The sequence below is a fragment of the Mus musculus genome, chromosome Y, assembly GCF_000001635.26.
Source record: "Mus musculus strain C57BL/6J chromosome Y, GRCm38.p6 C57BL/6J".
Lineage (NCBI taxonomy): Eukaryota > Metazoa > Chordata > Mammalia > Rodentia > Muridae > Mus > Mus musculus.
In genome coordinates, this window is record NC_000087.7 from 78,766,283 (window position 1) to 78,910,461 (window position 144,179).

General features: G+C 37.6%; 1 protein-coding gene across 1 annotated transcript; it reads right to left on the reverse strand.

Moving 5' to 3' along the window:
- Positions 1 to 69,438: 69,438 nt before the first annotated feature.
- Gm20806 (predicted gene, 20806) lies at positions 69,439 to 70,437 on the reverse strand. Its single transcript, NM_001160135.2, has one exon. It carries the CDS (start codon positions 70,259 to 70,261, stop codon positions 69,578 to 69,580), a length of 684 nt encoding a protein of 227 aa, NP_001153607.2. The 5' UTR covers positions 70,262 to 70,437; the 3' UTR covers positions 69,439 to 69,577.
- Positions 70,438 to 144,179: the final 73,742 nt, after the last annotated feature.

Below are 144,179 nucleotides of genomic sequence, written 5' to 3' on the forward strand. Positions count from 1 at the left end.
CAAACACTGACACCATTGCATACACTGGCAAGATTTTGCTGGAAGGACCCAGATTTAGCTGTCTCTTGTGAGGCTTTGCCATGGCCTAGCAAACACAGAAGTGGATGCTCACAGTCAGCTATTGGATGAATCACAGGGACCGAAATGGAGGAGGTAGAGAAGGTACCCAAGGAGCTAAAGGGGTCTGCAATCCCATAAGTGGAACAACAATATGAACTAAAGAAACCCCCCAGAGCTCATTTTTCTAGCAGCATATCAGAGCTCATGTTTCTAGCTGCAGTTGTATCAGAAGATGGACTAGCTGGTTATCATTGGAAAGAGAGCCCCATCAGTCTTGCAAACTTTATATGCCTTAATTCAGGGGAATGCCAGGGACAAGATGTGGTGGTGGTGGTGAGGGTGTGGTTGAGGTGGGTATGTGGGGACTTTTGAGATAGTATTGGAAATGTAAATGAAAAAATACCTAATTTTTAAAAAAATGAGGAAACCATTGTCAGAATCACCAGCAATAATTTTAAATAACTGCCCTAAAATCTGGATTTAGGATTCCTTGAGAATCTTCCAAAACAAAAGGAAATGCAGAATCTTGGTGCTGTAATTGGAGAAGCAAGAGAAAAGCAAACAAGAATTCATCACAGAAAAAAAGACAGAAGAAGTAAGAATTAAAGACATATTTGGGCAAGATGAATAGTGAAGTAGAGATTAGAGCAAGCAGAAAGGACTGAGGAGATAGCTCACTGCTTAGGCCCACTGATTGCTTTTGCACAGGACCAGGGTTCAATTTCTAACACCCACATGGTTGTTCACAACCACCTGCAATTCTAGTTCTAGACGATCTGATGACCTCTTTGGACAACACACACACACACAGACACACACACACGCACACACACACACACACACACACACACACACACACACATATACTCACCCACAGAGAAAAAAAATCTTTTAGAAAACAATTATACAAACAAAAAGGAGTCAAGTATAGTTTTATTCCCCTTTAATACCAGCACTCAGAAGCAGGCTAAAATATGTAAGTTGAATGACTGCCTAGCTGATAGGTGTGTTTTCAGAATTTTCTTTTTCTTTTTCTTTTCTTTTTCTTTTCTTTTCTTTTCTTTTTTTTTTTGATTTTAGGACTATTTCAGTATTTGTTTAAAGATTCTAGATTTTTTTTCTATTTACTTCTTCTAATGTTTTAGGCTTTTTTTTCGGGCTTTTTAGTATTTTAGTTTTCGGGTTTTTTTTTTTGGGGGGGTGCAGGAGGGTAAAGCCCTTTGGGTTATTTAGAGTTTTAGGGTTTTAATGGTTTTAAATTTGGGCGATTGTTTTTTCCTTACAAGTTTTTTGTTTGTTTGTTTGTTTGTTTGTTTGTTTGTTTGTTTGTTTGTTTTTGGTAGGGTTGAGGTTTGTTTGTTTATTTATGTATTTATTTATGTGTTTATTTATGTATTTATTTATTTATTTTAGATCTTGATTTCTCCTAGAAATTTAAGGTATTTCAGGGTTTTAGGGCTTTTTAGGGTTTATGAATAATTTTAGGATAATTGTAGTTTTTTGTGTGTTTTTGATCTTCTTGTTGTTTTGTTTTGTTTTTGTTTCTTTTTATACTTTTAGTGTTTTATAGGGTTTTAGAATTTTGTAAAGGTTTTTTGTTTTCTTGTGTGTGTGTTTGCTTTTTTTTTTTATGGGTTTAGGATTATTTTTGTATCTTAGGATTTTAGTTAATGTTTCAGGGTTTTGTAAGCCTTTTGGGGGGGGGTAGGGTTGTTTTTATAGTCTCAGGATTTTAGTTAGTGTTTCAGGGTATTGTAGGTGTTTTGTTGTTGTTGTTTTTTGTTTGTTTATTTGTTTGTTTTTGTTGTTTTGCTTTTTTAAGCGGGTTTTCAAGTTTTTTTTTTTTTTGAGTTTCAGAGATTTGATGTGTTTTTAGAACTTTTTAAAAAAACTTTTTTTAGGGTTTTACAGTTCTTTTGGGTCTTTTTACTGTTGTTGAGATTGTTTTAGAATTTTAGGGTTTTTCTTTATTTTTTAGTTTTGTTTTGTTTTTTAATTTAATTAAGGAATTTTTAAAAATTGTTTTAAGCATTTTTTTAATAAGGTTTGTAAAATGATTTTCTTTTCCAGTGTTTTTGGCGATTTTTTAAGGCAGAAGAATTTGTAGTTGTTGGGGTGGTGGTTTTGTATCTTTTCATTATCTTTTTTTTTTAATTTTTTTTTTTTTTTTTATTTTCTCATTAGGGATCTAGACTTGTAGAGTTTTGGATTTTTTTTAGGGTTTTATAATTTTTTTAGGGTCTTTTTAGAGTTCTTGTGTTTTCTTATTTATAGAATTGTAGGGTTTTAAAAATGTTTATTAAGATTAAAAAATAGCTTTTTTCGGTCATTTAGTGTTTGTTTAATAATTTTAGCGTTTTTAGGGTTTTAGGTTTTGCTTTATTGTTTTAGGGTTTTTTTTTACGTTTTTTTAAATGATTTTAGGGTTGTTCGCAGTGTATTTGGAGAGATTTTTTTTTAAGGCTTAGTGTGGTTATTGTTCTTTCCTTGTTTGTTTGTTTGTTTGTGGTAATGATTTTTTGTTTTTTTGGGTCTTTGTAGAGATCTAGATTTTTTTTGTTTGTTTGTTTGTTTGTTTAGGGTTTTAGGTTCTTTTAGTTTTATTTTTTCAAAAAAAAATATGTTTTTTTTATTGTTTGTTTGTTTGTTTGTTTGTTTGTTTTTAGGGTTTTTGTTGTTTATTTAAAGCTTCAAGTTTATTTTCTTTTCTCTTCTTTTTTCTTTTTTCTTTTTTAGAGTTTTTAGGGTCTTTAAGGTTCTATCTCTAAGAACATAGAAACTGAACCTATTGCTTTTAGATTATTTATAAAATGTATTCCATTCTGAAAACAAGAAACACTATAAAGTCATGTTTGTTCATTTGCGTGTATGTCCCCAGGAGCTATAGATTATGTGTGCCTAATGCAGAGCTCTACAATATGTCCTGATCATACAGATTTAATTGTCACATCATGAAAGTTCAAGAACTATAATATAAAGTTATATCTATGTATCCTAGTTCATTCATCTTTCAAACAAATATAGTAGAAATGTCACAGAGGGCAGAATTTATTGATCATGATTTCGAAAAAGGACCTCAAAAGTCATTAAATCAAGTATCTTATACTAGCCAAACTCTACCCATCTATCCAGTTCACTCCTGTAAGAATAATTGCACCTGGGTTTTGGTTAATTCTTATTAAATTCTCCAGTTAAAAAAGGTCTTTATTAGCCCCCTTCCAGCTTAGTGAAAAACTCCATTCACACTCCTTCTGAAAGCAAAAGCATTTTTCTTTCACAGACTATGTTAATTTTACAACATTTGCCCCTGGATGGTTTCCATTTCCACAGTTTTGTTTGCCATGACTCAATATTTCATCTCTATTCAGACAACTCCTCTCATATATCACAGGTTAATACACAATGCTCATTTGTGAGTCATGCCAAAAAAGCAGAATGAACTTGTGGGATACAGAAGAGGGAAAGACACAAGAGCAACAGAAGTATCATTAAGCTGGATACTACTCTAGAATACTGCATGCTATTCATGTATCCTGGGGATCCAGAAATTCATCTAGACTGGACCCTAGTTATCCATTGGAAGGATGTAGTCTGAAGCTTAGCCTATTAACTGGCAGCTCCCAAAGCTTTGAACTTATCCAATGATTGTTATCTTCCACACAATACCCAGTAGTATCCAAGCTACATTCCCTGTCACAGGCAAAAGCCCGGAAAAAGAATAGAAAGCACTGTACTGTGTGCTAGGGTAGTGCTCATAGAAGGTATTGGCAATCTGCACTGAATCTATTAGCACAACTGCAAAGGTATGTGGCACAGGCAATCCAAGGATCACCATGCTTCCCATTTTATCTCTCCAGTCTATATATCCACTCCCAACTCTACACACTATGCTCCTATTCCTAGGGATCATTTAGAGGTCTCATAAATACCACAATGTATAACCCCGGAAGATGAGAGAAGTTTGAAGCACATCGATAGATTTTAAGTCTGACAATTGTTGATGTCATCAAAACAATTTTCTGAGCTGTGTTGTGCTTTTGTCAAACGATGGGGCTAGAATGGCCCTGCCAAGATCTAAAGCAGAAATAATAGTTTTTTATTTGTTTGTTTGTTTGTTTTTCTATTATTATATTGGAACATGTCATCATCAATTGAACTTCCTCAGTCTAAAAAAACAGGTGATACTTACAGTTATTTGCTGCCATCTCTAAAGTCTGGGCAAGGCAACTCCTGTGATTCTCCAAGCCTTGCTTCTTACCAGTTCTGGGCTATATGCTGTCAGGATAATGTTCTAAACAGGGAACTCTATGGATATCCAGATTTCAATAGTTTTCCCTTCAAAAATATAGTAAAAAAATTGCAATTGTACATTTATTTTAGTATTTCTGGTCAACATTTTCCTACTGAAGTGACAGAAATATTTACTTTTTTATATCTTTATACTAACATTAGATTTCTGTTTGATTTGTAGGGGACAGGTTTATTTGAGACAGTCCTACATTACTCATGCTGACCTCAAACTCGCTATGTAGCTATGGACAGTCAAAGGCCTTGATCCTCCTTCATTCAACTGCCAAGTGCTGGGATTACAGATTACAGTACCATAGCTATTAAAATATTTTCTATGACTGATAAAAGAGGTGAGGATTTGACTTTAGGATTTGGGTATTTTTCTAATTGTAGTCATAGTTTACATTGAATAGAATCATTATGTGAAAGGTAACAGAGATTCTGGTCTTTCAGATTTCTACTCATTAGTAGATCAGTTAATACATTTAAATATCTGCTAAAAATGTCATGGCATAAGTGGGAACATTAGTTTAAGATCTTGCCTAGGGAGGTTTCTGATTTTTAAAAGATTCAATAAATAGGAGTAGATTTATGAGTTTAACATGAATGAGCATGTCTTATCTAATTTGCCAATGTTATACATAATAATACAAAACATAAATTTTAAGTTTTTAGAATTATTTTCCTAAAAACATATATATTTATGACCAAATGAGCTAGAATTACTCATAACAAATATTTATTATTGTAAAAAGCCTAAATTTTTGTTGAAAGAAAATGAAACTTATTCTGTTGAATTTATTATAGTCTTTTATTTTGATAAGTATTTCTGAGGTTTTTAAAGATCTAAAGACAAACTATTCAGTGTATTTTTTTATGATAATTTCCAAGTATGTAAGTATACTGAGACTAGGCTGCTAAGCCCAATGCCCACACTACAAAGAGGTTCTAGCTTTTGGTCTGTAAATGACTAAAGTGTTTTTACCATGCTATGAAAGGTTTAAAAATTGCCTTCATTTGGAGTATTTATTTATTTATTATCTGTAGTAGCTATCTGTTTCCTGAACTGACTCCCTCCACGTTGTTCGCAGGCAGGAAATGATCTCCTGTTCATTTCAAATTGAATACCCCCCAAACAATTAACCAACTATATTAAAAAAAATGGTTAATATGGTAATTGCCTCAAATCTTACATGGAAACCATTTGATGACTACAGTGATTGTTACATTAATGGGGAGATGATCTAAAATAGTTTATTATTTTACATTTATGAATTGTTGATCTTAGAGCATGAACCATGGGATATGTGTTTAGGACATTTCCCTCTCTGTGTCAATGAGTTTATCTTCTATTAGATTCAGTGTATCATATTTTATGTTGATAATCGTGTTCAATTTGAAACTGAGCTTTGTGCAAGGTGATAAGTATGGATTTATTTTTATTTTTCAACATACAGACTGCAAATTAGAACATCACCATTTATTGAAAATCCTTTCTTTTTTCCATCGTTTTTTTTTTTGTTTTTTTGTTTTTTTTTTTTTTGGTTCTTTGTCAAAAATCTAGGGTCCATAAATATTTGGTTTTCTTTCTGGATCTTCAGTTCTAGTCCACTGATTCATCTGTCAGTCTCTGTATCAATACCATGTAGTTTTTTTTTTAAATCACTTCTTCTCTATAGTAGAGTTTGAGGTCCAGGATTGCTCTGAGCCAGGATAGCAGTGGAGTCACAGAGTAGGACCCTGGCAATGCCTTTAAAATCTAAGTGTCCCAGGGCTTTCTAGCTCTCTCATTGTCCTGAAATGCTGATGATAACTTCTAAAAAGTACTGGGTCTTTCTGAAGGTAGGCTGGCTTAGGTGATTAACACCTGTAGCCTAAGAGGAGGATTAAGCAATGCAGCCTTTTTTCTAGCTCAGCAGGAATTGCTGGGCTGTAATTTTGAGCCTACTAACCAGATGTCACTGGAAGAGAAGGAATTTAGAGAAGTGATTATAGAAGTTATTACTAAGTTATAAAAAATTTCTTATGAAAGTTATATAAGGGGAAAAGCAGAAAGATCCTAAGTGGGGAAAGGGAAAAATTCTTCTAAGTGGGCAAAAGGAAAAAAAAATAGTCTAAGTGGAGAAAGGCAAAAAAAAAAAATCTTTTCTCTAGATGTTCCTCGTCTCTTTGTCCTCAGCACTTATACAAATTTCAGAATACATGACCACATGCTACAAAGTTCAACAACTGTCTCAGATCAACAGGTTCACTGACGGTATCAAACCATAACTAAGATGTTAGTGATGTTTTGTGTAGGTAAACCCAATCAATATTTTATCTTTTACCCTGGAACCTATAATAAATCATTAGTTCCCTTCTGATGACCTTTGGTTAATTGTTATACAACCTCTTGTAATGTGCTCTGAGTAGGAGAAAGCCTAGTTACTATCAAAGAGCAATTAGTCAGAGACATTTGGAAAACTGGAAGTTCTCATTGCAGTTTTGACTCTCAGTAAAGAACCTAATAGCCCTTTTAGTTTGGGGAGAATTTTATTGAGTATTTTTGCATTGATATACATAAGAGAAGTTGGTCTGAAGTTGCCTTAATGTGGAATCAATTCACCAATAAAAACAAATAGACAAACAGACTGGCTATATAAACAATACACAACATTTTGCTGCATAAAAGAAACCCACCTCAGGTAAAAAAACAGATTCTACCTCATAGTAAAAGGCTGGAAAACAATTTTCCAAGCAAATGGTCTGAAGAAATAAGATGGAGTAGCCATTCTAATATAGAATAAAATCAATTTCCAACCCAAAGATATCAAAAAAGACAAGAGGGACAATTAATGCTCATGAAAGGTAAAATCTTCCAAGATGAACCCTCTATTCTGAATATCTATGCTCCAAATGCAAAGGCATCCACATTCATTAAAGAAACTTTAGTAAAGCTCAAATCACTCATTGCACTGCCCACCATAATAGTGGGAAACTTCAATAACCCACTCTTATCAATAGAAAGATCCTGGAAATAGACTCTAAACAGAGATATTTTGAAGATAATAGAAGTTATGAAACAAATGGATTTAATAGATATCTACAGAACATTTACCCTAAAACAAAAGGATATAACTTCTTCTCAAAACACCATGTTATCTTCTCCACAATAGAACATATAATCAGTCACAAAACAGGACTCAAAAAAATATTGAAAGTATCCCATACACCCTATCACATCACCATGGAAGAAGGCTGATCTTCAATAACAACATAAATAATAGAAAGCCAACATTCACGTGAAAACTGAACAACACTCTACTCAATGATAACTTGGTCAAGGACGAAATAAAGAAGAACTTAAACACTTTTTAGAGTTTAATGAAAATGAAGGGACAATATACACAAACTTATGGGACACAATGAATGTAGTCCCACAAAGAAAACCAACAGCTCTGAATGCCACCACAAAAAAACCAGACAGAGCACACACTAAGAGCTTGACAGCACACCTAAAAGCTCTAGAACAAAAGGAGGCAAATTTACAAGGGGGAGTAGATAGCAGAAAATAATCAAACTCGGGGCTGGAATCAACCAGTGGGAACAAAAAGAACTATTCAAAGTATCAACCAAACCAGGAGCCTGTTCTTTGAAAATAGTATCAAGATAGATAAACTCTTAGCAAGACGAACTACAGGGCACAGGGATAGTATGCTAAATAACAAGATTAGAAATGAAAAGGGAGACATAAGACCAGAACTTGTGGAAAACCTCGGCATCATCAGATACTACTACAAAAGGCTATACTAAACAAAACTGGAAAACTTGAACAAAATGGACAATTTTCTAGACAGAAATCAGATACCAAAGTTAAATCCAGATCAGAATAAAGATCTAAACAGCCCCATACCCCCTAAAGAAATAGAAGCAGTCACTAATAATCTCCCAACCAAATAATGCCCAGGACAGCCCACATGGGTTTAGTGCAGAGTTCTATCAGACCTTCAAAAAGAACTAATTCCAACTGTCCCGAAACTATTCCATAAAATAGAAACTGAAGGTACTCTATTCAATTAATTCTATAGAAGCCAAAATTACTTTGATAACTAAACCACATAAATTCCCAACAAAATAGAAGACTTCAGACCAATTTCCCTTATGAATAGCGATGCAAAAATATTTAATAAAGTCCATGCAATCTGAATCCAAGAACATATCACAAAAATCATCAATAATGATCAAGTAGGCTTCATCCTAGGGATTTAGGGATGGTTTAATATAAGGAAACACATCAACGTAATCCACTACATAAGAAACTCAAAAACAAAAACCACATAATCATCTCGTTATATGCTGAGAAATCATTTAAACAAATCCAACACCCATTCATGATAAAAATCAAGGAAAGATCAGGAATTCAAGGCCCATACTTAAACATAATAAAAGCAATATATAGCAAACCAGTAGTCAACATCAAACTAAATGGAGAGAAACTAAAACCAATCCGACTAAAATCAGGGACTAGACAAGACTGTCCACTTTCTTCCTATCTGTTCAATATAGCACTTGAAATCCTAGCCAGAGCAATTGGACAACAGAAGTACATCAAGGGAACACCGTGGTCCCTTGCCAGGGGTGTCTCTGGACACCCCCAAGGACACACACAGGATCCACCACGGGATCCTAAGACCTCTGGTGAGTGGAACACAGCACCTGGTCCAATCCAATCGCACAGGACCCGAGACTGCACATTATTATTATGCATATCAGATAGGCATGTGTGTGTGTGTGTGTGTGTGTGTTTATGTGTGTGTGTGTGTGTGTTTATGTGTGTGTGTGTGTGTGTGTGGGGGGTGTGTGTGTGTGTGTGTATGTGCATATTAACGTGTAGGTATGTAGCACTTGTGACTAGAGGAATGCAATCATGCAGTATCTTTCTTTATGTCTCTCTACCATTTTCCTATGATGCAGTGTGTTGATTAGAATATCTTTTGCCCATGGGATGTGGCACTATTACAAGGTGTTGGCTTGTTTGAGGAAGTGTATCATTGTGTAGGCTTGCTTTTATGTAGTGCACAATCTCTGCTCAGTGACGAAAATCGATCCTCTTCCTTGCTACCTATGGCCACAAACTTTCTCCTGGTTGCCTTCAGACTAAGATATAGACCAATTAGTTCCTTCCCCAGCACCGACTCTTCCTGGATGCTGCCATTCTTCCTATCAAGATAATAATATACTGACCCTCTGAAACTGTAAGACAACATCAATTAAATTTTCCCTATAAGTGTTTCTTGAGTCATGATGTAGCTTCACATCAATGAAACCCTATTGAACATAGGCAGTATGTTAGCCTGATTTTTAATGCTTACAAGATAATTGCAACCAGCATGCAAGCACAAAGTAAAGATGATGAATGAGTTTCTTTATTTTTTGAAATTCTGTATTTTGAATGAATGTGGGGATTGGGAAAATTAGAAAGTTATGGGAAGGAGAAAGAGAGGATGCAAAGACATTTTGGGCTCCTGCAACTTGCTTTTGCATTCAATATTTCTATTTTAAAACAACACTAACAACTAAAACAACCAACGACAGGGCATCCATACAACAGATTCACAGAGAAGACACCAAAGGTCATTACATTCTTGTAAATCATTTTCCAGCTAATGTCTGGTGTATTGAGCCTAAAGATTTTACTGTCAAACCCTGATGATTAATCACTAGATTGGATCCCCTAACACAATGATGAATGACACTGTGGTCAATAGGACAGTTAACATGTATAAATACATCGTTTTTCACAGTGTCATTTTGAATTGTTACTGTATATCCCAGTTTTTTGCATTTTATCTCCATTAGTGTGTTGTTTTCAGCCCTCACTTGCTACATAGAAAACAGAATCTTTTACACTATATTTAATTTAGGGTGCACAATGGAACCTAAAGACTAATTCAGTCCATATCATTGTAGAGCTCTCTGTTCTCTTTCCAAAATTGAAATTAAACTGTTTTCAAAAATATTTTGCATTTGCGTGGCTTAGTTTAATTAAGATGGGGGGGTTATATCTCCCACAGTCCCAGTTGTCTAAAACTGGGAAAACTGTCTAGAAATGTTGTGGAACCTTTGTGACTGTGCCCCAGCAAAAGTAGATCAATGGGACAAGGAGGGAGCTGGCTGGTTCTGAACTAAATCTTGGATTCTAAATCCAACCAAATGTAGAAGGGCCCATTCAGGCTCTCAATGCCACAGATCAACTTGTTGTTTCCTCCTATGCTGTCCTTATCATGACAGTCTGTCCCCAGTGTTTGCCATATACATCTCTTCCTGTACATTGATTGTGTCAGTTTTGACAACTTGACTAAAAAAAAAAAAGTATTGTAAGTATACATATGTCTCTCCACCTCTCCCCCTGCCCCTTCCCCTCTCGTGTATGTGGGTATTGTGTCATATAGATTGCTGTCAATTTTGTCTACATGTATTATTTTAATGTGTGTGTGTGGAATGTTTTTTCATATTTAAAATTATTCTCACTTTTCATAATTTTCAGCGCAATCTTCACTTTTAGAGAGATAAGCTTCCAAATGGCTTTTTCTCTGGAACTCAATACATTGGAATGCTCCATAGCTTTATGACCTGAGTGAGAATTGTCAATAGGTTCTCAGTGATGCTGGGGGACCAAACTTAAGATCTGTGTAAAAGCTAGAGGAGCCTCTGAGTTCTTTGAGCCCTGCATTTGGAGAATAACTACAAATTGTTTGTACAGTTGGCTCCAGCATAGAGACTCTTTTTTTTTTTTAAATTGTTTTCTCTTTCTCACTAGATGCCATGCATTGGAAAGTCATTCGACATGGAAACTACTGACCATATTGAATGGTGGAGAAAGGAGATTCACAGTAAATTATAAATGAAAAAAACAAAAGTTACAGCCCTATAACTGATACTCCCACAGCTAAAGCTGTGTGGAAGCATGCAGAATGTTGCAGGACTTGCAAAATTTGTTTGGATCTCATTCCTCCTCAATGCTCACATAATTTAGTTCTTAATATCCTTGTAATTTCATAAATATATTTTTGTAAATACTTCTTAATTAAGTTGTGTAAATGTGTGTATCTCTGTGAATGTCTCTGTGCATGTCTCTCTTTATATGTATATTTTTCTCTGTCTCTGTGCCTACTTGTGTGTCTCTGTGTGAATGTTTATGTGCACGACTCTCTCTGTGTGTCTGTGTTTCTCTGTCTGTGTCTGCCTAACTATACCTCTCATCTCTTCTCATTTCTTCTCCATGTTCTCCTTCTCCTCCTTCTACTCCTTCTCCTTCTTTGCCTTCTCCTTCTCTTTTCTCCTCCTCTTCCTCCTCCTCCTCCTCCTCTTTCTTCTTTTTTTCTTCTACTTTTCTTTCTTCTTTCTTCTTTCTTCTCCTTCTTTCTTCTTCCTTCTCAATCTTTTTCTCCTCTCCCTCTTTCTTCTTTTAGTTCTTCTTCCACATCTTCTTCTACTTCTTCTCCTTCCCCATCTCTTCCTCCTCTCTCCTTCTTCTTCTCTCCTTTTCTCCTCCTTATTTCACCTTCTCCTTTTCTCCTTCTCCTCCCCTCCTGCTCCTTCTTTTTCATTTTCCTCTTCTTTTTTTTGTTCTTCTTCCATCTCTTTCTCCTTGTCATCCTGCTCCACCCCTTCCTCTTCCCTTCCTTCTTCTTTTCTCCCTCTCCATATTCTTCTCCTTCTACTTTCCCTTCTCGTTCTCTTTCTTTTTCTCCTTCTACTTTTTTCTCTATCTCACCCTCCCTCCTAACACTTACTCTCCCCTCCCTGATGCATTCACAGACTCTCCTCCAGTACTATTGGTCATTTGAATTTTGTCTTGAGAAGCTATGAATACAAGGATGGTCTCCTGAGGCATTCCCTGTGGCTGATCTTTTCCATATGAGTATTTTCAATTGTCCTTTCACTGTTTTACAGATTTCTTCTAGATCATTTTACCAAACCCAACCTCCATGCCTTGATTTCATATGGTGGAAGTCTCCAGAGTTTCAAACTCACATCGTCTGTGCTGTTGTTTTGCTGAGAAACCACAAACTCTGGATGCTAGAGTTAAATTTGATCATTGAGCTTGGGGCATTGGGCTTTGTACCAAATGCCTGGTCTCCAGTCATGCTGAAGTCCTTAAACCTGATGAAACCTAATGGGTCATAATTTTCACCTACATGGGAAGGAAGGCATTTCCTCAGTACTTCTGGAACACTGGCCCCTGGTGAATTTACCCAACCCACAGGCACCCCTGCTCAGGATAGGGTAATGGCTAGAAGTTATATACAAAATGACCAAAGCTTCTGATCTTCAGGTTAGATTCCTTCCAGTTACCTAGCAACAGCAAGATAGCAAGCCCAATATATGAGAGGCTACTTTTCCCTACCTCAGTGTCTCCCTCTTTCTCTCTTTCTCTCTTTCTCTCTATCTCTCTTTTCTCTCTCTCTCTCTCTCCCTCCCTCCCTCCCTCTCTCCCTCCCTCCCTCCCTCCCTCCCTCCCTCCCTCTGTCTCTGTCTCTGTCTCTGTCTCTGTCTCTGTCTCTCTCTCTCTCTCTCTCTCTCAACTTTTACAATCCTTACTCTCTCTAAGCTTTCACCTCTTTCTCTAAGCTTTAACCTTTCTTACTCTCTAACTTGCTTCCTGTCCTTCCTTCTATGTCTTTCCACATTTCTCATCAGCTACTCATGTCACTCATGTTCCATTTTCTCATGCTCCTTTTTCTTCATTGGTCTTTCTAACAGAAAAAAATGTAGCCTTACAACAAATCACTTTTGGAATTGTATTCATGGTGTCTGTTTCCACATTGCTTGCCAAAACAATCATTGTAGTTTGGCTTTCATAATCACAGAACCTGGAAGAGGTTTAAGGAACCTCCTTTAATCAGGTTCAATGAAATACATCCTTCTGATATGTTCCATATCAATGTATTCTGTGGGTAATCTGGCTCTCAGTTTCTCCTCCTTTTGTTGATATTGATATTTGTTGATATTGATGATAATGATAATCATTTTGTGCAACAAGGGTTCAGTTACTGCATTCTACTGAATTTTGGGATACTTGACCTGCCTTGCCCTTGGAAGCTTCACTGTGGATTTCGTGGCAAAGAATTTTCCTGAAACATTTAATGAAGCCAAGTTCCTGACCTTTGTCGTGCTAGGATTCTGCAGTGTTTATGTCACCTTCCTCCATGACTCACATAGGACTAAGGGCATGGTCATGGCTGCTGTAGAGGTCTTCTCAATCTTGGCATCCAGTACAGTGATGCTTGGATGCATCTTTACACCCAAGATCTACATCATTGAAATAAGACCAGACTTGAATTCTATCCAAGGTGTCAGATAGAAGTCAGATATCTGAACACATAGCTCAGGAATACTGTCAAATATTAATTTGGTACATCTCTTTAAATTATTGACTTACACTGCATTTATCTTGTTTTGGAATAATTCACATTTATTCATCCAGTGATGTCTAGAAATATTTATCCACCAATCTAATGTACATTCTCCATAAAATCTTTACTCATTTACTTTCGTTTTTCCTTTGGAAGAAATAAAGCTCTCAAATTTTTATTTCAATGTTATTCATCATTTTTTTTTCATGAAGATTTCTGTCCTGCTATTTTCCAATTAAATTGGATTTGGCAATTGAATCTATGACCTTGCATAGAAATTAAGTCCCAGGTCAAATAGGGCTATAAATAAAAGTATCAGAGAAAAAAATCAACCTAAAGAATCAACAAATATGAAATAAGAACACTTTTTCTTATTTCCAGTAGGAACATATTCATGAGAGAATACTCTCTGTTTTTTTCAGTGTTCTCCAAAATATGGCTCTGTATTCTAAGGTGAAATCATTCTTTTTTTTTTCTGCTTTCAAATATACACATATCTTATCCAACAATTGACAGAATTTGGGGAACCCTGTTTTTGAAATAAGGAGCTAGTTGGAAGAAGCTGAGGAGTGTGACAAATAGAATGACTAACATCACTGTCAGCTACTCTGGACAACTAAGATCTCTTAGATAATATGCCACTAACTAGGCAGCATACACCAGCGGATATGAGACCCTGACACATATACAGAAAGGATTGCCTGACCTGGCCTCAATGGAAGAAGATACACCTAAACACCAGAGAAAGTTGAGGTCCTAGGCATTGGGAATATGTGGGGGTTGGGATGTGTGGATATCCTATTGCTGATGAGGGCAGAGGTATGTGATGAGGAAGTCAGGGTGCAGGCTGAGACTGGGATAACTACTCCACTGTAAAAATATGATAAAGGAATGTAAACAAAAACAGAATAAAATAAAGAAAGTTTGTAAATATGTCAACAAGCAATTATCATTTTGTTAGGAAAGAAAATGTTAAAACTGATATTATCGTGTATTCAATTTTTATGATAATCTGGCCTCATTTTCCGGATCAGATTGAGGTCCTGGACTCCGAAAATTCTAAATAGATGAAAATGGAGGCATCATTTTGATTTTACTACATCCTAGAAAATAACATTTCCAAAAAGATAAGTGTATGTTTGCAGCTACACTAAATCCTTCACATTCATCCATCAACAGCATGAGAATTTGGTCTAAAATGCATCATCATTTAAAAAAAAAATGTCTCTTCATGTTAGTCTCCACAGAAACGTCCCTTTAAGGAATACATCCTGCATTAAAATCCACATTTTACTCATTGAAACTGGATTGAAGATGTCATGTTTGCAAAGAACGTCTTGATACTCAAACTGCAGTTTAAGGGACACAAAAACAGTTATGAAATAGCAGACGACGATAGAGGAACAGAACTCAGATATTCAGCATTGGCAGAACATTCTCTGAACAGTTTCCAAAATAGTCCTGGATCCTTAAAAATCTTAATACTTGCTTTCCATGAATGCATTTTTATAGAGAAAAGGAAATAAAACCCTTGAACACACCACTCTCCACTAATATTCCACAATTCAGTGCAATTGCAATAACTTTTGTCTTTTTTTTCTTTCTTTATAATTATTTCTATTTACAGTCCAGATTTTATTCCCCACCCTATCTACCCTCCAATTGTTCCACATCCCATACCTCCTTCACACCTCATACTCTCCACAAAAATGTCTCCACACCTCACCTCTAACCTACCAGAAATCTAAACCCCCTGGAACTTCCATTCTCTTGAAAATTAGGTGCATCTATTCAGATGGAACACACACCCAGCAATCCTCTTCTGTATGTGTGCTTGAGGCCTCATATCAGCAGGCATATTTTGTCTCCTTGGTTGTCCAGAGTTTTAGACATCTTGGGGGAGCAAGTTAATTGAGACTGTTGGTCCTTCTACAGGGCTGCCCTCCTCTTCACCATCTTTTAAACTTAGTTAATTCAACAATAGTGTTCAACTGCGTCAAGACATTGGTTGGGTGCAAGTGTTTGCATCTGACTCTTTCAGCTGCTAGTTGGGTCAGGAACATTTCTTAAACTTGTTGCAATGGGCATAATACCTAGTGAATGGGGTAAACTTGCTGAACATATACAATCTGTTGGACCAATCCTGCTTGATTGTAGTTAGTTTTTCTTGACATGATCATTTACCAATATCAAATTTACTATACAACAGTAAAGTTTACATCTCACAGAGATAGCATTTGTGAATGAGAAAGTAGATAACTGATCCTAAGTCCAGTAAAATCAGGCGGTAGGATTTTCTAGTATAGAAATGGAGTGGGTGAATTGATGGGACAGCACAGGTTCGGAGGCAGGTGAGGTGGTCAGATGAGGGATTTCCAGGGGGAAATCTAAAACAGGAGATAACATGGGATATGAAATTAAACAATATAACCAAGACAAAAATGAAGAGAAAATGGAACAAACCTTTCTATATTCAGCAATAGGATTACTGATATTTATTAAAATGTATCAAGAGTTTCTAATATATGAAGAGTGATATAAATTAGATAGAAGTAGACAAAAAAGTCAGATTCATTTGATTATATGTAAAGGTGATCATCATTATGAAACTGAAATCTTGCTGTGCACAAATATCATATATCATATTTGTTTAACAGATGGATATGTGTATATATGTATTATAAGAATATGCTTATAAGTGTTATATTATATATAATATATATGTATGTGTGTGTGTATCATTGTGTATTTATTATAACTATCTATCTATCTATCTATCTATCTATCTATCTATCTATCTATCTATCTAATCTATAGATAAATAGATAGATATATCTATATCCTTTATGCAATTAGGCTGCAAATTTTCGTTCTCTTTGTTGTTATTGATGTACACTTAGAACAGGCCCATATCCTAGAGTGCACCAATGTTACTGCCATTTACTGTCTCTTGCAATACCAGGTCTACCTTGTGTTAGAGATATACACAGTGACATTTTGGTTAGAAATCTCCCTGGCATATTCAATTAAGCCATTTTCTTGACTTTCAGCATATTTTTTTTCCAAGATGGCACATAGGGTAAGAACATGGAGGCTAATAAGGTCTTCAACATATTGTCATTCCATGCACACCTGAGAGTGTGCACCTTTATCCCCCATGTACTTTGCAGTTTTGTTAAGATCAGAGAAAAATTCTGTTCAAGGTTTAATGAAAAAAAAATCTCTAATAATATATATTATATATTGTAACTGAGAAATATAATTTTGGTTCTGAGGTACCTATTTTCCTTCAGAAAATTTGCATTAGGCAGTATTTCACAGAGTTTCTTCTAATGATTGCGTGTAACAGAAATAAACAAAGCTAAACCAAACCAAAGCAAAAGTAGCAACCTCTTCTATACATTGTCTCATCTTCTACTGATTCACCAGGTTTTAAAAGCCATGCTCTTGGGTGTAACAACAGATTTAAAGTGTCCTTTCCCTACTCCGATTCAGAATAACAATTTGCAGATGACATTAAAATATCATCCCCTTTGTAGAAGAGAAGATAAGAGAATCATTAGTCACACTGAGTGTTAGAGGAATAGATATTGAGAGAGACAGACAGAGAGAGAGAGAGAAAGAGAGAGAGAGAGAGAGAGAGAGAGAGAGAGAGAGAGAGAGAGAGAGAGAGAAAGAGAGAGAGAGAGAGAGACAGAGACAGAGACAGAGACAGAGACAGATACAGAGAGACAGAGAGAGAGAGACAAAGAGACAGAGAGAGACAGAGACAGAGAGGGACAGAGACAGAGACAGAGATAGAGAAAGAGAGTGGAATATTGCATCACGTAGAACACAATATTGAAGAGCACTGCCAGAAAATTCAGGTAATTATATCATGCATTGCTTTTTCAGAAGACCTGCTTGCAGTCCACGAACTCTGCTGGCTTCTGAATTCACATAATTGTAATGTGAATACTAGCATGAATGCACTTCTGAAGACCTAATGAGCAGTTGAAACAATCAGATGCATATGTCTGCAACCAACCAATGGACAGAATCTGCTGAACCATTGGGGAATTGGAGAAAGACTGAAGGAGGCTGAAGAGGAGAGTATCCCTTTAGGAGGACCTGCTGTCTCAATTATTCTGGACCAGAATTCTCCCAAATGATAGACCACCAAACAGGAAGCATATACCAACTATTAGATTATCCCCAAAATATACACTGAAAAAAAATTTGATCTCTGTTCAATCAGAGATGATGCACTGAGGTCTCAAGAGGCTAGAGGCCCCTGGGTGTTTAGAGATCAGGTGGCTTGGGGACATGCTCTTGGATACAGTGGATGGTCAGTAGATATGGGATGTGTAATAATAAGAAGGTGGACAGGGTTGAGTGAATGAATGAATGAATTAAAATAGAATAATGCCAAGTAATCACATCCCCTATACTCCAAATCTGGAATCCGAATGAAGGAAACTCACATTCTCTTTAATAGTTGTGTAGTACTCCATTGTGTAAATGTAACACATTTTCTGTATCCATTCCTCTGTTGAGGGGCATCTGGGTTCTTTCCAGCTTCTGGCTATTATAAATAGGGCTGCTATGAACATAGTGGAGCATATGTCCTTTTTACCGGTTGGGACATCTTCTGGATATATGCCCAGAAGAGGTATTGCTGGATCTTCTGGTGGTAATATGTCTAATTTTCTGAGGAATCGCCAGACTGATTTCCAGAGTGGTTGTACAAGCTTGCAATCCCACCAACAATGTAGGAGTGTTCCTCTTTCTCCACATCCTCACCAGCATCTGCTGTCACCTGAATTATTCATCTTAGCCATTCTGACTGGTGTGAAGGTGGAATCTCAGCGTTGTTTTGATTTGCATTTCCCTAATGATTAAGGATGTTGAACATTTTTTCAGGTGCTTCTCTGCCATTCGGTATTCCTCTGGTGAGAACTTTTTTTTTTTTTTAAGTTTTAACTATTTTTATTCAACATGAAACAGAACAACAGTTGTTCAGACAACAAAACAAAAACAGACACGAATTGACACATGGAAAGACTGGTGCATTAAACACAGACAATACAGAGAGGGTAGAGAACTTGATGTAACCAGAATTATGGATGTCTCCTGTATGGGGCAAAGAGAAACAGTACATCTCCAAATTTTCTTCTGTTCCTGGGAGAGCTCCAAAATCCTTTTTTCGTCTCTCTTGGTCTCTCTTTCTCATGTCATTTGTATATCTAGCATCTCCCACTCACCACCCACTTTTGTATTTTACACTTTTTATTTGATTTTATTATTTTAAGCTTTTAAAAGAATGTATTTTTTGTTTGAGTTGCCTTATTCTGTGCTCTAGTTCACATTCATGTCTGCCTTTGATTTTATTACTTCTTACTATAACATTTGTTTTTATTTTTTTTTCAAGGACTTAAAGAGCAACCTTAGGTTATATATTTCAGAATTTTATGATATATATATTTTCTTTTTTTTTCTTTTCCATTTTTTATTAGGTATTTAGCTCATTTACATTTCCAATGCTATACCAAAAGTCCCCCATAGCCACCAACCCCAACTCCCCTACCCACCCACTCCCCCTTTTTGGCCCTGGCGTTCCCCTGTACTGGGGCATATTCTTTGTTTAGTTCTGAGCCCCATTTTTAGTGGGGTTATTTGAATATATGGAGTCTACCTTCTTGAGTTCTTTATATGTATTGGATATTAGTCCCCTTACCGATTTGGGATAGGTAAAGATCCTTTCCCAATCTGTTTGTGGTCTTTTTGTCATATTGAAGGCATCTTTTGCCTTGCAGAAGCTTTGCAATTTTATGAGGTCCCATTTATCGATTCTCCATCTTACAGCACAAGCCATTGCTGTTCTATTCAGGAACTTTTCCCCTGTACCCATATCTTCGAGGCTTTTCCCTTCTTTCCCCTCTATTAGTATCAATGTCTCTGGTTTTATGTGGAGTTCTTTAATCCAATTAGATTTGACCTTAGTACAAGGAGATAGAAATGGATCAATTCGCAATCGTCAACATGATAACAGCCAGTTGTGCCAGTACCATTTGTTGAAAATGCTGTCTTTTTTCCACTGGATGGTTTTAGATTGCTTGTCAAAGATCAAGTGACCATAGGTGTGTGGGTTTTTCTTTGGGTCTTCAATTCTGTTCCATTGGTCTACTTGTCTGTCACTATACCAGTTCCATGCAGTTTTTATCACAATTGCTCTGTAGTACAGCTTTAGGTTGGGCATGGTGATTCCACTAGATGTTCTTTTATCCTTGAGAAGAGTTTTTGCTATCCTAGGTTTTTTGTTATTCCAGATGAATCTGCTGATTGCTCTTTCTAATTTGTTGACGAATTGAGTTGGAATTTTGATGGGGATTTCATTGAATCTGTAGATTGTTTTGGCAAGATAGGCATTTTTACTATATTGATCCTGCCAATCCATGAGCATGGGAGATCTTTCCATCTTCTGAGATCTTCTTTAATTTCTTTCTTCAGAGGCATGAAGTTCTTGTCATACAGATCTTTTACTTCCTAAGAGTCATGCCTAGGTATTTTATATTATTTGTGGCTATTGAGAAGGGTGTTGTTTCCCTAATTTCTTCCTCAGCATGTTTGTCCTTTTTGAAGAGAAAGGCCATTGACTAGATTGAGTTAATTTTATATCCAGTTACATCACTGAAGCTGTTTATCAGGCTTAGGAGTTCTCTGGTGGAATTTTTGGGTCACGTATACATATTATCATATCATCTGCAAAAAGTGATATTTTGACTTCATCCTTTCCAATTTGTATCACCTTGATCTCCTTTTGTTGTCTAAATGCTCTGGATAGGATTTCAAGTACAATGTTGAATAGGTAGGAAGAGAGTGGACAGCCTTGTCTAGTCCCTGATTTTAGTGGGATTGCTTCAAGCTTTTCACCATTTACATTGATGCTGGCTACTGGTTTGCTGTAGATTGTTTTTATCATGTTTAGGTATGGGCCTTGAATTCCTGATCTTTCCAAGACTTTTATCATGAATGGGTGTTGGATTTTGTCAAATGTGTTCACAGCTTCTAATGAGATGATCATGTGGTTTTTGTTTTTGAGTTTGTTATATACTGGATTACATTGATGGATTTCCGTACATTGAACCATCCCTGCGTCCCTGGGATGAAACCTACTTGGTCAGGATGGATGATTGTTTTGATGTGTTCTTGGATTTGGTTAGCAAGAAATTTATTGAGGATTTTTGCATCAATATTTATAAGTGATATTGGTCTGAAGTTCTTTATCTTTGTGGGGTCTTTTTGTGGTTTAGGTATCAGAGTAATTGTGGCTTCATAGAATGAGTTGGGTTGAGTACCTTCTGTTTCTATTTTGTGGAACAGTTTGTGCAGAACTAGGAGTAGATCTTCTTTGAAGGTCTAATAGAACTCTGCACGAAACCCATCTCGTCCTGGGCTTTTTTTTTTTGGTTGGGAGATTATTAAGGTTTGCTTTTATTTCTTTGGGGGATATCGGGCTGTTTAGATCATTAACCTGATCTTGATTCAACTTTGGTACCTGGTATCTGTCTAGACACTTCTTCATTTCATCCAGGTTCTCCAGTTTTGTTGAGTATAGCCTTTTGTAGAAGGAACTGAGGGTTTTTTGGATTTCTTCAGGATCTGTTGTTATGTCTCCCTTTTCATTTCAGATTTTATTAATTAGAATGCTTTCCCTGTGCCCTTTAGTGAGTCTGGCTAAGGGTTTGTCTATCTTGTTGATTTTCTCAAAGAACCAGCTCTTCGATTGGTTGATTCTCTAAATAGTTCTTCTTGTTTCCACTTGGTTGATTTTGCCCCTGAGTTTCATTATTTCCTGCCATCTACTCCTCTTGGGTGAATTTGCTTCCTTTTGTTCTAGAGCTTTTAGGTGTGTTGTCAAGCTGCTAATGTGTGCTTTCACTAGTTTCCTTTTGGAGGCACTCAGATCTATGAGTTTTCCTCTTAGAAATGCTTTCATTGTGTCCCATAAGTTTGGGTATGAGGTGGCTTCATTTTCATTCAACTCTAAGAAGTCCTTCATTTCTTTCTTTATTCCTTCCTTGACCAAGATATCATTGAGAAGAGTGTTGTTCAGTTTCCACGTGAATGTTGGCTTTCTATTATTTATTTTGTTATTGAAGATCAGCCTTAGTGCATGGTGATCTGATAGGATACATGGGACAATTTCAATATGTTTGTATCTGTTGAGGCCTGTTTTGTGATCTATTATGTGGTCAATTTTGGAGAAGGTACCATGAGGTGCTGAGAAGAAGGTATATCCTTTAGTTTTAGGATAAAATGTTCTGTAGATATCTGTCAGATCCATTTGTTTCATAACTTCTGTTAGTTTCACTGTGTCCCTGTTTACTTTATGTTTCCTTGATCTGTCCATTGGTGAAAGTAGTGTGTTGAAGTCTCCCACAATTATTGTGTGAGGTGCAATGTGTGCTTTGAGCTTTACTAAAGTTTCTTTAATGAATGTGGCTGCCCGTGTATTTGGAGCATAGATATTCAGAATTGATAGTTCCTCTTGGAGGATTTTACCTTTGATGAGAATGAAGTGCCCCTCCTTGTCTTTTTTGATGACTTTGGGTTGTAAGTCAATCTTATCAGATATTATGATGGCTACTCCTGCTTGTTTCTTCATACCATTTGCTTGGGAAATTGTTTTTCAGCCTTTCATTCTGAGGTAGTGTCTATCTTTTTCTCTGAGATGAGTTTCTTTAAGCAGCAAAATGCTGGGTCTTGTTTGTGTAGCCAGTTTGTTAGTCTATATCTTTTTATTGGGGAGTTGAGACCATTGAAATTAAGAGATATTAAGGAAAAGTAATTGTTGGTTCCTCTTATTTTTGTTGTTAAAGTAGGCATTCTGTTTTTGTGGCTGTTTTATTTTAGGTTTGTTGAGGGATAGCCTTCTTGTTTTTTCTAGGGCAAGGTTCCCTTCCTAGTTTTTTTCTTTTTTCTGTTATTATCTTTTGAAGGCCTGGATTTGTGGAAAGGTAATATGTGAATTTGTTTTTGTTGTGGAATACTTTTGTTTCTCCATCTATGGTAATGGAGAGTTTAGCTGGGTATGGTAGCCATGGCTGGAATTTGTGTTCTCTTAGTGTCTGTATAACATCTGTCCAGGCTCTTCTGGCTTTCATAGTCTCTGGTGAAAAAGTTGGTGTAATTCTGATTGACTTGCCTTTATAAGTTACTTGACCTTTTTCCCTTACTACTTTTAGTATTCTCTCTTTATTTAGTGCATTTGTTGTTCTGATTATTATGTGTCGGGAGGAATTTCTTTTCTGGTCCATTCTATTGGGAGTTTTGTAGGCTTCTTGTATGTTCATGGGCATCTCTTTCTTTAGATTTGGGAGGTTTTTTTCAATAATTTTGTTGAAGATATTTGCTGGTCCTTTGAGTTGAAAATCTTCATTCTGATCCACCCCTATTATCCGTAGGTTTGGTCTTCTCATTGTGTTCTCGATTTCCTGGATATTTTGAGTTAGGATCTTTTTGCATTTTCCATTTTCTTTGATTGTTGATCCGATGTTCTCTATGGGATCTTCTGCACCTGAGATTCTCTCTTCCATGTCTTGTATTCTGTTGCTGATGTTCAAATCTATGGTTCCTGATTTCTTTCCTAGGATTTCTATATCCAGTGTTGCCTCACTTTGAGTTTTCTATATTGTGTCAACTTCTCTTTTTAGGTCTAGTATGGTTTTGTTCATTTCCTTCACCTGTTTGGATGTGTTTTCCTCTTTTTCTGTAAGGACTTCTACCTGTTTGATTGTGTTTTCCTGTTTTTCTTTAAGGACTTGTAACTCTTTAGCAGTGTTCTCCTGTATTTCTTTAAGTGAGTTATTAAAGTCCTTCTTGATGTCCTCTACCATCATTATGAGATATGCTTTTAAATCTGGGTCTAGGTTTTCGGGTGTGTTGAGGTGCCCTGGACTAGGCGAAGTGGGAGTGCTGGGTTCTGATGATGGTGAGTGGTCTTGGTTCCTGTTAGTAAGATTCCTACATTTACCTTTCACCATTTGGTAATCTCTGGAGTTAGTTGTTATAGTTGACTCTGTTTAGAGATTGTTCTTCTGGTGATTCTGTTACCGTCTATCAGCAGACCTGGGAGACAGACTCTCTCCTCTGAGTTTCAGTGCTCAGAGCTCTCTCTGCTGGCAAGCTCTCCTCTTACAGGGAAGGTGCACAGATTATCTTGTGTTTGGACCTCCTCCTGGCTGAAGAAGTGGGCCAAAAACAGGACCTTTTCCAGAAGCTGTGTTGCTTGGCAGGTCCCAGAAGTGCACACTCTCACCTGTGCAGACTAAGTTCCTAAGTTCGGTGGCGTCCCAGAACCAAAGTGGCATCTGCTGCTCCTGAGGCTGAGGCCTTCCTAACCAGGCAGATACCTGTCCTTTGGTTGGGAGGGTGGCTGGCTTTCTATTGCCTGAAAAGCGTGCTGCCTCAGTGGTTCTGTGGCTCCGCCTGTCCCAGAAGCTGTCCAGTTCTGTGGTGCACTCTCTTACCTGTTCAGATTAATTTCCTAAGTTCGGCATAGTCCCTGAACCCCCGCTATTATAATTAAGGCTGCTGTAAACACTGAAGGTTTACTCATGATATGGTAGAGCATTTTGGGGTATATGCCCAGAAGTTGTATATATGAATATTCAGATAGACTTATTTCCAATTTTGTGAAGAAATGCCAGAATATTTTCCAGATTATGGAATCTGGAAAACACTTTGCAATCCCACTAGCAAAGATAAAGTGTTCTTTTTTATCTACATTTGCTCTAGCAGCTATTTTCACCTGACATTTTGGTCTCAACCATTCTGATTGGTTTAGGATGGAATCTCAGCGTGGTTTTGATTTTTATTTCACAATAAATGAGGATGTTGAACATTTCTTTAGGTGCTTCTCAGGCTTTTGAGATTCCTAAATTGAGAATTTTGTTTAGCTCTAGAGCTCATTTTTTCATTAGGTTGTTTTTTGTTTTTTGTTTTTTGTTTTTGTTTGTTTGTTTGTTTTTTTTTTTTGGAGTCTAGCTTCTTGAATTCTTTGTATATTTTGAATATTAGCCTTCGATCAGATGTAGGGTTAGTAAAGAACTTTTCTCCATTACTAGGTTGCCATTTTGTCCTATTGACAGTGTCCTTTGCCTTACAGAACCTTTTCAGTTTCAGAAGGTCCCATTTGTTAATTGACCAAGATATGCTTTCAGACATGAACATGGCATGACTGTCCTAAAAGAGGCTATGCCATCAACTGACTGAGACAGATGCAGATATTTACAGCCAATCATTGGTCTAAACCCAGGAACCCCTATGGAAGAGTTTGATCAAAGACTGAAGGAACTGAAGGGAATTACAACCCTATTGGAAGAACAACACCATGAAAAAACTAGATTTCTCAGAATTCTCAGGTACTAAGCCACCAACCAAAAAGCATACATGTACTAGTACATAACCCCTACTATACATATGTAGCAGAGGATTGCATTGTCTGGCCTCAGTGCGATGAGGGTGTGTGCTTGTCCTGTGGAAGCTTTATGTCCCCAGAAAAGTTGAATTCTAGAGAGGTGGGTGGGAGAGTAACATTTTAGAGAATGGAGGGAAGTGTGGTAGGGGCCTCATGGAGGGAGTATGCTGAAGGGGATCACATTTGAAATATAAATAAATAAAATAATTAGTAAAATTGATAGTATGATATAGTTTAGAATATCTTCAAAACAGGAGCATGAAAGTAATTGGATATAGGAAGATAAATTTAATTTTAGAGATTTTAGGTATGGTAGTCAAAATTCTTTAAAGAAAAAACTGGAATAATTATGTGTGTGTGTGTGTGTGTGTGTGTGTGTTTGTTTGTAGAGGGATTTATACACTGTGGTCCAGCCCAGGTATTTAAAAATAGATGTCTATGGTCAGATAGTAAAGGAATCCAATAGATCTTCTGTCCACAAGACTGAGTTTCCCAGATGTTCTTCAGTATATGTTGGGCTCTCAAAGAAATATACTCTAAAACCTTCAAAAGAACAAGCATACCTGTGAGAATGAAGACAAAAAGGCAAAAACCAAAGGGGTCTTCTATGTGCTTTACATAGGCTAGCACAAGAATATGTGTCCCAGAGTTAGGATAGGTTTTTAGACCTCAAATGAGGTAATGAACCGAAAATCACTTATATCCAGTGCTTTTCACTTTCAGTTAATTCAATATTCAGTAAAGTTAACAACTAAGACTAGCAATCAAAAAGGTAGAAGTCATAGAAGTAATATGCCTGGCAACCTATCTACTATATAACAACCAAATAGACAAGTAATAAAGTTCAGACAAGTAAGCTTTATTCAATAATAAAATATTGGGAAGACAAACAAGGGAATAGGTGTTGCAAATTCTGTCTTACAGTTTAAACACAGTGTACACGTTTAAACAGGAGGTGGTATATTTATGCCCACCACTGACATGTTAACTCAGTGCCTGTTCTATGGTCACAGTTGTCCATTTAGTGTGAAAATTTTACTCAGAAGCAATTTACGCCTCTAGCTGTCACCATAGCTTCAGTCTTATTATGATTTGAATATATAATATTTTGAGTAGGCTAATATATTTAAACAGTTGGTCTCCAGGTAGAGACAGTGTTTGGGAAGGTTATGGAACATTTAGGAATGTTTTTTATGAACATTTCACATATTGTTCTATAATGAATATTAGCAAAAAATCCAATATATCTAGAAAAGAAAGAAAAAGTAGTTCAAGTCTAAGTGGATCCCTGATGCAGGAACACAAAGTCTAACCCTTGTATGTTCTGTTCAACTATCTCAGCCAGGGAATCTACATTTCACTCTAGGTGTGTAATGGATTTTTCTAAGCATTGGCTGTCTTGATCTGTATCTAATATAAGGCTGTATAGTTATTCTCTTACAATGTTAGAGCTGCTATCCCAGTGCCTGCACTAGGTAGCCCTGCTCCCAAAATTATAGCCAACTTTAGGGAAATAGTTTCTCTCTTCTGTCTTTTGAGGTCTCCCCCAACATGCCCTATTAGGTTCTTCAGCACTATTTCCTCTGAATAATAGGTTATGGATGGCACCAATTGGACTAGAATAGAGAACTCCTTTGCAGTAGGGGAATTAAGAACCTCTCCATGCACACACAGAGTCAACCCTGTTGAACAGGCCCACCATGCCTGTTCAGGGGGAAATAACCCATTTGGAATGCACCATGAGGGTATTTTGGTTACAAATATGTTGATGTGACAAGGGAACTTTTCCCAGGCAGGTCCCCTGTCCTGATATGGTCTGTATGGTTAAGGTTCTTCTCTTGGGACCATATGCATGCAGTGTCTCTCTCGGACTCATTATATTTAGACATAAAACCAACATCTTCATAAAAAGGGTTTCTGGCATAATAACAAAGCCAGCAGAAGATGGTTAGCTCTGGTTGGGAACTGGTCAAAATCTGAAAGGTTTTTAGCATCCTTGACCAGATCAGATCTACGGGGGCGCAGAGCCTGCTGGGGAAGGACTGGGAGGTCAACAAACACTGGTTTGAGAATAGACTTTGGCATAGGTTTTTCAGGGCAAGACCTCTTGGTATAGGTTTAGTGTTTGCCAAAATTCGGTTTGGTCCTACAGTCACATTCAGGGGGTTTACTATTGGTTTTATCAGGAGCCTAATTGTGAAAATGAGTTTGAGGTTTTTCCCCCCAATAATATAAAATCGGAGGCCCCAAGGTTTCCCAGTTTCCCAGCCCTTTTCCTGCTTTCCTAGGCTGGTGAACTTTAGTTGAACTTCAGATTCCCTCCCCTGTCAGGTGACTGTAATAAAATTTTCCATTGATGCCTTCTATCCCGATGTTTCACAATCCCAAAAAGCATAATAGAATTGTTCTGGTTCCCCATATGCCACAGTTCTCTTTTCCCCAGACATATACAAAATTCTCCCTAAGTCTACTTAGTGTATGAATGTTGTAAAGTCTGTTGGGAGTCAGGCCATGAGTTATCAGCCAGCCGGCACAGATCAAACGTTAAATATGGAAATCATGACATCCCAAGTGGTTTTTCTTTATTAGCCAGTTGGGCCCAATAACCCATTTCAGGATTCTCAATTGTCCTAGTCAAGTCATAAGGCTGCTGCTGGTTTTTGATCTCTGAATGGAGACATGGACTGGGAACAGCAGCACATGCAGTCAGTAAAAACAGCAATCTTAGGACCTAGTTAATTTTAACATGAAGGGATGAATAGGACTCCAGCTCTTTTAATAGTATGAAAAGTGATCATTGCAGAAAACAAGGATGAACCAGTTTTGTGATACCTTAGTTCTAGGATTGTCATAGACTTCATAAAAAATGAAAATTTAGCACCAAATATGTGGAAACTAATGAGGGCAGGGGAAGGAAAGGTAGGAAGGATAGCCCACATCTGGCCAGAGTTCCTCCTATGCTCTGGGCAGGCAGACTTGGGAGAGCTGCTAACCCTCACGGCCTCTCTCCTGCCTTCCCATACCTGAATGTGTTCATTTTTTTCCCCCCCCTCCCATCTTCCACCTAGTTCTCCCTCTCTCTCTCTCTCTCTCTCTCTCTCTCTCTCTCTCTCTCTCTCTCTCTCTCGCTCTCTCTCTGCCTCGTGTGATTTCTTTCTTCTCCCTTACAAGTGTGATTGAAGCATTCTCACTTGGACCCTTCTTGTTGTTAAGTTTGTTGAGTTCTGTGGATTGTATCTTAGGAAATCTGTACGTCTTTGGCTAATATCCTCTTATTACAGTTCATTTTTCTTTGAGATTTTATTTGTATTCGAAACAAGAACAGTGTTACATTTATGATAAAAATGATAAAATGTTGAATAGATTCACAAAAAGAAATCTTAGTAATTTACTGTTTATTTACTATTACCTGGACGTTTTAATCATTATCATAGAGTATAAAATAAAATGTGAATATGAGAAAGAAATTTAGAGAATGAATTGGAGGGTAAGGATGGAAGGTGTCGAAATTTCAGTTTTGTTGTTATGAAGAGACACTATGACCACAGTAATTCCTATAAAGCAAAGAATGTTGCTGGGGCTGACTTACAGTTTCAGAGGTTAATTTCATTATTGTCTTGCCAAGAATCATGGTAGTTTTCAGGAAGATTTTTGTTAGAACCGGAGATGAAGCCAAGAGCTATAAATTTTCATCCACAGGCAGCAAAAAGAGGCTGTCTACACACTGGCCAGACATGAGCATATATGATCTCAAAACCTGCCTCTAGTGACAGCCTTCCTTGATTGAGCAGCAGAGTAGAGCTGGCCCTAGATTTGGGGCTTTCTGATGAGCTGCCTGGTGGGCATGGGCATGGGTACCTGGTCCTGCCTCTTGTTTGATGTGCAGTGGTTTGGACAAAGGAGAGACCCTTTCCATCCCTTCTGCCCTCACCACCCTTGGCAAGAGAGCTGTCCCTGATGGGGCCATGAGCACAATCACCTCTTGCAGCACTTGGGAGATTAGGCCATGCACCTCATCTGAGCAGCAGGGAGGGAGTTGGCCCTGGTTTGGGGGGTTACTGGTGAGCATGCTCAGAGGGAGTGAGAATTAGAGACCTGGCTCCATCCCTTACCTGCTGTAGCACTGTAGAGTATGACCCCTCTACCTTGTCTGGGAAGCACAGTAAAGCTGGCTTTGATGGCAGGGGCACAAATGAGAGAGCACTGAGGGTATGGTAGCATGAAAGTTGTTTCTGCCCCTTTTTGGCTGCAACTTTGGAAAGGGAAGCTTGGGAAGGGCAGGAAATCTCTCCCAGATGGTGGTAGTGTGGCAGAGCTGGTGGTCTGATTAGTCAGATCTCTCTCGGGCCCAGATCCTGGGGTTTGAATTGCCCCACCACAACATTGACCCCCATTGGTGAACTGCTGAAGTAGATTAAAATGGCCACCCTACAGATCCCATACTACAGGATCTCCATAAAAAAGGGCAACAACAGGATATCTGAGAGGAGTTACAGTTATGCATTAGTACTGATAGTATAGTAGAAGGCAGAGAGCTCTTAAGACTCATTAAAATGAACAACAATTTGAAACAAAGAAGTGTAGATAAAAGTGCACACTGTGGGATATACACTGTGACATTATAAATTCCAGGATGAGATTCTTATTCTGGTGGGGTGGTTGCAATGATGGAAGCGGAATACAAGGTGATGAGGAGATAAGTGGGACTGGGTGCATGATTTAAAACTCAGGAAGATCAAACAAAAAGTTTGAAAAAGAGTACCAAATTTTCAAACCATTATTCATTTCTATGTTAAAGGGAAAAAGTAAAACATACACAGGGGTATACAACTATCTTCATAATATAAAAATAAAAAATACTAACTTTTCTGACATCTAGGTTTCTACCCTAAAAATAGAACTAATATCATGTAAACATGACATTTTGTGAGTTAACATATTTTATTTTGAAGAGTTATAGTAAGCTATAGGTTTAGAAATAAGTTAGATACGTGCACAAGTGTGTGCATGTGCATGTGTGTGCGGACACACACACACAAATACACATAAGCTTATGCACATAATCCTGGATATATGGTATATAAATCATGATATTTTTTTTCTGTTCAGGAAATGTGCAACAAAACTGAATTTTTTTAACATATTCTATTTTATTAATATTTTATTCTTCTTTTTCTTACAAAATCTACGGTGCAGATACCTATATCCCAGCTAATAGTTTTCTTGTAAATATCTAAAACAATTCTTGCTGGTATGGTAGTTAATACTCATAGCTACAGCCATAATTGGAAGACCTTTGAGTTAAAAAAAAAAGCCTAAGGTAATTGTTGAGATTCTCTTTCAAGACAGTAAAATATGCACAAATACTTCATTACTCAATATTTTAAATGTTAGCAAGATAAATATCTATGTTACTATTTTAATTTTTTTACATATGTGTGGTTCATAATAAGAATGTCAGTGTTCAAATACAATTTTCTTTACTGATTTTTATTTTGGGCGTTTTAGTTTGCATAAACATTTTCAGAGTAGCAGAAGCCTTATGAAACAGAGGCTTGAAACATCTGTTATTTCTCCTAAATTATACGTCCCTACTGAATATTCATAAAAGGAAAGTATATCTCAAGCTTAATTATTTAATCTTCAATTTTTGTTTTAGATTATTTTTATATATGCAGAAACATTGTCAGGATAAAGTTTTCATATACCATTTATCTCTTTTTTCTTTAATAGTAATACTTTAAATAACCATAGTACATTTCTGAAAGTAACATCACTACTACTTGCTAAAGTATAAAGTATAAAGAAATATGAAGAATGTCTTTATGCCAGGATACACCAAGAAAGTAAATCCATAGTCAGCTAAACTATACATAGACTAAACAAAACTAGATATAGACCTTTATGTTATGGGCAATAGAGATGGTTCAACTGGTAAAGTGTTTCCTGCCAACCCTGACAGCCTGAGTTTGACTCTTATGTCCTATATTGTAGAGAAATAAAAGTGACATCTGATGTCATCTGAGCTATACATGCACACCATGGCATTTCTTCACAGGCATGTGTGTGTTCACATGCAAACACACACACACACACACACACACACACACACACACACACACACACACACACACAATCTCCACCACCACAACCACCACCATACCAAACCACACAACCGAGGGGGAGGGATGGAGGGAGAGATGAAGGAAAGGAGAGGGAGAGACAGAGACAGAGACAGAGACAGACAGACAGAAACAGAGAAAGAGGGAGAGAATACTTCATTATCTCTCTTTAAATAATATATTTAGTCTCGACAGGTTTTCCCGTCCCCTTTGTGGGAGTATTTTAGCTAATGCCATCCTTATGGAGTCCTGGGAAGCTCTTGCTTTCTTAGCATCTGGGACTTTCTGTTTTTTACCACCAGTTCCTCATCCCCCAGTTGCTATACACCCCTGTTCAATGTCCTTACCCTCTGAACAACTCTCCTGTCTTCTCCCATTCCTGATTCTTCCCCTCTTTTTTGCCCCCCCTCTTCTCTTCTTCACAATTCCCTCCCATCATCTACGTCCCTTGATTATTTTGTTCCCCGTTTAATTAGGATGGAAGCATCCACTCTTTGGTCTTACTTCCTCCTGAAGTTCATGTAGTTCATGAGTTGTATCGTGGTTATTCCACACTCTATGCCTAATGCTAGAGCGGTGAGGTAGGAGTGGGTTGGAGGTTGGAGGATCACCCTCATAAAATCAGGGAAAGGGGAGATGGGATATAGGGGTTGTAGATGGAAAACATGGAATGGAGATAACATTTGAAATGCAAATAAGTAAAGTGTCCAACTAAAAAGAAAGTATTTAGAAACAGTGTGAATAAGGATGGCCCCCATAAGGTTCATATATTTGAATAAGTACTGAGTAACATAATTGAAAGAGTAAGCAGGTATGGCCTTGTTGGAATAAGTATGACCTTGTTGAAATGGGTATAACATTTTTGGAAGTATTGACACTGGGTATTATTTTGATATTTCAAAATGTACATTACAAGACCAGAGTTTCTCTCTTCTTTCTACCTGAAGATTCTCTCGCTACTGTTCAATTAACATGTCTGTCTACATGCTACTGCACTCCCACCACAGTAAGAATGAACTAAATCTCTGAAACTGTAAGCAAGTCATGATTAAATGGTTTCAGTTTACAATATTTTCCTGGTGATGGTATCTTGTATTAATAGAACACTTATTAAGCCATAGGATCTCACTACATAGCTCAAATTTCCTTGGAAAGTATGATTTTGCTGCATTAGCCTACTGAATACTGGAAATAAAAATTATGTCTTACCAATACCAGTTACTTTCCCCTATTGGAACAGACTAGCCTAAAGATCTAGTGTAGAAAATTATTTTCTCCACAAAAATTTTGTTTTTTAACAACTTCACTAACAATTACTATCTCTCATTTTAAATTCCATTTTAAAAATAATTTTGTAAATTAATTAGTAATGTCAAAACTATCTTCCATTCACTTTCCTATTCTGTTTATTTTCTTATTCTGTGTAATGCTTAAGACAAATATTCATGTATATTCTGATATGGTATAATTCAACATGTGAAGCATTAACCAAAGTGGAAAATGGTCCATGATCAAGCACTTACCTTTGCCAAACCTCTAATCATTAATAGGTCCTTATGATATCTTGTTGAAATTCATAGCTATCATAAAGCTCTAAAACTAGAAGAATTTTATTATTTGTCTGTGTTCACAAAAGAGTATTTAAAGAGATGTCTTAGTAGTTAACTGAGATTGCTATTGAATGACAAGGGCAGAGTTTGAATTTACAGCATCCATATTGTTCATACAGCAACAATTTGGGCAATGGGTGTAGGGATATGATTCAAATTTAGAAGGGGATATTAGCAATACTATTGTTAGAGTTTGCTGGCTTCAAATATAGCCAAATCCTGGGGTGTATAACTCCAGAGGAGACACCCCAACCTAACCTTCCTGGACTGCTTGGTTCATAACGCTTTCTCTTCGCACCCTCACAAAGTTCAAATACACTCACAGAAAGACACACACATACAATGCATACATACATATATACATACATACACATAATACACCCTATTTCAGATAATAAAGGACACAAGTTAAGGGCTTTTCAATGATCTCTCTGTTAAAATATAGTTCACTGCTAAAACATTTTATCACATAAGGTATCTTATGGATATCTTCATTGTGAGAATAATCATATGTTATATTTTGCATTAATTTTAAATGCATCAATTCACACAATAAAATCAGACTTCTTTTTTATTTTTTTTAATTTTTATTTATTTATTTATTTATTTATTTATTTATTTATTTATTTATTTATTTATTTATTTATTATGGTTTTGTGAGACAGAGTTTCACTCTATAGCTCTGGCTGTCCTGGAACTCACTTTGTAGACCAGGCTGGCCTTGAACTCAGAAATCCACCTGCCTCTGCCTCCCATGTGCTGGGAATAAAGGCGTGCACAACCATGCCCAGCATAACATCAGACTATTTATTTAGTCTACAATAACCTGCATGAAAAATGAAATGAAAAATAGTTATTAATGTTGTTTAGTGACAGTTAACATTTTAAATTAATCTAGTATTTAAGGTACAGATGGGAAACATATTCTCAGACAATTAGCATCATGTTACAAAAGATTTTATCTATAATTTCCAATATAAGAACTTCAAGAAAAGACATCTTGTCTTAAAGAAATAATATTCTTGAATTGGAGAGATTGCTCAGTGGTTAGGAGTGATAGCCAGTACTCTTCCAGAGAAAACATTTGTTTCTCTACACATTCTTTGTAAGTTGAAATCATCCATGATTCCAATTTCAGGCGGTCTGATCCATGTACCAGACGTGTAATCTGGTGGTGGGGAGCTCTTAGGAACTCTAGAAAGTCCCAGAGAGCTGGGATGTGAGAGGCTCCCGGAACTGGGTGGTGATCTTAGCCGAAATGCCCAACAGTGCGGAGATGGAACCTGGAAAGACCACCTCCAGTTAATAGACAGGGCCCCTAGTGTCTCTAAAAACAACTGACTGAGACACATGCAGATAATTATAGTTAATCATTGGACGCATACAGAAGAGTTAGAGAAAAGTTTGAAAGAACTGAAGAAGATGACAACCCCATAGGATTACCAAGAGTGTCAATTAACCCAAACTCCCAGGAAGATCTGAGAGACTAAGCCACCAGACAAAGAGCATACTTGGGCTAGTCCATGGCCCCTGGCACATATGTAGCAGAGTATTGCTTTTTCCAGCCCAGTGGGAAAGGATAGACTGAATCCTGGAGAGACTTGATGCATCAGGGATGCTGGTGTGGGATATGTTGAGGTGAGATGGGGTGGGTGTCTTGTGGAACACCCTCTCAGAGGAAATGGGGAAGATGAATGGGTTGAAGAACTGTAGGAAGTGGGATCAGGAGGTGGGATATTTGGAATGTAAATAAATTAAAATAAAATACAAACTGACTGCAGCATCAATAGCTAGTCAAGTCATTGCTTTCTTCATACTTGTCAGCAGTGTTGATGTTATGAAAATTTTAGAGAGAATATGATTTCATTAAATGCATCCGTGTCTCAAAAGAAGGCATTCCAATTTTGGCATACTATTAATAACTCCAAAGATAAGCTAACGTTTTAGTGTGGGCTTTAGTCTGCTCATTGCCACATGCTTTCAAATAGTTTTTTATTAATAAATATTTCACTAAGTTTTGAAATTACACTTTTATTTAGCAAATGCTGTCTATTTTAATGTTTTGTGTGACTTTGAATCTTATGTTGACTTCTATCCCATTGTCACTATTTTTTCTACAGTCTCATGCAACATTAAACAAATGAGAAATTAAAATTTTCACATCCCTACTTTTAAAAAGGTTTTTTGTTTCATAGCTCTTTTGACCTTAATGTTGAAACTTTGCTGGTTTTCTCAATATTAGTATCTGGTTTTGCCAATAAAGCATATTAATTAGGTTTACTTACCCAATAGTTAACTTAATTTTAATTTGTCTTGTTGTATTTATCTTCTAGCCATTCTAATCCAAAAGTTGTTAATCCAATCAAGACATGTTCATGCTTGCATCTCATGCAAACAAATATTATTTTTAATTTCCAGGTGCAGTATTTATAGTCAAGTGTTGGGAATGACTGTGGGTGAAGTTAACTGCCTTGTCAGCCAGAAGTCCTTACTAACAAAGTTTTGGCCTTAGTGGAAAAGTCCTATCTTAGTTGAGATTTCTGTGGGAAAAGTTGAGGCCTGTATAGGAAAGTACTAGTCCCAGTTAAGAACAAATAGCTATAGATCTTGTGGACAGGTACTTAGCAACCCACTCTGTTTTGTTCCTCCTGCTGAACTTTTTTTACCTAGTGAATATCCTGCTTTGGGGAACAGGTGCTTTCCCCCAGAAACAAAGTGATTTCGCATCATTTTCACTCCCCATTTCCTGTTTCTATTGGTATAAAACCTGCCTGGGAAAAACAAAATTTGTCAGCTTGATCAGGTTTTTTGTTGTTGTTGTTGTTGTTTTTTTTTTTTTTTTGTCTTGCTGTCCATTCTTTGTGTTTCTTGTTCCCCATTCTCTCCTTAGGTGGTTTCTCAGACCCTGTTCGATTGTTTCATGGGTCAGGACTGTCGAGATTCAAGGATGCTCATGGTAAAAAGAAATTCTAAATGTTACTGAAGGACTCACCCATCTCTAAGCTCAAAGAAAAAAAATACCCTAATTCCTTCCAGGGCTGTGTCTAATGAACATTAAGATATTTTTCTAACAGATGCAGAATATAAAAATTCCTTCAACATATTAAAAACATTGTAGTTATTTGGTGAGTATATTGATGATTTTAATATTCTTACACATCATTGTCATTCACAAAGAACAATTTAACAAATTAAGAATCTGTTGAATAATGCCTTGCTATGTAGTATAAGAGGTAGCATAAGATTTTAAAATTTGAAAAAAAGTGATTCAAAAAGCTTTAGTGTAGTAACCAATTGATTTAATATTAGTATTATAAAAACACAATAAGTATAAAAATCAAATCCAGTTTCCTCCCAGTCATCTAACATCTCTATTTATTATTTCAGGCACTGAAATTCAGCATGTCATCTAATCCCAGATGCATAAAATGAAGACTATAATATCTTAAAATAGTATTGATGAATATGAGATACAATCTATATTAAGTAAAATTGTTACTTCATTTATGTTAATTTTATTAAGGCAATATTTTCTGATAGCAATCATACTTATTTTTATACCTTAGTAATTTTAATAAACAGTTATTTAATTTTCAAATTGGTAATGTCAGTTTTGAATTGATTTACCAAATCAGTTGAATTGTAAATATTTACCAATATTGGAAGATAACTAAAAGTTTACATTATTATATTAGTTATTTCGTAGTTGGAATGAACACATGTCTGTAATGAGATGGTCTCTTTGAAAAGAGAGATGTTATAACTCTAACAACAAATTTGTTCTTATTCTTAAGTGGAGAAAACTTATTTATTAAGTTTCATAAAAATATGGTTTCCTCTTCATTCTCTTCCAGACAAAATGGTGTTGAACATAAGAATTCACAAGACTGTGGTAGCACAAATGAAACCTGTACAAGTTCAAGATAGATGAGATCCCAACACTTAGATGGGGAAATGTACATAGACTCTGTTCTAAATTGAGACCCTCAGGCATATGAAAGAACTCTTTTTTTTCTGATGGAATATTGCTGTGCATGTCAACCAAATTCCAGAGTTGACTAATACCTACAGAGAGTTGACCAACACATGTTATTTTTGTGGACTTCTTTGATGTTGTTTGTTTTGGCTTTCTCTCTCTCTCTCTCTCTCTCTCTCTCTCTCTCTCTCTCTCTCTCTCTCTCTCTCTCTCTCTCTCTCTGTGTGTGTGTGTGTGTGTGTATATGTGTGTGTGTTTTGTGTGTGTGTGTGTGTGATTTTCTGAGGCTTTTTGATTTCATGATTTTTTGTTGTTGTTGATTCAGGCTTTTTTGTTTTTTTCATTTAGAGAGAGAAAGAAAAAGAGAGAGAAAGAAAGAGAAAGAATATTAAATTGGGTATGATGGTTGGAAAAAATCTGGGAGGTATTCAGGGATGGGACACATGCTCAAAATATATTGTATGAAAAATTGTTAATAATAATAATAATACAAATTACTTTATCCTAATCTCTCTCTCTCACACACAAACACAAATACACATGTAGTTATGTATACCTTTTAAATTCCCACAAATCATCATTGCAAAAAAACCTCTTAAGTTCTTAGAGCAGCAACAAGGCAGTTCATCTCATTTTTTGACTCACCATGTTAACCCTCCAAAACTAGAGTAAATTCTGTTATTGAAACTCTTTGTTCAAATTAATGAGCTTTATTTTCTGTCAGACATAATTATCTCTATAAACTGGGCTTAGAAAAAAATAGCATAATATATGTAACAGGATAGGGTGTTGTCTTAGTCAGGGTTTTTATTCCTGGGCAGAACATCATGACCACGAAGCAATTTGGGGAGGAAGGAGAGATTTATTGGCTTACATCACTAAGGAGGTCAGGTCTGGAACTCAAACAGGTCAGGAAGCAGAAGGTGACGCAGAGGCCATGGAGGGATGTTCTTTACTGTCTTGCTTCCCCTGGCTTGCTCACCCTACTCTCTTATAGAACCCAAGACTACCAGCCCACAGATGGTCCCACCCACAAACGGCCTTTTCACCTTGTTCATTAATTGAGAACATGTCTTAGAGTTGGATCTCATGGAGGCATTTCCTCAACTGAAGCTCCTTTCTCTGTGATAACCCCAGCTGTGTGAAGTTGACATAAAACTAGCCAGTACAGGTCTATATACTATAAAATCTGCAAGACAATATGTTTTTTCAAGGGTTGCAGATTTCTAAAGATATTTTGGTTACTTTGGATTTGTAGGAACTTGACTGAATATTATAAAATTACTTACCAGAACTTCTCAGGGTACCCTTAAATGTGAGTCAAACTCTATAAAGTAGAGAGCATATCAAATACTCGAAATAGTTTAAAGCACAGCACGATCAACTTGAGTTTTCCATCAAACAGAAATGCATTCTTTTAAACTGAATTGGCTTTTATTTTATTTTATTTTATTGAATTTGGAAAAAAATATTTTCAGAAAGAAGGTGTTTATCATTAATCCCCTTGAGTTAAGGCAACATTAAATGGAGAATGGAGGCTAGAAAATGTAAGACATATTGAGAGAATTTGGATGTCTGTGGACAAAACATTTCATTGTGCATACATTTTATGTTTTTTTTTAACATCTTATGTTCATATTTTTAATCACAAAGTCACAAGTCCTTGAAATGGAACTTTGTACAATGAAGTTCATACCAAAAATATATATGTTGAATTTGTTTAAAAATAAATTAACATACCTTAGAATTGGGAATGATTAAAAAGCTTTGGGAACTCTGTATGTTTTACATTCGCCAATGATACTAGTGTTGATGAAACATGGTCAAACGTTTCAGATACATTAACTGAGATATGATGTTACAGCTATGGTCCAGTGAAACTAGGTTACCTCTTGGGCCAGTCATGAAATTTGGTGGCAATGTCTACATTTTTCTAAATTTAATATATGAAAGATGCAATACTAAGACAGTCTTTAAGAACAGCTGAGGCCAGAACTGTGTGACAGAGTTTGAATCCTGGCAAAGAAGCCCCAAGAGGCTGTTGCATGAAGTTATGAAGGTAAAGTTTAAGCTACTGTAGAGATTCCAGAGTATTAGAAAGGCCAGGATGATGGGACATGATCTAATATCTGGACAAGGACATCTGAAGGTGAGAAATGGAATCAGTTTAAATGCTGAGAAATTCTGTGTGTGCTGAAGATAGCATATGTAGAGGAATTGGGACACCAAAGCTGATTTCTCCATGGAAAGCCCCAGAAATGGAGGATTTCCTTTCTCTGCTTGATTTTGGCTTTTTGTATAATCATCACTTTCTATTCCTAATACTTATTTTTATTTTGTGATAATAATTTTTACATTATTCTATTACGCATAGCAATAACATAATTTTTTACAAGATATCACAATACATTTTTTGATGTGGTAAAAATTTTAAAGACTATGAGGACTTTTAAAGTTGAACTGTATTTTGCATTATTAAACACACAAGAACTTTGGAAATAAGGGTTGGTAGTTCATGTCTAAAACATAATGTGATGTGTCTATGTGACCGGTTAACAATGAATGAAGCTGTGATGGTTAATGTTATATACATAAAACAATATAGAATTGCCTGGGAGGGAAATCAGAATGAAGGATTGTCTATACTACTTAGTCTGTGAGCATGGTTGTGTGCCTGCATCTTGATTACTTTTAATTTATATGGGAAGAACTTCCCTTGTTGTGGCACCATTATTTACGATGGGGATTCTGGAGTGTATGAGAATAAAGAAAGCAAATTAAGTTCTAGTAACCATACACGCATCAATTCCTTGATCTATACTCTTGACTTGTGTCAAGTTTCTGCTACTTCCTGTTGCACTGATGCCCCAACAGTGATGGACTATAGTCTGAATTTGTGTGTAAAATAAACTTTCATGTATCTTGTTTTGGGCAGGATACCTACAGAAAGTTATAAGGTGCTAACATTCTTAATGCAGTTCATGCTTGCCTCAAACTTTCAATACTACTCCAATTTCTCTTCCTCAGTGCTAGTTTTTTTATAAGCCTAATATAATATGACTGAATAAATTTTCTTTTCATTTTTAAACACATTTATTATTATTATTATTATTATTATTATTATTATTATTATTATTATTATTACTACTACTACTACTACTACTATTATTATTATGTGGTAGTATATGTGATCTATAGCACATGTGGAAGTCAGAGCATCACTTTGCTGAATGCAGTTCCCTCTTTACATTCATGTATGTTCTGAGAATGGAATGAAGGCCATCACAATTGCTTAGCAAGTGCTTTATTTGTTTAGCATCTCATTAACCTCCCGTTTTGTGTTTTTTTTTGTTTTGTTTTTGATATTGTTTTTGTTTTTGTTTTGTTTTGTTTTGGACTCAGAACCTCCCTATGTAGCTCAGCATTGCATTGAACTTACACTCATCCTCCTGTCTTTCACGTACATAGATATTAGGTATGCATTATCATGACCAGTGAAGTTCATTATTTCTATGCTCTATCTGGACCACCGTGAACATTCAGTACTTGGTATTCCATATGAGCTACATTGGCATACTAACTTGCCTTAGTAAGGGATTGTATTTAGGTGATAAGACATTATGAACAACATCAACTGGGAGAGAAAATGTTTTGGTTCATAGTTCAGTTTGTAATTCATCATACATGAAAGTCACACCAGAAACCCTAGACTGGAATTTGGAGCAGGTAAGACCTGAAGTAGAGGACATGTAGAAAAATTGCATACTGGCATATTCCCCATGTTTTGATCATCCTACTTTTTTTTTTTATAGCATCCAGTACCATCAGTCCAGAGCTGATACTGCCAACTGGGATATCCTTCTATAGAAATCATTAATTAATAAAATTCAACAAAGCCTTTTCCAGGCAAAAGTTTGGTGGGGTTATTTTCTCAATTGAAATTCAATATTCTCAAATGGTTCTGGCTTGTGTGAAGTTGATATTGATTTAGACAGAAGAGGACATTAATGATTATAGCCATAGGCATGATGTGTTAAGGGTAAGAAATGTTGTCTTGGACTTATCCTTAACAGGAAGGCTTGCAGCTGCCGAAGTAGATTTGGTAGAGTACTTTATTCTCATGCATGAAGCCTTGGGTTTTATCTCTAAAACTGTATCAAGTAGAGCATGCTGGTACCTCTCTTTAATACTAGCTGTTCTGGAAAATGAAAGCAGGAGGATCAGTGGTTCATAGTCATATTGAGCTATTAAGTGAGATAAAGGACAGTCTTAACTATATGGAATATATCTCGAAAGCAAGTAAGGATTATAATACTATATAATACCAACACACAAACAAAAGCCAGCTTATATCACATGAGACTGTGACTCTCTCAGTTTTATTTAAGCCTCCCCTTACATAATCAAATAGCTCTACCATTGATCTCTATCCACAGTTTACCAGTGGACCTCATGGCTGCACATGTCTAGGGTGTAATTTATTTTTTTCCATTTTTTATTAGGTATTTAGCTCATTTACATTTCCAATGTTATACCAAAGTACCCCATACCCACCCACCCCCACTCCCCTACCCACCTACTCCCCCTTTTTAGCCCTGGCGTTCCCCTGTACTGGGGCATATAAAGTGTACAAGTCCAATAGGCCTCTCTTTGCAGTGATGGCCTACTAGACCATCTTTTGATACATATGCAGCTTGAGACAGGAGCTCCGTGTTACTGCTTAGTTCATATTGTTGTTACACCTATAGGGTTGCAGTTCCCTTAGTTCGTGGGATGCTTTCTCTAGTTCCTCCATTGGGGGCCCTGTGATCCATTCAATAGCTGACTGTGAGCATCCAGTTCTGTGATTGCTAGGCGCTGACATAGTCTCACAAGACACAGCTATATCTGGGTCCTTTCAGCAAAATCTTGCTAGTGTATGCCATAGCGTCAGCATTTGGAAGCTGATCAGGGGATGGTTCTCTGGATATGGCATACACTAGATGGTCCATCCTTTCGTCACACTTCCAAATTTTGTCTCTGTAACTCCTTCCATGGGTGTTTCATTTCCTATTCTGAGAAGGGGCAAAGTGTCCACACTTTGGTCTTCGTTCTCTTGAGTTTAATGTTTTTAGCAAATTATATCTTGTATCGGGTATCCTAAGGTTCTGGGCTAATATCCAATTATCACTAAGTACATATTGTGAGAGATTCTTTGTGTTTGGGTTACCTCACTCAGGATGATGCCCTCAAGGTCCATCCATTTGGTTAGGAATTTCATAAATTCATGCTTTTTAATAGCTGAGTAGTACTCCATTGTGTAAATGTACCACATTTCCTGTATCCATTCCTCTGTTGAGGGGCATCTGGGTTCTTTCCAGCTTCTGGCTATTATAAATAAGGCTGCTATGAACATAGTGGAGCATGTGTCCTTCTTACCGGTTGGGGCATCTTCTGGATATATGCCCAGAAGAGGTATTGCTGAATCTTCTGGTAGTACTATGTCCAATTTTCTAAGGAACCGCCAGACTGATTTCCAGAGTGGTTGTACAAGCTTACAATCCCACCAACAACGGAGGAGTGTTACTCTTTCTCAACATCTGCGCCAGCATCTGCTGTCACCTGAATTTTTGATCTTAGCTATTCTGACTTGTGTGAGGTGGAAGCTCAGGGATGTTTTGATTTGCATTTCCCTGATGATTAAGATGTTAAACATTTTTTCAGGTGCTTCTCTGCCATTCGGTATTCCTCGGGTGAGAAATCATTGTTCTGTTCTGAGCCCCATTTTTAAATGGGGTTATTTGATTTTATAGGGTGTAATTTATTTGAGTAGTGGCTCTGAGTCACCTAATTTGTGGAAGACTAGCAGATTTCATACTTTGGTTATGAGGCACCTCTTTTAAGTACATTCAACTCAAACTTCCTTTAAACTGATAGATAAAGCAAAGTACTTTTCCCTATTATTTAAATGTGTGTGTGTGTGTGTGTGTGTGTGTGTGTGTGTGTGTGTGTGTGTGTGTGTGTGTGTATGTGTTCGTACGTACATATGTATGTAAGGAAATGCACATGCCCACAGTTGCCAGAGGCCTCCTGAACCTCAAGGTAAAGGTGACTGTGAGCTAACCAATGTGAGTCCTGTGTAAGTGCAATACTCACTCCTCATTACTGACCACTCTAAACTCAAAGTGCTTTTATTCCCTGGCAACATAATCATGCCCCTAAAAATAACTCTTAAATTATTTTTGTTTGGGGAAATTCTTTTTATACTTTCTGGTACTGATAGACCTTGTACTTCTGATATTGCTCATGATTCAGTATCCAAAGTAGAGGATTCATAAAGATAAACTACTGGTTCCAGTAATTTCATATTTTCAGACAGGATGTCATATAGCCTAGGCTGGCCCCAACTTAGAATGTAACCAAGGATAGCTTCGAACTTCTAATCCTTCCAATACTAACTTGTTCCATGCAAACCATTCTATTTTAAAAGCACCCATAGAGTAAATATTATTTTTTGTCAAATTTCTATTTATAAAAGGTCAATTCAACTAAAGACTATGTCATTTATATTCGACCTCTTTTGTAATCTTGTAAAGAATTCTTTGACAAACTATATAAATCTGTTCCTGTGACAGTTAGGACCTCTATTCTATATCATGAAAGAAATATCTGTGCAGAGGGGTTTTACTTCACCAAAGTGGACAAATATAAATTTTATTAACTATCTTTTCAGAGTTATTTATTATCAGCTATCTTTGTCTGGGCATCTCTACGGGATAAAGTTTGATGTCTTGCTTTATCTATATATTATTCAGTAATTATGTTAGGGATATTATATACTTATTATAACTGACATACATTGTTCTGATAAATTAGAATAGACCCTGGATAGCTATCTCAATATATTTCAAAAGCCCAAGTACACATATTTCAGGGATTCATATCTAGGGGCTAAACAAATTAAGTACAGGACTGAAAAATATTATTTCTGATAATTAAATCAATGGAAAACATATTCTCACAAAAATATACTTACATATTTTTACTATATTTGTTTGTAATCGTTGATAGCTAAAAGCAGGTGTTTTATCTGGGAAATGACCAAAGCACTGGTGTGTCTAGTGCATAGATTATTTCTCAGCAAATAAAAAACAATGAGAACTCCCACCTTATCCTCTCTTTCTCCATTTATTGTTCTCCCTCTGATACACAGACGCAAAATTTTCAATTAATAGGAACTCCTCTGTAAGTATCAGGAAAGTGCTACACACTACAAAACAAGCATTGGGAAATTTCCAGGACAATACTCTCATTTTAATTTTGTAGGAAAAAAAAACTCCCTTAGATACCTTAAAGAGGCAGAGACTCACCCCTTCTAAACATAGGTAGAATAATAGGTGACTGTTGATAAATATTCTGGAGCAAAGCAGCAAGTGAGAAATAGGAAGAGAAGGAAGAGGAGAAAGGAGAGAGAAAGAGAAAGAGAGAGAGAGAGAGAGAGAGAGAGAGAGAGAGAGAGAGAGAGAGAGAGAGAATGTACTCAAAAGAAAGAAACCTTTAAAAGCCAGTGTTCATTAAGAATTTATTTATTTATTTATTTATTTATTTATTTATTTATTTATTTATTTATTTATTTATTTATTTATTTATCTTTTTTGATTTATTTAATCTTTTCTTCATACTCCAGGTGTTATACCCCTCTAGGTCCCCCCTCTGATTGTTCCACATTCCATACCACCGCCCACCAATTCCACAAAATTGTCTTCAACCCCCACCTCACCAGAACTACCCAAGAGACTGTCTGTGGCCTCCAGTCTCTTGAGGGTTTGGTGCATCTTCTCTGACTAAACCTAGACCTGGCAGTCCTCTGCTGTATGTGTGTTTGGGGCATCATGTCAGCTTGTATATTTTGCCTGATTGGTGGCTCAGTGTCAGAGAGGTCTTGGAGATCCAGGTTAAATGAGACTGCTTGTCCTCATACAGGGTTGCCCTCCTCCTCAGCTTCTTCCAGCTTTTCCCTCATTGAACCAGAGGGATCAGCAGCTTCTGTCCATTGGTTGGGTGTAAATATCTGCACCTGACTCTTCCAGTTGCTTTTTGGGTCATTCGGGTACAGTCATAATAGGCCCCCTTTTGTGAGCACTTCATAGCCTCAGTAGTAGTGTAAGGCCTTGGGGCCTTTCCCCAAGCTGGGCCCCACCTTGATCCATTCACTGGACCTCATTTCCATCAGGCTCTTCTCTGTTTTTGTTCTTGAAGTTCTTTTTGACAGGAATAGTTCTGGGTCAGAGCTTTTGACGTGGGATGGCAACCCCATCACTCACTTCATGCCTTCCTTATCTTTCTACTGGATGTGGATTCTACAAGTTCCTGCTTCCCATCTACAAGTTCCTACTCCCCACTGTAGGGCATTTCATCTAAGATACCTCCATTTGAGTCCTGAGAGTCTCTCACCTCCCAGGGCTCTGGTACATTCTGGGAGGTCCCCAACTCCATACTTCCATAGGTTGCCTGTTTTCATTCTTTCTGCTGTACCTCAGGGCTTCAGTTTTTTTTTTTTCTAACCAATACCTGATCATGTTCTTCTCTAGTACTCCTGGTCCCCATCCCCACTTGAGACCCTCCCACCACCCCCACTCGCTCTGTGATTTCTTTTTCTCCCTTCCAAGTGGGATTGAGGTGTCCTCACTTGGGAGTTGTGGCTTGATAACTTTTTTAAGTTCTGCGGAATGAATACAGGGTGTTCTGCACTTTTTTGGTTAATATCCACTTATTAATGAGGATATACCATGCATGTCCTTTTGGTTCTGAGTTGCCTTACTCAGAATGATATTTCGGAGTTACATCCATTTGCCTGAAAAACTCAGGATGTCTTCGTTTCTTAATAGCTGAGTAGTATTTCATTGTGTAAATGAGCCACATTTTCTGTATCCATTCTTCTGTTTTGGGACATCTGGGTTATTTGCAGCTTCTAGCTATAATAAACAAGGCTGTTATGAACATAGAAAAACATGTGCCTTGGGGCATGGTGGGACATCTTTTTGGTATATGCCCAAGAGTGGTACATCTGGGTCTTCAGGTAGACCTATTTCCAATGTTCTGAGGAATCTCCACACTGAATTCCAGAGAAGTTGTACCTGCTTCCGTCCCACCAGCAGTGGAGGAGTGTTCCTTTTTCTCCACATTTTCACGAACATGTGCTGTCATCTGAGGTTTTGATCTTAGCCAATTTGATTGGTGTAAAGTACAATCTCAGGGTTGTTTTGATTTGAATTAACCTGAGCACTAAGGACTTTAAACATATCTTTAAGTGTTCCTTAGCCATTTTAGACTCTTCTGTCTTGACATCTCTATTTAGATATATACCCCATATTTGATTGGTTTATTTCGTTTCTTGAGTTCTTTATATATTTTGGATATTAGCCCTTTATCAGATGTGAGGTTAGTTGAGATTTTTTTCTCCAGTCTGTAGGTTGATGATTAGTACCATTGCCTATATGGTTTGCTTACAGAAGCTTTCCAGTTTCATGAGGTCACATTTATGAATTGATGATCTTAGAGCATGAGCCATGGGAGTAGTTTTTAGGACATTTCCCTCTCTGTGTCAATGAGTTTATCTTCTATTAGATTCAGTGGATCTTATTTTATGTTGATAATCTTGATCAACTTGAAACTGAGCTTTGTGCAAGGTGATAAGTATGGATTTATTTTTATTTTTCAACATACAGACTGCAAATTAGAACAGCACCATTTATTGAAAATCCTTTCTTTTTTCCATCATATATATATATATATATATATATATATATATATATATATATATATATATATATATATATATATATATATATATAGCTTCTTTCCAAATATCAAGTGTCTATAAATGTGTGGTTTTCTTTCTGGTTCTTCAGTTCTAGTCCACTGATCCATCTGTCAGTCTCTGTATCAATACCATGTAGGTTTTTTTTTTTATCACTACTGCTCTATACTAGAGTTTGAGGTCCAGGATTGCTCTGAGCCAGGATAGCAGTGGAGTCACAGAGTAGGACCCTGGCAATGGCTTTAAAATCGAAATGTCTCAGGGCTTTCTAGCTCTCAAATTGTACTGAAATGCTGATGATAACTTCTAAAAAGTACTTGGTTTTTCTGAGGGTAGGCTGGCTTAGGTGATTAACACCTGTAGCCTAACAGAGGAGGATTAAGCAATGCAGCCTTTTTTCTAGCTCAGCAGGAATTGCTGGGCTCTAACTTTGAGCCAACAAGCCAGGTGTCACTGGAAGAGAAGGAATTTAGAGAAGTGATTATAGAAGTTATTACTAAGTTATAAAAATATTTTTATGAAATTTATATAAGGGCAAAGCAGAAAGATCCTAAGTGCGGAAAGGGAAAAATTCTTCTAAGTGAGTAAAAGGAAAAAAAAATAGTCTAAGTGGAGAAAGGCAAAAAAAAAATTTTTTTTTCTCTCTCGATTTTCCTTGTCTCTTTGTCCTCAGCACTTATAAATATTTCAGAATACATGACCTCATGTTACAAAGTTCATCAACTGTCTCAGATCAACAGGTTCATTGAAGTTATCAAACCATAACTATGATATTAGTGAAGTTTTGTATAGGTAAACCCAATCAATATTTTATCTTTTACCCTAGAACCTATAATAAATCATTAGTTCCCTTCTGATGACCTTTGGTTAATTGTTATACAACCTCTTGGAATGTGCTCTGAATAGGAGAAAGCCTAGTTACTATCTAATAGCAATTAGCCAGTGACACTAGGAAAACTGGCAGTTCTCATTGCAGTTTTGACTATCAGAAAAAGGACCTAATAGCCCTTTTAGTTTGGGGAGAATTTTATTGAGTATTTTGCATTGATATGCATAAAAGAAGTTGGTCTGAAGTTGCCTTAATCTGGAATCAATTCACCAATAAAAACAAATAGACTAACAGACTGGCTATATAAACAATACACAACATTTTGCTGCATAAAAGAAACCCACCTCGCCCTTCCGCTCGACTCGAGACTCGAGCCCCGGGATACCTTGCCAGCAGAGTCTTGCCCAACACCCACAAGGGCCCACACGGGACTCCCCACGGGACCCTAAGACCTCTAGTGAGTGGACCACAGTGCCTGCCCCAATCCAATCGCGCGGAACTTGAGACTGCGGTACATAGGGAAGCAGGCTACCCGGGCCTGATCTGGGGCACAAGTCCCTTCCGCTCGACTCGAGACTCGAGCCCCGGGCTACCTTGCCAGCAGAGTCTTGCCCAACACCCGCAAGGGTCCACACGGGACTCCCCACGGGACCCTAAGACCTCTGGTGAGTGGATCACAGTGCCTGCCCCAATCCAATCGCGCGGAACTTGAGACTGTGGTACATAGGGAAGCAGGCTACCTGGGCTTGATCTGGGGCACAAACCCCTTCCACTCCACTCGAGCCCCGGGCTACCTTGCCAGCTGAGTCGCCTGACACCCGCAAGGGCCCACACAGGATTCCACACGTGATCCTAAGACCTCTAGTGAGTGGAACACAACTTCTGCCAGGAGTCTGGTTCGAACACCAGATATCTGGGTACCTGCCTTGCAAGAAGAGAGCTTGCCTGCAGAGAATACTCTGTCCACTGAAACTAAGGAGAGTGCTACCCTCTAGGTCTGCTCATAGAGGCTAACAGAGTCACCTGAAGAAGAAGCTCTTAACAGTGACAACTAAAACAGCTAGCTTCAGAGATTACCAGATGGCGAAAGGCAAACGTAAGAATCCTACTAACAGAAATCAAGACCACTCACCATCATCAGAACGCAGCACTCCCACCCCACCTAGTCCTGGGCACCCCAACACAACCGAAAATCTAGACCCAGATTTAAAAACATTTCTCATGATGATGATAGAGGACATCAAGAAGGACTTTCATAAGTCACTTAAAGAATTACAGGAGAGCACTGCTAAAGAGTTACAGGCCCTTAAAGAAAAGCAGGAAAACACAGCCAAACAGGTAGAAATCATTAAAGAAAAACAGGAAAACACATCCAAACAGGTGATGGAAATGAACAAAACCATACTAGAACTAAAAGGGGAAGTAGACACAATAAAGAAAACCCAAAGCGAGGCAACGCTGGAGATAGAAACCCTAGGAAAGAGATCTGGAACCATAGAGGCGAGCATCAGTAACAGAATACAAGAAATGGAAGAGAGAATCTCAGGTGCAGAAGATTCCATAGAGAACATCGACACAACAGTCAAAGAAAATACAAAATGCAAAAGGATCCTAACTCAAAACATCCAGGTAATCCAGGACACAATGAGAAGACCAAACCTACGGATAATAGGAATTGATGAGAATGAAGATTTTCAACGTAAAGGGCCAGCTAATATCTTCAACAAGATAATAGAAGAAAACTTCCCAAACATAAAAAAAGAGATGCCCATGATCATACAAGAAGCCTACAGAACTCCAAATAGACTGGACCAGAAAAAAATTCCTCCCGACACATAATAATCAGAACAACAAATGCACTAAATAAAGATAGAATATTAAAAGCAGTAAGGGAGAAAGGTCAAGTAACATATAAAGGAAGGCCTATCAGAATTACACCAGACTTTTCACCAGAGACTATGAAAGCCAGAAGAGCCTGGACAGATGTTATACAGACACTAAGAGAACACAAATGCCAGCCCAGGCTACTATACCCGGCCAAACTCTCAATTACCATAGATGGAGAAACCAAAGTATTCCACGACAAAACCAAGTTCACACAATATCTTTCCACGAATCCAGCCCTTCAAAGGATAATAACAGAAAAGAAGCAATACAAGGACGGAAATCACGCCCTAGAACAACCAAGAAAGTAATCATTCAACAAACCAAAAAGAAGACAGCCACAAGAACAGAATGCCAACTCTAACAACAAAAATAAAAGGGAGAAACAATTACTTTTCCTTAATATCTCTTAATATCAATGGACTCAATTCCCCAATAAAAAGACATAGACTAACAGACTGGCTACACAAACAGGACCCAACATTCTGCTGCTTACAGGAAACCCATCTCAGGGAAAAAGACAGACACTACCTCAGAGTGAAAGGCTGGAAAACAATTTTCCAAGCAAATGGACTGAAGAAACAAGCTGGAGTAGCCATTTTAATATCGGATAAAATCGACTTCCAACCCAAAGTTATCAAAAAAGACAAGGAGGGACACTTCAAACTCATCAAAGGTAAAATCCTCCAAGAGGAACTCTCAATTCTGAATATATACGCACCAAATGCAAGGGCAGCCACATTCATTAGAGACACTTTAGTAAAGCTCAAAGCATACATTGCACCTCACACAATAATAGTGGGAGACTTCAACACACCACTTTCTTCAAAGGACAGATCGTGGAAACAGAAACTAAACAGGGACACAGTGAAACTAACAGAAGTTATGAAACAAATGGACCTGACAGATATCTACAGAACATTTTATCCTAAAACAAAAGGATATACCTTCTTCTCAGCACCTCAAGGGACCTTCTCCAAAATTGACCATATAATTGGTCACAAAACAGGCCTCAATAGATACAAAAATATTGAAATTGTCCCATGTATCCTATCAGACCACCATGGCCTAAGACTGATCTTCAATAACAATATAAATAATGGAAAGCCAACATTCACGTGGAAACTGAATAACACTCTTCTCAATGATACCTTGGTCAAGGAAGGAATAAAGAAAGAAATTAAAGACGTTTTAGAGTTTAATGAAAATGAAGCCACAACGTACCCAAACCTATGGGACACAATGAAAGCATTTCTAAGAGGGAAACTCATAGCTCTGAGTGCCTCCAAGAAGAAACGGGAGAGAGCACATACTAGCAGCTTGACAACACATCTAAAAGCTCTAGAAAAAAAGGAAGCAAATTCACCCAAGAGGAGTAGACGGCAGGAAATAATCAAACTCAGGGGTGAAATCAACCAAGTGGAAACAAGAAGAACTATTCAAAGAATTAACCAAACGAGGAGTTGGTTCTTTGAGAAAATCAACAAGATAGATAAACCCTTAGCTAGACTTACTAAAGGGCACAGGGACAAAATCCTAATTAACAAAATCAGAACTGAAAAGGGAGACATAACAACAGATCCTGAAGAAATCCAAAACACCATCAGATCCTTCTACAAAAGGCTATACTCAACAAAACTGGAAAACCTGGACGAAATGGACAAATTTCTGGACAGATACCAGGTACCAAAGTTGAATCAGGATCAAGTTGACCATCTAAACAGTCCCATATCACCTAAAGAAATAGAAGCAGTTATTAATAGTCTCCCAACCAAAAAAAGCCCAGGACCAGATGGGTTTAGTGCAGAGTTCTATCAGACCTTCAAAGAAGATCTAATTCCAATTCTGCACAAACTATTTCACAAAATAGAAGTAGAAGGTACTCTACCCAACTCATTTTATGAAGCCACTATTACTCTGATACCTAAACCACAGAAAGATCCAACAAAGATAGAGAACTTCAGACCAATTTCTCTTATGAATATCGATGCAAAAATCCTCAATAAAATTCTCGCTAACCGAATCCAAGAACACATTAAAGCAATCATCCATCCTGACCAAGTAGGTTTTATTCCAGGGATGCAGGGATGGTTTAATATACGAAAATCCATCAATGTAATACATTATATAAACAAACTCAAAGACAAAAACCACATGATCATCTCGTTAGATGCAGAAAAAGCATTTGACAAGATCCAACACCCATTCATGATAAAAGTTCTGGAAAGATCAGGAATTCAAGGCCCATACCTAAACATGATAAAAGCAATCTACAGCAAACCAGTAGCCAACATCAAAGTAAATGAAGAGAAGCTGGAAGCAATCCCACTAAAATCAGGGACTAGACAAGGCTGTCCACTTTCTCCCTACCTTTTCAACATAGTACTTGAAGTATTAGCCAGAGCAATTCGACAACAAAAGGAGATCAAGGGGATACAAATTGGAAAAGAGAAAGTCAAAATATCACTTTTTGCAGATGATATGATAGTATATATAAGTGACCCTAAAAATTCTACCAGAGAACTCCTAAACCTGATAAACAGCTTCGGTGAAGTAGCTGGATATAAAATAAACTCAAACAAGTCAATGGCCTTTCTCTATACAAAGAATAAACAGGCTGAGAAAGAAATTAGGGAAACAACACCCTTCTCAATAGTCACAAATAATATAAAATATCTTGGCGTGACTCTAACTAAGGAAGTGAAAGATCTGTATGATAAAAACTTCAAATCTCTGAAGAAAGAAATTAAGGAAGATCTCAGAAGATGGAAAGATCTCCCATGCTCATGGATTGGCAGGATCAACATTGTAAAAATGGCTATCTTGCCAAAAGCAATCTACAGATTCAATGCAATCCCCATCAAAATTCCAACTCAATTCTTCAACGAATTGGAAGGAGCAATTTGCAAATTTGTCTGGAATAACAAAAAACCTAGGATAGCAAAAAGTCTTCTCAAGGATAAAAGAACTTCTGGCGGAATCACCATGCCAGACCTAAAGCTTTACTACAGAGCAATTGTGATAAAAACTGCATGGTACTGGTATAGAGACAGACAAGTAGACCAATGGAATAGAATTGAAGACCCAGAAATGAACCTACACACCTATGGTCACTTGATCTTCGACAAGGGAGCTAAAACCATCCAGTGGAAGAAAGACAGCTTTTTCAACAATTGGTGCTGGCACAACTGGTTGTTATCGTGTAGAAGAATGCGAATCGATCCATACTTATCTCCTTGTACTAAGGTCAAATCTAAGTGGATCAAGGAACTTCACATAAAACCAGAGACACTGAAACTTATAGAGGAGAAAGTGGGGAAAAGCCTTGAAGATATGGGCACAGGGGGAAAATTCCTGAACAGAACAGCAATGGCTTGTGCTGTAAGATCGAGAATTGACAAATGGGACCTAATGAAACTCCAAAGTTTCTGCAAGGCAAAAGACACCGTCAATAAGACAAAAAGACCACCAACAGATTGGGAAAGGATCTTTACCTATCCTAAATCAGATAGGGGACTAATATCCAACATATATAAAGAACTCAAGAAGGTGGACTTCAGAAAATCAAATAACCCCATTAAAAAATGGGGCTCAGAACTGAACAAAGAATTCTCACCTGAGGAATACGGAATGGCAGAGAAGCACTTGAAAAAATGTTCAACATCCTTAATCATCAGGGAAATGCAAATCAAAACAACCCTGAGATTCCACCTCACACCAGTCAGAATCGCTAAGATCAAAAATTCAGGTGACAGCAGATGCTGGCGTGGATGTGGAGAAAGAGGAACACTCCTCCATTGTTGGTGGGAGTGCAGGCTTGTACAACCACTCTGGAAATCAGTCTGGCGGTTCCTCAGAAAACTGGACATAGTACTACCGGAGGATCCAGCAATACCTCTCCTGGGCATATATCCAGAAGATGCCCCAACTGGTAAGAAGGACACATGCTCCACTATGTTCATAGCAGACTTATTTATAATAGCCAGAAGCTGGAAAGAACCTAGATGCCCCTCAACAGAGGAATGGATACAGAAAATGTGGTACATCTACACAATGGAGTACTACTCAGCTATTAAAAAGAATGAATTTATGAAATTCCTAGCCAAATGGATGGACCTGGAGGGCATCATCCTGAGTGAGGTAACACATTCACAAAGAAACTCACACAATATGTATTCACTGATAAGTGGATATTAGCCCCAAACCTAGGATACCCAAGATATAAGATATAATTTGCTAAACACATGAAACTCAAGAAGAATAAAGACTGAAATGTGGACACTATGCCCCTCCTTAGTTTTGGGAACAAAACACCCATGGAAGGAGTTACAGAGACAAAGTTTGGAGCTGAGATGAAAGGATGGACCATGTAGAGACTGCCATATCCAGGGATCCACCCCATAATCAGCATCCAAACGCTGACACCATTGCATACACTAGCAAGATTTTATTGAAAGGACCCAGATGTAGCTGTCTCTTGTGAGACTATTCCGGGGCCTAGCAAACACAGAAGTGGATGCTCACAGTCAGCTAATGGATGGATCATAGGGCTCCCAATGGAGGAGCTAGAGAAAGTAGCCAAGGAGCTAAAGGGATCTGTAACCCTATAGGTGGAACAACATTATGAACTAACCAGTACCCCAGAGCTCTTGACTCTAGCTGCATATATATCAAAAGATGGCCTAGTCGGCCATCACTGGAAAGAGAGGCCCATTGGACTTGCAAACTTTATATGCCCCAGTACAGGGGAACACCAGGGCCAAAAAGGGGGAGTGGGTGGGCAGGGGAGTGGGGGTGGGTGGATATGGGGGACTTTTGGTATAGCATTGTAAATGTAAATGAGTTAAATACCTAATAAAAAATGGAAAAAAAAAAAAAAAAAAAAAAGAAACCCACCTCAGGGACAAAACCAGACACTACCTCAGAGTAAAAGGCTGGAAAACAATTTTCCTAGCAAATGGTCTGAAGAAATAACCTGGAGTAGCCATTCTAATATAGAATAAAATCAATTTCCAACCCAAAGTTATCAAAAAAGACAAGAAGGGACAGTTAATGATCATGAAAGGCAAAATCTTCCAAGATGAACCCTCAATTCTGAATATCTATGCTCCAAATGCAATGGCATCCACATTCATTAAAGAAACTTTAGTAAACCTCAAATCATTCATTGCACTGCACACCATAATAGAGGGAGACTTCACAACCCACTCTTATCTATAGAAAGATCGGGGAAATAGAAACTAAACAGAGACACATTGAAGATAAAAGAATTTATGAAACAAATGGATTTAATAGATATCTACAGAACATTTTACCCTAAAACAAAAGCATATAACTTCTTCTCAGCACCTCATGGTACCGTCTCCACAATAGACCATATAATCAGTCACAAAACAGGACTCAACAAAAATATTGAAAGTATCCCATACACTCTATCACATCACCATGGAGGAAGGCTGATCTTCAATAACAACATAAATAATAGGAAGCCAACATTCATGTGAAAGCTGAACAACACTCTACTCAATGATAACTTGGTCAAGGAAGAAATAAAGAAGAAATTAAACACTTTTTAGAGTTTAATGAAAATGAAGGGACAATATACCCAAACTTATGGGACACAATGAATGTAGTCCCACAAAGAAAACCAACAGCTCTGAGTGCCACCAAAAAGAAACAAGAGAGAGCACACACTAAGAGCTTGACAGCACACCTAAAAGCTCTAGAACAAAAGGAGGCAAATTTACAAGGGGGAGTAGATAGCAGAAAATAATCAAACTCAGTGCTGGAATCAACCAAGTGGGCACAAAAAGAACTATTCAAAGTATCAACCAAACCAGGAGCCTGTTCTTTGAAAGTAGTATCAAGATAGATACACCCTTAGCAAGATATACTTGAGGGCACAGGGATAGTATCCTAATTAACAAAATCATAAATGAAAAGGGAGACATAAGACCAGAACCTGAGGAAATCCTAGGCATCATCACATCCTACTACAAAAGGCTATACTAAAAAAACTGGAAAACTTGGACAAAATGGACAATTTTGTAGACAGAAATCAGGTACCAAAGTTAAATCCAGATAAGAATAAAGATCTAAACAGCCCCATATCCCCTAAAGAAATAGAAGCAGTCACTAATAGTCTCCTAACCAAATAATGCCCAGGACCACCCACATGGGTTTAGTGCAGAGTTCTATCAGACCTTCAAAAAAGAACTAATTCCAACTGTTCTCAAACTATTTCACAAAATAGAAACAGAACGTACCCTATTCAATTCATTCTATAGATACCACAATTACTCTGATAACTAAACCATATAAAGTCCCAACAAAATAGAAGACTTCAGACCAATTTCCCTTATGAATATTGATGCAAAAAATAGTCAATAAAGTCCATGCAAACTGAATCTCAGAACATATCACAAAGATCATCAATAATGAACAAGTACGCTTCATCCCAGGGATGCAGGGATGGATTAATATAAGGAAACACATCAACGTAATCCACTATATAAGCAAACTGAAAAACAAAAACCGCATGATCATCTCCTTACATGCTGAGAAATCATTTAACGAAATCCAACACCCATTCATGATAAAAGTCATGGAAAGATCAGGAATTCAAGGCCCATACTTGAACATAATAAAAGCAGTATATAGCAAAACAGTAGTCAACATCAAACTAAATGGAGAGAAACTAAACCCAATCCCACTAAAATCAGGGACTAGACAAGGCTGCCACTTTCTTCCTATCTATTCAATATATCACTTGAAATCCTAGACAGAGCAATTTGACAACAGAAGTAGATCAAGGGAGCACCATGGTCCCTGGACCGGGGGATTCTGTGGACACCCACAAGGACCCACACAGGATCCTCCACGGGATCCTAAGACCTCTGGTGGGTGGAAAACAGCGCCTGGTCCAATCAAATTGCCCAGGACCCTAGACTGCACATTATTATTAGGCACATCCGATAGGCATGTGTGTGTGTGTGTGTGTGTGTGTGTGTGTGTGTGTGTGTGTTTGTGTGTGCATATAAGCGTGTAGGTATGTAGCACTTGTGACCAGAGGAATACAATCATGCAGTGTCTTTCTTTATTTCTCTCTGCCATTTTCCTATGATGCAGTGTGTTGATTAGAATATCTTTTGCCCATGGGATGTGGCACTATTACAAGGTGTTGGCTTGTTTGAGGAAGTGTATCATTGTGTAGGCTTGCTTTTATGTAGTGCACAATCTCTGCCCAGTGACAAAAATTGATCCTCTTCCTTGCTAACTGTGGCCACAAGCTTCCACCTGGTTGCCTTCAGACTAAGATATAGACCAATTACTTCCTTCCCCAGCACCTCCTCTTCCTGGATGCTGCCATGCTTCCTACCAAGATAATAATGTACTGACCCTCTGAATCTGTAAGACAACCTCAATTAAGTTTTCCCTATAAGAGTTTCCTGTGTCATGATGTCTCTTCACATCAATGAAACCCTGTTGAACATAGGCAGTATGTTAGCCTAATTTTTAATGCTTACAAGATAATTGCAACCAGCATGCAAGCACAAAGTAAAGATAATGAATGAGTTTCTGTATTTTTTGAACTTCTGAATTTTTGAATGAATGAGGGGATTGGGAAAATTAGAAAGTTTTGGGAATGAGATAGAGAGAGGACCTTTTGGGCTCCTGCCACTTGCTTTTGCATTCAATATATCTATTTTAAAACAACACCAACAACTAAAACAACCAAGGACAGGGCATCCATACAACAGATTCACAGAGAAGACACCAAAGGGCAATACATTCTTGTAAATCATTTTTCAGCTAATGTCTGGTGTATTGAGCCTAAGGATTTTACTGTCAAACCCTGATGATTAATCACTAGATTGTATCCCCTAATACAATGATGAATGACACTGTGGTCAATAGGACAGTTAACGTGTATAAATACATCGTTTTTCACACAGTCAGTTTGAATTGTTACTATATTTCCCAGTTTGTTTTTTTTTTTTTTTTGCATTTTATCTCCATTAGTGTGTTGTTTTCAGCCCTCACTTGCTACATAGAAAACGGAATCTTTTACAATATATTTCATTTAGGGTGCACAATGGAACCTAAAGACTATTTCAGTCCATTTCAAAGTAGAGCTCTCTGTTCTCTTTCCAAAATTGAATTTAAACTGCTTTCAAATATATTTTGCAGTTGTGTGGCTTAGTTTAATTAAGATTGGGGAGGTTATTTCTCCCACAGTCCCAGTTGTCTAAAACTGGGAAAACTGTCTAGAAATGTTGTGGAACCTTTGTGACTGTGCCCTAGGAGAAGTAGATCCGTGGGGCAAGAAGGAGCGAGCTGGGTGGTTCTGAACTAAATCTTGGATTCTAAATCCAACCAAATGTGAGAAGGGCCCATTCAGGCTCTCAATGCCACAGATGAACTTGTTGTTTCCTCCTATGTTCTCTTTATCATGACAGTCTGTTCCTCGTGAGTGTTTGCCATATACATCTCTTCCTGAACATTGATTTTGTCAGGAGTTTTGACAACTTGACTTAAAAATAAGTATTGTAAGTGTACATCTGTCTCTCCACCTCTTCCTCTTCCCCCTCCCTCCCTCCCTCCCTCCCTCCCTCTCTCTCTCTCTTTCTCTCTCTCTCTCTTTCTCTCTCTCTCTCTCTCTCTCTCTCTGTGTGGGTGTGTGTAGGTGTGTGTGGGTGGGTGTTGTGTCAAATATATTGCTGTCAACTTTGCCTTCATGTATTTTTTTAATGTGTGTGTGTGGAATGATTTTTCACATTAAAAATTATTCTCACTTTTCATAAATTTCAGTGTAATCTTCAATTTTAGGGAGATAAGCTTCCAAATGGCTTTTTTTCTGGAACTCAAGAAATTGGAATGCTCCATAGTTTTATGACCTGAGTGAGAATTGTCAATAGGTTCCCAGTGATGCTGTGGGGCCATACTTAAGATCTGTGTAGCAGCTAGAGGAGCCTCTGTGTTCTTTGAGCCCTGCATTTGGAGAATAACTACGAATTGTTTGTACAGTTGGCTCTAGCATAGAGACTCTTCTTTAAAATTGTTTTCTCTTTCTCACTAGATGCCATGCATTGGAAAGTCCTTCCACATGGAAACTACTGACCATATTGAATGGTGGAGAAAGGAGATTCACAGTAAATTATAAATGAAGAAAACAAGAGTTACAGCCCTATAACTGATACTCCCACAGCTAAAGCTGTGTGGAAGCATGGAGAATGTTGGAGGACTTGCAAAATTTGTTTGGATCTCATTCCTCTTCATTGCTCACATAATTTAGTACTTAATATCCTCGTGATTTCATAGATATATTTTTCTAAATACTTCTTAATTAAGTTGTGTGAATGTGTGTAACTCTGTGAATGTCTCTGTGCATATCTCTCTTTCTATGTATATTTTTCTCTGTCTCTGTGCCTACTTGTGTGTCTCTGTGTGAATGTTTATGTGCATGTCTCACTCTGTATGTCTAAGTTTCTCTGTCTTTCTGTCTCTGTCTGTCTATCTATGCCTCACATCTAAACTCATTTCTTCTCCTTGCTTACCTTCTTCTTCTATTGTTTTTCCTTCTTTGCCTTATCCTTCTCCTCCTTATTCTTTTCTCCTTCGCCTTCTCCTCCTACTCCTGTTTCTTTCTTTCTTCTTCTTCTTCTTCTTCTTCTTCTTCTTCTTCTTCTTCTTCTTCTTCTTCTTCTTCTTCTTCTTCTTCTTCTTCTTCTTCTTCTTCTTCTTCTTCTTCTATGCCTTTGATTTTCCTTCTCTCATTCTTCTTCTCTCCTTCTCTTCTCCTTATTTAACCTTCTCCTTTTCTACTTCTTACAGATTTCTTCTAAGATCATTTTACCCCACCCCACCTCCATGCCTTGATTTCTTCTGGTGGGAGTCTCCAGAGTTTCAAACTCACAACCTCTCTGATGGTGTTCTGCCTGAGAAACCACAAAATCTGGAGGCTAGAGTTAAATTTGATCATTGAGCTTGGGGCATTGTGCTATGTACCAAGTGCCTGGTCTCCAGTCATGCTGAAGTCCTTAAACCTGATGAAACCTAATGGGTCGTAATTTTCACCTACATGGGAAGGAAGGCATTTCCTCCGTATTTCTGGAACCCTGGCTCCTGGTGAATTTACCATACCCACAAGCACTCCCGCCCTGCAGTGGCTAATGGCTAGCAGTCACATACAAAATGACCAAAGGTTCTGATTTTCAGGTTAGATAACTTCTAGTTACCTAGCAACAGCAAGATAACAAGCCCAATATATGAGAGGCTACTTGGCCCTACATCAGTCTCTCATTCTTTCTCTCTCTCTCTCTCTCTCTCTCTCTCTCTCTCTCTCTCTCTCTCTAACTTTTACAATCCTTACTCTCTGTAAACTTTTACCTCTTTCTCTAAGCGTTCAACTTTCTTACTCTCTAACTTGCTTTCTGTCTTTCCTTCTATGTCTTTCCCCATCTCTCCTTTTGGCCATAGCAAGTCAAACAATCTTTTTACTCTTTTTTTTCTCCTTGCTGTCTAAAATAAAGCTCTAAAACATTAGACTGTCTATGTTTTTTAGGCCCAATATGGGATGCCAGAGACAAAGAATCTGGTACCATTGTCTTCCCCTAGTTCACCCCCATCCGTGTAGTTTCAGTGGATTTACACAGCCAGATGCACAATCAGGTATGCATGGTAATTATCCTTCACTCCTCCCATGTCAGCCTTCACAGAGCACAGAACCTTCTGCCGTCCATGTTCTCTCTCACATCACCAACTTGCCCTACACCCACAGTTTCACACTGGACACTTAACATTACTACAAATTATTAAAATGTAACTGCATTTAAATTTAAAAATCATCTCCTCATTTGAGTTGGTAACAATCCAATGCTTAACAGATATTTGTTAGTAGTGCTTACCTGTTGACATTGATACCATGAACTTCTTATTACTTCTGGTGCTATGTGATTTTTTTTTCAAGCAAGATGAGGACTTGAACAATTTCTGAAATCATGTCTTTGGACTCACAGCACTTACGTGATGTAGTTCTAGTTTCCCAGAGACTTCCAGTATCTGTGATGAGCCATGAACTTGGAACATCTGCAGCATGACCCAGAGTTTCATTGGGCTGAGCAAAGAGATCTCAAGATTTGATTGCTTTCTCTGTCCAAAGTATATATATACGATTAAATTACAACTGCATAGTGGTTTTTATTACTCTGTGTTATTATCATTTCAAATCCTCTTATTTCTTGGCTGAGTTGCTAAATGATACCTTGTTCTGTGAACCAGCTGCCATTTTTGTTCTAAAGCGATTTGATGGATCTTTTCAGCTTTCCTAGTTCCATTTACTGAGAAAGGTAGCTTCTCTCTGAGGTTATGGTCTCAGAAGTTGTTGGATGTTTCAAACCCTTCCCTGGAATGTCTGGGACTCTGCAAAAAAGGAATTAAGAATTTTGAAACAAAAGTGAGGATCTACTTGGTGTCTTCTTCTTGTCCTGTGAAAATTCTGAGATCCATTCTTACAACTGGAAATATTCAAACACATTAAAATTATTCTACAATGAGAAAATCAACTGCATTATAATCCTGATACTTACTGACACATGAGTTATTAGGATGTTCTTTATTAAAAAATCAATTAGTTCTTACACTCTTTATTTCGTTCTAGAACAGATTTTCCCCCTTTTAACAGCTGAAAAATCTATTTTACTTCAATTTCATTTTTAAAAATCCGTATTATTTTAAAAATTTTAGTGGTAATTGTAATAAGTATCTATAAAGTGTTGCAGATGGATCATGCCCCCTCTTTATGTGGCTAATGGAAGGTTATTTTAAAAAATTCTTCCTAATGAACATCTATTCTTGTTGTTGTTTTTGTTGTTGTTGTTATTGATGTTGTTAGATGTTATTACTTGACTTCAGGAATGTTTAATGCTAATGAGGGTCTTATTGTTCTCCAGATGTCTCCTTTCACCCTATCAATATATATAATATATATATATATATATGTTTGTAAAAATGTGGTGAGTCCCTGTATGCACATTATCAAATGTTTCTGATTCAACTTGTGCACAAAGCAATCTACATTTTGTCTTTTTACATTGGTGTTCTTTTGCAGGGAAATGAAATACCAAAGCCTATCTGAAAGTAAGGATTTTTCAAAAGTCTCATTTCCTTGGGAATTCTAAATAAAAGTTTATATTCGTTATGGAGAATGTATTATGAGCTTGTCAAGAGCATTTGAATATGAATTTCTTTCCTGTTATGTTTATTTTTCTTTGGTGATTTGAAGTGGAAGCTACTCACAGGAAAAAAAAGAGAGGTATCTAAAACTACTTCTCATTATCTCACTTTCTTTAAATTGAGATTTCTGATGTTGAAGAGGAATGAAGTGAGTGTGCAGATTTTGTCCACATAACTCCTTATAGAAAGAGCAATAGTCATGTTCCACAAACACATGTATTCAACACCCCAATTAAATTGCATGGGTACTGGCTGAATCTAAAGTCCCTGTAAATGAATGTGTGTGTGTGTGTGTGTGTGTGTGTGTGTGTGTGTGTGTGTGTGTGTGTGTGTGTGTGTGAATGTTTCCATGTGTGTGTGTGTCTGTGACTCAGTATATCTAGGTGTATATGTACATGTGTGTGTTAAGATTATATTGCTGTAAACAGACACACTTATCAATGCATGTTTTATTAGAAAACCATTTAATTGGGGCTGGCTTACAGGTTCAGAAGTTCAGTCCATTATCATCAAGGTAAGAATATGTCAGGATCCAGGCAGGCATGGTTCATTTGGAGCTGAGAGTTCTATAACTTCATCTGATAGCTGCTTGGAAATGAATAGCTTCCAGGCAGTAGGCAGAGGGCCTGAAAAGTCTGTTCCCACAAAACACCAAATGTGTTTTTGAGTGTTTATATGAGTATTAGTATGGGTTTTATTGCCATGAAGTGTCACCAGGATCATAGTAAATCTTGAACACTTTGTAACTTCTTTTCAGAGGTTTACTCCATTATTGTCATGGCTGGAAACATGGTAGCCTTCAGACAGACAAAGTGCTGGAGAAGGAGATGAGTTTTAGGTCTTGATATACAGGAAGCAGATGGAGACTGTGTCAAACTGGGGATTGCTTAAGGACAGCAGACCTCCAAGTCTACCACCACATTGTTACATTTCTTCCAACAAGATCACACCAACTCAACAAAGACACATCTCCATCAGTGTCCCAACTACTCCACCAATGTCACACCTCATGAAACTTTTTCACACTTCCTGAGAGTGCCACTCCTATTGGCACAATTTTTTGGGCCCATTAACATTATTCTTAAAACTGTTCAATGGACAAAAGGTAACTTTAATGAAAGAAATAAAGAATGTTTCAAAAAATAAACAGGAGTATGTATGTCTTGGTTACTGTTCTATGCTGTGAGAGACATCATGACCAAACAAACTTATAAGAGGAAACATTTAATTGTGGTCTTAGAGTTCCAGAGGGCAAGTCCAGGATATCATGGTAGACACCATGGCAACACAGAGGCAAAACATGTAGAGCAGTAGTTGAGAGCGAACAACTTATGATGGAGATGGCAGAGAGTAATGAAAGAGGGAGAGAGAGAGAGAGAGAGAGAGAGAGAGAGAGAGAGAGAGAGAGAGAGAGAGAGAGAGAGAGAGAAAGAGAGAGAGAGAGAGTCTGATGGGTTTTTGATATTTCAAGGCTCTGTGACAAATCTCCTTTAATAATAAAACAACTCCTAATTCATTCTAAACAGCCCATCACCCGGAAAACTAACACATTTGAACGTGTGATCATCTGTGGCACACAATTATTCAAACGAATAAAGGAATGAAAAAGAAAATGATATCAACTAATAAGTGGCCATGACACTTGGTAGTATAGTTTATATCATTACTTTTCATTTCTCTCAGGTTAGGGTTATTTGCATAACATATTTCTGATCAGCAATCATTCTCAAATAATCCAAAGGCATCCTAACCCCACCACACACACACACACACACACATTTCTACTTGATTAACGATATTGGCATTACTTATTTTTATGGAAACATATCCCTTATTCCTGATTTAGTTCAAATCGTTGGAAATGTTGATGTATAATTAATTCCTATTCATAATGGGATAATACAGAAGTCAACAATATTGAATCCATTGTTCCTTGGAGCTGAAGATTTTCCATTGATTTAGTAAAATATAAATATGATTTTAAAAGAAGGCAACACCCTGAAAAAGTCTTATTTTCATCTTTTCATTATTTACAGACCATTCTGTGGTATAAATAGGAATCTAGAGGAAGAAAGGTGTTTAAAGTCACTGACACACACACTTAACTTAGGTTTCCTTTGCACAGGAAGAAGATATATCAATCCTCTATATATGGAGAGTTTCTCCAGGACCATTAATATATAAAAGTCTTCAGGTCTCTAGGTTAAAACAACATTGCTTTTGCCTATAATTTATGCAAAGTAACCTCTTTTATACAGTTATCATATTGATGTGTGTATGCATACAGAATTATACAGGTAAGTCCAGAGGATAGGGAAGGGTATACTGTTTTCTGCTACTTCACTCCCTAATTTTCCCCTTGTGACATGGTTTCTTGCTGAGCTAGGAGTGAGGCTGACATTCAGGAAGCCACAGTCATTCTTCTGTCTCTGCCACTCCAATTCCTAAGCACTGGTGTTTAGGTGAATGTTTGACCAAACACTTGGCTTTACCACTGGGCCATCTCCCTAGATTCTTCTTTATTTTAAATAACCTCTGGATGACTTTTGCCCTCAATGTAATGAAACTGCTCTATAAGAATTTGTTATTTAGAAGATGGCAATATAAGTGGTCTGTGTGTGTTCAGTACATGGTATATTAAGAACTACTTTCCTTAATACCTTGAGAATTGCATACAAATATTTTGATGGAATTTACTTTCCAATTATTTTAGTAACTCCTCCCAGAACAAAACCTGTCCCACTCCCACCTAACTCCTCCTGCCAACTTCATATCTCGTCTTCTCCCCTTTGTTACAACCCATTCAAATCATTTGTGTTTCCCATAAACTCTTAGACATCTGGCTTCCAGTACAGCATGAACAATCTATAACCTTCAAAGTCAATACCTTTGATGAAAACTTACTATTCATCCTTCATCAACTGTCTATACCATATCAGATAGCGATAAGGGATAGTGAGCCTTCCCATTCAGTGATGGAAGACAGAATGTCCTGATTTTGTGCAGAAAGACACAGTTTTTCTCTTACCTCTGTGCCTTACAAGATTTTCATTCTCTTCCTTGAGGATTTCTAAGTTTCAGCTCCTCTACTTCTTGCCTCTTTCTGTGAGTATTTGTGAATATGCATGTGTGTCTATATTACAGATGTCTCAGTATATATACAACTCAACTCATAGTGGGATTTTGCAATTAACTGCTGGCACTATCTCACACTAGACCATATTCCTTAATGCAGACTTGGTGTGGGTAAGTACCAGAAAGGAACTGGAGATTGCTAGATATCTTCAGAGTTAGTTGTAGTATAGGTGAAGTTTAGACTTCTGACCTTACATTCTGGCTAGCCCCTATGGGTTTAAGATGCATGGATAAGGGATCAAGATCCTGAACTTGGATTGCATTTTTCTCCTTTTTGAACAAAACAGAGATATCCTTGAAGAGATAGATGGATCTTATCACTTTGTTTCAAATAAAGAATTCTGTGGTTAAATTGTTTTGAAATGTCAGTCATGGGTCTTAGATGAAGGCTTTGGTCCACAGTACAATGTTCATAGGTAGTACAATATGCACTCTGAAAAGTGATTGGAACCTGAGGGCTTTAATCAATGAGTTAATCAATCAATGGATATACAAGGAATGGGTAAGAAACTTGTAAATGAACGCGGTCATTTGGACATGTCTTCAAAGCTGTTTTTTGTCTTTGGTCCCTTCTTGTGTTAATGCTGACTAGCTGCCAATAATTTGAACAATTGTGCTGCTTCATGCCCCTTTCATATTCATGTGATCATGGATCCTTCTTTCATTTGTGATAGTAACATGTCAGGTTCAGAGGAAACATTGCTTAATTCTTTAATTTTTTTTTTCTAGAAACGGCATGCTAAGTGTAGAACCAATGTTACCTAGTTGTTGTAGTTGGAATATTCAGCCATGGTATCTGTTGTCTTTGAGACTCAAGAACTTTGCTGCTACCCACACCACTGGTCTTTCTTCTGAATTCACTATTGTATTTTAGTAGATTTCAATATCATATGAAGTACCAGAAAATGAGTGAAAAATGACAGTGGTGAAATGTGTTTAGAATCATTAAATTACACACTTAAAAATAAATAAATCAATGGATTTATTTAGTATATAAATCAAACTCCAATAAACCTTCTGAAAAGGCTTAACCAAATGTGATGCTTCTCATGTGAGTTGTTATTTGTCATAGCACCTGTGATTTAGCTGTTAATAGTACTGGGTTTTATTACTTATGAATCAGACACCAATACATCCATGAAGGGGTTACACTCCATTCTTTCAGGAGAAAGAAATCAATTAAAAGTCATTGGATTTCTTGATGAGAATTTTTCTGGTCAAAGCTGTGTTGGCAGGAAGTTGGACAGACTGGGGTGTCTCCCAGAAAGTGTAACACAAATTAGAATGTAGGTGTTGTGAGGCTATAAGGCATATTCACTACTTGTCACCTATTATTGAGTATTCTTGCTGTTGGAGGTACTTACCCTTCACTTCTGCCATGGAGGGAAGTGGGTCTACACCTAGGCAGAATGAGGAGATTGTGATGAGTAATGTTTGTGTGGGTTATGGAGCAGGATAAACCTTAATGTGCTGGGATTTTATTTATCTCCAACTTGACAATCTAGCGTCACCTTAGGAGAGAGAACAATTGAAGAATTGTCTCTATTCACTTGGTTTTTGGGTAAGTCTATGGGACATTTTCTCCATTAATGGTCGATGTGTGAGGGTAGGCAACTGTGGGTAATCTCATCAGTAGTCATTTATAAAAGGAAAGCTTTTACTCTGTATTTAAAATAAAATATTCGATCAAGCCACATGATTTTTGGTGGTTTGAATAAGAATATACACTATAGATTCATATATATGGATATTTAGTCACCAGGGATTGGCAGTGTGTTTAAGGATTAGAAGGAATGAGAGAAGATGTGGCTTCATTGGAGGAAGTGGTTGTGTCAATAAGGGTGGTCTTTGAGTTTTCAAGAAACCAATGTAATGGCAGAATATCTGTTTCTGTCTAAGGATAAATGGTTCTCTATTGCTCCAGTGCTGCGGTCACTGACTTGATGTTTGACTAAACTTCTGTAAGTGTAATCAAGCCCCCAGTTAATGCTTTGTTTCATAATAGTTGTTTTATCCATGATGTCTCTTCACAGCAATAGAACAATGACTAAGATAGGGTCAAGCAATAAGCACTCTTTCCTGGTAATGCTTCAAGTTCCTGTTTTGCCTTCCTTGGTAATAGTCTGTAACATGTAAGCTAATAACCCTTATATTCCCAAGTTATGTTTGATGTTAGTATTCTTCGGTGTGAGAAAGAAGCAAACTAGAACAATTGCATGTCATTATATACATGAGAATATCTTACCTTTAAATTAAAATAAAATATCTACACATTATTTGTCCTTATAGGATAAGTGACAGTGGTAGTATTAGATATTTTGTTCCTCTAAGAAATTGTCTTACTTAAGGTTTCTATTGTTGTAAGAACATACCATGTCCAAAGAGCTAATTCCATAGCAAAAGTTTTATTTAGCTTATATTCCACATTGCTGTTCATCATCAAAGTAGTTTGGAAAGAAACTGAAACAACACAGGTTCCTGGAGCAAGAAGCTCATGCATAGGCCATGGAGTGGTGATGCTTATTGACATGCTCCTTAAGTCTTGCTTCCATAAGGAGCACAAGACTACCACCACAAGGGTGTCCCCACCCACAATGAACTGGGTCCTCTCCCACCAATTAAGAAAATTCCTAAAAGCTTGATCTTAATGAGGCATTTTCTCAACTGAGGCTCCTCCTCTTGCAAGACTCTAGATCTTATCAAGTTGCTATGAAACCATTATGGCACTCTGAATGTAGTTGGCCTATGAGGAGGTGTGGCCTTGTAGGAGTGGGTGTGGCCTTTTTGGAGGAAGCATATCACTGTGAGGCTTTAAAGCTCTGCTCAGTGTGGAAGACAACATCCCTGCATGCAGAAGACTCTAAGCTTCCTCTCCACCACTACATATGCCCAGACACTTGCATGTTCACTTCCTTGATGATAGTGGACTGAACCTCTGAAACTGCAATGAAATGTTGAAAAGCCCTAATGAAATGTTTCTAATGAGTTGTCTTAGTCATAGTGATCTTTCACAGCATTGAAACCCTAATTAAGACATCCAGCTAGCATAGAAACTCTCCCAGATATCAAAATTAATCAACAATAAAGAGTATTTTCAAGTCATTTGGCATTCAAACTTATTCTAGAGAAAAAACACAAATGATTGAGTCCATGACAAGCCTGACTAAAAACAAAAACAAAAAACAATACAAAAACAAACAAACAAAAAACAAACAAACAAACAAAACAAAAACAAACAAAAAAACCTACAACAACAATAAAACCAACCAAACAAACAAACAAAAGAAACACTCAGAGTGCATATGGGACCCATTAAGACCCCCATGAAGCACAGGGGCTACTCAGGAGTAGTGACCAACATATTGGGCAACCTCATAGAGTTTGAAACCCATGAGAACTGGCATAGAAAAGAGATCAGCACATATGCATTGAGTACACCTTCACTGTTTTATGAGAAGGAGGTCACACATAAATTTGAGACAGGAATTTCCAGGGAATAGACAGGCTGAAATGGTACATAGGTATGTTGGGAGTCAGATGTTTGGAGGAGAGCCAGGGGAACAGGCCAGTGGTGAGCTTTTTGATGATCATCTGGGGCACTCAACAGAGACCTCCAAAAGATCACAGGATTCATCCCAGGCAAAGATTGCACAGGGAAAGAACTCAGGATCCACGCCCCACCATATATTATCTCACAGTTTATTCATTTTCTCTTTTAAATTACTCTTTGATCTGATCAGCTGGCTATTTGTTAAGAAACCAAAGAACCTAATGTGGATATGCCCAATTTTAACTATTTGCACAAAATTTCTATTCTTCCTGGGTCTCCTGCTTCACATTTTGAGAACTTCATCTTAGAATTCATTTGTCCCTCAGTGTCCTCTAGTCCTTTGTGTGTCCTTTATTGTTTTTAAAGGTCACCATCAATTTAATCTTTCTTAACTTCTACCTGGTCTCTTTTCTGCATGTTAATATTGGATTTCTTAAAAAGATATCTTAATGGGAATAGATGACCATGTTGTCAAGAGCACTACTGTACCGCAAAAAAACTGGATTTGTTTTCTTGAATTCATATCCAATGGTTAACAATCAGCTTTAATGCCAGCTCCATGGGATCTGACAACTCATGTCTCTGTGGTCACCTATACTCTCAAGCTCATGCCCTACTCCCACCCATATAAATAAAGATAATAAATCTTAAAATGAGAGACAAGTTTCATTTGGTTTCATTATTCAAATGAAACCTTATTTTGTCTGATTTCTGAATCTCTTTGGATCAGTTTTCTGGGTTGCACTTTGTGTAACAAGGCCACATTCCTTTTATCTATCACTCTTTCCCCAACTTGTTGTTTCTCCCTCAGACTTCATACCAGAGATTCTATCTATGTCCTGTCTTTCTCTGCTTCTTCCTAAAAATCCATTTTTTGCTGCCATCCCTGCTCCTCTAAGTCATATCTCCAATTCCTTGCTCACTATGCAGACCACAGAATCTAAGTCCTGTCCATTTTAGCCTGTGTGATATTAGATGTATGCACTGTTCACAGCCTGCGTTGCAACTTTCATCTTCCTTTGATGTTCTTTCTACCATAGTCCATCTCTTCCAACAAAGTGTTCACTAAAAGCATGTCATGTCACACATATTAATTTTTAGAACAAAACAAATTTTATTGACAAAGATACTGAGGTTGTCAAAGACCCATAGGTACCCAACACAGGAAAACAACCATTTTTTTTCAATCCTATAAGTTTACATTTCTGTACTTTGTGATTTTTTTCAATTTAAGTGATATTTGACACCAGAGTATAGACATAGATATGGAGGTCACCGAGAAATTTGATAAAGTACACAGTAGGATTGGCTAGAACTTTGTAAACAACCTTTCCGAACTTTTTGGATCCATCATCTCTGGTGTACTGCACCCAGGAACCTATTAAGAAGTCATTGTCATCACCTGATCTCGCCTCAGCCAGAGGGGTCTCTGGAATGATGTGGAGGTTACCTTCCTTGTAGTCATCCAGGAGCTGATAGACGTAGAGGACCGGATCCTTCTTGTAGGAAATGTAAAAATAGTCCTGTAAGAATGGCACCTGGGCTAGCACCATCCCACTCCAGTTGTCCTCAGAGCCATCTTTCCCCTCAAATTTGTGTTGTACCTCTCTGCCAACCAGTGCGCCTGCGAGGTGGACATCCCTCACCTGAGGAAAAACTACTTTGTGAGGCAAGACCTTAAGATTTAAAATCCTCTCATCGCTGTGGAGCTCCTGTCCGTAGACACTGTCAATTCCGTCATACTTCACCAAATAAAGAGAAGGGTTTGTTGGCAGTTGACCTAGAATGATGGCCTTCCAATGGGTGACAGGCTCATTACCTTCCTTCCACCCGTGAGAAATTCTGCAGCCAACAATATTCCCCAGGGCCTGGGAAGAAGGCTTCCTCCTACTCTTCTTCTTGAGTGATGTCATGCTCAGACTCTTCAGATGTATTGTCTTCTACCTGGCTGTAGACCTGTTGTGGTAGATCACACTGTCTTGGGGCTTCCATTCCCTTCAAATATCATACTTGCTCATTGCCTGGGACTGAAGATCTTGCCCGTTTAAACCAGACACAATGCTGTTGCCTCTATCATATATATGAATTCCTGATGGGCAATGGTTATGGATTGGGAGTGAATGCTGGACCAAGACTCTTCTCTAAGAGAACTTCTGAGCAGGTGAAGAAGATTATGCTAAACAGTTTTGAGCTCCTAAAATTAATTTTATAAAAATAAGAAGTTAATAAGTCAGCCATGGTGGTACACGCATTTAATCCCAGAACTCAGAAGGCAAGGACAGGCAGATTTCTAAATTAGAGACCAGCCTGGTCTACAAAGTGAGTTCCAGGGCAGTCAGTGCTATAGAGAGGAACCCTGTCTCAACAACAACAACAACAACAACATCAAGTAAAAAAAAAAAAAACAAACGAAAATCAAACGAAAAACAAACAAAACAGAAATACAAACAGAAAATAACAAAACAATCAAATGGAGAAGTTAATAGGAAGTGGTAGTGACCCATAACTTTAATCATAGTACTCAAGAGACAGAGTGAGGCAGACCTTAGTGAGAGAAAGACTAGTCTGGTCTACACAGTGAGTTTCCTGACAGCCAAATCTAAACATACAGAAACTCAAATAAAATTAACCAAGCAAGCAAACAAACAAACAAAGAAAAAAAGAAACAAGGGAAACAAGGAAATAAAAATAGTGTAATTAACAAGTAATTCTCTAGAGCTCAGAATAACATACTCAGATCAACATTTATTTCTTCAGACCTGAGTAAATTTGTCTCTGATGAGGATCCTCTCCTTGAATTTCTATGTCAATTTAGGTGGTGCTATGACAATTACCCCCAATGATCAAGAAGAAGAGAAAAAAAAAAAAGGCCAGAGGGGTCACCATGATTCTCTTGTACGCGTAAGCTCTGAGCTAAGTTCTTGCATTCACAAATATCTTCCCAGGGACACAGCACACCACTGTCCTCCTTTATTGTTTCTCCTGACCCAGCTTCAGAATTATTCGATGAAGCCATTGCATCACTGAACTCAAGAACAACTCAAAAAGTCGAGGCAATATCAGCCTTTTAGAACTAATAACTTCTAACATGCACATGGACAAACAGGAGCTTTGGCATTTTAGTGGAATTGTGATCTAGATATGGTTAGCAAGGATAATAAATTCAGGAGATAAACTAACCTAGACTATTCATCTCCCTTGCTAATAAACATGGGGAAAGTAGAATGTACAGTAACTCACTGTAGGAGAGAAAATTTTTAGCTTTCTGTAGCTATGAGGGTCCCAATTACTTCATAAATGTACTTACCCATAGAAAAATATCCTAGTCGTCAAGATCTCCTGATACAGACCAGGCACCAAAAGCCTGTGGGAAAAAATGACCTGGCTTTGACACACCACTGTGAAGATAGTGAACTCACCTTGAATGGATTCTAGCGCCTCCAAGTGGAATAGATGCGCAACCTCCAGCCAGTGCTCTGTGACATCACCCTAGTTCAGCTTACATCATAGAACCCCTCTCAGGCTGGTTCCTTCCCTAGTTACACTCAGAAACATTCAGAATCTCGAATTTACCTTTTCATATGGCCTCCTAGAAATAATAAATGAAATCCCAACTGAAAGGCCTGATGATCTGAGTAATATTCTGCCAAAGAATTACACCCTTGCATGGTTTTTATTGTTTGGTTGTTGAATTTTTATTTATTTGTTTGGTTTATGTTTTGTTTTGTTTCATTTTTGTTTTTATTTTCGTTCTGAGAAAGTCTTCGGTTTCTGCCTTGACAACATCCATGGTGGTTATTTTTCATGTTCCAACCTTTCCCTTGGTTATCTTTAAGCTGTGCTTCTTATCATAAATATTGCCAGATTCTTTGAGGCAGCACACTGGATAGCACACCAATTTTCACTTTATGAAAACCCACAGTTAGAGGAGGACTATTTTTATGCAAACAAACCTGGAATTTGACAGGGTTAAATGACATGTATTGAAACCAATGGCAATCATGAATTATGGATTCTTTGGAAAGTAAGAGGACAACATAGATCTTGGGCATGCTTACAAAGTTGTGATAAAATTAAAAAAAAAACCTGATATCTCCCAGTCATATTTTAAAGGTTTTTAAAATTTACCAGCACTTCTGATTATAAGTAATTTCATAGATTAAATGCAGTAAAACAGGATGAAATAGATGAGGTAATTTTACTTTTGAAATATGTGTAGACAGAATACTGGACACAGGTATGTATAAAATTTACTTACAAATTAGAGGACACTTTAATTGTTCATGGCACATAGATCTTCAGTTCTTCAAAAAAAATCCTTTTCAGTACCTTCCACGGTCCCCACCGTACCCTGTACATCATCTTCATAGGATATGACACTATCCATAGAGAGCTAGATCCTTCAACAACAGTCATCAAAAAAAAAAAATCATTCCTTAAGGTGTGGCCACAGGCCAATGTGATGGAGGATCTTTATCTGAGATTCTATCTTCCCAGGTTGATTTAAGTTCACAAAAAAAAATCTAAGAAGGACCACTACATATCCATATCATCAATATTGATTGCCTCACGGTATGAAACATACATGCTATGGAGTGATTTAAGATGTCAACTACTGGATGAATGCCTTAAAAATGAGAGACAGAAGGAGAGAGAGAGAGAGAGAGAGAGAGATAAATATATTTCTCATCTATGTGTATTAGTGCAGCGCTTTGTTTTCAAAAAAATGGATGGAATGGTTAAATACTATATATTAGGTTAGACAAGTAAAACTCAAAATGACTATTGTAAAAATATAAATTTAATAAGGGACATTAAAAAATAGGAGGTATTTTGGAAGAGTAAGCGCAGCAGGAGGGGGGAGATCTGATAGCAATGGAGGATAGTGGGGAGGATGAAGATGGTAAAAGGACACTGTAAACCTGTGCAAAGGGTCACAGAAAAGGCCTGCGACTTGTACACTTAAAAAAAACACTGGTATAAAGTAACAGAGTCCAAATAATATTTTGATTAATTTGGGGATTATAGCTTCAAGACACTAAAAAATATATTTGTATTTTTCAACTCACTTGTGGTTCTTGCTATGATGAACATGATATGGGTGACAGGATATGGTAAGGTGCTTCAAAGTTTGTGTATCATTTATCATCAAATGCACATGTCACTCAGTGAGCTGCAAGGCTATCACAGGGAAGGAGGTATCTAAAGATCTTAAGTGTACATGACGTAGGGAGAATAATGCCCCCACACTACTATAGATGTTGAAATAATCACATGTTTTTCCCAAAAATAATTTTCTGAAGATTAATCCCCAGGTGTGAATTTTAAATAACTGCCCTAAAGTCTGGATTTAAGATTCCTTGAGAATCTTCCAAAACAAAAGGAAATGAAGAATCTTGGTGCTGTAATTGGAGAAACAAGAGAAAAGCAAACAAGAATTCATCACATAAAAACAGACAGAAGAAGTAGGAATAAAGACATATTTAGGCAAGATGAATAGTGAAGTATTGATTAGACCAAGCAGAAAGGACTGAGGAGATAGCTCACTGCTTAGGCCCACTGATTGCTTTTGCACAGGACCAGGGTTCAATTTCTAACACCCACATGGTTGTTCACAACCACCTGCAATTCTAGTTCTAGACGATCTGATGACCTCTTTGGACAACACACACACACACAGACACACACACACGCACACACACATATACTCACCCACAGAGAAAAAAAAATATTTTAGAAAACAATTATACAAACAAAAAGGAGTCAAGTATAGTTTTATTCCCCTTTAATACCAGCACTCAGAAGCAGGCTAAACTCTGTAAGTTGAATGACTGCCTAGCTAATAGGTGTGTTTTCAGAATTTTATTTTTCTCTTCTTTTTCTTTTTTTTCTTTTTCTTTTTTTTTTTTTTTGTGTTTTAGGACTATTTCAGTATTTGTTTAAAGATTCTAGATTTTTTTTTCTTTTGATTTACTTTTTCTAATGTTTTAGGCTTTTTTCGGGCTTTTTAGTATTTTACAGTTTTCAGGTTTTTTTTTTTTTTTAGAGGGGGGGTGTGTGCGGGAGGGTAAAGCCCTTTGTGTTATTTAGAGTTTTAGGGTTTTAATGGTTTTAAATTTGGTAGGTTTTTTGTCCTTATAAGTTTTTTGTTTGCTTGTTTGTTTGTTTGTTTTGGGTAGGGTTGAGGTTTATTTTTATTTTATTTATTTATTTATTTATTCATTTATTTATTTATTTATTTATTTAAGGTATTTCAGGGTTTTAGGGCTTTTTAGTGTTTATAAATAATTTTAGGATAATTGTAGTTTTTTGTGTGATTTTGTTCTTCTTGTTGTTGTGTTTTGTTTTGTTTTTGTTTCTTTTTATACTTTTAGTGTTTTATAGGGTTTTAGGATTTTGTAAGGGTTTTTTGTTTTCTTGTGTGTGTGTTTGCTTTTTTTTATAGGCTTAGGATTATTTTTTTATCTTAGGATTTTAGTTAATGTTTCAGGGTTTTGTAGGTATTTTGGGGGAGGGTAGGATTGATTTTATAGTCTCAGGATTTTACTTAGGGTTTCAGGGTATAGTAGGTTTTTTGTTGTTGTTGTTTGTTTGTTTGTATGTTTGTTTTTTTGTTTTGCTTTTTTAAGCGGGTTTTCAAGGATTTTATTTTGAGTTTCAGAGTTTTGATGTGTTTTTAGAACTTTTTAAAGGAACTTTTTTTTAGGGTTTTTCAGTTCTTGTGGGTCTTTTTACTGTTGTTGAGTGAGTTGCCAGGTCACTGCATTGCAATGTAAGCCTGGTCCCAGCAACTTTTCTCATAACACTTGTACAGTACTGCTTTTCAACTTGGCTTTGTTACAAGGTTTAATGAGTGTCTTGGTCTGAATAAGACAACCTCACGTAGGCTTATATGCTTGACTGCTTGATTCCCTGGTTAATGGAAGTGTTTGGGAAGGATTAGGAGGTGTGGCCTTGTTGGAACAGGTGTGATCACTCCTAGTAATCCATACCAGGACTTTGAAACTATGTCTCTGTCTCTGTCTCTGTCTCTGTCTCTGTCTCTGTTTCTCTCTGTCTCTCTCTCTCTCTGTCTCTCTCTCTCTCTCTCTCTCTGTCTCTCTCTCTCTCTCTCTCTCTCTCTGTCTCTCCCCCTCACTCTCTCTCCTGGCTGCTTTCAGATCAGGATTCGAAGCTCTCAGCTACCTCTCCGCCACCATGCCTGTCTGCTTCCTACCATGATGATAATGGACTAACCATTTCAAACTGTGAGCGAGCCCCCAAATAAATGTTTTCTTTTATAAGAAAAAAAAAAGAATTTTAGGGTATTTCTTTATTTTTTAGTTTTGTTTTGTTTTTTACTTTAATTAAGGAATTTTTAAAAATTGTTTTAAGCATTTTTTTAATAAGGTTTGGAAAATGATTTTCTTTTCCAGTGTTTTTGGCGATTTTTTAAGGCAGAAGAATTTGTAGTTGTTGGGGTGGTGGTTTTGTATCTTTTCATTTTCTTTTTTTTTTTAATTGCTTTTTTATTGTCTCATTAGGGATCTAGACTTGTAGAGTTTTTGGATTTTTTTTTTAGGGTTTTATAATTTTTTAGGGTCTTTTTAGAGTTCTTGTGTTTTCTTATTTATAGAATTGTAGGGTTTTAAAAATGTTAATTAAGAATTTAAAAAATAGCTTTTTTGGGTCATTTAGTGTTTGTTTAATAATTTTAGGGTTTTTTAGGGTTTTAGGTTTTGCTTTATTGTTTTAGGGTTTTTTTTACGTTTTTTTAAATGATTTTAGGGTTGTTCTCAGTGTATTTGGCAAGATTTTTTTTAAGGCTTAGTGTGGCTATTGTTCTTTCCTTGATTGTTTGTTTGTGGTAATTATTTTATGGTTTTTTGGGTCTTTGTAGAGATCTAGAATTTTTTTGTTGATTTTTTTTGTTTGTTTGTTTTTCTTTAGGGTTTTAGGTTCTTTTAGTTTTATTTTTTCAAAAATTTTATGTTTTTTTTTGTTTGTTTGTTTGTTTGTTTTAGGGTTTTTATTGTTTATTTAAAGCTTCAAGTTTATTTTCTTTTCTCTTCTTTTTTATTTTTTATTTTTTAGAGTTTTTAGGGTCTTTAAGGTTCTGTCTCTAAGAACATAGAAACTGAACCTATTGCTTTTAGATTATTTATAAAATGTATTCCATTCTGAAAACAAGAAACACTATAAAGTCATGTTTGTTCATTTGCGTGTATGTCCCCAGGAGCTATAGATTATGTGTGCCTAATGCAGAGCTCTAAATATGTCCTGATCATACAGATTTAATTGTCACATCATGAAAGTTCAAGAACTATACTATAAAGCTATATCTATGTATCCTAGTTTATTCATCTTTCAAACAAATATAGTAGATATGTCACAGAGGGCAGAATTTATTGATCATGATTTCGAAAAAAACCTCAAAAGTCATTAAATCAAGTATCTTATACTAGCCAAACTCTACCCATCTATCCAGTTCACTCCTGTAAGAATAATTGCACCTGGGTTTTGGTTCATTCTTATTAAATTCTCCAGTTAAAAAGGGTCTTTATTAGCCCCCTTCCAGCTTAGTGAAAAACTCCATTCACTCTCCTTCTGAAAGCAAAAGCATTTTTCTTTCACAGACTATGTTAATTTTACAACATTTGCCCCTGGATGGTTTCCATTTCCACAGTTGTGTTTGCCATGACTCAATATTTCATCTCTCTTCAGACAACTCCTCTCATATACCACAGGATAATACACAAAGGCTCATTTGTGAGTCATGCCAAGAAAGCGGAATGAACTTGGGGGATACAGAAGAGGGAAAGACACAAGAGCAACAGAAGTATCATTAAGCTGGATACTACTCTAGAATACTGCATGCTATTCATGTATCCTGGGGATCCAGAAATTCATCTAGACTGGACCCTATTTATCCATTGGTAGGATGTAGTCTGAAGCTTAGCCTATTAACTGGCAGCTCCCAAAGCTTTGAACTGATCCAAAGATTGTTATCTTCCACACAATACCCAGTAGTATCCAAGCTACATTCCCTGTCACAGGCAAAAGCCCGGAAAAAGAAAAGAAAGCACTGTACTGTGTGCTAGGGTAGTGCTCATAGTGTCAATCTGCACTGAATCTATTACCACAACTGCAAAGGTATATGGCACAGGCAATCCAAGGATCACCATGCTTCCCATTTTATCTCTCCAGTCTATATATCCTCTCCCAACTCTACACACTATGCTCCTATTCCTAGGGATCATTTAGAGGTCTCATAAATACCACCATGTATAACCCCGGAAGATGAGAGATGTTTGAAGCACATCAATAGATTTTAAGTCTGACAATTGTTGATGTCATCAAAACAATTTTCTGAGGTGTGCTGTGCTTTTGTCAAACGATGGGGCTAGAATGGCCCTGCCAAGATCTAAAGCAGAAATACTAGTTTTTTGTTTGTTTGTTTGTTTTTCTATTATTATATTGGAACATGTCATCATCAATTGCACTTCCTCAGTCTAAAATAACAGGTGATACTTACAGTTATTTGCTGCCATCTCTAAAGTCTGGGCAAGGCAACTCCTGTGATTCTCCAAGCCTTGCTTCTTACCAGTTCTGGGCTATATGCTGTCAGGATAATGTTCTAAACAGGGAACTCTATGGATATCCAGATTTCAATAGTTTTCCCTTCAAAAGTATAGTAAAAAAATTCCAATTGTACATTTATTTTAGTATTTCTGGTCAACAATTTCCTACTGAAGTGACAGCAATATTTACTATTTTTATATCTTTATACTAACATTATATTTCTGTTTGATTTGTAGGGGACAGGTTTATTTGAGACAGTCCTACATTACTCATGCTGACCTCAAACTTGCTATATAGCTATGGACAGTCAAAGGCCTTGATCCTCTTGCATTCAACTGCCAAGTGCTGGGATTACAGATTACAGTATCATAGCTATTAAAAGATTTTCTATGACTGATAAAAGAGGTGAGGATTTGACTTTAGGATTTCAGTATTTTTCTAATTGTAGTCATAGTTTACATTGAATAGAGTCATTATGTGAAAGGCAACAGAGATTCTGGTCTTTCAGATTTCTACTCATTAGTAGATCAGTTAATACATTTAAATATCTGCTAAAAATGTCATGGCCTACAGGAGAACAGTAGTTTAAGATCTTGCCTAGCGAGGTTTCTGATTTTTAAGAGATTCAGAAAATAGGAGTAGATTTATGAGTTTAACATGAATGAGCATGTCTTATCTAATTTGCCAATGTTATACATAATAATACAAAACATGCATTTTAAGTTTTTAGAATTATTTTCCTAAAAACATATATATTTATGACCAAATGAGCTAGAATTACTCATAACAAATATTTAATATTATAAAAAGCCTAAATTTTTTTGAAATAAAATGAAACTGATTCTCTTGAATTTATTGTAGTCTGTTATTTTGATAAGTTTTTCTGAGGTTTTTAGAGATCTAAAGACAAAATATTCAGTGTATGTTTTTATGATAATTTTCAAGTAAGTTAGTATACTGAGACTAGGATGGTAAGCCCAATGCCAACACTACAAAGAGGTTCTAGCTTTTGGTCTGTAAATGACTACAGTGTTTTTTGCCATGCTATGAAAGGTTTAAAAATTGCCTTCATTTGGAGTATTTATTTATTTTTTATCTTTAGTCCCTATCTGTTTCCTGAACTGACTCAAAATGGCAGCTCCCTCCACGTTGTTCTCATGCAGGAAATGATCTCCTGTTTATTTCAAATTGAATACCCCCCAAACAATTAACCAACCAAAAAAAAATGGTTAATATGGTAATTGCCTCAGATCTTACTTGGAAACCATTTGATGACTACAATGATTGTTACATTAACGGGGAGACGATCTAAAATAGTTTGGTGATATTATTACACAGGATTATTTTGCCATGGTTGTTAGGAAAGTTGTTTCCATACACTTTTTTTTTTTTTTTTTTTTTTTTTTTTTTTTTTTTTTTTTTTACTAAATAGGGACTAAGTTTAGGATTTTAAAACTACTTTGCTAGTTTGATTTGGTTTTCTAAAATTAACGACAGCGTCCAGATGACAACAGTAAGTAATCTTTCTCTATCTTTCAACTATACCTGAGGCTGACATATTGTAAAAACTGGTAATCCTCTCTTCATCTCTCAGCAAATGTCTGTCTCTTGGAAATTTATGATCTCGTCTCCATTAAAATTCTTAGTGGTTTTCATTGGTATAGTATGTGACCATACCTCTCTGATTTACAATTCAGTAGGACTTGAACAGAACCAAGGATAGTTAGATAATGAGACTTAATTTAGTTTCAAGTGTCGAACACAAGGCTAGTTTCTCCATTCCTAATTGATACATAGGTATACGAGGTTAATTATAAAGTTACTTACTATACCAACCACTTGTTTTTCTTGTTCTTTATCGAATTTCTCTACACCCACATACAACTTCTGAAACATATTTTTATACTGCTCATATAATTTGTTGTTGATCATGACCCTGTAAAGCAAAGTAATGAAAGCAGTCAAATTTATACAAATAGGAAAAGAACGCTCAAAAAAATTAAATTGTTCTTTTCATACTATAAAAAGAAAAATAGCAGTAAAAAATCATCTAATGGGAAGTAATTGCAGATTTTTTTTCTAAGAGATTATCAGAGAAGTTTTATTTTATGTTTTAGATTTTCAAAATTAAAGTTTACAGACAGACAGATAGATAGATAGATAGATGATAGATAGATAGAAAATAGAGAGGTAGATAGATGATAGATAGATAGATAGATAGATAGATAGATAGATAGATAGATAGATAGATAGATAGATAGATAGGTAATCTTTTTTAGTAAATTAATTGTATTTCAAAGTAGGGTTTTATTCTGTTCTACCAAATAGAAAGTCTAATTTTTTTTCCTATATTGACTCAGTTAAGACTTAGTGTAAAACATAATTCAATTAAAATATACAAATTGCCTGATTATGTAACTGATTTTTTCTATACTGTTAAACATAATAAACCATAAAGTACATTTCTAAAACTTTGTGCAATACTTCCGTATTTCCACAACAAATGTAAATCAAAATTTAAAGTCTCATTAACATTTACTTAAAGTAGAACATACTTTTCTGTTACTCGCACCAAGCAAGTGAAAGATCTGTGTGACAAGAACTTCAAGTCTCTGAAGAAAGAAATTGAAAATCTCAGAAAATGGAAAGACCTACCATGCTCATAGATTGGCACGATTAATTCAGTAAAAATGGTGATCTTGCCAAAAGCAATCTATAAATTCAGTGAAATCACAATCAAAATTCAAGCTCAATTATTCATAAAGATAGAAAGAACAATTTACAAAATCATCTGAAATAAAAAAAAAATCCAGGATATTGAAAAACTATTCTCAACAATAAAAGAAGTACAGGGGGAAACATCCTCGACCTCAAGCTGTAGAATAGAGCAATAGAGATAAAAATATATGCAAATGATACAAAGACAATGACTTTATTAAATACACAGGCAAATGGAAGGATATAAAATATATCATCCTGTGTGAGGTAACCCAATCCCAAAATTACAAACATGGTACACACTCACTGATAAAGGGATACTATTCTAAAAATTCAGAATATCCAAAATGTAATTCACAGACCACATGAAGCTCAAGCAGAAGGAAGATGAGAGTGTGGGTGTTTCAATCCCTCTTAGAATGGGGAACAAAATACTCCTTGGAAAAAAATATGGAGACAAAGTGCAGAGCAGAGACTGAAGGAATAACTATCCATTGTTTGCCCAACCTGTGGATCCATCCCATATACAGACACCAAACCCAGTCACTATTGTGGATACCAACACTTGCTTGCTGACAGGAGCCAAATATGGCTATCTCCTGAGAAGCTCAGCCATTTCTTGGCAAGAAAAGAGGCTGATGCTCACAGACAAATATCAGACTGATCATGGGGTTCCCAGTAGACAAGATACAGGAAGAACTGAAGGAGCTGAATGGGTTTGCAACCTTATAGGAATAACAACAATATGAACCAACCAGACTGTCCAGAGCACCCAGGGACTAAGCACCAACCCATGGTTCCAGCTGCATATATAGCAGAGTATGACCTTGTCAGACATCTGTGGGAGGAGAGGTTCTTGGTCCTGTGAAGGCTTGATTCCCCAGTGTAGGCATGTACCAGGGTGGGGAGGGTAAAATTGAAAGATGGAGGAGACCCTCATAAAAACACAGAGAGGGTAAATGGAATAGGGATTATCTGGGGTGAAACAAAGAAATGACTAATATTTGAAATGTAAAGAAACATAATATCTAGTAAAAATAAATAAATAAATAGATAGATAGATAAATAAATAAAAATAAAAATAGTTACAAAATACTACATATAAAAAGAATAATTCACTATGATGTCATACAGTATATTAACTAATATTTCCTAATATAGAAATTATGCTAATACTATATAGTTTAAAAAATTATATATCCAAAAATGTACCTTCAAATTTTCCCTGAAGATTTTGTACTGGAAATCTATAAAGAAATTAATGTTTTAAAAAGTACAGATGCAGATCTTAGAGTTTGATGGCTCAGCTTTTGACATACAGGCATGACAATGAGAGTTTGACCCACAACACTATACCCTCCAAGAAAACCATTAAAATTAAAGATTAATCATACAGAATTATTGTTTGGAATATACATCATATACAAAATGTTAACATAGATTACTTGCTATACAATCAATTATACTTTCATTGAAATACTTACACTAAGAAGGAAATAATAAGTTTGAACATAATACAGTGTATCTCCAATTACTTCTTCAGAATTTGCATTTTAATTATCATTAGTTACTGAAGATTCTGTTCTTGTTTGGTAATACAACAAGATATATAAACAATTATTATTATTATTTTTTTTTGCAAATATTAATGAAATACTTTTCGCCTGACTGGACTTAATATTTTAATGCTACACAAAGAAGCTCTGGATTCAATCTTCAACAATGAAAAAATAAATAAATAAAAAATAAAATTTAAGTATAAAAAATATAGAAGACATGTTTCCTTAGGCCCCAGTAAATTTGTAAGGCTGAGTACTTCATTTTCAAGGCCAGTCCAAACTGCACATGTGCTAAGATAATACTGAGATACAGAGTTAGAGCTTACCTTCCTATACCAAAACAACACATACATAAACACAGCCTTCCCTGAATCATGTCTGAAGTACCAGCTCTTCTGAGGTTGAGAGGAGCCTCTGGATTTGGAAGCACTTTGGCGCCTATATACGCAAATTTTGGAAATCTGGCCTTTCAAAACCAGGTAAAGGAAAATGAAGACTGGTCTTCAGTTTGTTTTTTGAATTCCTGGTGGGCAGCAGCAGTACAGAAAAGGATCTAGTCTGTTTCCACCAGTAACTGACCGCCAGTTTACTCACAACTCACATCCCCAGGCCCCAAGAATACTTTTAGGGTCTCCAATTCCCTAGCCTTCCTGGTTTCAGCTAGGTGATAATTTGTTCAATCTCCTGCCCATAGCGAAAAAGTTCTCTGTTTTTCTTGGGTAAAGTGGATTGTGAACCCAGAAGCATTAACCACAGGAGTCCAATGAGGGTCACCTGCTCTCCTTTCTCCTTTAGTAACACCTCCATCCCTCCACCATCATCCCGCTGGGACCCCAAGCTGAACCAGGATTAACCATCTTTCAACAGTTCACTGACTCCCTCCACAGAGACTTCTGCCTACCATGCTTCCTCCAGAACTTTACTTCCTCAGGAACTCAGCTTCCTGGCCACCACAAAGCATACTGAGTAACAGGGTTTGGACAGCAGGAAAACAATCTTAGCCAAACCCATTGCTGATTGTTCCTGTTTACACATTCCTACAAAGAGTGAGAGAGGATTTATCAGTCATCTGTCATCACAGTAGCAAAAAGGTGGTAGTATTTTAGCTTCCACTTCTACTCTGAGTTTTTCCATTTTTCAAGTTTGCAATAAAGTTACTATTATTCTGAGATGAATGCTTTTGCAAAAAAACATCACATCCAATGAAACTGAATTCTATCATCAACTAACGTCTGTGACACTCTCGAAGCAGAACAATTCTTCATTGAAACTGTTGATCAATGACATCATGGATAGACCATCTTAATAAACACCCATTCCTTAAGTGAATGTACCCTGTTACCTGTGGCCTGAGAATGACAACAATCACTCAAATCAAATAGCTTTGTACATAGCAGGAAATTAGTATCCAAAAATAATGCCTACAGTTCATTCCTTGCTGCAGCAGATATGTCAACTCTTCCCTTAGCTACTATGGAGGTAAAATACTTTGGTGATGTGAGGGACATTCAAGTACAGCCTTATTACAATGAAATCCAGTGTCCATAAACTGTTCTTCTTTTTTTCTTTTTCTTTTTGTATCACAGTAAGCCAAGATTTTATATTAATTTTATATTTATTAGATACTTTCTTCATTTACATTCCAAAAGTCCCCTCCCGCCTCCCCTCTCCCCCCTCCTTGATCCCCAAAATACCTATTCCCACCTCCAGGACCTAGTAGTACCTTGAGCTGAGGCATATAACCTTCACAAAACCATAGGCCTCTCCCCCCACACATGGCCTACCAGGCCATCCCCTGCTACACATTCAACTAGAGACATGAGCTCTGGAGGTACTGGTTAGTTAATATTGTTGTTCTTATTTAGGGTTTCAAACAACCTCAGTTCCTAGGGTACTTTCTCTATCTCCTCCATTGGGGGTCCTGTGTTCCATCCAATAGATGATTGTGAGCATCCACTTCTGTATTTGCCAGTCACTGGACTATCCTCACACAAGACAACTTCAGGGTCCTGTTAGCATAATCTGTAAGTCAAGAATTTTAAGATCTCCTAAAAACAAAACAAACAAACAACAAACAAACCAAAAGACTATTTATGTTCACCAAAAAAACTAATAGTGATATATTATTTTAATATATCATACAGTTAATATATTTGGAGTTATTTAAAATTTATGAGAGAAATGTATTTTCAGTATTGCTGCAGACAAACATATCAATAAGACTATTCAATTGATTGTTGTTTTATATCAAACAACTTTTTTAATATTCATTTTTATTGTTAAATATTTTATAAATATTAAGGAACATGATAAAAATGAAAGGTTTGATAGGTTTTGAGTGGGCATCAGCTGGAGGAGTTGGGGTACAAAATAAAAAGAAGAATGTGATGTAAGTCTGTTTACTCAAAATATGTTTTTAGTTGTTAACAAATTCAGATAAATTGAAATTATGTATATTTTCTTATCATAATGCAATAAAAATTAAATCAAAACATATTTCTAGAACTGGTGGGATTGCTTAGCAGTTATGAGAAGGGGCTGTTATTTTACAGTTGCTGATTTCAATTCCCAGCAATAACATGGTGGCTTACTACCATATATAAAGTGATCTGATGTCCCCTTCTTTCATGAAGGTGAACCCATAAACAGAGCACTCATACATTTTAAAAATGATAGACTTAAAGACATTAAAATGTTTCTATTATTATTATTATTATTATTATTATTATTATTATTATTATTATTATTATTATTAAAGTGCCTAACTACTTCCTTTCATTTCTTTTCACCAAACCAGCCTTGAAAATCTAATGCACAAGTAGGAAAACACTGCAAGTAAATGGGCGGAATGCTCTAGGATACATGAAATACACACTAGACTAGTTGAAAAAATGGAAAAACTAGCTGTTAAGAGCAACTGTTGGTTGGGCAGTGGTGGTTCATGCCTTCAATCACAGCACTTGGGAAGCAGAGGACAAGGATTTTTGAGTTCAAAGCCAGCCTGGTGTAAGTTCCAGGAAAGACAGTGCTACACTGAGAATCCCTGTCTTGAAATTTAATAATAATAATAACAACAATAACAATAATAATAATAATAATAATAATAATAATAATAATAATAATAATAAAAACAAAAAAGAAAAGAAAAGCACCTGTTCTATGTAGAGGACCAGGCACAAAGCACTCACATTGTGGCTCATAACATATGCACAATCACAGTTTCAGAGAATCAGTGCTCTCCTGCGGCATAAGTGAGAAAGAGGGGCTTCTCAGCCTAGCACATAAGTGAGAGAGGTGACCTGGGCAGCTAGCACATAAGTGAGAGAGAGGCCCTGCCCAGCCTAGCACATAAGTGAGAAAGAGGGCCTGCAAGGACTAATATCTAAGTGAGAGAGAGGTCCTGGGAAGCCTAGCATATAAGAGAGAGAGGGGCCCTGGGCAGTCTAGCACATAAGAGAGAGAGAGAGGACATGTGCAGCCTAGCACTTAAGTGAGAGAGAGTGAGAGAGAGAGAGAGAGAGAGAGAGAGAGAGAGAGAGAGAGACAGAGACAGAGAGACAGAGACAGAGACAGAGACAGAGACAGAGACAGAGAGACAAAGAGACAAAGAGACAAAGAGAGAGACAGAGAGAGAGACAGAGACAGAGAGAGAAAGAGAGAGACAGAGAGTGCCTGCCCAGCCTAATGCCTAAGTGAGAGAGTGGGCCTGAGTGGCCAAGCACATAAGTGAGAGAGAGAGGGCCTGCACTGCATAGCACACTCTTCTAATCAAGCTGACTAGGAAAGTAGAGACAGGAGAGTACCAGGGGTTGAAGGAAATGTGTATGCTCCCTTCTGAACTCTTAGGGCAGCATAGACTCTTCTGGTGTGCGTGTGTACATGCAGAAGTCCACATTATTAAATGTTTATGCACATAAATAAATAAAAAACCAAAAATGCGTACAAGAGCCTCTACAGCTGAAATTAAGTAGAGCCATTTGCTGTATTTCATATGTTTCATATTTGTTCTGGATTTTCAAGTTTGTAAGCAATTATCAACCAACAAACTGGAAATCATTTGCCTTAAAGCCAGTGGCTTATTCCCACCTTCTAAAATCTCCCTTCAAATTGTTGGTACTTGGTATTCCATGAACGCATGTGCAGGGGGTATTTAGCCAATCAGCACAGTCCTTTGGTGAGACCTGTTTGCTCCAGCTGGCATCACAAAGGATCCTCTGAGGCTTCTGTCCGGGTCTGGCTCCTGACAACTTTTTTTTTTTTTTTTTTTTTTTTTTTTTGCCATTGAGGAGCTAAGCACAGAAGGGTGCAGTTGTGAAGGTGTTCTCCTCATACATGACCTGTAAGTGATAATCTGCCCTGATCAGGGTTGTTGTACAGTTAATCGAGGTGTGACAGGGTGGGGAATCTCAGGCCCAGGAGGCCACTAAGTGAGGAAAAGCCTCCTGATCGCCATTTCCTGTGGAATCTGAGGGTGAACGTAAGGTGGAGGACCGTATTCATGGAAGAGGATTGAACAGGTCAGGGCCATAGAGAATTCGGAACCCTTGGAAGAGAAAAGCTTTGGGCCTGGGGATAGGATCAGAGAACCAGCTGCAGGACTGTGGGTCAGGGAACAGGGAGCCATGGATGAGATGCCTTGGCGCTTGTCCTGTGTGCTGTACAGGATCCCTTAGAAACACACTGAGGATTCGTCCCTCCTCATTGTCTTCTCTATGGTGTGTTCCTTTGGTATAGACTGTATGAACATTGCAGACAGTAGAATGGCATAGGAAGATGAATGAAAAGAAGAAGAGGAGATATTGTAAGAGATTCATAAGTCATTGGGGATGGATTCTGACCACAGATCCTTCTGTCCCAATCTCCCATGTATTGGGCTTAAAGACTTGCACCACCAAGTTCAGCTTTTTCTCTCAGTTTAGGTTCTGTAGGATGGGATCTATCTTTGTAGTTTCAGCTGGCCCAGCTTGGTCTGGCCTTTAACTTACAATCTTCAGATGTTTGAAATCCTCGGCTTCCCCAAATCCCTAATTTCTCCAATATAAGGTCTTTCTGTGTGGGTGGTGGTGGTAGTTCATGTTTTTTTGTAGACTTAGTGGTGGATCTTTTTGATATGAATATACAGTTACCATGTTCTTTATCTTTCTGGATAGAACTGTGAGTATACCTTAGACTGAGATAAACTGTTAAACAGAATTGCTGATGTTTTGTTTAAAAAGTATCTGTGGGAGATAGGACCAAAATTCAGATGCCTCAAAGGTTAAAGGATGTTGCTCATTGTTTATTGGGAGGAGGGGAGGACTCACATGTTGAAGATTGGCCAGTTTTTGTTTTGTTTTGTTTTTTTTAAACTGAGAAATGGCAGATTGATAACTTTGGTTCTAAAGGAGGTTTTTAAAGAAGTGAGTTAAAGAAGTTTTTAAAACAAGTTGTGAGGGAGAGGGACATGATAAATGGGATACATGGAGAAAATGGTACGGGTAAGTATATATATATATGCATCACCATATTGAATATGTATACAGAACTCTCTGAAAAAGGCAATTGATTAAAAATATACATGTTAAGTAACAAAAGAAATTATCTTTCATTGAGCTAAAATAATTATTTTTTTTTAATTTTTAATTATTTAAATGATAATTTTTAGTCAGGTAACTAAGTTCTTTTTTTTCCTTTTTATTTTTATTGTTTGTTTTTTAACTAAGACTACTGAGTTCTTAAGAGAAGAATGGCACTTAAGAAATTGATGGTGATACCAAAGGAAGGTTACTTATTACACTTGGACTTTGATGATGAGCACGATGACATAAAAGTTTCAGAGGAGGCTCTTTTGGAAGGTATAGCATTTCCAGTGTCAGGTATTAATTGTGTCCTGCAGTTCATTAGATTTTACCTAGTCACCTGAAATGGAGGAAGTCTTGTTAAGTTTACATATACTTCATTTCTAATTTTACCTATATTTATCTATTCTTATATACAAGGTTTAGCAGCACATATACCTACTCTTGGAACTATATCACTATATTTTGAGAAAGAAGAACTTTCTTGATTTTGCCTCAACAAAAGACCTGAACATTGTTCGTATAATATGTTTGCCAAACATGAATTTATCTCATAAAACCTTCAAATAAATTATTTCCTTTCTTTTTCTATTGTATATTTTCCTTATTTACATTTCAAATATTATCCCCGTTTCTAGTTTACACTCCAAAAATCTCCTGTCCTCTCCCTTCTCCCCCATCTCCCCAACACACCATCTAACAATTCCAGCCCAGGTATTCCCCCATACTGGGACATAGGATCTTTACAGGAAAAAGTGTCTCTCCTCTCATTGATGCCTGACTAGTCCATCCTCTGCTACATAGAAAGCTGGAATCATATGTCCCATTGTTTGTTTTCATTGATTGGTGGTTTAGTCCCAGGGAATTGTGGGGTACTTATCCACAATCTACTTATTGTGGTCTATCTTCTTCAGTTTCATGGGTTTTGCATATTTTACCTTGGTTATTCTGAGCTTCAGGGATAATATCCACTCACCAATGAGTGAATATCATGTGTGATTTTTGTGATTGGGTTATCTCACTTAGAAAGATATCATACAGATCCATCCATTTGTATAAAAATTTCATGAATTCATTGTTTTTAATAGCTGTGTAGTAATTCATTAAATAAATCTACCATATTTTCTATATACATTCCTGTAAAGAGAGTCATCTGGGTTCATTTCAGCTTCTTGTTATTATACATAAGGACATAGTGAAGCATGTATCCTTATTACAAGTTTGAACTTCTGGGTATAATCTTATCAATTTTATGAGGTCCCATTTGTCCATTTTTAATCTTATAGCACAAGATATTGCTGGTATTTTTTTTTTCAAGAATATTCCCCCTTTGCCCATGTATTCCAGGCTATTCCCCACTTTCTCTTCTATAAGTTTCAGTGTCTCTGGTTTTATGTGCAGTTCCTTGATCGACTTAGACTTGAGCATTGTACAGGGGATGAGAATAGATCAATTTACATTCTACTACATGCTAACTGCCAATTAAGCCAGCACCATTTGTTGAAAATGCTGTCTTCTTTCCACTAGATGGTTTTAGCTCCTTTGTCAAAGATCAAGTGACTATAGGTGTGTGGGTTTATTTTTCTGACTTCAGTTCTATTTCATTTATATACCTGCCTACCACTAAACCTGTACCATGTAGTTTTTATCACAATTGCTTTGTAGTGCAGCTTGAGTTCAGGCATGGTGATTCCACAAGAGGTTCTTTTATTGTTGGGAATAGTTTTTCTTATACTAGGTTTTTTTTGTTGTTGTTGTTGTTGGGTTTTTTTTTTTAATTCCAGGTGAATTTGTAAATTGCCTTTTCTAACTCAGTAAAGAATTGAGTTGGAATTTTGATGGGGATTGCATTGAATCTTTAAACTACTTTTGGCAGAACACACATTTTTACTATATTAATCCTTCCAATCCATGAGCATGGGAGATCTTTCCATGTTCTGAGATCTTGTTTCATTTCTTTCTTCAGAGACTTGAAGTTTTTATCATATGTATCTTTCACTTTCTAAGTTAGAATCACACCAAGCTTTTTTATATTATTTGTGAGTATTGTGAAGGGTGTTTTTTCCCTAATTTCTTTCTCATCCTCCTTTTCCTTTGTGTAGGGAAAGCCCACTGATATGTTTGAGTTAATTTTATATTCACCTACTGCACTGAAGTCGTATATAAGGTTTATGATTTCTCTTTTTTGCATTTTTGGGTCACTGATACATACTATCATATATTCTGGAAATAGTGATGTTTTGACTTCTTCCTTTCCAATTTGTATTCATTTGTTTTCCTTTTGTTGTCTAATTGCTCTGGTTAGGACTTCAACTACTATATTCAATAGGTATGAAGAAAGTGGGCAGTCTTGTCTCGTCCCTGATTTTAATGCGATTGTTTCATTTAGTTTAATGTTTCCTACTGGTTTGCTGACTTTTTTTTTTTTTTTATATTAGGTATGGGCCTTGAATTCCTGACCTTTCCTGGACTTTTATTATGAATGGGTGTTGTATTTTGTCAAATGCTTTCTCAGCATCTAATGAGGTGATCATGTTGTTTTCGTCTTTGAGTTTGTTTCTATAGTGGATTAAGTTGACAAATTTCCATATATTAAACCATCCCTGCATCACAGGGATGAAGCCTACTTGACCATGATGGATGATCGTTTTGATGTATTCTTTTATTTGGTTTGCAGTGATTTTATTGAGTATTTTTGCTTCGATATTCATAAGGGAAAATGATCTGAAGTTTCCTTTCTTCATTGAGTTTTTGTATGGTTTGAATATAATTGTAATCTGGCTTCATAGAACAAATTCAATAGTGTTCCTTCTCTTTTGATTTTGCATAATAGTTTGAAGAATTTTGGTCTTAGGTCTCCATGTGTAAGACCCTGAAGATGGACCTCCTCTCAAGTCCATTAAAGTCCTCAGATGAGATGGCCAGCACCCAAATGACTTGAGAGAAATCCACACCTGATGCAAACTGTAAGAGGTTTTATTATCAGCTAGCTAAGGACAAACTCCTTCCACTGTGCAGGGCAGGGGCGTATGACTCTGAGATGTGACAGAAGAGGGTTTTTATTAGCTACCTGAGGAATTGAGATGAGTTGGGAGGAGAGTTTGGAGAGTTGGGAAGAGTCGGGAGGAATGTTCTTCTCTGCCCAGATGTCCTTGGCAAAACTCCAATTTTCGAATCTCTAGCTGTAAGGCTCAGAAACCAAAATGCTTTTTGGTGGCTGTAGAGAACATAGAGCTTCTTTCTGGCTGTATTTTTAGAGCTCAGGGAATACAAGCTTGGAGAATGTCCAGGGGCTTCACCTTCCAGGGAGAAATGCTCTAAGTTGGGTTCTCACATTTCCCACTCCTTCTAGTACATAGTTCTAATTTTATAAGTTAGAAAATTAAACCTCTGGCCCAGCTGCCAAATAAAGCCAACCTGAGGTCACAGCTTTAGGATTTGTAAGATTGAGAACCTCAGAAGTCCCTTGAATGAGACGAAAGAGACTCTTGCCAGTGGGAGGAGGGAAGAAGGGGGGATCCTGTGCAGTGCCAGGCCAGTGGGCCATGGCAGGCCAGAAGCGGTTACATGCTGGAGGTGCGGCAGCAGGGCTTGTCAGAAGCACCAGGGAGCATCCTTTTTATCTGAGTTCAAGTTTGCCAGAATGGTGGCACCGGACCCGGACAGGATCTTCTGTTTGAAATTTATGTGGCACGAAGATGGTTCCTGGTTAGTATGTTTTTTTGTTTTTTTGTTTTTGTTTTTGTTTTTTATTGTGTTTCAGCATTTCCAAGGCATCTTTTCTGACCAATTGTAGGGCCTTCAAGTGAGCTAGAGGGGGTTCTGAAAAAGAAACATCAAGTTCAAACATTGCACCTGCTTCTGTTAAAGGGAGGGGCGTCCCAAGTTGAGGAGTTTGAATGGTGTAAGTTTAAATTTCCCTGTGGTGTTCCATACTCAGAACAAGGCAAAGGGAAAAAGAGCTGCATAATCTTTTCTGTAGGTCTCTAAAACCAATTTAGTCAAGGTTTCTTTTAATGCTCTATTCATCCACTCTACCTGTCCTGAAGTCTGGAATCTGTAAGAACAATGTATCTTCCAATGAATCCCCCATTGTCTGGCTAACCCTTGGCTTACCTGGACAATGAAGGAGGGGCCATTGTCTGATGAAAGTACCTTAGAGATGCCAAATCTTGGGAAATTTTCCTCTAATATCTTCTTTCCCATGGCATGGGTGTTCTTGTTATTAGTGGGGAAGGCTTCGACCAAGCCTGAAAAGGTGTTTACAAAAAAACAAATAGATATTTATTACTGTACTTGGCTGGTTTAACTTCAGTAAAGTCTACTTTTCAGTATGCTCATGGCCAGTCAACTCTTATCCACCTTCTGGGGGGGTGTTCTTGTGGTGCCCAGCAATGGTGAGGGCACATGCTTGGCATTCATTAACAATCCCCTGGGCAACATCTGGCAATCTTATAACATTGCAGTTTGAGCTCTCAACATTTTCTTTGACCTTCTCAATTTCCAAGTGCATGAGGTGGTTTAGATTGGAAACATATTGTTACCTTTCTATTGTGGGCAGGACAGAGCAACCATCTTGGTCCTAGAGACTCCCTGGGTAGTACACCCACATATATCAGGTATTTTGCCTGTTAATTTCTGATCTTCTGGAGTATAGTCAAAGCCTGCATCTTTGAGTTTATAATGGTCTTCACGTTCTTTATTTTATTCATTTATTTTTTTTAGGCCAGTCAGTTCAGGCATCAGATTTCCCTTCACTATGGCCTCATGGACTTTGTGGTGACAATGGCAATGTATGATGTCCAGTTTTTTGCAAAGTGTATGGCTTCTAATAGTCTCAAGGTTTCCTTTTTATTTTTAATATCTTCCCCAGTAGAAGTGAGTAGCATCCTTTTTCTACAGATACTACCATGCATGTGGCAAAGGCATACATGCTGTCTGTTTAGATATTGATGTTCTTTTCTATGGCCAGCTGCAAGGCTTGGGTATGTGTGATTAGCTCTTCTCTCTGGACTGTCATTTCTTCAGTAAAGCTGCTTACACGGATGGTTTCTTTTCTGTTGACCACTGCTGGCACCACTTTTCTTTTACCTTCAATCAAAAAGCTGATACCATCTGTGTACCAATTGGGGCAACCTGACCATGGCTGGTCAATGACTTCTTTCTTAGTTTTGGTTTCTTCTGCCAGGATGTCTATACACCTTCACTGGTAGGGAGTTGTCAGCTTCAGGCAGCAAGGTGGAAGGATTCAGGATAGCAGGGGTGCAAATTACACTCTCTCTACACTCTCTCAGTCAGAAAGAGGCTCTGATAATGGGTCCTGTGAGCATTAGTCATCCAGCAATCTGGCAGCTGCCTAACAATGCTTTCTAAGGCATGGGGGCAGAGGGGGGCTACTACTATAGTTCCTTGACCTAGAGTCAGTTTGTCAGCATCTTTGAGAAGTATTGATATCTTTTAAGAAAGACGGCCATCCACTGGGCATTGGGTCTATTTTTTTTTTACAAGTAGGCCACAAGTCTTTTCTATGTCCCCAGAGCTTAGTTCAGGACCTATCTCACTATTTCTGCTCTTTTATCTAAATAGTGAATGGCTCGGTCACATCTGTCAGGACTAGGGCTGAGGCACTAAGCACGATTTTTTAATCTTTTTAAAGGCCTCCCCATATATGGGGTCCATGAGAAAGTCTCAGTCTCTTTAGTAAGGGGGGATTATTAGGGAGTGTCAGGTGGCAAAGCCTTGCTTTTTAACTGGTAGCAACAGAGTATTCCAGGAAGACTGACAAAGGACCAAACACGCCTAGTTCTAAGAGCCTTTGAAGGTGAGGTCTGATGCCCTCACTGGCCTCTTTGCTCATGGTGTATTGTTGTACCCCGAAAGGAATCTCACCAGTTTTCAATGTCACAATGATGGGGGGGACAGCATTTTTGTCTCAATTATACCACCAGTCTCTGCCCAGGCTGTTGGATATCTCTCTAAATAGGTCCATTCTAGTACTTTTCTTGACGGGGCTTGAGACTCATGTAATCTATATTCTTCTTCTAATTTTAAAGTTAAATTTATAGGGACAGGCTTGCCAAGGGATTGAAGTTCCTTCCAAAGAGCAGCTTATTTGGGATTTTAAATATGCTAGTATATCTCTCCACAACAATGTGGTGGGGCTTGAGGAATGATGAGGGAGGAATGAGTTACTTGGCTTATTCATAGATTAACTTTCTTATCAGTGGTCTAAGAGTATGGTTTCTGACCAGTAGCCCCGAATACTAAGGATTTCTTGGTCCTCAATTTCTCCAGTGGCTCTGTCAGGACTAAAAACTCTGCTCTGATATCATGAAGGGAAGCCATAAGGGTCTCTTCCACAGCTGGGGTTACCCTAGTGTCACGTAGGGTGTCTGTTCCCCATATCATATAGTCATCATCCTCTGAGAAAAGGACTTAGGTGGTCTGGTATCTGTCTCTTTCTTGGGGCAGTCTCTTGCTCAGTGTCTCTTTTCTTTACAGTACCCACATTGCAAATAAGTCCTACCCTCCCCAACTTGTGCTTGGGTTACAGTTTTTGGTGACAGCAATTAAGACATTTGGTGAAACATTAAGACATTCAACATTACATATGTGATGGCCTGTCTACAATCTGTAGATCCAGTGAAGTTAGGTATAGAGGAAGGACTTGGGTGCATACATGGATGCCCATGGTATGGAGAAATAGAATGGATTTATTAGTGTACAAAGGTGGACAAGAAGGAGAAGATCAGGTGGCATGGTGGAGGGAGATGGGGTTGAATAAGGAAATGCAGGAAGAGATATTTGAAAGAGAAGTATTTGATGAATGATGACCGAAAGGGGGAGGAACTGGAGAGGATGGGAGGTAGTAAAAGAACCGTGGGGAGTAAAATTTGGGGGGACTGTAAGCAGGGTCTATTAAATGAGAAATTAATATTATTTTTAATTTTATTAGAATATTAAGCATGGCAGAGGGGCTCCCCAGAATGTACATTTTACCTCCAAAATACAGGGCTTTGATGGATTCTTGGTGAGGTGAACCACTTAAAATCTCTTACCACTCTTAAACACTTAAAAGCTGGTACCACTCTGTTACCACTCATGCTGTTGTAGAGTTTCTCCCTACTTGCTGCCCTCACATCACATTCCTCATAATCTATGGATTGTATGAAAATTTAAGGGGGGTTCCAGCCCCTCACTGGGCAATATCATTGCCACCCACAGTGTTAGTTAGATCTAACTTTCTCAAGGATTGCAGCTGATGCGATTAATACTTCAACCACAATCTTGGAAAGAATTACTACAAAAAACATGCTTTTTTTTTTTTTTTACAAAGTCAGGCTGGTGTTCAGATGATTATTATTTCCTTGTACCTATTTCCTCATTCTGATTCCTGATATGATTTAAGAAAAACATGGTTAATGAACAGATGTGCACCCTGAGGATTCAAAGTAGAAAGGGATGATAGGTTTTTATATAAAAGTTTAGTTTTGTGATTCTTTTAAGATTTTTGAAGGATTAATTTTTGAGATAGATAAAAACTAATCCTTTCTGTATAACGGCAAATTTCAGTCTACCAGTAAGAGAAACTGGCTGAAATAAAAATTACCCTACTTGCTTACAACTTGTTAATCTATAACAAGTTTTTTAGTTAGAAATGCGTGTTGGTTCTTGGGAATAATATTGGATATTTATAAACATAATTTATAAATAGCTCATCATAAAAGTATAGTGAGAAGATGCTTCTCCTTATACATACTGATAATTATTCACTAGAAGAAAATAGAAAGTAACCAGTATAAATTTTATACTAATTGAAAGATTGTGCAGAGATATATAAGCAGTGTGAGAAAAATAAAGTTGGTGCTTTGTTCCATCCACCAAATGTGAGTATATATTTAAAGTGGTTGAAGCTTTGCACTGTCCAACAAATGTGTGTGTGTGTGTGTGTGTGTGTGTGATTGTTTGTGCTTCTTAAAGCTTGCTTCTTCTAACATGTATGTAAATGTGTCTTGCCTGCTTTATATGCCATCTAACCAACATCCCCTCCTTGAATCACTGAACACTCTATCACAGCTACTCTTGGAAAGACAGAGAGACAGCAAACACACAGAGCCCTACTGGGCATAACTAACTTGAACATGTGTGAGACCACCCACCTCCTCCAGTGACACCCTTCCTCCAACAAGGAAACACCTAGTCCAACAAGGTTAATCATCCTAATACAGCCTATGGGGCGATGGGAACCAATTACATTAAAAATACCACACCTACCTAGCTACATGCATGCATATATTCATGCATAAGAGATAAACAGAGAAAGAGGGTGAGAGAAATAGAAAGAGAGAGAGATAGGTAGATGATAGAGAAATAGTTGCATACATATCTATATAAATACATTCAATCATTACTTCATACATACATACATACATACATACATACATACATACATACATACATACATACATACATAGATGACAGATAGACAGATAATTATATGTGAAATTAATCTAAACACTAAAGACATGGTGCCCTTTAATTCACATGCACACACTCTGAGCACTGTTTACAATCATCAATTAAGACATAAAGGTTGGACATTCGAACTACAAAGACATATATAAACAAACCCACAAAACCCACAATGTTCATTTGGTGTGCATAGATTTGATTAATATCTAGGATTTCCTTTTTTTCTGTATATTATGAGAGATTTCACCCTAAAATCTTTCTCAAATTGTCCATTATTTTAGTTACTACTGTGTACAACCTGATACTTATAATCCACTAGATAGTAATGTTATAGAAGGTGTTTATTGTGCTGAAGATATTCAGCCATACCCCTCAGCTCCAAAATATATCTTTTAAAGACACATAGTAAGGAACGATCTTTCAAATGACCTCAAATGAAACTGTCATCTGGTGAAAAATAACACAGCACAGGAAGAAGTTTACACATAAAATTTATATTCATGTGAATATTGGTCAAAATGTTTACAATTGTAAAGTTGAATTACATAGTGGTATGTCTTTGAAACAATAGGAAAAAATGATGTGCATACGTTGTGTTTTCCAAAAAGAGTAGAAAATGTAAAACATTTAAACAGTGGGATGTTAGTTTCTAATGCCAGGAGATGACTAACATAGCAACAGACTAATAAAGTATCCTCTTCAAATGTTAAAAGAAAACAGCAACAACAAGAAGAGAACAACAATCACAAGGAAACATGTCATCTGTGGCATCTTCAGGAGGATGTGCAGCAATCTGAACATGGTTCCAAGGACGTTAGTAGATGTCTAGTTCTTTATCAGCCTGACAGGTTTGTGTTCAACCATCCATGTCTGCATACTAAGGTTGCAAACAACCCATCGATGCTGAGTGACCTAAAGATGATGAGTTCTACTCCCCACTCTCTTTGCTGCTCTGGAGACTTCAAACCTGAGGGGAGGAATGTTATATTAATGAGTATGAGAATGCTCAATGCATCTTTGTCTACATTGTGTAAATTTGGCATCTCTTTAAGTGAAGTATAAGACCTGCTTAGGCCAGAAGGTACAACTAGAGGCCTGATGAACAAAGATGCTACTGTAGAGACCCCATGTAATGAGAAAAGTCTTTCAGAAGTACACTTGGACAATGGTGGAATTTAAGATCCAATTATTCAGAAATGGCATGTAGGCACTATTGTTGGCCTTAGTGTCATACCGAGAACACCCCCAACACTAATCAGAGATGTATGGCTAGTGGTCAGAAGTGAGCCAGTAATGGACATTGGGAAGAAATGAGACCCTATGAGCCATGAAAAATAGATAGGAACTCAATGGTAAGAGGGGTATCTTTGTGAGAAATTGGAAATCTAAATCCCCTTTGTACAGGTAAACTAGTATGTTTGGTTGGGTAGAGTTCAAATTTGCATGTTCTTTCCTTGACGTGAGATCAAAGACACAGCCTACCTCATGCAGTGGAGCCCATTCCAGGTTTTTCCTAACAGCTAGCAACTCCTCATCAGAGACTAGAGCATCTGTCCACTATAGTAAATGTGGTGCCGGATCAGGAAGCAGTCTGAGCACTCATCAAAAACCTGGCTGACAGTTCCACACTAGTTCTTCTTCTCAGGCATATGTTCATCTCCTGGGTCTAGGTATGAATGGTGAGGAGAACATCATTTTAGTTTCTGCCTTGAGGAAATGAGCTTTTGTTCTGGGCTGTACTTCTTAATGTTCGGCTCAGGTACTTTAAGCTTGGGTGGTCTGGAGGTCCATTTGGGAGTTAAAATTGGAGGGGGGGTGTCTAAGTGTCTGCATCAGAGGAGAACATTGCAAGGTCAATATTGGTCAGAAAGGGACATCTGATGACCACTTGGGGAAAATGAGATCTGAGGCCCCTGGTAACTCAGAGTCAGTAGATTGAAATCCTTTTGGTCAAAGCAGAAGGATCTGAGGCCCAATTAAATAGACTTAGCAAGTTTACTCCCACAGGGGCATATTTAGAATGTCTGAGAACCCTTTGGATATTGGTGGACTGTAGCTCTCTATTAGAACAGGGAGGGCTGGTAGATCCTTTGGTGAAAAGTGGAATATTTCAGGTATAGTCTAAAAGCCAATTCAGTAAAAGACAGTAAGTTGAATACTTTGGGTAAGGGGAGACATATGCAGTACCCCTATGTGCAGGAGAAGAATTGTTTCTGCCTGTCTCAGGATTAGTGATAGATCTAAGATTCTCTAAAATAGGAGGATGGTGATAGGAGCTTCATAGGATTGTATAGAATAGTTTTATCCTGTTATTCCTATGTCTGCAGCACTATTGAGCAGAAATTGAACACTGATTGATACCTTGAGAATTCTAGGACATTCCAGGTACTTTCTCCTTCATCAGCTCCAAACATGAAATCACAATCAAGAATACACATCATCTGAATGTCTGTGGTAGGCATGACAACAATCTTAGAAGTCTTTTAAGAGGGTGTAATGTGGTATTTTCTGGTTTAGTGTCTTCCTTAAATATATGTCCATCCACACATTCCTCTGCATGGAGGCCATGATGTCTCTGTCTAAGGTAACAAAACAAAGATAGTAATCTGATTTACCCTTACCTTGATACTCTTCTGTTTGGGATTTCAGTCCAGAGTGTTCAGAAATCTCTTAGGTCAGAACAGTGCTTCCCAGACCATGGAAATTAGAAGTTATAGGTAGGACATACACTGGGAAGATGGTGAATCTGGGGGATTTCCTCAAACACACTGTGCTCAACACAGGTTGGAGTACTCTCTGTTGTGAATGTCTAAATCTTCCTAAAGTAAGATAGGGGAGGAGCTTGGGCAATTTTGCACAGAAGTAGGATGGTTGTGCCCTTCATCAAGGAGGTAATGTGACAAACTTCATGAGAATAAGGAAGTTTAAGCACTCTGGTCATAAGCAGCATTTCTGTGACACTTTGCAAATGTGAAATTGAATGTGAAGGATTGGCTAGAATTTGGTAAACAACATTTCTGAACTATTTGGAACCACCTTTTCTGGTGTACTGCACCCAGTTACCTATCAACACATCACTGTCATCTCCTGATCTCTCCTCAGCCAGAGGAGTGTCTGGAATGATGTGGAGGTTCCCTTTCTTGTAGTCATCCAGGAGCTGATAGAAGTAGAGAGCTGGATCCTTCTTGTAGGTACTGTAAAACAAATCCTTCATGATTGGCACCTGGGCTAGCACAACCCTCCTCCAGTTGTCCTCAGAGCCATCTTTACCCTTAAATTTGTGTTGTACCGCTCTGCCAACCAGGGCTCTGGCGAGGTGGGCATCCCTTACCTGAGGAAATCTTACTTTGGGAGGCAAAACCTTAAGGTTTAAAATCCTGTCATCATTGTAGAGCTCCTGTCCATAGACGCTGTCATTTCCATCATACTTCACTAAATAAAGAGAAGGGTTTGTTGGCAGTTGACCTAGAACTATGGTCTTCCATTGAGTGACAGGCTCATTACCTTCCTTCCAACCTTGAGAAATTCTGCAGCCAACAATATTCCTCAAGACGTTGGAAGAAGACATCCTCCTCTTCTTCTTCATGAGGGATGTCATGCTAAGACTCTTCAGAGGTATTGTCTTCTACATGGCTGTAGCCCTGGTGTGGTAGACCACACCAACCCTGGGCAGATGTCTTGTGGGTATCATTCTCTGTTCAAATATCATACTTGCCCATTGCCTTGGATTGAAGGTATTGCCTGTTTACACCAGACACAATGCTGTTGCTACTGTCATATATATGAGTTACTGAAAGGCAATGAGTGTAGGATGGGAGAGAATGCTGGAGAAATGCTCTTCTCTAATGGAATTTTTGAGTAGGTCAAGAAGGCTATGCTAAACATGTTTGGGCTTCTAAACTTAATTTGATCCAAATAAGAAGTTCATAATCCAGCTATGGTGGCACAAGCATTTAAACTCAGCATTCAGAAGGCAGGATAAGGCAGATTTCTGACTTAGAGACCAGCCTTGTCTACAAAGTGAGTTCCAGGGCAGCCAGTGGTAGACAAAGGAACCATGTCTCCAAATCAGCAACAACATTAACAACTTAAACAAAACAACAACAACAACAACAAAAAACAAACAAACAAACAAACAAAACAAAACAAAAAACAAAAATGAAAAACAAACAAAAAACAAAACAAACAATCAAATCAGAAGTTAATAGGAGGTGTTAGTGACCCAAGTCTTAAATCCTAGTACTCAAGAGGCAGAGGGAGGCAAACCTTAGTGAGATAAAGGCTAGTCTATTCTACAGAGTGATTTTCCTAACAGCCAAAGCTACACAAAAACACACTCAAATTAAAATTAATCACCCATCCAAAGAAAAAATGAACAAACAAACAATAAATAAATAAATAAATAAATAAATAAATAAATAAATAAATAAATAAGGGAAACAAGGAAATTATCGAAGGGAAATTAACAAGTAATTCTCGAGAGCTCAGAATAACATACTCAGATGAATATGTCTTCAGCCCTGAGCTAATTTGCCTCTTCTGAGGAACATCTCCTTGCATGTCTATGTCAATGTGGAAGTTGGTATGCCTTTTACAAAATGATCAAGGATTAAAGAATAAAGAAAATGAGTCAGAGTTGTCACCTACCCTCTCTTGTACCTGCAAGCTGTCAAATAGGTGGCAATATTCACAAATATCCCAGGGACACAGCACACCACTGGCCTTCTGTATTATGTCACCTGACCCAGCCTCAGGATTATTTGGTGATTATTTGCCACTGCAACTCTGGCCTCAACAAGTCCAGGCAATATCAGCCATTTAGAACTAACATTTTCTAAAATACATACGGACAAAGAAGAGCTTTGACATTTTAATGGAATTGTGAAGGAGATATTGTTAGCAAGGATAATAAATTCAGGAGATCAACTAAACTGGATCAACCATGCCCCTGGCCCCAAACATGGGAGAATTTAGATTGTACAGTTACTCAGTGTGGGAGGGAAAACTTTCAGCTTTCTATAGCTATGAGGGTCCCATTCACTTCATAAATGTACTTACCCAAAGAAAATGTCTTAGTCATCAAGATTCTGTCTTTTGATACAGACCAGGCAAAAAAAACTTGAGGAACAACGTTGGGGTTCAGGAGCTGGCCTGCCTTTCATACACCACTGGGAAAATAGTGGACACACCTTCTAGGGATTCTAGTGCCTCCAAGTGGAATAGATGTGCAATCTATGGCCAGTGCTCTGTGACATCACCTAGTTCAGCTTGCATGATAGAACCCCACTCATGCTGGTTCCTTCCCTAATTACACCAGAGACATTAACCATCTAGGCTTTACCTTTTCATATGGCCTTCTCGAAATACAAAATATAATCCCTACTGAAATGTCCTGATGACTTGAGTCACATTCTGCCCAAGTAATTCACTCCTGTATTGTTTTTATCATTTTGGTGGTTGGGTTTCTGTTTATTCATTTGTTGATTGTTTGTTTTGTTTTTGTTATTATTTTCCTCCTGTGAAAGACTTCAGTTTCTGACTCACCAACATCCTTGGTGGTTATTTTCCCTGTTCCAACCTTTCCCTGGTTATCTTTAAACTGTTCTTAGTGTCAGAAATTGTGCCAGACTCTTTGAGGCAGCACATTGGATAGCACATCAAAATTCTGTTTATGAAAACCCAAAGTTAGAGCAATAAATATTTTATTCAAACAAAGCAGGAATTTTACAGGGTTAAGTACCTTGTATTGAAGCTATTTGCAACCGTGTATCATGGATTCTTTGGAAAATGAGAAGGCAATCTAGCTCTTGTTCCTGCTTACAAAGTTGTGATGAAGTTAAACTCAATATCAACCAGTCATGTTTTAAAGGCCTTTAAAATTTATTAGTATTTCTGGTTACAAGTAATTTAATAGATTAAATGCAGTAAAACAGGGTGAAATAGATTTGATAATTTTACTTTTGAAATATGGGTAGACAAAATATTGAATGCTGGTAAGTATGGAATTTACTTACAAATTATCAGGCACTTTAATTTTTCATGCCATATAGATCTTTAGTTCTTCCAGAAAAATTAATTTCAGGCCCTTACACGATAACCACCACACCTTGTATATTTTTTTCATAGATGTTGACACTACCCATAGTGGGCTAGACCCTTCAACATCAGCCATCCAAAAAAGATCATTCCTTACAGGTGTGGCAACTGACCAATGTGATGGAGGCAGTTCTTTATCTGCGGTTCTATATTCCCAGGTTGAGTTAACTAAAAAAAAAAAATGCAAGAAGGACCATTTCACATCCATATCATAAACGTTGATTGCCTTACTGTGTGCAATAAACATGCGATGGATTAATACTAGATGTCAACCACTGGATGGATGGCTTAAAACATGAGAGAGAGAGTGACAGAGAGAGAGAAAGAGGAGAGAGAGAGAGAGAAAGAAAGAATGAGAGAGAGTTTTTGATATGCCAAAGGGTGTTTGATATTTCAAGCCCAGTGCCAAATCACTTTTAATGAAAACACAAATCCTAATTCTTTCTAAACAGCCCACCACCTGGAAAAATAACTCCTTTGAATATTTGATCTTCTGTTAGCCACAATTATTCAAACTAATAAAGTATGTAAAAGAAATTGAAATCAAGTAATAATTGTCCATGCCACTTCTTGGAATATTCTATATCATTACTTTTCTTTTCTTAGAGGTTAGGGTTATTTGCATAACAAGAGACTAATCAGTCATCATTGTCACATCAGCCAAAGGCATCCTAACCCTGCCACATTTCTACTTGATTAATCACATTGGCATTACTTATTTGTATGGAAACATATCCCTTCATCCTGATTTAGTTAAAACCGTGGGAATTGTCAATGTGCAATTAATTTTGTTCATAATGGGACAAAACAGAAGCCTACAGGATTGTTCCTGGGAGCTGAAGATTTCCCTTCCATTTAGTAAAATGTTATAAATATTATTTTAACACAAGCCTAAATTCGTGAAAAAGCTTTGTTTTCATATTTTAATTATTTACAGGTCGTTCTGTGCCATATAAAGAAAGGTAGAGAAGAAAAGCTGTTTTGGAATCACTGACACACACACTTAACTGAGGTCTCTTTGCATAGTAACAACATATACCCATCTGCTATATCTGGGGAGTTTGCTTCAGGAACTCTAATGATATAAAGTCCTCAGGACTCTAGGCTAAGATAACAGAACACTGCTTATAAGCTATGCAAGATAAGCTCTTGTATATTTGAATTATATTCATGTGTTTCTGCACACAGATCTGTACAGGTAAGTTCAGAGGCTAGGGAAGGGCATAGTATGATTTGCTCCTTCACTCCCTAATTTATCTGCTTTTGATAGGGTTTCCTGCTGAGCTAATAGTGAGGCTGGCTTTCGGGAAGTCATATTCATCTTCCTGTCTCTGCCGCTCCCAAAATCCTAAGCACTGGTGTTGTAAGTAAATAAACACAGGCATGAATTTGCCCCTGGGCCATCACCTCTGATCCTTCTTTATTTTAAATAATCTCTGGATTACTTTTGCCCTTAATGTAATGAAACTGCTATACAAGGGTTTGTTATTTAGGAGATGGAAATATAAGTCGTCTGTATATGTTCAGTACAGACATTATATATTAAGAACTACATTCATTAATTCCTTGAGAAATTCATACAATGTATTTTGATGGAATTTATTTTCCAGTTCTCTTAATAACTCCTCCCGGACCAAAACCAGATCCATTCCCACCTTAATCCTCCTTCCAACTTCATGTCTCCTTTTCTCCCTTTTGATAAAACCCATTCAAATCAATTGTGTTGCCCATAAACTCTTGGACATGGAGCTACCAGTAGTGCCTGGCCAACCTATAACCTTCAAAGGGCATACCTTTGATGAAAACTGACTCTCCATCTTTCATTAACTGTCCATACATTCTCAGATGGGGATGATTGATAGTGAGAACCTACCACTTATTGATGGAAGGCAGACTGGCCTGATTTTGTGCAGATAGAGACATACAGTTTCTCAATGACCTCTCTACCTTACAAGATTTCCACTATCTCTTCATTGAGGGATCCTAAGACTCAGCTCCTCTACTTCTTGCCTCTTTCTGTGAGTATGTGTGTGTGTACAAGTGTGTCTATATTATAGATGTCTCATTTTACATCCAAGTCAACGCATAGTGGGGTTTGCAATCAACTGCTGGCACTATTTCACACTAGGCAATATGCTGTGATGCAGATGGTGGGACTAAATACCACACTGAAACTGGAGATGGCTAGAAATCATCACAGATGGTTGTAGTATAGGTGAAATTTACACTTTTGACCTAAACTTCTGGGTCCAACCTATGGCTTTAAAATAGAGGGATGTGGGATCAAGAACCTTAACTTTCATTGCACTTTCCTTCTTCTTGAACTCATATTTTAAAATACCTCATGGAGGTGATGATTCTGTTGGCCTGGACGTTTTGCTTTTGTAACTGCTATACAGAGATATTCTTAAAGAGACAGATAGATCCTATCACTTTTTGTAACATAAAGAATTGTGTGGTGAAATGGGTTTGCAATGTCAGTCGTGGTTCTTTGATGAAGGTTTTGGCCCCAAATACAATGTTCAAAGATAGAACACTATACACAATCTGAAAAGTGATTGGACCCTGAGGGCTTTAATCAATGAGTTAATTGATTGATGGGTGTGCATTGAAGGGGTGAGACACTTGTAAAGGAACTTGGATATTGGGAACATGTCTTGGAAGTTATTTATTGTCTTTGGTCACTTCCTGTGTTGAGGCTTACTGGGTAATAATAAGTTGGACAACTGTTCTGCTTCATGCCCCTTTCATACTCTTGTGACTATGGACCTGTTTTCCTTGTTGCTAGGCATATCGGAACAGTGATGAAAATTATTTACATGAGTGTGTCTCACTAGTGATACTGACTTTTCTGGTCCATTGTAACCATGCCTTAATTCTTTAAGCTTTTTTCTAGAAGAATCATGCTAACATTAGACCGAAAGTTACCAAATAGTTGTACCTGGAAGATTCTGCCAGTGTATCTGTTGTCTTTGTAATAAAGAACTTTGATTCTTCCCACACTGTTTTTTCCACTGTATTCACTACTGTATTTTAATAGATTGCAATATCATATGAAGTAGCAGAAAATGAGGGGAAATGGAAGGAGATGAAAATGTGTTAGAATCATTAAATTACACACTTAAAAATAAAGAAATCAATGTATTTTTTATTATAGAAAGGATACTACAAAAAAAGCTGCTGAAAAGGTTTGGCCAACTCATGGGAGATAGTATTTGTCATACCTCCTGTGATGTAGCTGTAAATAGTAGTGGGTTTATTACAGATGAATCAAACACCAATATAAGCATGAAGGGATAATACTCAGTTGCCTCAGGAGAAAGAAATCAGGTAAAATTCATTAGATTTCTTGATGAGGAGTCTTTTTGTCATAGCTTTGGTGGCATAAAATTGGACAGATTGGCAAGTCCCCCAGTAAGTGTAATACACAGTAGAATTTCGGGGTTGTGAGGCTATAGGAAATATTCAACTCATGTCACCTATTATTGAGTATCCTTGCTGATGGAGGTAGTCACCCTTCACTTATGCCATACATGGAAGTGTGTCTATGCAGGGGCAGAATGCAATAGATGGTGTTGGGTAATGTTTTTGTAGGTTATGGTGTAAGTTAAACATTACTGTGATGGGATATTATTTTTTTTTCCAATTTTGACAATCCACAGTTACCTGAGAAGAGAGAACAATTGAAGATCAGTCTCTATTCACTTACTTGTTCATTAGGTAAGTCTATGGGATATTCTCTTGGCTAATGATTGATGTGGGAGGGCCCATCACTGTGGCTAAGCTCATCAGTAGTCCTTAGTAAATGGGAGCCTTTTAGGCTGTATTTAAAAAAAAATAGCTGAACGAGCCATGGGAAAAGTGGTGGTTTGAATAATAAAGTCACCTATAGACACATATATATGAATATTTAGTCACCAGGAAGTGGCAGTGAGTTTAAATTTAGAAGGAATAAGAGAAGGTGTGGCTTCATTGGAGAAAGTGGGCGTATCAACAAGGATGGGTTTGAGTTTTCAAGAAGCCAATGCAATGGCAGAATCTATCTCTTTGCCTAAGGATCAATAGTTCTCTATTGCTCCAGTGATGGGGTCCCTCTCGTGATGATTGTACAATCTTCTGAAAATGTAAGCAAGCCTCCAGTTAAATGCCGTGTTTTCTTCTTTTTCTTTTTTTTCCCATTTTTTTATTAGGTATTTAGCTCATTTACATTTCAAATGCTATACCAAAAGTCCCCCATACCCACCCACCCCTACTCCCCTAACCACCCACTCCCCCTTTTTGGCCCTGGCATTCCCCTGTACTGGGGCATATAAAGTTTGCGTGTCCAATGGTCCTCTCTTTCCAGTGATGGCTGACTAGGCCATCTTTTGATACATATGCAGCTAGAGTCAAGAGCTCCGGGGTACTGGTTAGTTCATAATGTTGTTCCACCTATAGGGTTGCAGATCCCTTTAGCTCCCTGGGTACTTTATCTAACTCCTCCATTGGGAGCTCTGTGATCCATCCATTAGCTGACTGTGAGCATCCACATCTGTGTTTGCTAGGCCCCGCATAGTCTCACAAGAGACAGCTACATCTGGGTCCTTTTGATAAAATCTTGCTAGTGTATGCAATGGTGTCAGCTTTTGGATGCTGATTATGGGGTGAATCCCTGGATATGGCAGTCTCTACATGGTCCATCCTTTCATCTCAGCTCCAAACTTTGTAACTCCTTCCATGGGAGTTTTGTTCCCACTTCTAAGGAGAGGAATAGTGTCCACACTTCAGTCTTCATTTTTCTTGAGTTTCATGTGTTTAGGAAATTGTATCTTATATCTTGGGTATCCTAGGTTTTGGGCTAATATCCACTTATCAGTGAGTACATATTGTGTGAGTTCCTTTGTGAATGTGTTACCTCACTCAGGATGATGCCCTCCAGGTCCATCCATTTGGCTAGGAATTTCATAAATTCATTCTTTTTAATAGCTGAGTAGTACTCCATTGTGTAGATGTACCACATTTTCTGTATCCATTCCTCTGTTGAGGGGTATCTGAGTTCTTTCCAGCTTCTGACTATTATAAATAAGGTGGCGATGAACATAGTGGAGCATGTGTCCTTCTTACCAGTTGGGGCATCTTCTGGATATATGCCCTGGAGAGGTATTGCTGGATCCTCTGGTAGTACTATGACCAATTTTCTGAGGAACCGCCAGACTGATTTCCAGAGTGGTTGTACAAGCCTGCAATCCCACCAACAATGGAGGAGTGTTCCTCTTTCTCCACATCCACGCCAGCATCTGCTGTCACCTGAATTTTTGATCTTAGCCATTCTGACTGGTGTGAGGTGGAATCTCAGGGTTGTTTTGATTTGCATTTCCCTGATGATTAAGGATGTTGAACATTTTTTCAGGTGCTTCTCTGCCATTCGGTATTCCTCAGGTGAGAATTCTTTGTTCAGTTCTGAGCCCCATTTTTTAATGGGGTTATTTGATTTTCTGAAGTCCACCTTCTTGAGTTCTTTATATATGTTGGATATTAGTCCCCTATCTGATTTAGGATAGGTAAAGATCCTTTCCCAATCTGTTGGTGGTCTTTTTGTCTTATTGACGGTGTCTTTTGCCTTGCAGAAACTTTGGAGTTTCATTAGGTCCCGTTTGTCAATTCTCGATCTTACAGCACAAGCCATTGCTGTTGTGTTCAGGAATTTTCCCCCTGTGCCCATATCTTCAAGGCTTTTCCCCACTTTCTCCTCTATAAGTTTCAGTGTCTCTGGTTTTATGTGAAGTTCCTTGATCCACTTAGATTTGACCTTAGTACAAGGAGATAAGTATGGATCGATTCGCATTCTTCTACACGATAACAACCAGTTGTGCCAGCACCAATTGTTGAAAATGCTGTCTTTCTTCCACTGGATGGTTTTAGCTCCCTTGTCGAAGATCAAGTGACCATAGGTGTGTGGGTTCATTTCTGGGTCTTCAATTCTATTCCATTGGTCTACTTGTCTGTCTCTATACCAGTACCATGCAGTTTTTATCACAATTGCTCTGTAGTAAAGCTTTAGATCAGGCATGGTGATTCCACCAGAGGTTCTTTTATCCTTGACATGAGTTTTTGCTATCCTAGGTTTTTTGTTATTCCAGATGAATTTGCAAATTGCTCCTTCTAATTCGTTGAAGAATTGAGTTGGAATTTTGATGGGGATTGCATTGAAACTGTAGATTGCTTTTGGCAAGATAGCCATTTTACAATGTTGATCCTGCCAATCCATGAGCATGGGAGATCTTTCCATCTTCTGAGATCTTCTTTAATTTCTTTCTTCAGAGACTTGAAGTTTTTATCACACAGATCTTTCACTTCTTTAGTTAGAGTCACGCCGAGATATTTTTTATTGTGACTATTGAGAAGGGTGTTGTTTCCCTAATTTCTTTCTCATCCTGTTTATTATATAGTACTTGAAGAATGAGCCAGAGCAATTTGACAACAAAAGGAGATCAAGTGGATATAAATTGGAAAAGAGGAAGTAAAAATATCACTTTTTGCAGATGATATGATAGTATATATAAGTGACCCTAAAAATTCCACCAGAGAACACCAAAACCTGATAAACAGTTTCGGTGAAGTAGCTGGATATAAAATTAACTCAAACAAGTCAATGGCCTTTCTCTACACAAAGAATGCCTTGTTTTCTAATAGTTGCCGTCACCAAATGTGTCTCTTCATAGCAATAGAACAGTGGCTAAGACAGTGGCAAGCCAATAAGCAGTGTTTGCTGTTACTGACTCAACTTTCTGTTTTGTCTTCCTCAGTGACAATCTGCATCCTTTTTATTTCCAAGTTATTTTTTATTGTAGTATTCTACATGGTGAGAAAGAAGAAAACTAGAACAATTACATCTCAGGTAGGTACATGAGTATAGCTTATCTCTAAGTAAAAATAAAATGTCTACACATTATTATTTGTGGTTATAAGACAAGTGACATTGGCACTGTTAGACATTTTTTCCCTAAGAATACCTTACTGTTTTTTATTGTTGTAAGGATTCACCATGTCCAAAGAGCAAATTCCATAGCAAAGGTTTTATTCAGCTTATACTTCCACATTGCTGTTTATCACCAAATAAGTTGGGACAGAAACTGAAACAACACAGGATCCTGGAATCAGAGGCTCATTCATAGGCTATGGAGTGGTGATGCTTATTGTCTTGCTCCTCTAATCTTGCTTAGCTTGCTTTCTTAAAGAACCCAGGACTACCACCACAAGGATGTCAACACCCACAATGGAGTGGGTGCTCTCCCATCAATTAAGAAAATTCCTAACAGCTGGATCTTATGGAGGCATCTTCTCAACTGAGTCTCCTTCTCTTTGAAGACTCTAGATCTTGTCAAGTTGCTATGAAACCAGTGTGGCATTCTAAATATAGTTGGCCTATGAGGATGTGTGGCTTTGTAGGAGTAGGTCTGGCCTTGCTGGAGGAAGCATATCACTCTGGGGCTTTAAAGCTCTACCAGTGTGGAAGAGACCCTCCCTGTTTGCAAAATACATAGTTTTTCCTCGAAGCATTTGGATGAAGGTGCATAATCGAAACTTCCTCTCCACCACCATGTCTGCCTAGACAGTGCCATATTTTTTGCCTTGATGATCATGGAGTGAACCTCTGAACGTGTAATGAAATGTAGAAAAGCCCTAATGAAATGAGTCTCTTATGAGTGGCCTTGGTCATGGTGTCTTTTCACAGCAACTAATCACTAACTAATAGAATCAGTTACTGCAGAAACTCACAGATATTAAAATAAATCAACAATCGAGATTATCAAGTGCTAAAGCATGCAAACTTATTCTAGAGAGAAAAACTGTTATGAATGAGTCCATGGCATGCCTGTCTCAAAAAAGCAAAAGAAAAAAAAAGTAAGAAGGACCATTTCACAGTCATATCATCAATATTGATTGCCTCACTGTGTGAAATAGACAAGAAATGGATTAACATTAGATGTCAACCACTGGATGAATGGCTTAAAACGAGAGAGAGAGAGAGAGAGAGAGAGAGAGAGAGAGAGAGAGAGAGAGAGAGAGAGAGAGAGAGAGAGAGAGAGAGAGAGAGAAAGAGAGAGAAAGAGAGAGAGAAAGAGAGAGAGAATGAGGAGAGAGAAAAAATGAGAGAGAGTGAAAGAATGAGAAAGAGAGAGAAAGAATGAGAGAGAGATAGCCTGATGGGTTTTTGATACTTCAAGCCTCAGTGGCCAATATCCTCAGAAAATTACAAGCTGATAAGGAATTAGTTGAAGAACAATACCTTTTGTGTCATTTTCAACCTTCTGTATCTCCATGGAATACCCCATTTTTTTTTTATCAGAAAGATGCATTTTCAATTAAAAGTACCTTCCTTGAAATTTTGATCTCATTTTTGGTACAAAGGACTCATAATCTAATTTTTTAAAAGAATCATATTTCCAAGTGGTGGTGGCAAACACCTTTAACCCCAGCACTCGAAAAGCAGAGACAGGTGAATTTCTAAGTTCGAGGCCAACCTGGTCTACAGGGTGATTTCCAGAACAACATGGCTACACAGAGAAACACTGTCTTGAAAACTCAGAGAGAGAGAGAGAGAGAGAGAGAGAGAGAGAGAGAGAGAGAGAGAGAGAGAGAGAGAGAGAGAGAGTTTCTATACAGAGAACAAATATGAAAGGTTTTCAAACTGACTTTCATTTTCCAAGTATGGGAAGAACCCTAGAGTTAGTAACAAAGAACACAGAACACAACACATAGCAGACAAAAGTACAAAGCACACTCAAATAGAAAGAATGGCATCAAAATAGTGAATGTGAGTACCTTTTTAATGGAGCACAAACACTCTCCCATTCTCCATGAGAACCCAATAAAATCCCTGTTGTCTCCAAAGACTTTGAGTAGGAATTCATCCAGTATCCTTTCTCTTCTATTTCGTTAGAGCTGAATCAAACCTGCAAGGTCCAGGACAGAAAAAATAGACTCCCTTATCTAATTTGGTATGTGTGTTTCCAGGTAGTGTTACAGATCCTAACATGCTTAGACCACTAAAATAGAGCACATCTATTCTACCACAGTTACGGAAGGCAACATTGTAAAAATCAAGGGGCTGGCTAGTTTTCCTAGTTGCTGGCACTGTGGTTGGCAACCTGTAGGTTGCTAGTCCTTGTGACAAATTTCACAGGAGTTGTCTAAGACTATCTGTATGTCAGAAATGTATGTTACAATTCATATCAGTAGGACATTTCAGTTATGAAGCAGCAAAAAATAGTTTTACGGTTGGGGCACCACACAGCATAAGGAAGTATATATATGAAGGAACCGCAGTATTAAAAAGGTGGAGAACCACTCTATTGAACTTTGAAAACCGAAGCATGGTGTGCCTCCCAGACTGTCTTTGACATGAGTTTGAGATATACTTCTGACTCTGATCTTCTTGTTACCTTTTGTTTCTTGTGATCATATGGGGTTAACCTAGAAAGTATATTCAAATGCACTATGTGAGAGCATGTTCAGAATTCATTTTGTGAAGCAATGTGCTCTAGTATATTTAGGACAGAGCTGTCTTTGGGACCAGTCCTCTTCTGTATGCCTGTGTGTCATTCATTTTCTCTTTATTTGTTTATTTTTTTTTTGTTTTTTCGAGGCAGGGATTCTCTGTTTAGCCCTGGTTGTCATGGAATTCAATCTGGAGATCAGGCTGGCCTTGAACTCATAAATTTGCCTGCCCCTGCCTCTGCCTACCAAGAGCAGGAATAAAAGGTATGCACCACTACATTGTCTTATTTATTATTCTGCTATTAACTTATTGTGTCTAGGTGGTTGTTTTCAATCTATTTTGTTTTATTTTATTTTATTTTATGAGGCATTTTCTTTATTTTCATTTCAAATGTTATCCCCTTCCCTGGTTTCCCCTCTGAAAACCCACTATGCCATCCCTCCTCTCAGTAATCAACAAAATACCCACTCCTACTTCCTAGTCCTGACATTCCCTTACACTGGGGTATAGAGCCTTCTCTTGAACAGGAGCTTCACCTCTCACTGGTGTCCAAATAGGCCATTCTCTGCTACATATGAAGCTGCAGCCATGGGCCCCGCCCTATGTACTCTTTGGTTGGTCTTTTTTTAATTGTATATTTTCTTTATATACATTTCAAATGATGTCCGTTTTCAGTTTCCCACCCTTCCAGAAACCCTCTATCCCATCCCCTCCACACTGTTTCATGAGGGTCTTCCTCCATCTGGATACCCATTCCCACATCGCATTGTGGTGGCTAGCAAGGTTACCTCTCTGTCTCCTCATCATTCTACAGCATATTGGTGATCCTGTGGATGATGGGGAAAAGAACACTGGATTCTGACCATTGCAGAGTACCATCCAGTACATCAATCTCAAGCCACACGTGGGTACATCTTCCTCAAAAGTATCTTGTCCTGTTCATAGCAGCTAGTTGGCTATTTGTGTACCTGGGCCAAGATTGAGGTGTCTGCTACCTGCACAAGCCCTTCCCACTACACTTTGGGGATCATCTGTGCCAGGAAGTCAGGGTTGAACTCCACAGGGTTTTTGAGGATTTAAGTGGCCTGCAGGCTCAGACAGAACACTTGCATGCCCACACCCCACACATGTGAGTTTAGCAGGTTGTAGATTAGCAGTTTCACACTGTCACATTGGAGTTCTTGACAGGACTTATTTTTTTCATCATTAATTTAGTTATCTATTTACAATTTAAATGATAACTTCCTTCACAGTTTCCCATCAACAAATCCCCATTCCAATCCCCCTCTCCTCCCTTCTCTTTTGAAAAAGATTAGTTTGTGTGATTCTTCCACATCACACTCCATCACTGAGTGAAATCAGGGCAGGAACCCATGTAGGATTATAGGCAGGGTACATGGAGCAAGGCTGCTTATTGGCTTGTTTCTCAACACAGTTTTCTCAGCTTTTCTACTTACAAAATTTAAAAATGCCTTTTAACTTTTATTTTAATAACATATATGTATATATAAAAATGTTTTGTTTGCGTGAATGTCTGTGGGCCTTTTTTGTCCAGGGTTCACAGAGTCCATAAGAGGGAGCTTGGTCCCTTGATATTGGAGCTTCATGAGGCTGTGAGCTGCCACCTGAGTTCTGTGATTCAAATCCTGACCTTCTAAGAGAGCAGCCAGTTCTCTTAAACACTGACTCATTTTTCAAACACTACCCTCATGTTGCTTTCTTATATATTTTATCACCATCTTTGCAGAGATAGCACCACTCACTGAGTACTGGATCCTCTCCCATCAACTGTTAATCAGCTGTCTCATGTGAGACTATGCCAGGGCCTAGCAAACACAGACGTGGATACTCACAGTCAGCTATTATAAGGATCACAGGGCTCCCAATGGAGGACTAGAGAAAGTACACAAGAAGCTAAAGGATTCTGCAACCCTACAGATGGAACCACATTATTAAATTATCAGTACCACGGAGCTCTGGACTCTAGCTACATTTGTATCAAAAGGTGACCTAGTCAGCCATCACTGAAAGAGAGGCCCATTGGACAACCAAACTTTATATGCCCCAGTACAGGGCAACGCCAGAGCCAAAAAATAAATTGGAATTGGTGGGTAGGGAACTGGGGAGGAGGGTATGGGGAACTTTTGGTGTAGCATTGGAAATGTAATTGAGGAAAATACGTAATAAAAATATTTTTTTTAAAAAAGAAGGATTGAAGTATCAAAAAAAAAAAACAAAAACAAAAACAAAAAAAAAAAAACAAAAAAACAAAAAAAGGGAAAATATCCAACAGTCAAATCACACCCAGAACGACACAAATGGAATGTTTTCACCTATGTATGGAGTTAGCTTGTAAGGTTTATATATGTTTGTTTTTCATTTAGGGTAACAGAGATGAGCTATCTAGTAAGGAACCATAAAGAAGTAGGAGCTCTTCCAAGGAAGGGGAAGTAGAATATAGTGGTATAAAGGAATGAAGAAGACACTAAAATAGGAGGGTTAAATGTGGAGGGAAATATCAGGCCAAGCATCTGAGACTAGAAAGGTCATAAAACACTAAGTGAAAATCTGCCATCATAAATTTTGTTAAATAACCACAGCAGTAAAATGACTTCTCATGAATCCTAATGGCTCCACCCATATGTTAGTATATATGCCTCAGCCTTCATCAGAGGTGAGTTTCCTACAAAACTGGTAATAATCACAGAAAGACACAACTGGACAATGCACAGAGAGTGAGAGACTCAGAGAATTAAAGATTAAAGAGGATGCCTTTATCGAGCTCTCTCCTTCAAGAATCAGGAATCTATACAAAGAAAAATCAGAAAAATAATCCTGACCATAGGTAGAGATAATGGATAGTATCAATGAATTGTATCATGGGTATTCCATGTTTTTTTTGCCTAATATACACTTAAGAATGAGTGCATATTATGTGTGTTCTTGTTTTTGGGTGATGTTCTATAGGTATCTGTTAAATTCATTTGGCCCATAACTTCTGTTAGTTTCACTGTGTCTCTGAGTTCGATGGTAGGAGGATAAACAGGGAGATGGATACTTTCAGGTCACATAAGATGGAAAATTTAAAGAAAAATTTCTAAGAAAACAAATAAACATGGCTATAGCCTCATCTAATGTAGACAGATCCAATTTGAGGTTCCCTCTTCCCAGGTGACTTTAGCTTCATGTTAAGAAGGCAAACACTTACTAGCACACACAGGTTAACATAAAAGCATTTACAGCCATGTATAAAAACATCACACAAATGAACTAAGATATTATGTGGACGTTCCATGGCATAAATTTCAGAAAGACATAATTTTTTTACAGTTTATCTCAGCTTTAAAGTGTAAATCCTCAAAGGAGGGCCATGGTCCAGTGCTGTTCTCAATAGACAGCTCCTGATTTTCTAGACTCACCTCTTATATTAATCTGTGAAGTCACCTCACAATTTCACATTTCTTCTGCACAGCATTAGAGATGCCAATTAAAACTAGACTTTGGAAGTATATTAATAAGTTGGCCTTATCTTCATATTCCCTGCCCTTAATCATGGGAAACTCGCCCAGACTAGATGTCTCAGCCATTCTCACTGACAGTTTTCCTGATAAATAGGTGTTTGAGAGAAAGAAATTATTTTAAGACCCAACCAGTTTAGTTTATCAGGATATTTGAAATGAAGCTGGCATCATTTGGCACAAAAAATAAAGAGAGTCTCCTGTTTTGTGGAGAACTGAGAGAGAATTAGGGACTGGGGCCAGGAGGGTAAGTGACTATCCTTAAGGAGAGTCAGTCCAGACCTGGAGGCTGGGTCTGACAGCATGCAGAGGAGTGCAGTTCAATTCCCAGCAGCTTCCTGGAAGGAGCACTGTTTCTCTTCAAAATGTGACAGGGATGGCACCCACAAGGGGGCAGAATGCAGTGGTGTTCTAGACTTCTTTTGAGCCATCATGGTACTGATTACCACTCTTTCACTTGCTATTACAGATGAGCAAACTCAATAGGGTGACAAGTAAGATCTGCTGACACCAGAATCTCTAATTGCAAAACCCTTACAGGGAATGCCAGCTTCCCTCCATGCTTGGAATAAAAAGAAAGGATTGAGCTCACAGGACTAAGCATCCTCTGACTAGCTTTTAGAGAAGAGGCTGCACTGAAGTCCAAAATTGAGACTTTGGTGTTTACTGAGAGTTTAAAAGCTAAGAACCTGTAACATTTGCTCTGTGGTACTGAAAAATATTGTTATGAAAAGTGTAGGAGAAAAAAAGATGAACATGTAGCTTAAGGAGCACCATTACCCTGATAGAACATCAGGCACCTGACATTCATTTAATACACTGAAATACCCTCCAAATCCCAAAAAAACCCTCCTCAAGTGTACATTACAAGTTTCTGCTCCGGCTCATAAGATACAAGTCTTCAAGAAAACACAATATGGCACTAGTCAGAAAAAAAAAGTCATTTATTGATCAACTTGCCTTATTGACAAAAAATATCAGCAATGGGTTGACGTTGCTTAGCACCTACATAAATTTGGAGTAAATAGAAATAAAATTTCAGTAACAGATCAGGAGTACAATAAAAACATTATAATGTTACAGTAATATGGAGAGAAATAACTAGTGTTAAAGAATTCAAAACCCTGTCTAAGCTAGAGATGTGACTCGATGGTAGTGTTTGATTTACATACATGCTAAACCCACCACCAGAAAAGAAAAACAAAACAGACACCAAAAAAAAGATACTCACAATTCAGTTTATCTGTTTGTTGTGAGTAAATCCACAGCAAATATGAATGGTTAACAACACAGGAAGGTATTAATCACAGGAAGTCACACACACTCACCCTCATGCACACACACACACACACACACACACACAAGGAAAAAGAACACAGAAGAAAAAAGAACAGTCCAGTCAGGAAGCTATTGAAGAGAGTCCTTTAAAACTTATGATAAAGAAGATAAAGTGTATTTCTTCACAATTGGTGGTTTCTGGTGGACAGTAATTAAGGATTCATTTTTATAGTTGGTGTTTGATATTTTCTAGGATCTTCTTTTTATAACCCCTAACGCTAGATAGAACAGAAATAAGGGTATATTAGAGAGAGGAATTAGAAAATCTCTGAATTTAATTTTTTTCCTTGTTCTTCTCCTTTAATTATGGCTACTAACAAACCACAACCAACTTGTGTAACCAACCACCAACCACCAGACTAAAAGTACAAGTTTTGACAATAAATCTTGTGCAAAGTTAATGCAGCAGGAGTTCTTCACTAATGGATGTTGTGAGTATGTAAATATAGTATTCCACCAAAGACTTACTAACTCTGATTTCTATACTTCTTGCAGTCAGCTCTTTACTATTTTAATATTAGTCATACCTGTTCTATGCAGTGCCATGTGTGTTGATGAAAATAATTTTCATCTCGGGAACACAAATGAAATGCAAATATTGTGTGTAAATCTCTGTTAGTGTTGCTTCATGAACATGATTTATCCATGGAGTTACAGTACTAATGCTCTGTGCATTCAGTATACTGTGTCTGTGATGATAAAGAGTCTCACCGTCGATAACACACACACACACAGGTCACACTCAGATCCTTCTGCAGCATAGCTTTAATCCATCTCAAGAGAAAGATGATTAGCTTTTGGGCGAGGAGGCTTAGAACAAAGGAAACTCGGTCCTTAAATAGACCACAAGAAGTGTTAGAGACATATTTCACCCTAAGGGCTGCTCACTATCAGCCCATATGACGCCACAGAACAGGAAGGGCACAAAGAATGGAAAAATACCCCAGCACATACATAGACTATTTCTTTACCAGTTAGAACAACGGATGTCAGCGCCATCTTGTAATGGAGATTGAAAGGGCAGCTCCTCACAGTATACATTCAGTGTACATAGCTAGATATTCCTATTTAGTATTTTATGATATACTATACATAACATACAGTGTATACTTAGAAGATGAATCCAGTAAGGATTTTTAAAAAGTTGTGTGAGAACTTTGTGATAATATATATATATATATATATATCTTAATAGACTTGGCTGAGTTTCTGGAGCCATTTATGTGTTCTTTTCCAATGAATCATAATTTCCTTTTATTCTGTGACTGGGAGAGACAGACTTATTATAAGAAAGAAAACCATTAGCCTGGGATCTCTCCTATTATAAGTATTCCTTGGGTCTGGGTGGCCAATCAGACAGAAACCATGTCTTGGTATACTGGTTGTAATCTGAGAAATTTGTTGCAACCAATCACTCCATCTCTCAGGACACTTGAGTTAATGTAACTTCCTAAAAGGTCTAAAAATTAGAAAGACACACACTAGGTACATGCACACCACACATTCTGACTCTGTCTCTGATTCTGAATCTCCCTTTGACTGTCCCTGTGACTCTGCCTGTTCTTCCTTTTCTCCTTCTTCATTCTCTATCTCAGCCTGTTTCTCAACCTCTGCATCTGTGTCTGCCTGTGTTTCTTCCTTTTCCTCTTCTTTTGCTTGTGCAGCTGCCTATTCATTAGTGCTGAGATATCATGCAGAATAATGTAGTTTTAGAACTGATCTACTGTGGAATTTGTTTTACCTCAACACTAGGTGCCTGTCTACCTACTACTAAAACCATTTAATTGAATTTGAATCTTCAATATAATCAGAGATGTATCCAAATTCATAGGGCAACAATTGCTATGTAACTGTCTGATGCTCATCGGTCACTGCACTGTTTTGAACAAAGAGTTTTTTAGTCAGAAGTTTGAGCACAGGCAGATAACATTATTGCAAGCATACAGTCTTGTCTTGATTTCAATGAGGTAAAAATTGGGACCCAAATCTACCAAATGATGTAATGGATTCTTTCTGTTTTCAACTTTCAGGTTTTAAACTGTGTTATCTATGGAAGTCTGGACAACACCTTAATCAGAGCTGGTAAGTGGAGACAGGAACTGAAGCAAAGACTATGGAAGAACTCTGGCTTACTCTCCTCCAGGTCATTGGGATGTGGGGTCCTAGGTGGTGTAAAACAGAAAAGAAAGAAAAAATAAGTATCAAATATATCAAAATTTTTGACCTACATCCACATTTTGAGGTCCTCTCCTAATAGTATGTGTGATCATTTGGAAATCAAGTTTTATATGGCAATTGGTAAACTGTAGAATTTTCATTATTTCTATTTTATGAATGTTTTATCTGAAGGGGTGTGTCTGCTGCCTGTGCACTAAACTGGACCGTGTAGAGATCAGAAGTTAGATAGTATTAGATCCCCTGAAACAGCACTTACCTGTGGCTGTGACAAACAAGATGGGCCCTGGTAATTGAATCCTGGAACCTGTGCACAGGGGCCAATGATCTTATACTCTAAGCCATGAGCGAAAAATGGTGTAGGAATACAATCTTTCTCAAAAGTTCCAAATTCATCTAAGAGTAAATTAATTCTTATAAGGCTCTCTTAAAAAATCACCACCACTACAGCAAGAAAAAAATAGATAAAGAGAGAGAAATCTGAATAGGATGTTTGTGATCTGTGGTGAATTCTGACCAAGAGTAAGCTAATACACTATATAAAGCTGTACTGAGAAGCATTAAGAAGGCAGGTATCTCACTCTGAACAGGGCTAAGGTTGTTTCGACTTTATTGGCTTTATTCTTCTGGAGATTCTTGTCAGGAATTGCGAGCATTTACCAGACCACAACAGGAAACCTTCCATATGTCTCCTTTGGTGTCTGGGCATAGGATATGTGAGATGCATCAAGACTGATTAAAGGTCATGTTCCCTAGATGTGAAACTGTTTCCAGGAATACGATGATATACAAAAGGTCAGCTCCAGAATACATAGCATCAGGTCTTTCTTGGCCAATTAAAATTGGAGCCAAAATCTCAAGAGACAATGTATGTATTGGACAGACTTGCTGCTATCACACAGGTCGTGGCTTCAATTTCTAGCAATTACATTGTGACTGTTTCTCTGTCTCTCTATCTGTCTCTCTGTCTCTCTGTCTCTCTGCCTCTCTCTCTTTCCTTCTAACTTTCCCACTCTCTGTATTGCTATCTCTCTGTATCTCAGTCTCAGTCTGTGTTTCTCTCTTTCCCTCTCACTCCCTGCCCCCCCCCTTTCTTTCTCATCCTCCCTGTAATTCCAGCAGCATATGCTGCTGTATCCTCTTCTGTCCTCTGATGTATTACATATATGAAGTGTCCATGCAAACTGTAATGTTAGCAAACAACCATATCTGCCTTCGCAGATTGAAAAAATAAATAAATAAATAATGTCTAGATTAGGAGTCTCAATCATCTGTGAAAGATAGGAGAGAGTGATCACTGTGTGTCACCTCATTTAGAAACAGAGTACCCAAGGAATAGAGCCTACTCCCCACACCCATGGAATGAACACCACATGCAAGAGGAGGGATTTTGGAAGAGGAACTCATTCCTGGTCTTTCCAAGAGGAGTGTTTTGGTGGGTGAGCACATCAACAGAACAGAGTTCTCACAGCATGTAATTGCCCCCTCCCACCAGAAACCAAAGTCACCTTGGTGGGACCAGGAGCAGTTCACCTGCCTCTTCAGGTTGCTTTTGTTTAACTGCCTTTGGAGACAACAGTTGGAGCTGCTGCTACCTGCTGGAAAGTTGGCTTCTAATGGGACAATTCATTGGTCTGTAGAATTCAAACAATTTTGGACCCTATGAAAGTAATGGATTGTCCAAATGCTCCCGGACTGAGAATCTTGGGGAAGCTCTAGGTTTTTTCTTAATCTGTAATGTCATTTAGATATTAGAGCAAGCCGAGATGATTTGCTCCTTCTCTTAGGCAATCAGATTTTATTCTGGAAGACAACCGTTGTGAGCCTTGAGAGGGTTTGCTGGAGGAGAAGGGATATTGACAGTGCTCTACCCAACCTGCAAGGAACACAGCTAGACCTTGTTCCCTCTGATGCATAGAAGTGTCTGATGGTATTAGATGGGATTCTTGATGAGGACAGAATCTGAGGAAAGGTTCCTGGTAGAGAAATGAAGTGCAGTTATACAACCTAGAAAGTATATACCATTGATCATTGTGAGCCTGAAACAGAAAGCACCCAAGCATTGGACCTAATGTATGATTGGTGAAACAGATTGAAGAGATTTTGTTTGTTTTGAATTCTCTGTATAGGTATGGATACATTGTCTCATGGGAAGGGGGAGTGTGGATTCCCTGTGGTTACTAAAATAGAAGAAGTTGTAAACAGCCAATGGAAATGTGGCAAGTCCAAGTGTATGCTGTGCATGAGCTGCCAGTGTTCAGAAATGCTGAGCCATCACTTCAGATTCAATAAGATATTTAAAGAAGAAAACCAGAAGAAAAAACTTAAGGGGACTGTTGTGAATTTTAATGAGACATTTTTAATTATTTTTACTGATTTATATAACATATGCCAAATGGTGTGTCCAGTCTTTTAAACATGGCTTGATTGTTCCTTTCAAAGTATCTTGATTATTACTCCCAGAGACAGGATTTACAATCTGTACATTCAAATTCTTATTTGTACTTTCCAATTCCTCCCTGTTTCTTTTTTTTTTTTTCCTCTGGAACTGGATATTTCTGTATAGTCCTAGATTTCTGTGCTTTCCTGTGCAGATCAGCAGAGAATTCATCTCTACCTGGTTTTGATTCCCATATCCTGAGATTAAAGTCCTTTCTAAGCAGATCTCAACACCTTTTTTTTTAAATTTTCTGTCTCACAGTTCTTGAAGAATAGATGGGGGAGCAGAGAAAATTTCACCCCAAAAAATTGGCAATTAGTGGCTGCAGGTGTGAGGGCCAGTTTTCTTCATAGATTTGGCTCCTCAGAGGCTGCCCATGTTCCAGTGGATGTGTTTCCCTAACCCCACATATGTAGTCAGCACTAAATTCACTCAGTGGTCTTTATTAAAATGTGCATGGAATTAAAGCTAAAAGTGATACAGGAGAAATGGAGAGCAATTCAAGGAGGAGAAGATGGGGATGGATTTACTCAAACTCATTATGTTTATGTACAAAGTTCTTCAGCAAAACATTTAAAACTAAGTAAGTAAGTAAATAAGTAAATAAGTAAGTAATAAGCAAGCAAGCAAGTAAGTAAAAAATAAATATATGAGTAAATAAACAAATATATTTTTATGCAATATCACGTGCAATAGGCATGAAAGTGTGTGTGTGTGTGTGTGTGTGTGTGTGTGTGTGTCTTTGTGTGTGTGTGCAGACATGCATACAGGAGTGTTTGCAGGTATGTAGCAGTTTGATGATTAGAATATCCTTGGCCCATGGGAAGTGGCACTATTAGCAGATGTGGCCTTGATCATTGTGTAGGCTGGCTTTTATCTAGTGCTCAAACTCTGCCCAGTGATGAAGAGAGATGCTTTTCCTTGCTGCTTTGGCCACAAGCTTCCTCCTGTATGCTTTCAGATTAAGATATAGAAAACTTCTTTCCTTCTACATCACCCCTTCTACCTGGATGTTGCCATGCTTCCCACCATGATAATAATGTACTGACCTGACCCTCTAAAACTGTAAAACAACCTCTATTAAATTTTCCTTTATAAGAATTGCCTGAGTCATGGTGTCTCTTCACAGCAATGAAACCCTATCAAACATAGGCAGAATCTTAGCCTGATTTTTAATGTTTTCAAGATGATTACAGCCAACATGCAAGCACAAAGTAAAGATGATGAAGGAGTCTTATTTTCACATTGTTTCTTTATGTTTGAATGAAAGCTGGGGATTGGAAGAATTGGAGAGTGATGGAAAGGAGAAAGTAAGAATGCAAAGACCTGTTGGGCTCCTGCCACTTGCTTTTGCATTCAATATTTCAAATTTTAAAACAACAACCAACAACAATAACAAACAATGACAGGACGCCCATATAACTGACTGAGAGAGAAGAAACCAAAGGACATGACCTACTTGTACCTCACTTTCCAGCTAATGTCTGGTGTATTGAGCCGATGGATTTTGCTGTCAAACCCTGATGATTAATTCCTAGATTGGGTCCACTAACACAATGATGAATGAAACTGTGGCCAATACGGACAGACTATTGTTTTTTTATCCTGTACAATCAAACCAGTAGGAAAATAACAAGCACAACTCACATATATGTATATTTGTTTTTTCACACTTACAATTGGAATTGTTACTATATATCCCGGTTCTTTGCATTTTATCTCCATTAGTGTGTTGTTTTCACTCTTTACTTGCTGCATAGAAAACTGCTTCGTTTACACTATGTTTCATTTAGGGTGCACAATGGAAGCTAAAGACTAACTCCATCCATTACAAAGCAGGGCTCTCTGTCCTTTTTCCTGAATTGAAATGAAACTATTTTCAAAAAGTATTTTACACATGCCTGGTTCAGTTTCATTAAGATTGGGTGTGAAATTTTCCCACAGTCTCAGGTGTCTCAAACTAGTGGAACAGTCTAGCAAGTTTGTGGAACATTTGGGACTGTTCCCTAGCAGAAATAGGTTACTTTGGCATAATTGAGGGCGCTGGCTATTTCTGACCTAACTCTTGGCTGCTTATTCCACAAAAGTGTAAGAAGGCCCCATGCTGGCCCTCAATGAAACAGATCAACATTTTGTTTCCTGCCATGCTGTCCCAGTCATGACAGTTTGTCCCCGGTGAGTGTGTGCTCTAAATATCTCTTCTTGGACATTGATTGTATCAGGAGTTTTGACCCCTTGATATAAAAATAATTATTGTAATTGTAATCTCTGCTTGTGTGTTTTGTGACATATAGAAGGCTGTCAATTTTGCCTACATGAATTTTTAATGTGTGTTTTTTTCTTTCATATTTAAAATTGTTCTCAATTTTCATAAGAGTTTCAGCACAACCTTCACATTTAGGGACACAATCTTCCAAATGGCTACTCCTCTGGATCTCAGTAAATGAGAATATTCCATAGCTTCATGGCCTGAGTGAGAATTGTCAATTGTTTCTATTTCCATTTTTAGATTATGGATGGTTTTGTTCTGCTCCTTCACCTGTTTGATTGTGTTTTCCTGAATCTATTTAACAGATTTTTGTGTATCCTCTTTATGGACTTCTGCATGTTTATCTGTGTTCTCCTGCATTTCGTTAAGAGAGTTACTAATGTCCTTCTTAAAGTCCTTCATCATCACTATGAGAAGTGACTTTAGATCCATGTCTTACTTTTAGGGTGTGTTGGGGTTCCACTTGATATGGTGCAAGGGTTGGGTGCTGATTATTCCAAATAACTTTGGTTTCTCTTGCTTATTAACTTATCCTTGCCTCTCACCATCTGGATATCTCAAGTGCTACATGCCCTGGCTACATCAGACTGTCCTTCCTGTGATATTGGTTGTGTCATAACTCTTCAAAGTCTAGCTGTCTCTGTGATCCTGTTATTACGGTATACTGTGATTATGAGATGTTGGGTGTGTCTGACATCCTGGGAGTCAAGCTGCCCTTGGAACCTTGAGATCCTGGTGTGACTAAGCTCCTAGGATCCTGGGATCCTCTGACCCTGGCCATATTAGATCTTCAGGTAGTGGAGCTTCCTCTGGGTGTTATGGGGCTGGCTGCTGAGTTTGCATCCAAGGACTGCTCAGGGCCCTGTCCCAAACAGAATGGATGCAATCCATACCACTGGTCTGGTGGAGTTCCTGCATGCCTGTGTCTTTCTGGTACCCTCTACTCCAGGTGTTGGGGAATGATGTTGTGTCTTCCTCTTGTCTGATCATCGGATCCTATGAATGTTAGATGATTGGCAGTGGAGTTGCCTCCGGGTGTTATAAGGCTAGCTACAGAGTTTGCATGCAAGGTCTACTCAAGGTTTTGGCTCCAGAAATAAAATATTTTTTAAATGATGTTTCTTGTAAACTTACCTGTCTCCAAAAGTACCTGAAATATTTTTACAGGGATTGATTTAATCTCATAAATTGATTAAGGAAAAATGACATCTTGATGATTTTGATATATCCTAACAGGAAAAAAATAATGGACATCTCCCACTAAGTAAAAAATATTTCGGAAGCCAGGTGGTGGTGGCACACACCTTTTATCTCAGTTTTTGGAAGGCAGAGGTAGGCAAATCTCAGTTTGAGGACATTCTAGTCTACAAAGTAAGTTTCAGAATTGCCATATATATTAATAATAATAATAAAATAAATGAAAAACACAGTATTGAAAAGGAATGATAATTTTAAATTATGTACATATGTGCCACATGTCCCTGTGTACATATGTGAATACACTTAAGTTGTTTTTTTTAATTAGATGTTTTCTTCATTTAGATTTCATATGCTATCCCAAAATTCCCCTGTATGTTCCCCCAACCCTTCCCCTTACCCACTCACTCTCATGTCGTAGGCCTGGCATTCCCCTGTTCGAGAGCATCAATAATAATGGGAACAGAGAGAAGCGGCTGAGCCTGGAAACCAGAGAGGGGGCTAATCATGGCACTCAGTTTGCAGTTTAGTTTGTTTCAAGAAACAAATATACTTTCTATCAATGAGGTTTGTAAATGAACAGGAAATATTTTCATCTCTCAGACTGGAAGGTGTTTATTTTATAGTGTTTATAGATATTTTGGGACTATTTTATTATAAGCAATTAAAGCCAGGTAAGTTTTTACATACCTGTAATGGTACTAGCATGGAATGCTGAACCTCAACACTCTAGACCTTCCTGGAGAATACAAAACATACTAACTGCCTATCTCAAAAATCAAATGAAATGAAATAAAATTAAACCAATGTACCTTTGGTATTTGTATATCATCCCTTTGGAAACTAATAAGATAATGAATCAAAAAAATAAACTTCAATTATTTTATTAGTCATAAACATAATTAGAAATGATAAGAAGGTTAAAAAATCAATACAGATAGGGGAAGGGAGAGACCTGGGTGGGAAATGGGACAAGAAGGAGAATAGAGGAATTTTATCAGGTACTGTGGTTGTGGGAAACAGGACTGAATTGATGAAGACCAGCGAAAAGAATGGAAACAGGCAACTTTGTGAAGGAGGAAATGAGAAAACGGTCTAGAGTATACCAGAGACCTGGGATGTGAGAGACTCTCAGGAATTAAAAAAAAAAAAAAAAAAAAAAAAAAAAAAAAAAAAAAACATTAGATGAAATGCCCTCCAGTGGGGAGAGTGGAATTGTAGAGTTCTCCTCCCAGCAATCCTCTCCTGTATGTGTGTTGGAGGCCTCATATCAGCAGGTGCATTCTGTCTCTTTGTTGGGCCACAATTTCAGACATCTTGGGGGAACACTTCAATTGAGACAGGTATCCTACCACAGGGATGCCCTCTTCTTTAATATCTTTGACCTCATTAATTCAACAACAGGGGTCAGATGCTTCAATCCATTGATTGGGTGAAAATATCTGCATCTGAATCATAAAGCTGCTATTTGGGTCACTAGGAATATTTCTTAAACTTGTTGCAGTGGGTATAATAGCTAATAAATAAAAAAAAATCTCTAAAAATATATATTGTATATTGTAACAGAAATAAAATGTTGGTTCTAAGGCCCCTGTTTGCATTCAGTTCAAGATACAGGCATTAATCTGTGTTTCTCTGTGTTTCTTATAATGATTGTGGGTAACTGAAATAAGCAAAGCTAAACCAAACCAAACCAAAAGAAACAACCGTGTCTATACATTGTCTTTTCTTCTACTGATTCACAAGTTGTTAAAGTCCATGCTCTTGGATGTAACTACAGTTTGGAATTGTCCTCCCCCTACTCTGACTCAGAATAACAGTTTGCATGAGCTCAGATACCTTACTTTGTAATCTGAGTGCATGTGTGATTTAGATATTAGTTGATTGCTAAGAGAAAGCACAAACTGTGTAGGAAAGTGAATGAATGTTGCAGATGACATGCCAATATCATCCCCTTTGTAGGAGAGAATATTAGAGAATCTTTATTCATACTAAGTGTTAGAGGAATATATATATTGAGAGAGAGAGAGAGAGAGAGAGAGAGAGAGAGAGAGAGAGATATTTCATCACATAGAATAGAATATTGTAGAGCACTGATATCAATTTTAGTACTTATATTATATATTGCTTTTGCAGAAGACCTGCTTGCAGTACACAGCCTCTGTATGTTTCTGAATTCAGATACTTGTAATATTAATGCTAGGATGACTGTACTTATGAAGAAATAATGAGCAGGTGAAACAGTGAGATGCAGATGTATGCAAACAACCAATGGACAGAATCTGCAGAACCATTGGTTTAATTTGAGAAAGACTGAAGGAGGCTGACAGGACCAGTTGTCTCAAATACTATGGACCTAGAATTCTCCCAAATGCTAGACAACCAAACAGGCAGCATATATGAACTATCAGAAGGTCTCTAAAACATACACAGAAAAAAATCTGCTTGATCTCTATTCAATCAGAAATGATGTACCAAATTCTCAACAAACTAGAGACATCAAGGTGTTTAGAGATCCGGTAGGATGGGGACTTGCCCTTGGAGACAGGGGATGGGCAGTAGATATGGGATGTGGAACAGTAGGAAGGTGGACAATGAATGAACTAATTAATAAAAAATAATAGTGCCACATAATCAGGTCCCCTATACTCTAATTCTGCAATCGGAATCCAAGAAAACTCACATGTTCCCATAATAACATACTCAAAAAAATTAAATATATATAACTGAAATGTCATGATTTTCAACGTTATTTTACAAAGAAATTCACTGGAACAAAGATTTTCTTTGGTTGAACTCATTTACATGCATTTGCTCTCCTAGTGTACCGAAAATATAGGTTATTCTCCATATAAATGGCCAAAAATATACTAACATAGCTTTCATCTGGATACACTCCAATTTTATCTTTCATTAGAATGTAATCTGGATTCATTTGGACATAAATTAAATTTATATTTAAAATTCATTTAGTTGGTGTAAGGTGGAGGTAAGGTAAAATATCAGGGTCATGTTGGTTTTCATTTATCTACTGATATGATCATTGATTTCAATAAACAATACCCTGCTGGGGGCTGAGAAGATGGCTCAGTGGAGTTCATGTATTCTCAGCACCTCTGTAAAATTCCAGGCATGTCTATTCATATCTGCAACACTGTGGGGTGGAGACAGGTAGATATCCCAATAGTGTATTGGACAGTCAAACTAGTCAAAATGGTGAGAGGGTTTCACTCTAAGAGAGCAAGTGTTGAAGATATTCTACTCATTACTGAACATATGTGTATGTGTGACATCAGACTTGGGAACAGACACTGCACTCATATACAGACACTAATCACCCTACCATACCACCCATAAAACCTTGAGTTCCGCAGATCTATAACCCATGTGTCTCTAAGTATGAAATACGAAGTTTTATATTCTCATTGTCTTGTTAATTCTGTTTTCTGTCAAATGCTAGAAGCTAAACCAATGTATTCTCAGACTCTGGATGGTACGTCATAACTTTTGGTCTTTCTGGAATAGCAACCAACTATCAGCAGAGACACTTTTCAATTTACCCTGGCTTACAGGTTCAGAAATTCAGTCCATTATCATCAAGGTAGGAATATGGCAGGATCCTGGCAGGCACGTGCATTTGGAGCTGAGAGTTCTATATCTTCATCTGAAGGGTGCTAGGAAATGATTAGCTTTCAGGCAGCTAGGCAGAGGGCATTAAAGTCCATGTTCACAAAGATAAATTTCTTTCAACAAGGCCAAACTTACTTCAACAAGGTTATTAGCTCCCAGTAGTGCCACTCCCTAGGCCAAGAATAGTCAAAATATCAAATGTGTTTTTGAATGTTTGTGTTTGTGTTAGTTTGGGTTTTATTGCCATGAAGAGTCTCCAGGATCACAGTAACTCTTGAACACTTTGTAACTTGTTTTCAGAGGTTTACTCCATTATTATCATGACTGGAAATATGGAAGCATTCTGACAGACACAATGCTAGAGAAGGAGCTGAGAGTTTTACATCTTGATACACAGGTAGAAGATGGAGACTGTGTGTCACACTGGGGACAGCTTAAGCATAACGGACCTCAAAGTCCACAAGCACAGTATTACATTTCCTCCAACAAGGCCACATCTACTCCAACAGGGTCACACATACTTCAACAAGGCCACACCTCCTAACAGTGCCACTCCTACTGGCACTATTTGTTCAGGATCTTTAAAAGTATTCTTAAAACTTTTCAATGGACAAAAGGTAACTTTAATGAAATAAACACAGAACGATTGAAAAAATTAACTGGAATATGGATGGTTACTGTTCTAATGATGTGAGACATCATGACCACACCAAATTATAAGATGAAATATTTAATTGTGGTCTTACAGTTTCAGAAGGCGACTCCAGGACATCATGGTAAACACCATGGCAACACGCAGGCACACATGTGTAGAGCAGTAGCTGAGAGCTCACAAGCAATACTACAGACAACAAACAGAGACAGAGAAAGACAGAGAATGAAAGAGAGAGAGAGCGACAGAGATAGAGACAGAGACAGAGACAAAGAGACAGAGACAGAGAGAATGAGGAGAGAGTAAGAATGAGAGAGAGAGAGCCTGATGGATTTTTGATATTTCAAAGAATAGTGACAAATCTCCTTTAATAAAAATACAAATCCTAATTCTTTCTTAACATCTCACCACCTGGAAAACTAACACCTTTGAATATTTGAGCTTCTGTGGGCCACAATTTTTCAAACAACTAAAGTATGTAAAGGAAAATGAAATCTAGTAATAAGTGTCCATGTCACTTTGTAGTATATCTTATATCATTACTTGTCTTTTCTCAGAGGTAATGGTTATTTGAATAACAAGAGACTAATCAGTCATCACTATCACATAAGCCAAACGCATCCTAACCCTGCCAGATTTCTACTTGAATAATCACATTGACATTACTTATTTGTACGGAAACATAGCCCTTCTCCCTGATTTAGTTAAAAGTGTGGGACCTGTTGATGTGCAATTAATTTTGTTCACAATGGGACAAAACAGAAGCCTACAGCATTGACTGTATTGTTCCTGAGAGCTGAAGATTTCACTTCCATTTAATACAATGTTATAAATATGATTTTAACACAAGCCTAAAATCTCAAAAAAGCTTTGTTTTCATATTTTCATTATTTACAGATCATTCTATGCTATATAAAGAAACATAGAGGAGGAAATCTGTTTGGAGTCACTGACACACACACTTAACTGAGGTTTCCTTTGCACAGTAAGAAGATATACCCATCATCTATATCTTGGGAGTTTGCTCCAGGAACTATAATGATATAAAGTCCTCAGGTTTCTAGTCTAAAACAACATTGCTTTTGAATATAAGCTATGCAAAATAACCTCTTGCATATTTTAATCATATTTATGTGAGTCTGCATAGAGAACTGTACAGGTAAGTTCAGAGGCTAGGGAAGGGTATAGTGTGATCTACTCTTTTCCTACATAACTTATCCCCTTGTGACTGGGTTTCTTGCTGAGCTGGCTTTCAGGAAGCCACAGTCATCTTCCTATCTCTGCCCCTCCCAAAATCATAAGCACAGGTGTTGTAGGTGAATGTTTGAACACACACATGGCATTGTCTCTGGGCCATATCCCCTGATCCTTCTTTATTTTAAATAATCTCTGAATTACTTTTGCACTTAATGTAATGTAAGTGCTATAAAATGAGTTGCTATTTAGGAGATTGAAATATAAGTGGTCTGTATATGTTCAGTAAAGACATTGTATATTAAGAACTACATTAATTAATTCCTTGAGAACTTCATACAATTTTTTTGATGGAATTCACTTTCCAATTCTCTTGATAACTCCTCCCAGACTAAAACCAGACCCATTCCCACCTTAATCCTCCTCCCAAGTTCAAGTCTACTTTTCTCCCCTTTGATACAACCCAATTCAAATCAATTGTGTTGCCCCTGAACTCTTGGACATGCGGAAACCAGTAGAGCATGGCAAAACTATCACATACAAAAGCCTTACCTTTGATGAAAACTGATTCTCCATCCTTCATCAATAGTCCATATATTCGCAGATGGGGATGATGGATAGTGATACCATACCACTTAGGGATGCAAGGCAGACTGGCCTGATTTTGTGCAGATAGAGACATACAGTGTCTCAGTGACCTCTCTGCCTTACAAGATTTCTACCATCTCTTCCGTGAGAGTTCCTAAGACAAAGCTCCTCTACTGCTTGCCTCTTTCTGTGAGTATGTGTGTATGTACAAATATGTCTATATTATACATGTCTCATTTTACATGCAAGTCAACACATAGTGTTGTTTGCAATCAACTACTGGCACTATTTAACACTAGGCAATATGCCTTGAGGCAGATATGGTGGACTCCGTAACAGACAGAACGTAGAGATGGCTAGAAATCATCCCAATTTGTTGTAGTATAGGTGCAATTTACACTTTTGACCTACATTTCTGTGTTCACCCTATGGTTTTAAGATGCAGAGATGGGGGACAAAGACCCTTAAATTGCATTGCAATTTCGCTCTTCTTGAACTCACATTTATAAAAGCTCCTGGAGGTGCTGATGCTGTTTACCTGGACATTTTCCTTTTGGAACTGCTTGATAGAGATACCCTTAAAGAGACAGATAGATCCTATCACTTTGTGTAGCATAAAGAATGCTGTGGTGAAATGGGTTTGAAATGTCTGTCCTGGGTCTTTGATGAAGGTTTTGGTCCGAAGTACAATGTTCATAGGTAGAACTATATACTCAATCTGAAAAGTGATTGGACCCTGAGGCCTTTAATCTATGCGTTGATTAATGGGTGTGAATGGAAGGGGTGAGAAACTTGTAAAGGAACATGGTCATTGGGAACATGTCTTGGAAGGTGTTTATTGTATTTGGTTGCTTCCTGTGTTGATGTTTACTGTCTGCCAATAAGTTGGACAATTGTGCTCATTCATGCCCCTTTCATACTCTTGTGACCATGGACCTGTTTTCCTTGTTGCTAGGCATCTTGTAACAGTGATGAAAATGATTGACATGAATATGACTCATTAGTGATACTAAACTCTCTGGTCCAGAGGAACCATGGCTTAATTCTTTAAGTTTTTTTTTCTAGAAATTTCATGCTAACAGTAGACCCAAAGTTACCAAAAAGTTGTATCTGGAATATTCAGACAGTGTATCTGTTGTTTTAGAATTAAAGAACTTTGCAGCTTCCCACACTGATCCTCCCTCTGCCTTCAGTACTGTATTTTAATAGATTGCAATATCATATGAAGAAGCAGAAAATGAGGGGAAAATGGAATGGAAGTGAAAATGTGTTAGAATCATTAAATTATACACTTAAAGAAATCAATTGACTTTTTAGTATACAAAGGAAACTTCAAAAAAGCACTGAAAAGGCTTGGCCAACTGTGCAGCTGCTCATGGGAGTTGGTATTTGTCATATCTCCTGTGATGTATTTATTAATAGTAGTGGTTTTATTACAGATGAATAAGACACCAATATATGCATGAAGGGATAACACTGAGTTGCCCCAGGAGAAAGAAATCAGGTAAAATTCATTGGATCTATTGATGAGGAGATTTTTTTTTCTCATAGCTGAGTTGGCAGAAAATTGGACAGATTGGGTTGTACCCCAGTAAGTGTAACACACAGTAGAATGTGGGGGGTTGTGTGGCTATAGGACATATTCACATCATTTCACCTATTATTGAGTATCAATGCTGATGAAAGAAGTTATCCTTCACTTATGCCATGCATGGAAGTGGGTCTATGAAGGGGCAGAGAGGAGGAAATGCTGTTCAGTAATGTTTGGGTAGGTTGTGGAGTCAGTAAAATATTCCTGTGATGGGACTTTATTTTTTCCCAATCTTGACAATCAACGGATACCTGATCAGAGAGAGCAATTGAAGAACTGTCTCTATTCACTTGGTTATTAGGTAAGTCTATAGGATATTTTCTTGGGTAATGATTGATGTGGGAGGGCCCACCACTAAGCTAAGCTCAACAGTAGTCATTTTAATTGGGAGCCTTTTAGACTGTACTAAAATAATAAAATAATAAATAATAAAATAATAATAAATAATAAAAGCTGATCAAGCCATAGAAAATTGGTAGTTTGAATAAGAAAGTTCTCTATAGACACATATATATGAATACTTAGTCACTTGGAAGTGGCAGTGAGTTTAAAGATTAGAAGGAATAAGAGAATGTGTGTCTTTATTGGAGGAAGTGGGTGTGTCAACAAGGATGGGTTTGAGTTTTCAAGAAGCCAAAGCAATGGCAGAATCTCTCTCTTTGCTTAAGGATCAATAGTTCTCTATTGCTCCAGTGTTGGGGTCTCTCCCTTGGTGAATGACCAAACTTCTGAATATGTAAGCAAGCCTCTAGTTAAATGTTTTGTTTTCTAATAGTTGCCTTATCCATGGTATCTCTTCACATCAATAAAAGAGTGACTAAGACATTGGCAAGCCAATAAGCAGTTTTTTGCTGTTACTGATACAACTTCCTGTTTTGTCTTCCTCGGTGATAGACTATAACCCTTCTATTTCCAAGTAATTTTTGATTGTAGTATTCTACATAGTGAGAAAGAAGCAAACTAGAACATTTACATCTCAGGTAGGTACACGAGTATATCTTACCTTTAAATAAAATAAAATGTCTACACATTATTATTTGTGGTATTAAGATAAGTGGCATTGGCACTGTTAGACATTTTTCTGATGAATGTCTTACTATGTTTATTGTTGTAAGGATCCACCATGTCCAAAGAGCAAATTCCATAGCAAAGGTTTTATTCAGCTTATACTTCCACATTGTTGTTAATTATCAAAGAAGTTGGGACAGAAACTGAAACAACAAAGGATCCTGGAGCCAGGAGCTTATTCAGAGGCTATGGTGTGGTGATGCTTATTGTCTTGCTCCTCTAGTCTTGCTTAGCTTGCTTTCTTAAAGAACCCAGGACTACTAATACAAGGATGTCAACACCCACAATGGAGTGGGTGCTCTCCCACCAATTATGAAATTTCCTAACAGCTGGATCTTGTGGAGGCATCTTCTCAACTGAGGCTCCTCCTCTTTGAAGAACCTAGATCTTGTCAATTGTTATGAAACCAGTGTGGCATTCTAAATGTATTATGTCTATGAGGAGGTGTGGCCTTGTAGGAATAGGTCGGGCCTTGCTGGAGGAAGCATATCATTTTGGGGCTTTAAAGCTCTACCAGTGTGGAAGAGACCCTCCCTGCATACAGAATACATAGTTTTTCCTGGAAGCATTTGGATGAAGATGCATAATTCTAAACTTCCTCTCCACCACCATGTCTGCCTAGACAATGCCATATTTTCTGCCTTGATGATCGTGGAGTAAATCTCTGAACGTGTAATGAAATGTAGAAAAGCCCTAATGAAATGTTGTCTCTTATGAGTGGCCTTTGACATGGTGTCTTTTCACAGCAACTAATCCCTAAGAGAATCAGTTACTGCAGAAACTATCCCAGATATTAAAATTAATCAACAATAGAGATTATTATCAAATGCTGAAGCATACAAACTTATTCTAGAGAGGAAAATTGTAATGACTGAGTCCATGGCATTCCTGCCTCAAAAAAGAAAAAAAAAAAAAAAAAAAAACAAAACCTCTCAGAGTATAGATGGAACCCAGGCAGACCTCCATGAAGTACACGGGCTCCTCAGGAAGTGACCCACACAGTGGGCAAACTCATAACATTTGAAACCCATGTCAACTGGCGTACAAAAGAGGTAAGCATATATGCATTGGTTACACTTTCAGTGTTTTCTGAGAATGAGGTCACATATAAGTAAAAGACTAGAATTTCCAGGCTATAGACAGGCTGAAGTTATACATAGGTATGTAGGGGGTCATGTGTTTAGAGGAGAGCTAGGTGGAACAGGCCACTGTGGGGCTTTTTATGGTTATCTGGGGATCTCATTGGAGACCTGCAAAAGATCACAGGATTCATCACAGGGAAAGAGTGCTCACGGAAGGAACTCAGGATCCATTCCAACCCAAAATTATCTCACAGCATATTCATTTTCTGTTTTACTTTACTTTTGGAACTGATTACACAAAATCAAGGTTTCTGTGATGATTTAGGGAGTCTCATAAATATAAACATTCACTAGTCTAGATTGCCTGTGTAAAAATGGAAACACACACACACTCACAAACGCACACACACACACACACACACACACACACACACACACACACACACACACCCATCTGTAATGACAGGCTGGCTATTTGTTAAGAAAACAAAGAAGCCAATGTGGATATGGCCCATGTTTGACTATTTCCTTAAAATTTCTCTTCTTTCTGTGTCTCCAGCTTAACTTTTTGAGAACTCCAACTTAGAATTCATTTGTCTCTCAGTGTCCTCTACTCTTTGTGTGTCCCTTATTACTTTTAATGGTCACCATCAATTAGAACTTTCTTATCTTCAATCTGGTCTGTTTTATGCATTTGAATTTTGGATTTCTTAAAAAAGATATCTTTGTGGGATTAGAGAGATGAATCAATGGTAGCAAGCACTTTTGCACCACAAGAAAAATGGATTTGGTTTCTTGATTTCATATCCAATGGCAAATAATCACCTTTAATGGCAGCTCCAGAGGACCTGACAACGCATGTCTCTGTGTTCACCTGTACTCAAAAGCACATGCCATATCCCCACCCACATAAGTAAAGATAATAAATCTTAAAATGTGAGACAGGTTTCTTTAAGTGTCATTATTCAAAGAAAACCTGATTTTCTCTGATTTCTGAGTCTATTTCAATCAGTTTTCTGGGTTTCACCTTGTGCAACAAGGCCACATTTCTTTTAAATTTCCCACTTTCCCAAAATTTTTGTTTCTCCTTCAGTCTTTACATCAGAGGTTCTACCTATGTCCTGTCCTTCTCCCCTACTTCCTAAACATCCATCTTTTTCTGCCATCCCTGCTCCTCCAAGTTCCATCTCCATTTCCTTATTCTTCATGCAGACCAGAGAAGCTGTTCATTTTAGCATGTATGATTTTAGGTGTATGTACTGTTCACCGCCTGAAATGAAACTTTCATCTTCATTTGATGTTCCTTCCACTGTAGGCCATCTCTTCCAGCAAATTGTTCACTCACAGCATGTCATGTCACGCATTTACATTTTTAGAACAAAATACATTTTATTGGCAAAGATACTGGAATTGTCAAAGACCCTTATATAGCTAACACAGGAAAAAAAAAACTTTTTTTTTCTTCCAGTCCTATATGTTTACATTTCTGTACTTTATGATTTTTCAACTTCAAGAATCTTTGGCACCATAGTATAGACATAGATATGGATGTCACCATGAAACTTGATAAAGAACACGGAAGGATTGTCTAGAACTTGGTAAACAAACTTTCCGAACTTTATAGAACCATCTTTTCTGGTGTACTGCACCCAGTTACCTATCAACACATCACTGTCACCTCCTGATCTCTCCTCAGCCGGAGGAGTGTCTGGAATCATGTGGAGGTTACCTTCCTTGTAGTCATCCAGGAGCTGATAAGCATAGAGAGCTGGATCCTTCTTGTAGGTAATGTAAAACAAATCCTTCATGATTGGCACCTGGGCTAGCACCACCCCCCTCCAGTTGACCTCAGAGCCATCTTTCCCCTCAAATTTTTGTTGTACCGCTCTGCCAACCAGGGCTCTGGCAAGGTGGGCATCCCTCACCTGAGGAAATACTACTATGGGAGGCAAAGCCTTAAGGTTTAAAATCCTGTCATCACTGTAGAGCTCCTGTCCATAGATGCTGTCAATTCCATCATACTTCACCAAGTAAAGAGAAGGGTTTGTTGGCAGTTGACCTAGAACTATGGCCTTCCATTGGGTGACAGGCTCATTACCTTCCTTCCAACAATGAGAAATTCTGCAGCCGACAATATTCCTCAGGGTGTTGGAAGAAGACTTCCTCCTCCTCTTCTTCATGACGGAGGACATGCTAAGCCTCTTCAAAGGTATTTTCTTCTACATGGCTGTAGCCTTGCTGTTGTATACCATACCAAACCCAGGCAGATGTCTTGTGGCTATCATTCTGTGTTCAAATATACTTGCCCATTGCCTTGGATTGAAGATATTGCCTGTTTAAACCAGACACAATGCTGTTGCTACTGTCATATATATGAGTTACTAAAAGGCAATGGGTGTAGGGTTGGAGAGAATGCTGGACCAAGGCTCTTCTCTAATGGAAATTTTGAGCAGGTCAAGAAGGCTATGCTAAACATGTTTGGGCTTCTAAACTTAATTTGATCAAAATAAGTAGATCATAATCTAGCTATGGTGGCACACTCATTTAATCCCAGCTTTTAGAAGGCAGGGTCAGGCAGATTTCTGACTTAGAGACCAGCCTGTTCTACAAAGTGAGTTCCAGGGCAGCCAGTGGTAGACAAAGGAAAAATGTCTGCAAATCAGCTACAACATTAACAACTAAAACAAAAAACCAACAAAAACAAAACAAAACAAACAAAAAACAAAAAAGAAAAACAAACAAAACAAAACAAAACAAACAATCAAATCAGAAGTTAATAGGAGATGGCAGTAACCCAAGTCTTTAATCCTAGTACTCAAGAGGCAGAGGGAGGCAAAACTTAGTGAGATAAAGGCTAGTCTATTCTACAAAGTGATTTTCCTAACAGTCAAAGCTACACACAAACACACTCAAAGTAAAATTAAACACCCATCCAAAGAAAAAACAAACAAACAAAACAACAACAACAACAACAACAACAAACAAATAAATAAGGGAAACAAGGAAATTATCAAAGGGAAATTAACAAGTAATTCTCCACAGCTCAGAATAACATACTCAGATGAATATGTCTTCAGCCCTGAGCTAATTTGCCTCTTCTGAGGAACATCTCCTTGCATGTCTATGTCAATGTGGAAGTTGGTATGCCTTTTACCCAAAATGATCAAGGAGAGAACAGAATAAAGAAAATGAGCCAGAGTTGTTACCTACCCTCTCTTGTACCTGCAAGCTGTCAAATAGGTGGCAATATTCACAAATATCCCAGGGACACAGCACAACACTGGCCTTCTGTATTGTGTTACCTGACCCAGACTCAGGATTATTTGGTGATTATATGCCACTGCAACTCCGGCCTCAACAAGTCCAGGCAATATCAGCCATTTTTTTTTTAAGATTTCTTTTATTATTGTATCTAAATACACTGTAGCTGTCCTCAGACATTCCAGAAGAGGGTTTCAGATCTCATTAGTATGGTTGTGAGCCACCATGTGGTTGCTGGGATTTGAACTCATGACCTCTGGAAGAGCAGTCAGTGCTCCTAACTGCTGAGCCATCGCTCCAGGCCCAATATCAGCCATTTAGAAGTAACATTTTCTAAAATACATAAGGACAAAGAAGAGCTTTGGCATTTTGATAGAATTTTGAAGGAGATATCGTTAGCAAGGATAATAAATTCAGGAGATCAACTAAACTGGATCAGCCATGCCCCTGGCCCCAAACATGGGAGAATTTAGAATGTACAGTTACTCAGTGTGGGAGGGAAAACTTTCAGCTTTCTATAGCTATGATGGTCCCAGTTACTTCATAAATGTACTTACCCAAAGAAAATGTCTTAGTCGTCAAGATTCTGTCTTTTGATACAGACCAGGGCACAAAAGCTTGAGGAACAAGTTGGGGTTCAGGAGCTGGCCTGCCTTTCATACACCACTGGAAAAATAGTGGACACACCTTCTAGGGATTCTAGTGTCTCTAAGTGGAATAGATGTGCAATCTATGACCAGTGCTCTGTGACATCACCTAGTTCAGCTTGCATCATAGACCCCACTCATGCTGGTTCCTTCCCTAATTACACTCAGAAACATTAACCATCTAGGCTTTACCTTTTCATATGGCCTCCTTGAAATCCAAAATGAAATCCCTGCAGAAATGTCCTGATGACCTGAGTCACATTCTGCCCAAGTAAATCACTCTTGTATTGTTTTTATTTTTTTGGTGGTTGGGTTTCTGTTTATTTGTTTGTTGATTGCTTTGTTTTGCTTTTGTTATTATTTTCCTCCTGTGAAAGCCTTCAGTTTCTGATTCACCAACATCCTTGGTGGTTATTTTCCCTGTTCCAAACTTTCCCTGGTTATCTTTCAACTGTTCTTAGTGTCAGAAATAGTGCCAGACTCTTTGAGGCAGCACACTGGATAGCACATCAAAACTCTGTTTATGAAAACCAAAGTTAGAGCAATTACTATTTTATTCAAACAAAGCAGAAATTTTACAGTGTTAAGTACCTTGTATTGAAGCCAGTTGCAACCTTGAATCATGGATTCTTTGTAAAATGAGAAGACAATCTAGCTCTTGGTCCTGCCTTCAAAGTTGTGATAAAGTTAAACAAACCCAATATCAACAAGTCATGTTTTAAAGGCCTTTAAATTTTTTCAGTATTTCTGGTTACAAGTAATTTCATAGATTAAATGCAGTAAAACAGGGTGAAATATATTTGATAATTTTACTTTTGAAATATGGGTAGACAAAATATTGAACGCTGGTAAGTATGGAATTTACTTACAAATTAGCGGGCACTTTAATTTTTCATGCCATATAGATCTTCAGTTCTTCCAGAAACATCAATTTCTGGCCCTTCCACGGTCACCACCACGCTTTGTATATCCTTTTCATAGATGATGACACTACCCATAGTGGGCTAGACCCTTCAACAACAGCCATCCAAGAAAGATCCTTCCTTAAAGGTGTGGCAACTGGCCAATGTGATGGAGGCAGTTCTTTATCTGAGGTTCTATATTTCCAGGTTGAGTTAACTAAAAAAAAAAAAAAAAAAAAAAAAAAAAAAACAAGAAAGACCATTTCACATCCATATCATAAATGTTGATTGCCTTACTCTGTATAATTAACACGCAATGGATTAATACTAGATGTCAACCACTTGATGAATGGCTTAAAACATGAGAGAGACTGAGAGAGAGTGACAGAGAGAGAGAGAGAAAGAGAGAGAAAAATAGAGAGAGAAAGAGAGAGAGAGTGAATGAGAGAGAGTTTTTGATATTTCAATGGTTGTTTGATATTTCAAGCCCAGTGCCAAATCACTTTTAATGAAAACACAAATCCTAATTCTTTCTAAACGTCCCACCACCTGGAATACTAACTCCTTTGAATATTTGATCTTCTGTGAGCCACAATTATTCAAACTAATAAAGTATGTAAAAGAAATTGTAATCAAGTAAAACAGAAAAGGGAATAACATTTGAAATGTAAAAAAAAGAAAAAAAGAAAATAAATAATAAAAAAAAGAATGAAATAAATTATTTGTAATGTTCTTGAAATAAATTCAGGTTTTGCAAACATATTATTGGAACAATGTTCAGGTATTTTCCGGTGGCAAAATCATAACAAGTTATTTTTTATCAACATATTGTGACTACAATGTCAAGAGTAGTTATATGTGTTGCTAAAACTCGGGTATAAGAATATATAGATATAGATAGATAGGTAAAATTTCAAATGAACTATATAAAATCTCTGAGAAAAGACTTCTTCCATTTCAGGTGACTAGGTAAAAGTCTAGTGAACTGCACAACACACAATTAATACCCAACACTGAATATGCAGTAACCTTCCGAAAGAGACTCCTCCGAAATATTTATGTCATCTTCTTCATCATCAAAGTCCAAAAGTAATAAGTAATCTTCCTTTGGAATCACCATTATTTTCTTAAGAGCCATTCTTCTCTTAAAAACTATAATGTCTTCTTAGTTAAAAAAAAAGGAAAAATAAATAAATATGATCTTCCTCCTTCATTTAACCCTCAGAAGCCGTAGGAAATGCAGATCGGGAGGTTTTTCCTCACATAGTGGCCTCTTGCGAATGAGATTTCCTTCCAGTCACACATCCTTTAACAGTCCAATAACCCTAATCAGAGCTGGTTATCTCTTCCAGGTCATTCAGAAGTGAACTCCTTCACAACCGCACCTTTCCTTGCTTGTCTGCTCAATCGGAAAAACAAACAAACACACAAACAAACAAATAAACAAACAAAAACAAAAACAAAAACAAAAAACAAAACAAAAATAAAACAAATAAAAAACAAAACAATAACAAAAATAAAAAACAAAACAAAATCAAACAAACAAACAAACAAATAAATAAATAAAACGTTATCAGGAGAGACCCACATGTCTCTGAGGACCCTTTGTGATGCCAGATGGAGAAAACAGGTCTTATCCAGGGATTTCACCCTTTGGCTGAATATACCCTGTGTATGCTGTCATGGAGTACCAGGCACCATTGATTAGAAGGGAGGTCTCAGGAGGTGGAAATGAGCTACCATCTTTAAGACAAATGATTTCCAGTTTCTAGGTTGATAAGCATTTGCAGACTTGAAAAAACATGAACAAATGTGTAACATGAAAGTACTGGAAATGGCACTACTAATTTCAACTGTAATATTTTTTGTTATTTATTTATGTGCATAAAAATTAAAATGTGTGTACTTTTTCTGTATGTACATACCCACAACAGAACAGTCCATGCTGTCCTAATAGATCAGAAGAGAACATCCAGATTCCCTACAATCCCTGGTAAACTCCCACCTCCACCTTCCTAGTACTGAGCTTGATTACAAGAGTGTGCTAGGATGTGCAGGCCCTTTCTCCCTCACTTATGTGCTTGGATGCCCAGCCCCTTTTTCTCCCTTATGTGCTAGAGTGCTCAGGACCTCTCTCTCACCTATGTGCTATGCCCTCTCTCACTTCTGTGCTAGTCTGCTCATGCCCTCTCTCTCACTTATGCCTCTATAGCCTACAGAGGCTAAAAGAGAGCAGTGATTCTCTAAAACTGTAGCTGTGCATAAATTGTAAGCCACTATGTGGGTGCATTGTGCCAGGTCCTCTTCATAGAACAGGTGCTTTTTGTTTGCTTGTTTGTTTGTTTGTTTATTTTTTGAGAGAGGGTTTCTCTGTGTAGACCTGGCTGTCTTGGAACACACTCTGTATACCAAGCTGGTCTCAGACTCAGACATTCTTGGCCTCTGCCAACCAAGTGATAGGATTAAAGACATAAAGCACCACTGCCCAAACAACAGTTGCTCTTATCAGCTAATTTTCCACTTTTCAACTAATCTAGTGTGTACTTCATGTATCTTTAGGGCATTTCTCCCATTTACTTTCAAGGTGGAGGGTGTTTCCACCAGAACAGGGACCCAAAGTGGGATCCGTGGCACCATGGCATGGGTGTTTATTGTTACATGCCAACATTGAGAAATCCATCAAGAATCATTGGAACAGACTTCAAATGAATCACGTGAAAGAATATAAACAAGAAAGGGGGTAAACACAGACTGGGGGAGATGTATAATTAATCTGGTTTACCAAAATTTTATTGAACCCAGTGATCTCTACTCTGATATTAGTATGTCCATAAGAGTCCTGGGAGGCATCATGTATTCCCCAGTGCTGAGCAAATCTTGAGATGACAGTAAAAGAAGCCTTTACAACTGCTCCTCCCTGGATAAAAATCAAAGGATTGAAATCTGTACAATTGCCATTGACTCCTCAAAGCACCCACTTGTGAAAGGAATGCATTCTAAAGTCCTGAATGAAAAATCTCTTTTTCATAAAAAATTCATTCTTTGGGTCATCTGTCATGTTGGAAGAAAAGGAAAATGTTTTACTCTGATCTGCCGAACAAGTGATGGAGGATCGACAATCAGACCAAGGCAGGATCAGACCTTCATCTTCCAAGACACAATGAGGGGCTATTTTTGGTTGGTGGGGACGTTCTTTGTCTGAAAAGTTAGGTGGTACAAATGTACCATTAACCCAAATTGCATCCTGCCAAAAGGTCCGATTTGTAAAGGTTATATCTACATTAGAAGTATCTTAGGTTGTGCTCACCCAAACTCCTCGGTGCTCATTAAACCTCCCTAAAGCTCAGGCTGGGAGGTTGATACAATGTCCTTGTCCATTAATTTGAAAACATAAAAAACCCTGTTCTAGTAAGGAGTGATTTTCTCCTAATGATAATAACGAGTTGGATCATAGGGTAAATATGGCAAATCTACTGTTTATTAGTAGTAAAGAATTTTGGAAAAACTATAGTATCATGGCGAACTGACATTGGTTTAGGGAAAGTCGAGAGAATAGCACATATCTGTTCACCCATTATACTAGGAACCTGAGACAAGTTCAGCATTGTCAGGATCAGGAACAGTCCTCAGGAGGTCAGCATTTTTGCACCATCCTTGATGAATATCCTGCTGGTGAGTCAATCCGGCAGCAAAAATGGGTTGTCTTCACTCTGTGGAAAAACACAAACAGCTCCCCGGGATCTGATTAAGATAGGATCCGGGCCTTTCCAGAGACTAGTTAAAACATCCTTCCGTTTGACCATTTCTTTTGGTCTATCAGGGTCTGAGCTATGTCGCTCAGCTGCAGAACGTCCCTGCTCGTAAAGATTCAAAAAATTAAGTGTAAAGAGTGACATAGATACTGCTACTCTTGGCACTGAGGGCAGAGTCTCATCAACTCCCCCTTTTTGTTTTATAAGATAAGACTTGAGTGTGTGGTGGGCACATTCCACAATGCCTTGTCCTTGAGTATTATAAGGAAGGCTAGTCAAGTGAGTGACATCCATTTAATGACAAAATTGTTGAAATTTAGTAGAATTATATGCTACTCCATTAAACGTTTTAAGAATTGTGGCCTTGCCCCAGCACTCCACACTTCTAGGCAGTGCTGTATAACATGAGAGGCTTTTTCCCCTGTTAAAGGTGTGGCAAACATTACAGCATTGCAGGTGTCAAAGGAAACATGTAAGTACTGATTTCTCCCAAAGGAGGAAATATGAGTGTCATCCATTTGCCAGACTTGTAATGGCCTGATGCCTCGAGGGTTTACCCCTACATGAGGTGTAGGCAAAAATTGACAACTACCTATGCACATAAGGCAGAGGTTCACTAGGACACTGAAGCCAACAATCCCGAGGCCGAGCAGCAAGCTGGCTTTCACCAGTCGTTGTTGGACTTTTTCTGCACTGAGTAGCTTGCATTTTATCTTGCAGGTACCTTTCTTCCTTATAATGAACTGCTTCCTCCTCCAAGTCCGTTTCTTCAGAGGAGCTAAGCCCTTCATCAGATTCTGAGCTACTAAGAGCTAGCTGCTTAAACTCATCTAGTGGCACGTAGAGGCTCCTTTCCTTATGTGCCTCTCCACCTGGATCTCCCTTCTTCTCTCCCTTTCCATCCATTTTCTAATCTCTCCCAAGGCATTCTTTTCTTTTTATATCTTTTCCTCGGGATCAAGGCCCATGAAAAGGCCTAAATGACCCTAAGCAAGCATACCATGGTGCCACATGGTCTATCTCCCTGACAAATCCCTCTAAGGTATTAGTGGCACATTTTAGGCCACACTGCTTCAGGACCG

What these genes read in the sequence shown, in the direction of transcription:
- Gm20806 (NM_001160135.2), bottom strand. Translation starts at nt 70,261, where the DNA reads ATGACATCACTCAAGAAGAAGAGTAGGAGGAAGCCTTCTTCCCAGGCC.